General features: G+C 33.9%; 2 protein-coding genes across 2 annotated transcripts; both read right to left on the reverse strand.

Moving 5' to 3' along the window:
* Positions 1 to 3,399: 3,399 nt before the first annotated feature.
* LOC129939240 (uncharacterized) lies at positions 3,400 to 3,969 on the reverse strand. The gene has a single exon (XM_056047188.1). The coding sequence runs from the start codon at positions 3,967 to 3,969 to the stop codon at positions 3,400 to 3,402; it is 570 nt and encodes a 189-aa protein (XP_055903163.1).
* Positions 3,970 to 9,455: 5,486 nt separating this feature from the next.
* Positions 9,456 to 110,051, reverse strand: LOC129942151 (uncharacterized). Its single transcript, XM_056050963.1, has 10 exons — positions 109,489 to 110,051; positions 76,800 to 78,025; positions 68,382 to 68,612; positions 63,373 to 63,626; positions 45,830 to 46,074; positions 41,328 to 41,555; positions 41,067 to 41,205; positions 23,727 to 23,837; positions 23,453 to 23,631; positions 9,456 to 9,948 (listed from the first exon to the last, which is right to left on the reverse strand). The coding sequence occupies exons 2-10, from the start codon at positions 77,494 to 77,496 to the stop codon at positions 9,807 to 9,809; spliced, it is 2,226 nt and encodes a 741-aa protein (XP_055906938.1). The 5' UTR covers positions 77,497 to 78,025; positions 109,489 to 110,051; the 3' UTR covers positions 9,456 to 9,806.
* Between the last annotated feature and the right edge of the window lie 20,106 nt (positions 110,052 to 130,157).

Below are 130,157 nucleotides of genomic sequence, written 5' to 3' on the forward strand. Positions count from 1 at the left end.
TCCTATGAGCGGGTTATGTGAGGGTTGGAGGGACGAGTTAATACAATTTTCGGTTGATTCGTTCTAAGCATTGTCTTTTTGCTTTTTTTTTACTTTTGAAAAATATTTACATGTAAAACTAAGAGTAAGGACTTTACAATCCTGCCGTCTGCATGATATGACATTCTTTAATAAAAACAATTAATAAATAAACTATATCATTAATTTATCATTTAAAATTAATAATTGTTGAAAAAAAATCAATTAAAAATAAAAGATTCTACATTTTTTTTTATATAAGACAGAGTGAATTTTCTATTAGAAGTCAACAATTGTTTATTAAATTTCTAATAGGAAGTTATTGTAATTAATCCGATTTGTCAAATTGAAAATTTAAGGTCCCCAGAGTTGAAATAAAAGATTTTTAGAAAGATGTATGGTATGTGCGTGCGTGTGTACGTTAGCGAGGTTTTTTCGTCGTCCACAGCTGAAGAACCAGAAAAGATATCGACTTCAAATAAATTTTGTTATACAGATAATAATGCAGAAATGGATCTGAGAAAATTGCGTGGTTTTTTTACCATAGCAGCTTAAAAAAACGGTAAAAATATTAATTAACCATAAATATCTCACGAACCAATGACGCTAGAGACTTAATTAAATTTTATATTACAGATCGTAACGTGATGCCAGACCAGTATATTTTTGAGAGAATAAAAAAAAAATTGTCACACCAAAAGTTTTACCAATAAAAATTATTTCATCTCCAAAACAATTTGGGCACCGAAAAAAAAAAACGTTTTTAACATCTGGTAAATTTTGAGAAAAACCAAACTGATATTTTTTGTATAAACAAATTAAAACCTAAATGAAAAAAAATAATAAAAGTTTGTAAAAATTGATTTTCGAATCAAACATCTTTTCAAAATTTTGAGATATTGGCCTTAAACTACTTTTATCTTTTAAAAAATTTTGTTGTAAACATTCAGTAAAATCTAAGAAAAAATTTAATTGATAGTTTTTCTTACAAAAAAAACTAACTAAACTAGATTTTCAAACTAAATTTTTTTCTATGGAAAATATTGTTGGAAGTTTTAAAACTTTTAAGAATAATTGAACTGACAACTTTCTTAACCCAACACGAAAACCTACAAACTTTAAAGCAAGACAAATTGACAGACGGGATGGGAAGCTATCAGTGTGGGACGCATCCCAGCGTCTTTTTTATTAAGTTTTCTTATTAAAGAATGTCATATCATACTTTGATTTGGCCGAATGTTTTTTTTTGTGTTTGACCCGGACCAGAAACTACTTGCTGCAAGAAGTCAATTTTTGTCAAAAGATTTGCCACATTTCATTTAATTAATTTTAAGTTAACTTTCACAACCTTTTGTTTATTAGACCGAGTACCATATACCTAGTTGCATTTGTGGGAATGTGGGCAAAATTTAAAAGTAACATGGAAACATATTTCTTAATCTAAAGTTCTACGTTAAATATTTATCAATACAAATATTTATAATTTATCGACATAAAATCTTGAGTTTTTTCAGAATCTGTAGACCTATTGTTTTTGGAGGGTTGTCTATGAGTGTGAATTTGTGTGTTCCTAGTTTATGATCAATTCTTTCCTCGTCCCTAGATTTAAATTAAACTATCAGCTAGGATCCAGAATTCGAGTGAAATGAAAGTGAAATCGAAACTGCAAATCGAGTGAATTCATTTTCAGTGTTCTACATTTCGAACGATTTGGTACTCGAATTTTTTTCGAAATCACTTTTCGTGAAATTGAAATCAGCTGATATCTGTCATTTGAAAAGTTGTTGAATTATTTTTATTTTTGCAAATTGTTTTCCTGTAAATAATTTTTATTTTCACGCGTTTAAAAATATAAAAGTAATAACTACAGATTATATAACGGATCGTATAATGAGTGCTGCGTTAATCGTTTTGGTCTTGCAGATTGAAAGGAATAAATATGCACTGCAAAAAATAAAAAGACGAAGGCTGCGAGATGTATCTAATCCCTTGGAAATTGCAGATTTCGCGTATGTTGTTAGACTGAGAATAAAAGTTAAAGCCTGTCAACTATTAGTTTTTTTGTACATGTACAACTACTACCGACTTAATAAAAGTGCTTTCTTAATGGTGCTGGAAATTGTTGAGCCACATCTTAAACAATCTTCAATTCCTGCAACGTTGGAGCTAACCGCAGTTTTGCGTTTTCTTGCCGAGGGAAGATTCCAAAGGATGCTGATATCGCTTTGGGTCGAAGCACTGTTCTGTACTGCTAACAGAAGTACTAACAATTTTGGAGAATCGAATCAGTCCAAGTTGGATAAAACTTGCTATGTCCGATTAAGATCAAAGTAAATCAAAACGACATTTTTTGACAAATTCAACATTCCTGGCGTCATATGATGCATAGACGGTACCCATATTAGAATGTCGCAGCCAAATCAAGATCCAACACTTTTCTATAATAGAATATATAATAGAAGGGTCACTTTTCAATGAATGCAATGATTGTAAGTTGTTTTATTTTTTCAAAGAAATACGTTTTTTTCAACAGATATGCGATTACAACTTAGTAATAAAAGCTGTCGACTCTCGTCGTCCAGGATCAAGTCATGATGCTCTGATCTGGAGCATGAGCAAAGCTCGGAACTATTTTCAAAGAAGATATGATGGAGGGGAACGTTCTTCCTGGCTTTTAGGAGATGCTGGTTACGGATTAGAGCTTTTTCTTCTGACGCCTTATAGAGATTCTCAAGCAGGAACCTTAGTGCACGCATTTGACCAAAACCATTCCTCGGCTCGAAACGTAGTAGAGAGGACAATCGGCGTTTTGAAAAATCGTTTCAGGTGTTTAGCTCGGTCTTTTAAATACCAGCCAAATAAAGTGATGCAAATAATAAATGTTTGTTGTGCAAACATCTGTAAACATTACAAGTTACGAAATGAAGATGATGAAAATATTGCGCTAGAAAGCGAAGCTAATGAAAATGACATAGAACCCGAGATAAAAGAAGAAGCTGTAAATTTGAATAAAGCCAATCAAATCAGAAACCAAATTGCCAGCAGAATACACTTAAGACATAATTTATTTAATTAATATAAGATATGTACAGATTTAAAAGTTGAAAAGCTTAAATAAAATTTTTAAAAGGAACACAAATGTTTTTTCAGTTCTGAGTTTTAAAACTAATAGGAACCAAAATGCTTAAAACAAAAAAAAAACAGCAAAAAAAAAAACAAAAAAGGAACATACACTTTTCTTTACAGTTCGGAGTTCTTAAAGATACAAAAATACATTTAAGGCCCTTGATAGTCAGTCTTGCAGCCCACTTCCTTTATAGATATCGAGCTTCATTTCTTTAAGCTCTATTTCCTTCTTGTTTAAAAGAATTTCCTCCAGTCTTAATTTTCAATTTCAACGTTGTGTCTCTTCGTCTCCTCGTTTCTTGCTTCCAAACAATTTTGAAGAGAGTCCACAGATTTCTGCAGATTTTTCATAGTGTGCTCAAAATCCTTTGCAACGCGAGCGAGTTTGCTGGAAGCTGCCAATATGCTCTCCATTTTTTCACCAATTTGTTCTATTGCTTTGGTTTGTTTTGCAATAAGATCTTCTACGCTGTTTTCCCCACCGGTTTGTCTCTTTCTCTTCCTACCTGATGGTGTTGCTGGTAATGCAGGTTCAGTGACTTCTTGCATTGCTTCATGTCCTTGACCAACTTGTCGGGAGTTGTTGGGCATGGAATTATTGTTACCGTATACGACTTCATCCTCCACACCGAAATCCATCGTGCTAGGAATTCCCTCAACGACGGTGTAAATACCGCAAATTTTAGCAATTGCATCTTCCGTAGGCGATACCACAAATTTGTTAAATGGGCCTCCTCCAGTTGATACATCTTCGGCCTTGTTATGGGATAGCTTCTTCCTTATTGAACTCTTCCAGTCCGTCCAAACCTTCAATAAAAAAACCATGATTTTTTTTTGATGTTGCTGTTTTTTATTATTATTTATTTTTTTCCAACCACTCGCGTCCTTCTGCGGTGGGCCATTGCTGTTGAGCTCGGATTTCAAATTGTCCCACAAAGCTTCCGCGACAACTCGGTCCCCTTTCATAAATCCTCTAGCAAATTCCTTGTGCTGCTCCATAAAATTTATAAATATTGCCTCCTGCACATTATTTTTTGTGTTTTCCCCTGTTTCAAATATGTTTAAAGTGCAATAAACTTAGGAAGTTTCATTAAAAAATCATATTTTTGCTTACATTTTTAATCGTGTCTTTTTTGTTCCACTATTTCACTTCAAATGAACAAGATCGATTTGAAATCGCTCGGAAACCGATAAAATCGAATTGTGGAACACAACAATTTCACTTTGTTTCTATTTCCATAAATTCGAAATTGAAATTGAAATCGAATTGTAGAACACCGAATTATATTTTCGATCTATTTCGATTTCATTTCGAGTGAAAGTGAAATGTAGAACCTAGCTGTATATAGCAAGTACCCGTGGCATGATGGTTAGTGCGTTGGACTGTCATGAGAGAGGTCTTGGATTCGACTCCGGCCTGTGCCACTTAAACTTTTACTCACGGGTACTACCTGTTGCGAGGAATTGACAAATTCTTTAAGAGTAATTCTTGTCATGGAAAAGTACTTTCTCAAATTAGCCGTTCGGATTCGTCATATAAACTGTAGGTCCCCTCCATCCCTGAAAACATTAATCGCACACTGGAATGGTTGAGTGTTGTATGTCACAAGGCCCTGGTCCTCTACGGACTGTTGCGCCATAGACATAGTTCCTATATGTCAAATTAAAAAAATGCGAGTGAGATTTCTTAAAAATACAAACATTTCAAACAAATTATTTCTTTGCTCAATATTCTAACAACGAAATGATATAGATACAATAGCTTTACTCTACGAAGTATGATGTTTTTGACACCTAATCAAATTTTCTAAATATTATTATTTTTTCAACACTAAGTATTTTGTTGGTATTTGTTTAAGTTTTTAGAAAAATCAAATTGACCGTTTTTTGTATAAAATAAAAAAAATGCTATTCAATCTGTTCTAAGCACATCAATGTTAAAAATACAAGTGTCACTACAAATATTTCTCAAGTACAAGTACAATTATTTGGTGTTTGTTCTTCACAGGTTTGGAATTAAGTATTCAAATCTTCAACAGTAAACATTTTCAACAAAGATACTCCACCTGAAGATCCCAAACCTAACTATTATTTAGCTTTGCCCTAAAGCTCTTCATGTTAAAACTTTAATTGACACGTTGAACATGACATTAAGGTTTCAAAATAAGTAAATGAATTTTAAAACTGGTTACCTGAAATTAAACAGCTAATTAGTTAATTAGTAAAAATGTATCAAATTAAATTCAGAATGTGCGGATTATAAACGGAATTATAGGGTTTCTTTTATTTGTAGGGAAAAGTAAGTAAGTAAAATTAGGCCTAATGTCAGTTAAAACAAAATTTTAATGACCGAAAAACATTATGATAGCTAAAAAGATGTCAGAACAATAATGTGAATGTAGTCTTAAGCCTAGTACGCTGCTGATGCGAAACGAAATTTTTCGGTGGTCTCCAAGTGTAGAGCGAAATTAAAACGAAAACCACAACGGAAAAATATTTGTGTAGAGTTCTGTCAGCTGTCAAAAACAATTGAGAAGTTCTGTCTTTCACTTCTTTCACATCAACAATACATTCTTCAACATCCTGAGTTTCCGGCTCAGATTTGCTGCAAAAACTCAGAAAAATCCAATTTTTTTTTTAAATTTTAAATCAAAACTATCTATATTAAAATGAAAAACACCGAAAGTCACGAGTAAACAATTTTCAATTTTGATTTGTAAACAGTTTTTTCCAATAAATAAATTAAACGTCAAAATTTCGCAAACAATTAATATACCGGGCAATTAAATTGAGAACGAAAAGAGTGGAGAATTGTACTAAAAAATCTAGTACAGCTATCCACTAAAATGACACATTTCGTTGTTCAGCAGCGTACTGAAAAACGAAAAGCACAGCGAAATTTTTCGTTTATGATTTCGTCATGTCATTTTTGTATGGGAAATTTCGTTTAGCATCAGCAGCGTACTAGGCTTTATAAAGAATATGACGTTTACTGCTATAAGGATCAAGCTTACAAAATTACTTCAAAATTTGTTCAGTTCTTTTCAAAAAATAAATTTGTGTGGCTGTTTTTTACTTTTTAGACATAATTTTCAATTTTCACAGTAGCCGATTCTACGGATTCTGAATTTCTGTAGAGTCAATTTATCCCTGACATTAATCGCTCACAGTAATGATCTGTGCTTAAAAGGTAAAACATCTTATGTCGATTTTGTACAGTTTGTAGTAGAGCAATTTCAAATTTAAAATTGTGCTCAAAAATGAATTAGGTCTTGGAAACAGAAGTTGTTCTCCGCAAAATAATGAATTATTATTTTAAGTTCTATTAAAAGCAATTTTGTTTAATAGATTGAAGGGTAAGAGTAAGAAAAATATACTTTTTTGACTTAAGTCGTTTTACCAAATCAAATATGAGTACATTTTTAATCTCAAGTCACATAAGATATTTTTCCAACTCAACAATTAATTGTTTTAAAAACTTTAGTCGACTCAAGTTTTTGTTGCCAAATGCACTAGAAGGAATTTGTGAATATAAGCTACATTTTTAATTTTCATTTAAAATCAAAAACAAACAAAAAGGGCCATTAGTCAAGGCAAACAAAATAAATAAAATACTTTCAAAGAAAAGTTTGTGTTGTTGTTAATACAATAAAGGTTAATATCAAATTTATACAAGCTTATTCAAAGTAACATAAAAGAAAAGTTTAACATACAAATTAGGCGCCTAGTGCCCTTACAAAAAAAAATATGAAAGAGATTGTAATTTTATAATTAGACGTTTCATCATCATTTTCCTCAGTTAGTAGGCAAATTTTTATGAAAACTGTGAAAAGTGTTATTGATTAGTGGCAGTAGATCCATAAGAACCTTTTTTCTTTTCCTTGCTGATAGGTAAAGGTTGTAAGTAGCGCAATGGGACATCACGACGCTTCAAATTTAATTCATCAAATAGCTCTTCTTCAGAAAGTGAAGTTTTGTATAAAAGTACTCCGAACTTCTTTTCATATCTGACCCATTTGATCTCTTGCATTAAGAACTTATTTCCACTTTCATCAACTTTTCGCCAGAGACATTTTTCATTCGAAGTTCTGGAAAAGTATAGAAATTTGTTTCTAGTCATTTCATTTTTGGTATCAGTCACGCGGTTGGTGGTATATCCACGGATGTTAGTTTTTTCTTCCTTTTTATCGCCGCATGGTCGGTATCGCATCCCATATGATTGTGAACTGGTATGAAACACATATGATCAATAATTCGAACACTTGATTCTGTTTGCATAAACACATCGTTGAAAAAAATAAGTTCTTGTTCTGACATCCACAAAAATCACTATAAAAGATTACCTCATTACAGGTTTCGGGTAAACTCTTAAGGTGCTCAAAGAAAAGGCCATCGCCCTCATGCCACATAAAACAGGAAGGCTGATTCTTTGCGCCATCGTGAACCGTTAAATTAAATGTCCATAGCTCCCCAGGTAGGGAGTGGGAAGGCACTGTTGCATGCCAAAAATAAATACTTTTTTACTTATGTCATTTTGACAACGAATTTTGTACTGTTTTTTAGTTTCGCATGTTCTAGGTGAACTTTCAATCCCTTTTCGTTTTTTTTATTTCCGCTGCTGATTTTTAATATCATGTGCAGGATTTCACAACTATTACACCTATCGAGCTGTGGTTTTTTAAATTCAAAGTTCATAGTCTCAAAAATTTTGGAGTATGTAGTAAAGGGTTAGCGTTGTGCCATATTTGTCAGTAAATAACCGATACATTTAAGAAAGACTTAAATTGTCATGGAAGTACTTTTGTGCTGATTCCTTTCTAGTGTAGTGTAACTCATATGCTGGAAAACTTTGTATATGATTGCGTATTTCCATTTCTGTAGCATCATTAAGCTTATTTGGAGTAGATTGTCTTGGGAAATGGTTGTACCTGGAGACTCTAGTTTTGTCTTTACCACTGTTTTGATAAACTGTGAAACGTGAAACATTTTTGACAGACCTGTATCCTTTGACACCAACTTTCAAAAAAATGTCTTGACATGCATCCTAGTCTGAAAATGCGTTGTCGTGTATCTCCGTGTTTTTTTCGCTGAAAATATTATCAGCCCGGCGGTTAATGCTACTCTCAAATTTTAGTTGCCAAGCTTCCAATACTGTTCAAATATATTTCTTTGAACTTCTGGTGAAATATTTTCATTCAATTCTCCAATTTCTTAACCTCTTTCTTTACTATAAATGTACCTGAATTATTGAAGTATCCTTGTCCAGTATTTCATTCTAATTTTCCTATCCCACAATTGTCATTTTGACAGCTTAGATTTTCTTCAAAAACTTGTACCTACTGCACGTTCTGTTTCATCATTCAATTCACTATCACTATTCAAATAAATTTCGGGATCAGCTTAGGCATCGTCAGAATCACAATCATTTCCTTGATCAGCCTTGGAATCAACGTTCAATAGATTTTACAGAATAAAAGCAGTTTTTGCGTCGATTTATAACCATGGATGAGACAAAGTTACAGTACAAAAAAATGATCTGAAAAGACAGAATCGACTTCAAAGAAGATGGAGACAGTTCCATCTGCAGGTAACAATCAGCGGCGGTATTAACTTATACCAGCTTTTGAGGTACGAATTAAAGAAAAACCGGCTGCAAATTAAAATGTTGCGGCACCTTCTTTAATTTTACAATTTGCAAACAGTGATTTTTGTTGCTAAGACTTAATTTTTGGATTTTGTTAAAGTCAAAACTCAAGTCTCTTTGATTTTAGCTTGAAAAAGAATATTCTTAAAAATATATTGAAGACCAGTGTGCCACGCACTTAAATATTAAATACATTTGTTTAAAATTTATTTATATTTTCCTAACTATTAAAACTGCACTAAGTGATTAGCCAAATTAGCACATTTTGTGTTGAAAAATAAAATTCAAGCCTCTAAATAACTTTTGCTATAATAATGAATTAATTATAAACCACAAAATGACACATTATTTCTTTTTATTAAAATCTATTCCACACATCCAAGTAAAACACTTTTTTGAGACTAATAGTCATAAACATAATAAATACATTCAAATAAATAATAATTAAATTAAATTTGGCGTAGATATAAATTAAATTACTTATATTAAATTCCTACAATTACAAAATATTTTACTCCTTTTACAAAATAATTATTTAAACATACGTTAATATAAAATTCATAATAAATTAATTTTAATTTCTATACCTTATAGAAATACATAAATAAATAAATAAATAAATAATTTAATAAATAGTACAATAAATTAAATTTAATACCTACTCCTTATAAATAGTTAGATTTTTTTTAAATAATTCAAAATAAATAAATACGATTTTCTATGTATGTTATTATTAATTAAGACTATGATACAAAATAAGACTTTTATCAATTTGTTTGTTTTTACATTCTTACATTATTTCTTTCAATATTTTGATTGTTTTTCATTTATTATTTACATTACAACATACACCATTTAACATTGCAATATTATTAATTTTTATGCTCACATTTTTAATCAGTTAAAACTTAAACATACAACTTTCATTATTTTCAATTAATTTAGTAAATTAATCGTTAGTCGTTGCCATTTTATGTGAAATCATTGCTTTTTGACATTTTAAATTAAGTAATTTCAATTATTCGGTATTCACAGAACATTGGGCGTATAAACGTAAGCAATCTCTTTGTTCTTGTCCATTTCGAGCTGCATCTACAAGCCTATAGAATCGAATGACAGTTGGATTCGTGGTGTCAGCAGTTTGAAGTTCACTTAAGTCCCTGAAAAAAATTCATAAATTCCAGAATTAATAAAGACCAAAACAATTAATTTCTTAATATAAATTTAATGCTTATTTAATTTGATGATGCCACTGAAAGACGTTAAGTACCTACTGGCGCACAATTAATTTTATAATGTCAATAATTTAAATTGCTTTAAAGTTAAATCCAAGTAGAATGAAACAAAAATTGAAAAATCCTGTTGATTATATCCTTTCGAAAAACATGTAGGTAAATAAATGTTCATCATTAGCGAACATTTCTTTTATTTTCCCATTAAAATAAATTTCAGAGGAGTAAATTGAGTTTATTCGGAATTTGTTGTTCGTTTAATTTCCTTCAACAAGAAAAGTTCTTCAAATGTTAAACTAGCAGAAAATTACACGTACTGCATCCATCAGCACTCCTCCTACCTCTAAGAACACCTAATCCATGTATAAATTGAGACAAGTAACTTCATTTTAAAGAACGCCCCCGTAAGACCTGAACTGAAAAGCACGTTCTTATAAAAACCAAATTCGCTAACATACGCTCTGAATAAAAGTACCTTCAAATTTACATCTCCCCCACCCATAATTGCAGGGTATTTGAAAAACCGATGTCTGCATGCAAATTTAACAATGACAAACAGTACAAGAACTTCACAATACTGACATTAATACATCGTCGTAGCGTTGAAGTTTTTCATCTATTTCACTTTACGGAACGTAACTTTGATCAGAAATAATTGATTTCTTTTGTGAAGCTTATATAAGCGCAGCAACATTTTTCATGATGCTCTTTGTAGAAAAGACGTCACTAAATTGGCGTCAATTTAAGACGTCAACATATCAAACGAAGTGAAGTGACGTTAGATACTCTTTTGGCGTCAAGATTAAATTATAAAATTTGAGGGGTAAATTGATATTTTGTATGTAGTATAAAATACTTATTTAGAGCGTGCAAATTTTTAAACTCAAAGCGTGGAAACTCTGAATGGGGTGCGGGCGCGAAAAGAAAATTCCTCGTCCCCATTTACATAACCCAATTTAGCTTAAGAGGTTTGCGTATAAAACAGTGAAATAAATTGGCGGTTTTACATCATGTAGAGTGCCGCGTGCGTCAGTCACTTCGTTTCGGCTCGACTCATTGCTATGAGAATTTAAAACTTCTTGTTCTTGTTCCCTTTTTATATGACAGAGTTATTTATGATGATGAATCTCCAGGGGGGAGATGAACAGGAAATGACTTTGTACAAAATCGATTATTTTCTGAGGAGCTTCCACCATCACCATCCATCAGTCAGGAACAAATAGAAAATTGGTGTGGTTTTGTTTGTTGTGCATTAGACAAACTTATTAGATTGATGTTAGGAATTTCTTCTCGATGTAAATGTAACCTAACAATTTCCTTTTATGCTAAATGTGAAAAATTAATATGAAAATCTCAGCTTGAAGTTATCAACTTTAAGAAAGAAAACAAATTCATTAAAAGAGCATATGTTTAAAATTGTCTAGATTCGCTAAGTTTTTAGGTTCTGGAGCATTTAATGAATGCTTGGTGGTGCTATGGCTATCAAAATTGCAGTGAGTGATGAAAATTAAAATAATAGGAATCCAAAAAGGCAATATCTAGTAAAATCTTGAGCTTCATAATGTAATAAATTTTGGTTCAAAATCTTTGACCTATGAGCCATGATAGTTCATTAAAGTATCATACAAAAACTTTACATTGAACAAATTTCGAAAAAGGTGAATTTTGACGAAGAGCTTTTTTTATACGTGTTTAACACTACCTGAAAGGTAATTTAATTAATGACTCGAAAACTTTTCTAGAGAAGTATAAAAAAGATTTTCGTATTCCTTAAGTTCATCGATTTCTACAAAAACTAATGGAATATATAAGTTTTGGTGTTTTTAGTAATATAGTTCATGGATTTCTACGAACACTAATGGAAAATATCAGGTTTTAGTGTTTTTAGCAATAAAGTTCATGGATTTCTAGGGAATAATTCTTTTGATGTTCAAATGGTAGACATGAGCATTCAAGAAGACACACGCGTCCATAGGTTTTTCTCAAACCCACAATTCCAGATAGGTTGAACTACTTAGTGAAAACTTTTTAACGCTTCTGCGACGTCATCAGAGCCCAGACCTGTAAAAAGCGGTTTATATGGCTTCCCGTCCTTAAAATTATACTGAATATCCTAATTGCCAAGCACCAACAATCTTCGTATACGGACGGGTTTACTGATGACGAAGCAAGCAAACGAAATAAGGACAACGAACTTCGGATCTGTACGTCGAATGTTAGGTCTCTTAATAGACCACGTGCAGCCGGACAATTAGCGGAAGCCTTAATCTGCTGCAAGTAGATATTATAGCCATCCAAGAAGTGCGTTGGAATGGACCGGGCAGACGCAAACTTAAAGACAGCGATGCATAACATGGCTACTGCTAACGCGAACAAAGGCCAGCGCCAGCGTCTATCTGGTTGTGTATTTTTTGTTAAAACATGAGTCTTAAAATTTAACAGCATGAGTGAGCGAATCACGACAATCCGCATCAAGGCTAAATTTTCCAAAATAAGCTTAATATAAGAGCATGCCCCGACAGAAGAGAAAGATAATGACACTAAAGAAATATTCTAAGAGTTATTGGACAAGACATTATGAGCATTGCCCTGGCTATGACATTAAAATTGTCTTAGAAGATTTTAACGGTAAGTTAGGAAGAGAAGACATCACAATCGGGAGATACAGCCTATACGACACCACCTCCGACAACGGATTCAGGCTGATCGGTTTCATTGCGGAGCGTGACGTTCTGGTAGCATGTACGCTGTTCAAAAATCTTGATATCCACAAGGGGACTTGGAAGTTTAATGATCAATTAATTGAAAATCAGATTGACCACAATGCGATCGACAGACGAGAAGTCTCCAGTATGCAGGAAATCCGAACATTTTGAGAGGCCACTATTCACTCGGACCACTATCTCGTTATATCCAAGGTACGGCTACGGATATCCCGATCCAAGTAAAAAGAAGGAAGTACTGTGAGAAAAATCGATGTTAGACGGCTACAACCACATAAGACAAGAAGAAGTATAAAAGGAATAAGGTTCGCAAATTTTACCAAAAGGAAAAAAAACCTTTCAAGATTACCAGCCACAAACTGAAGCCTGTAAGGACATTCAGGGAAACATCGCAATAGAACAAAAGTCTATGCTGAAAATATGGAAATACCACTTCTGCAAATTATATAACTGCGATGATGAATCGAACCCCGTTTAACCCAGACGACGCAGAATAACCAACCCAACCCCGACGAAGTGAAAATAACTATTCCGAAACTGAAGCTGACGCCAACGCCGCCAAATTATTCAAAGCAGCAAGCGATGACCTGGCATGGAGCATGCACCAACTCATCTGCAAAATATATAGTTTGCCCTACATTTTTAAGAAGGGGGACCCTATAAATTGCGCCAACTACAGAGACATCGGTCTGCTGAACATCGCGTATAAGATCTTCTTTGCTTTAATATGTGATCGTCTGAAGCCGTTCGTCAACAACCTGTGGCTGCACACTAGAAAAGTCCACTATTGACAAAATATTCATATTACGGCAGATCTTGAAAAAAACCCAAGAACTTCAAATCGATACCCACCATCTCTAGGGAAGGGCTTTATTGAGCAAAGTCTAGTTTTGAGATCCCTGTCAAATTTATACCTATGTGCAAAATGACGATGAATAATGCACGCTTTTTTGAAGTCAAAAATTGATTTAGACAAGGCAATGGTTGCACTGTCAGGCGACTTCGTCAACATGATTCTGTAACGAGTTGTGCAAAACTCAACCGTCAAAGCAAGAGGCAAAATCAAATGAAGAATAACTCCTGAAAATCGCTACTCCCTTGGACTTAAAAGGCAATTAAGTATAAAAACCCTCTCTTGAGCATCTAAAGTCTCCATCTTTAAGACACTCATCATCTAGGTTTTCATTTATGGCTTTTAGGCCTGAACCCTTCCAAAGAAAGATGGGAGCGTCTTAGGATGCTTCGAGAGAAAAATTCTTCGGGTGATTTTTGGTTCAGTCTGCATAGATGGAGGGTAGAGAAGGAGGAGAAGATACAATGATGAACTGAACGAGCTCTACAGCAACAGCTCGTTAAAAGAATTAAAGTACAATGACTTATATGGCTGGGTCAGGTAGGTAAGTAGAAATGGCGATCTCAAGGCAACCTAGCCTGAGATCCAATTAGCGCTGAAGTATGCCGTTTTGATACCAAAAACTCGTTTGACCTTTGATTGAAAGGTATAGATTGATAGATTGATAGTATAGATTGATAGCTTCATAGCGATTATGTTAGAGCCATTTTATCGCATTGAGAAAAAAGATTAGGTCTCTAATCTTTGTCTCAGATCGCTCATCGAGTTCTTGAAAGAATGCTTTTCCAAAGCATTTAATTCTGGTGTTTGCCAAAGCAGGACATTTGCAGAGGAAATGGATTATGGTTTCACTTTCTCTTTGGTCACTACAGCTACGGCAAAAGGTGTTGTAAGAGATACCCAACTTCTCTGCATGTACTCCTATAGGCCAATGTCCGGTACAAACCGCAACATTCCTGGCTATGTCTTGCCTTGACCTGCATAGAAGATCGTTTGTACGGGTTTTGTTATAGGTGGGCCATATCTTCCTAGATATAATGCAGTTGGGTAAATTGCTCCACCTTCGGTTTGATTCAGTTTGGTAGATAGAAAAGATTTTACCCTTCATAGCACCAAGAGGAATGTTAACCATTTCCGCAAGTGAGCTATGAAGGGCCGATTCTTGCCTGTCTAGCTCGTCAGCCCGTTCCCACGAACCAACTCCGCACTCCATCTTTGAGCCGTCAGTAAAGATGGTTGTGTCGAAACCTATCGACACGATGTCATCCTCCCAATCTTCTCTCGAAGGGAAAATAACCTTAAAACCCTTACTAAGGTTTAAAGTAGGAGTGCAGTAGTCAGTATCTACCGAGATAATATCTGAGGGAATTAATTTCGTAGTGTTGCTGTGACCATAAGGTTTTGACAACCAGCTATTTGATTCCTTCAGCCTAAAGGCGCTGCAGAAAACTATGTATTTAATAAAAAGGTCGATTGGTAGAAGATCCAAAATAACGTTTAAGGCGTTTTTGCACTGGAAGACAATGATAAGATTTGACCATTGAGTAGAGATAGCGTGAAGGGCGGTACTTTAGTTTTGGTGGTAAAGAGCAACAGTTCAGTTTTACTTTGTTTAACTCCTAGTCCACAACTAGTGGCCCAGTTGCTAACTTTCTTCAAAGCTGACTCCGTGATTTCACTAATCACAGAGGTGTACTCGTACTTTCCTGACACCAATAGCACCAAATCTTCCGCGTAGGCTACCGCCTTCACTCCACATCTCTCTAATTTAACGAGAATTGTATCCATGACCAGAAGCCATAGAAGAGGCGAAAGAACCACCCTGGGGTGTTCCCCTACTCACGTGTTTTGTTGCGATTGTATTGCCTAGAGAGGCTCGAATCTTCCTACCACTGAGCATGGAAATAATCCATTCTCGAATGAAGTCTTCTACACCGAACTTAAGGAGCGATTCTTCTATGGATTCTGTAAGGACGTTGTTAAAAGCACCTTCTATGTCTAGGAAGTACGCACTACCTCATGGAGGGCAGTCTCCGTAGATTTGCCCTTAAGATAAGCATGCTGAGAGCTTTCAAAAGGATTAGGATTTCTCTTATATGGTAATCAAGAATGCGCTCCAAGGTTTTAAGCACAAAAGATGTTAAGCTTATTGGTCTGAAATCCTTCGCGGATTCGTGAACTCGCCTACCCACTTTCGGGATAAAAACTACTTTGACCATGGCTGGGTCAAGTAGAACAAATGTATATATCAACGCTCCAGTCCAAAAGGTCTTCGAATTCAATCCCGAGGGACTGCAGATTAGATTAAGACCGCGACTGAGCTTGCGTACGCAACTGGAAGAGGACATCAACCGGAATTTAGAATACCGCTCCAAAAACGGGAGCGAAAACTGGTCGATATTGATTTCCAAACCATCAATTACCTGCGTAGACAAGCAAACCGATCCATTGCTTCGATAGTAATTTTTTTCAGAAGTAATTCTATTTAATGAGAAAAGGCAGCTTTTAAAAATATCGATTCCGACAAAAAGGATTGCCAAATGGACAACACGTCTACCCAATATAAGGCTGTTTTTAAAATTGTTAAGTGCACTTTGAGTTCCCCTAAATTTTTGTATACTTCGGTTTAAAATAAAAAGTCATGTTAAGGACGCATAAAGGTTTTTACTTCATCGGAATTGTTTTGAAATGAATGTTTACATTATCTAGAGTATAAAAACCGTTTACAGTGTTAATAATTTTTTTTTGAAAGTTTAAAAACGAAAGTATGTATTGTTCCAAGAATTCCAGCTTTGTGTAAAAATTGCAATCCAATCTGTTGAGATACTTTTAAAATAAATGGTGATATTCAAACACATAATAAAATATTTTTACTAAACAATACCTACCAATTTCAAATTTCTATATGTATTTTCCTTGGAAAATGACCCAGTAAAAAAATCAATTTTATTAAAAATTCATTTGATGTTGAAAAATAAAGAACAAACAAAAGTGTTGTGAAATACTGTTGTTATGCTTTTGATTTAATTTTGTTTTTCCATGTAAACAAGTTGTTTCCAATGAAAAAAACAATTTTTTATAGAAAAAGTCATCAATCCTTTTAGCAAAAATACGTACGCCGAAATGTGACAGTTTACAACAAGGCGGGTGGATTTTATAAAAGGCATTGTTCCATTTTATTTAAATTCTGAAAAAAACATCACTGTTATTGTTTCAGTATAAATGGCATTTTTCTAGTTTATCTTTGATTGGTTATTCTTTCGATTCTATAGCAAAAAACATTAAAAAAAAAACTTTCATAAACACACCATTTTTTGAAGAATGTTTTGCAGAAGCCTTTATTTATATCAGATATTTGAAAAGATTCCTTTACTGACAATTTTAAAACATGTTTCAAATTTTATTAACAACTTTAAAAGGTTTTTCAATAAAATTTAAATACGGTTCTCTACAAATCATCATAAATTCATACAATTCTAAAAGGTTTTTCAACTTCGGCGAGATAGATTTAATCTATACCCTAACAGTCAATTTAATAAACGCGGAATTGCAAAGGGTCCAATAACAATCAGCCAACAGAAAAAGAAAAATATACAAAACCAGGTATGATCCAGCTCAAGCTCTAAGCGAGGAGAATTTCATAAAGATATAAAGGCTTTGCAAGGAAGATTTGAGGAAACTTATTGGGGTTGTTGAAGATGACCTAAATGGGGACACACAAAGTGAACATATTCCTGTCGGTTTGCAATTTATTGCTTCCATCAGATACTAGGGTCGAAATAAGGTAATGAGGCAGTTTATACAAATGCCCTTATGAATTTCTAAACAGTTATCAACCATCCAACAATTTGAAAATAAAAGTGGATTTCTTGGCGTTATTGGAGCAAGTGACTGCACCCACATTCGAATACAAACAAAACAAACAATTGAAAACTGATAATAGTTTCGACACAAAACATATAAACGAGAGAATTCCTAGATGTGTTTTCAACTCATCACAATTTCCTGTCAAAACCCATACGAAAAAAAACTAGTCTGCGAAACTTAGTCAAAATTTCAAGTTACCAAACATTTATCGTATTTATTGTAGTAGATTTTCTTAAGGGATTTTTTTTGTAAGCGTCACTTTACTATTCCACGAAAATTTTGTTTACAGCTTAACTCTTATTCTCTGGTTTAGTAAACTCGCAGAATAAAGGTGTAAAAAGTGTTTTATATTAGTTCGGCTGTAAGGTTCATAGGAAAAAATTACAGAAGGATTTATGTGTAGATAGCGATGCACATTTTTCTTGGAGTTTAGAATATCGAAATTAAAACAAAAAACTTAAGAGTTGTGTAAAACATTCCATATTATTGACGACTGGCTAAAAACGATTATCTTTAATTTATTGCCAACGTGTGTAAAATTTACCTAAAATGTGAACTAATTGGCATTTTCATATGCTTCAGCAAGTTCCCATGGCTTGATGGTAAGTACAGAGGACTGATATTGCGACGACTGGAAACTGAACATAAATGTCCAGAAGTCGGAGACAATTCTGTTCCGGACTACGTTGGCTGGGGCCACGACTGATACGTGCAAGAATTGGCGCAAGATGGTCATCGTTGATCTTCACGGGCAGCCATTGGCGAAAAAAGTGTAGTGAAGTACCTCTGTATCTGGTTAGATCAGTATTTATATTTCGACAGACATATAAATGCTGCTCTGACCAGGGCCAGAGTAGCCTTCGCTCTGACGAAACGGCTGTTTTTTAGCAGTCGGCTTGACCCCAGAGTGAAGGTAATTTGCTACATGGCCCTCATACGGCCAATGATCGTGTATGGTTGTCCTGTGTGGTTCAACGTTGCCCCTTCCCAGATGGAGAAGTTCCGGGTGTTCAAGCGGCAGTGTTTACGACGCTGTACCGGCTTATATCGAACAGCCGAATCTTCTTATGTACATTACTATTCCAACGAGGTCCTATACAACGGGGCCCGAATCAACAGAATTGACAATTTCGTGATAAAACTCGTTCGAGGTCACATTGCAAGAGCTATGTCTTCGACCAACAATTTAATTTTCGGGGCGTTCTATCCGAACTACGAGTATTTTGAGAGTGCACGCTTGAGCGGCTTTATTCCCCCAGAGGCATTCCTCTTTTTAGATAGATGCGGTCTGATACAGGATAGATTGGCAGTTCCGTTAATCTACCACGTCAGACGAAGAACCGTGGATAGGCGACTCCTGTACAATCGGGACGTCATGGCACAAGGCGGAGCAGAGCTCCTTCGGTTCAGTAGGGCTGTGTCCGAACGGGACCGAACTGATAGGGTGAAGCAGGAGAACCAGTTTTGGTGGCTTCAATCGGCACTTGATATTGGGTAGTCGGGATGGGGTTTTAAGCCTTGGCCGGCTTACATACTTGTTTTATGTTTAGGGTTTAGTTTTAAGTAGAATAGGCATGGTGGCACGAAAAAAAAAAAAATAAAAAAAAAAATAAAAAAACAAAAAAAAATAAAAAAAAAAAAAAAAACATTAAAAAACATTAAAAAAAAAAAAAAAAAATAAAAATAAAAAAAAAAAAAGACAACGAAATATGAAAAACAAAAATGTGAGATAGTTAGATTTGCTGCTGTGGTTGTTCTAGTTTTAAGTAGTTTATAGGTAGAATAGGTAGTTTAAGTTAGTTTTTAAGTTTTATTTAAGGACCTTATTTTAAGTAATTTGTAAGTAAAAATAAATAAAAAAAAGGTTATTGATATTAGTTTTTTCAAAATTTTCTAATAAAAACAAAACAAATAAGATTTAAGTTGAAGTAAAATAGATCATAAGGCCGAAAGGCATTAGTAATTAGTGTTATAGTTTAGCTTAGAGTGTCCGTATGGGACCATTAAGTTAGTTGTAAGTTATGGATAATTAGGCTAGTTTTATGAATTTTTGTCTAGCTTTAAGATAGGTTTAAGATTGAATAATAAAAATGAATTTGAAAAAAAAAAAAAAAGTACAGAGGACTGTCATGCCAGAGGTCTTGGGATCAATCCCTGAAACTGCTAATGACGGATCCAGACTTTGAATCAGGGCTTCCCTCATTTTAGTTTAACGATTATTTTAGAACACTCCCTACATGTAAAAGCATTCCCATTTTCCAACAGTTTTCTAAAAATGCCATACTTAAGAGCTAAATTACAATAGTTGAAAAAGGTTTTTGGTGCATTTCAGGCGCATGTTTTGAAACGTAGCTTTTTTCCAAAAATATTATGAAGCTGTTCTTGTTGGTTTTTCTATAAATGCGAACAACGCTACAAAAACATCGATTCCAAAACCCAGAAAAGGAGAAATTTTGCAGAAAAATGTGAAGAATTTTCTGCATTTTTGTACATATTTTTTTCGGACTCAATTTTCGGGATTTTGTAAGTACTAACCAGTCTGCTTATTCGTAGATTCGAGCTGAAGCTAGGTGAATAAATTCTAAGAAAATTACTGTCTTGCGTAAAGCTTTTGAAAATATTTTGAACTTAAAGGATTCGACAAGACTTAAATAAAATTAAAATACAAAATGTTCGGTTCTTGAATTTAAGCAAATAGGAGCTCTTGAGTCTTTTAAGTAAAAGAATTTACCTAAAAATTTAATTAAAACAAATTATGTAAACAAATAATGTGAAAATAATATTAAGTTCTCAAGAGATTCAAAGTTTTTAAACTCATTCTGTTTATCAATTAGACATTAGTTTCACGCAAGTTCCACTTTTGCCATTTTTGAGACATTTTTTATTCTTGAAATTCATGTTTTAATCTCAGTTCTAGAACATCCATTCCTTAACTTTTTACGATCTTAAAAGTTTTTATATTAAGTAAAAAATCAATTTTGTATGAAAAAAGATTCTGGGATGCGACCCTTACTGATAACTTCAAATCCCGTGTGTCGATTTGTAGAGTTGTCAGTTGAATTATTCTTTAAAGTTTTTAAATTACTAACAATATTTTTCATATAAAGAAATAGTTTGTTTGAAAATCTAGTTTTGTTAAATAGATTTTTAGTCGAAACAGATGTTTACAAACTTTAATAAAATTTCTTAAATTTTTATAAAATGGATAAATACAATTAATTTGAGAGATATCAAGAACCGATAAAAAAAAAACAGACTGTTGGATTCAAAAAAAAATACTGAATATCGAAAACAATATTTTCTGTGAATTTAAAAAAAGTTTGAAAGCCCTTTTTGTATCTTTCTGCATTATTATCTGTATAACAAAATGTATTTGAAGTCGATATCTCTTCTGGTTCTTCAGCTATGGACGACGAACAAACGTCTCGAACGCACGGAAATACGGAACGTACGTACACACGCCAATACATAAATCCCTCTATAAATCTTTTATTTCTACTCTAAAGACCTTGAAACGTCGAGAAATGCCAAAATGTTCAATTCGACAAATCGGCCCATTACAAAAACAACATGATGATACAAAATCATATATTGATATAAAGTATTTTCTGGCTCTTTTCTTACGTATTTTTTTCCAAATTTTATAGTCTATTATTGGTATCATTATCAGTCTGCTGTCTAGTAGATTGGAGCTGATATTAGAGGACAAATTCTAAAAAATTACTGTTTGCGTGAAGGTTTTACAAATATTTTGATCCAAAAGGAGTCAAACAAAATTAGAAATTGTAGAGAGACAATTGTTGAAATTGAGAAAAAACTTCAGTGAGGCACTCGCAAAATACACGTTGCAGAATTTCTTTTCAATTCAGTTCTCGAAAGATCCAAATCATTAAATTAATAGATACGAAACATTAGTTATATTTTTCAATTAGCCAATAATTTAACGGAAGTGTCACTTTTGCCATTTTTGGGACATTAATATTTTTAAAAATTCGTGTTTAAATCTTAGTTCAAAGCATCAAAAGCAAATTAACTACAACAATTTCTTTAATTTTTTAAGATCTTAAAAGTTGTTGTATTAAATAGAAATTCAATTTTGAAAGCAATAAGTACTTAAAGAATTAAAAAACAACTTTCTATTAAATGAGTCATCGCTTACTCAAAGTTTCTTCTTTTATTAAGAACCTGAATATTTGCTCTTTCTCTCAGAAAAAATCGTATGAAAATAATTTAAAGCCTTACCAAAGTTCTTCCAAATTCTAAATTGTGTAAAAACAAAGATTTTAGTTATTTTTGTTCGAATTCAAAACTTTCTTCCCATCATGACCCCTACCTAGGACCCACCCCCTTGGATCCACCATTGGCCTTTGCAACCTAAAGTTTTTTTCACGGGTACTTCCCTTGCGAGGGATTGACCAATACTAGAAGAGTTATTCTTGTCATGAAAAGAGATTACTAAAATTAGCCGTTTGGATTCGACTTAAAAACTGTAGGTCCCTTCAATCCCTGAAATGACTTGTACTCAGGAATGGTTGAGAGTTGTAAGTCACTAGGACCTTGTTCAAATTATGTTATGCATTGAGCTTTCGGGTGCAAAATTACGTTAAGTTTTGAAGAAATCCGGAACGCTTTCATTGATTTTCGACAATGTCGAATTTTTGGCAATGTAAACTTTGCATATTGGAAGCTAAATAGTTTCCTCTATGCGTTCCCCTTGTGGATAATAGGTGACACATTAAGGTAAGCAGACATTAATGAGTTTTTAAAGCATTCAATTCTATGTGGTTAATATTACCCTATAGCAATATTTATAAGATTTAATGAGCTAATCAAACTCGGCCATAGACACGAAAAGCTCAGGGTACTTTCGTTGGCGAAAGAGTTATCGGTCTAAATCCCATGTCCATCATGTTCTTTCTTCTATACACAAAGAAAAACATAAATCAAGACTAGAAAAATTAAGATGGGTGTTCCTTCTTTTGCTGTTGACTTGAATACAGCCTTTTCGAGAAGACCTTCCTTATTTTTCAAAAAAAAATTTAAACAACGTTTTTTATTACAAAACTTTATCGTTCAATATTTTTAAAATTAACAAAACAGCAAAGAATAAAAAAAAATCTTTGTTTTTATTTATTTGTTTTTATCTTAAAACATTGCAGCTAACTTTTAAGTCGAATACATACAACGATTTGGTCTTTAAAGATTTTTCCAAATGAAATTTTGTTTTATGAATTTATTATAACACATAAAAAAGATTTTCAGAAAGAGAAAATATTCTCCGAAAAAAATTAATAGACCTATAAAGTTCTCAGAATTAATCTACCCATAAGAACCAGAACCAGAAAATGGTTAACCGAAATATTAATGTACAATCCACAACCAGCCTTTACAAGCATAAAATCCGTTCTCAAATAAAATTCATCCTTTAACAAAATATTTGCCAAAAAAAACTTTTAAAAAGTTATGTGTGGCTGCATTTAATAAATTTAAGCCCACGTGCGTCGTCGTCGTGTAGATGCTTAACAATACTTAACCCGTATTGATAGGTAAGGTACCCTAAACTTCTTCAACAAATCTAATAGCTGAATAAATATTATTTCACTCCTTGGCTTTTATATTCAATTCATCCCATTATCAGATCTGATTCCACCTGGTTTGCTTATAACCAATTTATTTTATGCGTTATTGTTAAGGAATTTGCAGGAAATTCATCCATTCACGAAAAACCAATTTTCATCCTCTAGTTGACCTTGGCCTTCGGCTTCGCTTTAGGTACGACGACGCGACGAAACAACGACGACGGACGGTAGGAAGATTCGTTTATCCAACCAAAAGACTTTTTGATTACTTCACCACCACCGTTCATCGTCGCCGACCGCCGCCACCGTCTTAATGAAAAACAGTACAGCTCAGTAACAGCTGATAGACGACGCACGATAATGGAGGAAGATGTTTTTTGATACAAGACAAATTCTTCGAAACCACTTACCGACTCAATTCGGCTGACAGGAAATTGCTATGTGGAGTGAAACGAGTTGGATTCTTGTACATGCTGCAAGTGAGCCGTTCCTTACAATGATTATCGACGAATCCAAGAGTCCCGAGAATCTTGTCAATCTTCTCCAGAATCGGAGAGTAGAATTCATCGTAATTCTTTGGCATGATGGGCTGAGTTGGAAAAAAAGGGAGAAAGAAAATTCATTTAATTTTAAAATGTTTTATGTGAATATTAATTTAATTTATTAATTCATTATTTAACTTACGGGTCCGCCTTGGACAAAAGGTTGTTTGCTGAGAATCTCTTGCTGTTGTGAAATAATTCGTTTTTCTGCTTCGATTCGCAACGCTTCCTTGACTTGGGCAGTTAATTCCGGCTGAAAACAGACACGAAAAATGATAATATTATTTTTGTTTAATTTTTGTACTACATTGAAATTTAAGTTCGTAGTGGAAAGTTAACATTTCTCATAAAATGATATTGGAAGAAATTGATTGATTTTACGGTAATTAATAAAATGGAATTTAATGAATTGAGATTTTTTAAATTGAAGTTTATTCTGTTTGCATGGGAGCTTTCTGGAAAAATGAAGTCCAACCACCGTAAATGGTATGAAAAATGAATTTTATAGCGATCGTTTTCTTAAAAGAAAATCGCTGCGCCTATGTCACAAGCATAATTTTTTCGTGGAAGAAGGTGTTTCTTGAAGCATATGAGAGTTTTTAATATTAATTTACTTTGTTAACAAAACTATTCGAAAATGTATTTCATTGCTGGAGAAAGTTTCGGCTTAACATGAGTTCCATCCCGATTCAAAATTTCGATAGTAAATATATTTGAATAACTTTGAAACGCATCTGGTTTGTCAAGTAAGTCCTGATGCTAATTTTGTGAAAGGCCTTCTCATGGATCAAACTTTTGACTAAAAGCGAACATTATTCAAATAACTCATTTGTCTAATTCTTTTTTAATGGTCACCTCAAAAGCAAAGGAGATCTATCTGAAATTCGAAGTTCACCGGTCTTAACTTCACCACGTCTTCGATTTATCAAAGGTTCGCTTTGAGGCGAGTACTCGTTTTGGTATTTATTATGAAGACCTTATACTGAATGCCTTTGTTGATCATTGTTTTTATTGTATAATTAAAAGTTTATTAAAATAATATATTTCAATCGTCAAACGTTTTAAATAATTGGAAAGTAAGACATTTTTGGAGCCTCTTCTTTCCCAAACTTACTTTTTTATCATAAAATAAAAATTCTTCAGTTTCGCAATAAAAATGATTTAAAAATTCTTCTAATGTCTTGAATCTTGAGTGATTATAATTAATTTGTTAGTCGATAAACACATGTTTTTTTTTATTATTGTGCAAACTGTGAAGAAGCTCTAGAGATTGATGCACGCAACATTGCGTCTTCTCTTCCACATCAGTTTTCAACGATTCAGTGAACTTGCACTTCAACTTCAAACCATCTAACTAAGTTTTCTTCATTAAATTCGAGACGAAGATGACTATCTATTATTTTTATTACATTTTAGTCTGTCTTATTTGTTTTTTGGTTTCTAACAGGGTTCGGATGGATGGAAATTTAGTTGAGTTAGGTATTTTTATTATTTACAAAATTTGCAGATTTAATACATTGAAACTATTTCAAGGAGACCGATTAGAAATGCTCAAAATTTGTTTTAATTCTAATCGTGTATCTCTTATCAAATTCAATACCAAAATAATTAATGTTCATGTTAAATTTGACGTAGGTAGGTTGGATGAGGGGGACATCTTTTTGATTTTTCTGTATTTTGAAAGTTTTCCAAGAGTTTTTTTGTAGGTAGCTCTTAAGTTGATGTTCAGATTGCTCTAGTAATTTTATAGATAGTTCTTAAATTTTAAAAAGAAAATAACAGACTATTTTTCCTGGGACCTTTAGCACCTATGGCATGCTAGAGGTTTGTGCTTCCTAAAGTTTTTCTTTTCCAAAAAAGTTTTTTTTTTGAAAAATTCTCCAACAGTAATTTTTGTCATGAAATGTGCTTTCTCAAATTAGCTGTTCGGATTTGGCATAAAAACTGTAGGTCCCCCCCATTCCTGAAATGACTTGCATACAGGAATGGTTGAGAAGTGTCACCAGGCCCTAGTTCTCTATGAACTATTGGGCCATTAAAATTATGATATAAACATGATAGAGAAGTCGAAAAGTGGGTCATCAGATTCCGACCACGTGAAATTATCGAAGATGCCAAGAGTTAGAAGTTCGTGATATGTTTGTGGGTCAACCAAAAATATAACGTTTTCATTTATATTGATACTAGCGGACCCGACAGACGTTGTCCTGTCTACACGTCTTTAATTTGAAAATTTCAAATTTTTTTAATAAGCTAAAACATTCTGGACCATTTTGATGAAAATTATTATTCAAATGTTATGACAATTTCTAACGTCATTACATATAAATTTATTACAATTAGACTAATCGATAGCGTGTGAGTATGTGTAATGAAATCTTCAACTTGTTTTAATTAAAGGTAAAAAAGCTTACACTCAAACTATTTCATTTAAAAAATGTATTTTTTTATCTACAAAAACTTAATTTATCGTAATGCCATTGGATGTACAATATTTTTGGTTAAACCCTGAGGTGTATAAATAAATAAATTCGATGGTTTTCCAACTCTGGAACACGCAACATATAATTGGCCGTGAGAAATAATGGGTTTTCTAAATCTAAGCCACAAATTGTCATTGTTTGGCCTTGTGACTTATTTATAGTCATAGCATATGCCAAGCGGATTAGAAATTGTAAAAGTTTGTATGGTATAGGCGAATCTGAAGGAATCATTGGGATCCGTGGTAAAAGTTCAACTTCACCTTGAAATTTTCCGCTCAAAAAAGTGGCTTCAAGAATGTTGCCCATGATTTTTGGTACAACTAATCGCGTGCCATTACACAGTTTTGGGGCAGTTAAATTTCGAAGCAAAATTATTTCAGTCGCTAATTATGTGGAGGCATTCCAAGTAAATCTAGTGAATTTAGAAACTCTACAGGATAGTTGACAACTTCCTCACAACAGTGTCAATCGATTTAAATGTAATTTCATCACCAGGCAATGACTGTTGAATTTTAAAATTGATGGCGTCAACATCTAAATTTTTTGCTGTTAAAATAGCTCGCTCTCGCAGCCATTCATGATTGGTATAATTATGTCTTAAATCTAGAAAGATACTTGTTATTAACTCATCTTTGGTAGCCACCATGTTGCAAAAATTCTCTGGAAGTCGAATATATTGTGTATCTTCATACAATTGAATTTTACCGTTGCCAATGTCTAACAATTGTTCAGAGAATCCTGACGCTAATGGATCATTTTGAAGTCGAACGCGCATATTAATAGTAAGGCATAATTAAGTGACACTTGGCCATAGTTTATTACGTCTGCATATGTCGCGCGTGCAGCAGTAGAGCACCTCCGATAAGCCAAGCATTATTTTTGATATCTTTCAGGGACCTGTCGAGAGCTTCAAGCGAATGCTTGTGGGCCATTGTACATTCATCCCAGATAATAATTTTACATTTTCTCAAAACTTCAGCCATGCCTGAATGCTTCTTTATGTTAAACATTGCTTCGGGATTTGTATGAACGTTCAAAGGTAATTTAAGTGCTGAATGCGCAGTCCGTCCACCATCAAGTAACGTTGCTGCAACGTCTGATAAATGCAATATGATTTTGAGATCGAATCCCCTCAAGTATCAGTGCGATAAGAAATGTTTTACCAGTGCCACCTGGAGCGTCTAAAAAAAAGAATCCACCTTCTTGTGCTGCAATTGAAACGTTAATTTGATCATATACATTTCGTTGTTCAGCAGTAAGCAATTTTTCATTTTTCGCAACAAAAGTAGCCAAAGAAGTCTTATGAACTGGTGTTCACGTTGAACATCGCTGTTGATGATGTCTACTGCTGGGCGATTCGGCGCTGGCATTCCAAAATGGATGAGCGGCATGTTTGAAACAAGAATACAAATATCCTCAATCATTATTAATGGCTCGTTGTATATTTCGGCGGAGTAATTCTAGTCCGATGCAAAATATCCTTACTCATTGAGTCTTCATATTTGACGGAAAACACGTTGTATTGAAAATAATTGACGAATTTGTTGTGGAGATGAGCTCAGTGCTGCATCTGCAAGTGTGAGATCCCAATGGTTATCATCCTCCAATAAATGTAACTCACGACACGCATCGAAGAAAGAGTCGTATGATCCAATGTAAAACATTCCAAAATCAACAACTACTAATAAATTAAAAATTAATTTAAAAAACATTGTCCAGCGAACAAAATTGTGAATCTTAACCATTCTCAGATCCCCTTGAACACACACAAATAATTCCATCAAAATCGGTCCAGTCGTTTAAGAGAAGTTCAGTGACATACACACTCACAGAAGAATTATATATATTAAGATAGTAAAAAAAACATCTTTGTCTGCATCCGATGTTATTATCTGTAAAACAAAATTAATTTGAAGTCGATATCTTTGTGGGTTCTTGAGATATGGAAAAATGGTATCCCAAACGTACGTACAGGAATACAGTCATCTCTCTAAAAATCTTTGATTCAGATTGGGAAACTTCGACAAATCGCTCAAGAAATGGGAACAGCGGATGATCAATTTTCGAATAAAATCATCTTGAGTCATGAGTTAATGGACTGGCGGCATCAACGGGCTGTATTTTTTTTTTAAAGTTACTATAAATTTGATTCTCTATCATGAGTCGATAACGAACTGGAACTTTGAATGGGTCGAATTGGAAGATATGGTTGCGGGCCACTTGCTACAAAGTTAACGAAACAATGTGATTTAACAACCTTGGACTTCTTTCATTAGTGCTTTTCTGAAAGAGAAGGTTTACGTCGATAATCCAGCAACAATTTAAGAGCTAAGGAATGAGATAATTCGGCATTTTAACGGCATAAGTAATAAGTGTTTTATTCAAAATCAACATTGGCCGTTAAAATAAAACATCTTTTTTGCTTGAGGTTATACCCTCAAGTTTGAAGATTCCAATACTTTTTGCTGTATGCAATTTTAAGATTCCGAACCCTGTTGCTTTTTCTTTACTTATTTTATTTTTTTGTAAACCATAACGAGGATAGTGAGTGTGTTTGCTATGCTTTCAAGTTCCTCCAACCTCCACCAAGCACACTCCATATGCGAGAAAATGCACGCGTTTATCTGACACACTTTCGCTAGTTTTGCGGTTTGGTTGGGTGATTTGCTTGTCGCCGTCAACATCGCAACGTTCGTGCGTCGTATCGCTTCGTTGTTGTCGCTATTCCGAGAATAGTAGCTGTTATTTTGTTAACTATTGATATGGGTTGGGTTGAGTTGAGTTAAAATATAGGTATCATAAATAGGTAGGTAGGTACTACACATGTTATGATGGCGGTATCTAGATAAGTAATAAATTATAATAAGGTTTTGATGAAAATAATAGCTTTTCAGATAAACACGTAGCTGTTTATAAAACGAAGTCAAGTCAGTAGTGATGCAGTTTTGCAAATTTTTTCTTTCTCTTTGTTCCATAAGTAATAGGTTAGGTACGTTGACTCTACAATTAAATTGTTTATTGCTAAATTACTCTCGGTTTTACGTTTTATGAATCAATTATGCGAATATAATGAAGGTTACAAAGTTCAAGGATTTTTGAATTTGAATTTTTCTTCCTAGGAATCTGTGCAAACCTTTAAACCAAATTCCTTAAGAATAAAACGACCAATTAACCGTTTTTTCCATCCCTGACAACATTACTCGCACAGCAATAGTTGAGAGTTGTCAGTCACTAGGCCCTAGTTCTCAAACGGACTGTTGCGTCACAAAATTTATTTTTTATAAGCGTTGTTTTATGGTACCTTTGTATGCATATTCTTTAATAAATAGTCTCGTCTAGTCTATTAATCTTTAAGTTCGTGTTGATGAAAGCCTTAAGCTTTGATTTCTGTGGCTACATATAAGGACAGCATAAGTCATAACGCACGCTGAAAACAAAAGTGGCATACAAAATTGTGCATTTTGAGGTTAGAGCGGCATCTAAAAAATAAAAATAAATTGGGTGGCGCAACAGTCCTTTGAGAACCAGGGCCTAGTGACTTACAACTCTCAGCCATTCCTGTGTGCGAGTAATGTTGTCAGGAATGGAGGGGACCTACAGTTTATATGCCGAATCCGAACGGCTAATTTGAGAAAGCACTTTTTCATGACAAGAGTTACTCTTGGAGAATTTGTCAATTCCTCGCAAGAGGCAGTACCCGTGAAAAGACTTTAGATAGCATAGGCAGGGATCGAACCCAAGACCTCTGGCATGACAGTCCAACGCACTAACCATCATGCCACGGGTACTACCTCGTCTAATATCCACAGGAGGTCGCTAGTGTCACTTTTTTATTCGTGACAAAAGTGAATTCATAAATGTCATAATCCGTTTAGTGTCAGTTTTCTTTTTAAAAAAACAGTGATTTAATGTTCTGTTATTTAACAGACACTTTTGGTTTAAAGCCACTCTTTAATTTTTTTTTTTCTTACTTGAAAAAAATATTTGTTTCATAACAGTCATTTTTTGTTTAGTGTCGTTGTTACAGTAATAAAATATTTTTTTATTTATAAATACGGAAGTGATACATTGGCATCTTACGTTTACAGACATTTTATAATGAAAATTCAGTTAGGTAGGTACTTTTTAATGTTCACAATGTGCCTTTTTTGATAAGTGTCATTCTTTTATTTAAAATATATAAAATATTTTGCTTAGTTTCTGTTATGTTATGTAAAGTTAGGTATTATTAGTAGGTAGGTGGGAGTAAACATTCATCAAATAAAATTAATTATTTAATTTCTTGTTTGTTTAAGGTACATAATTAACATGGAAAATTCTCGAGCCAAAAGAAATTTTATAACTGGCTTTAAAACAAAAAAAAAAATAAGGGAAAATGTTACGTCCCAAACTTATCCTGGCATTGATTCTGAATGTAAAACACCACTCTTAGAAAAGACACTATCAACTTTTAATATTCTGAAGAATCAAACAACACCCACGATTTGTTCCAGCATGATCACTTCTGAAGATGATGGTGATTTTTCACCCGCATCTGATGATGATACGCCGTACTTGCCACCAAAAATTAGAAGCCGTCTTCTTCCACCAGCTCATCTTCAACTGAAAGCCAAACAACGAGTCCAGCAATTCAAAATGCCAACGATTTCCAAAGAAGAATGTGAAATAATGTTGGCAGGTAGAAGCAACAATAACTTAGAACAGCTTTTACTCGTAGGTACCTGAAACTGATGAACAAAACGTGGTAGAAGAATTTACAGCATCAGTTGATAGGTCTTATGAGCAAGTTTTGGGCAATAATTTGACTGCCAATATTTCTCATGCTAATCACGAGAATCAACAAACTGATGCAGGGACAGCTAAAATCACAAAAAAGAAGGTCAAGAAATTGGGAACTGCTAAGACTACGAAAATATTAAGGAATTGTGGAAAACAATATGTTTCGGTCTCTATTTCAGAAAAACAGTTTCCTGCAAAACATCTCAAGCAACCATGTAGAAACAAATGTAAATTATAATGCTCCGTAAACATTTGCGATGAGTCCCGAAAAATAATATTTGGTTCTTATTGGAATATGGGTTCACTGCTGCTCCAGAGAGAGTATGTCGCCAGGAGCATGGAAGAACTACATCCGAAATATCAATACAAGAAAGTTGATTCTAACAGGAAAATTAAAAATGCCTTTTACTTTGATGTAAACGGCGTTAAAACAAGAGTGTGCAAAGTTTTTTTAATAACACTCTAAATATTACTGGCAGATTTATGAGGACAGTGCTGGAGAAGAAGTGCAGTAATACGGAAATATTGGAAGGAGAAAAAAGAAGTAAGCATAACAAACACAAAATGGTATCAGATATCTTGAAGGAAGGAGTAAAATCACACATCGACAGTATTCCTCGTATTGAAAGCCACTATTTAAGAAAACAAACCACCAGAGAATTCATAGATGGAGGAAAAACTCTATTCGATCTGTATACAGATTAAAAACAGATGTGTACCCAAGAAGGACTGCCTTGTTTTATGACACAGGTATCGAAAAATATTCAACGAAGAATTCAATATTAGTTTCTTCAAACCGAAGAAAGACAAGTGCGAACTGTGTGAAAAAATACAGACTTTCCGAAGGTTCCCAAAAGGAAGCTCTGAGAGTAGAGTTTGACTGCCACCAACAAGAAAAAGAAAAAAGTCGGCTTGAAAAAAACAACGACAAGGAAAAGATATGGGACCAGTTTTTAAGTAACATGTTACGACTTACAGGCGGTTATGACAGTGCCAAACGGAGATGTTTCAACTTTTTATTATAAATCTAAAATAAACTGCTTAAACTTGACTATCACTGAACTACAATCTAATAAAACTGAGTGCTACTTTTGGGATGAATCTCAAGGTTATCTTGGAGCAAACGAAAAAGGCAGCTGTGTTCTAAAGTCCTTGCAAAAAAAATCTATGGCTAACGAAGATCTGGATGTAGTATTTTATTCCGATAATTGTTGTGGCCAGCAAAATAACCAGTTTGTAATTAGAATGTTAGCCTATGCAGTTACAAACTTAAAAATTAAATCTATAACGCATAAATTCTTGATCTGTGGCCATACTCAAAATGAAGAAGATGCAGCGCACTTCATGATCGAGAAAGAAGTGAAAAAATGCCTTAAGCCAGGACCAATTTACGTTCCTTCACAATACGTTTCTGCAATTCGAAATGCCAAAAAACGTAGAACACCATTTACAGTAAATGAACTGGGTTACGTAGACTTCATTGACATAAAAAAACTTCCAGTGCCAAGCTTAACAAAGGTGTTGAGGGTGAAACCGTAAAGTTAGTAGATATTAAAGTCTTAAAAATTGAAAAAAAAATCACATGATACATACAACAAAGACATTTAAATTTTCTATAAAACATCTTACTTCGATGACTTCAAAGAGCTTAATCTGACTAAGAGAACAGCCACTACCAGAAATGACCGTACTCAATCGTTGGCATGGTTATACCACCGTAAATTGGATATAGCAGAAAGGAAGAAGCACGATGTGAGCAGTCTTGTGAATGCTGGATTGATACCAAGTTACTACAAATCTTACTATGATAGTATTTTCAATTAATTGCATTTTGATCTCTCCAGATTTTGAATACTTTTTGTTTGTTTTTCAGATTTTTTAATGAATATTTAATTTGTTATTTTTTTTTTAATTAATTTTTAAGTTCCTTTTTGTTAAACTGAATATTTTCACTGTTGAATAGACAAAAACTATTACCTACATACATAATATTTCTTTAAAATCTGAGTAATTAAACGGCTTTATAAGAAAATAATAAGAGTAATATATAAATAAAAAAGGGGCACTATACAAAACTTTTTCAAAATTAATTTCTTTCTTTAAACCCATAATTTGTTTGTAATCTTAAAATTACATATTATAAAAAGATAGTAATACTACATTTTGTCAAAGTAATAAAGCAATTCAATATTTTTTCTTAGAGCTATCGACAATTGAAGTAAGTCCAAATCTTTAAACGTCCATATTCGAAAACTATGTTTTTTGTTTAGTGACACTTTTGTTTTCAACGTGCGAAAGTCCATTTATGTATGTAGTTTTTTAGGAGACCCATTTGAAATTTAATGCTTTGTTCGTTATGTAATTTTTAAAATTTTTTTTGACGTAGTTTTTTCGGGCTTAATTTTCGGAAGTCTATTATTACTAAAGCTATCAGTCTGCTTACTCGTATTTTGTACTTAAAGGAGTCAAAAAAACTCCTAAGTACATAGTTTCTCTTAAAAATTTAGTTAAAACAAATTAAGGTAAACGAATAAGTTGGGAAGAAACGTTTGTGTAGCAATTACAAATTACACGTTTCAGAATCTCTTTTCACTTCAAATCTCAAGAGATTCAAAGCTTTTATATTTTTTTTGGGACATTTATATTCATAAAATTCGTGTTTAAATTTCAGTTCTAGAGCATCCAAAGCAAATTCACTTCAAAGGTAGATTTATTTAATTTTTTAAGATCTTTTGTATTCAACAGAAAATCTATTTTGAAAGAAATTAAATTCACGACTTGGTCGCTAGAATATGCTTATGTCTTCTAAAAAGTCTGTTTAAAAATATTTCCTATATTGTAGTACCCGTAGCATGATGGTCAGTGGGTTGGACTGTCATGCAATGGGTCTTGGGTTCAATCCATTCCTGTGCCACCTTAATTAAAAAAAAAATACCGGGTACTGCCTCTTTCGAGGAATTGACAAATTCTCCTAGAGTAATTCTTGTCATGAAAAAGTGCTTTCGGATTCGGCCTAAAATTGTAATTCCCTTCCATTCCTGACAACAGTACTTGAACACAGGAATGGTTGAGAGTTATAAGTCACTAGGCCCTGGTTCACAACGGACTGTTGCCCACCCAATTTATTTATTTATATTTTAAGATTTAAAAATGTAACTTATTTTTTTCAAAAATCATTTTAAATTTAAAATTTTGTCTCACAAATATTTTTTGTAAACACTAAATAAAGTGCTTATAAATATAATAAAACTAATATTTTTTTTTTTAAATAAAAAAAATGTTTGATCATCAACAATCATCATCAATTTGTTCATCGACATGAGCTTGCTCAGAAAAAGAAGATTATTGAAATTGGTCCATTAGTTCTTGAGAAACCTTAAACAAATAAGGTTTTATGAGAGATATCCTTCAGAAGAAATACCAAAATATGTTTTCCTTGTAGAAAGATGCCAAATTAAGAACACAAAATATAGAGAAAGTTTTTAAGAAGCTGAATATTTGCTCATTTCCTTAGAAACAAATTTTATGAATATAATTTAAAGCATTACTAAAGTTTTTTTCAAATTCTAAATTGAGTGAAAACAAAAATTTGAGTTGTTTTTGGCAGCAAACAGCTTTTTGGTGAATATCATTAAATTACTGACAAATCTTTAAAAGAAATCTTTACTTATACAACTTAACTGAATAAGCTGTATGGCTCACATGACCCCCCCTGGATCGTCCATTGGTTAAAAGTTGATGAATTTGTGCTGTTTTTGGAATAGGGGCTGAATATCCGATTCATATTATGTTCTTGGTCCAGTCTTTACTTAAAAGTAGTACTTTTAGCAACAAAGTTTAAGGAAACATAAACTTTGTTTTCATATACAAAAAATTAATAATTCAAAATATAATGGGGGTCATGTCCTTTAACATAATACGATTAGTTTTGAATTGAAGGGAATTCCTTCGAAAAAAAGCAAACAAATTAACTCCCAGGGGGGGGGGTCATGACCCCTACAATCCGCCATTGGAGATGATATTATTTGAAAAATATATACTAATTCTATAAATAGGAAAGTCAATTTGTTTGATTGTTTGTCCGTTCTTCACGTCGCAATGGAGCAGTATTATAACATGATTTCTTGTGTGGAGGTAATTATAAGGCTGTAGAGTGTTTATGCTTTTTACCGCTGTAAAATATATCGTTCACAGCTCGTGCAGCCTCCTTTTAGACCAACAAAGTAAAATTAAAACTAGGAAATGGGCTAATAAATCCCGATTACAAAAGTACCAAATGAAAATCCACCAGATGGACATTATTTCAACATTCCATCGAAAAAGTCAACTAAGACATTTGTGTGGAAAAACCTGTGCTGTAGGAAGAAATTTTGAAGAAAATGTCGGATAGAGCAAAACGATACAAATTTACTACAGAAAATTACCAAAATGCCACATCACCTTTAAGAAAATGGCAACAAGGTATGTTACTCGTACTCTGGCCTACACTGGATTTAAAACGTTCAAGGTTTTTGCTCTCTCTAAGCAGATCGCATATAAGCTCGATAATAGGTGTCATAACCGGACATTGTCTAATAGGAAAGCACACCACAAGACTAGGCGTATTCTCGAATGACTTTTGCAAAAGCTGTATGGACGAGAAAGAGGAAGAAACGGTTCTTCATCTTCTCTGCACATGCCCTGCTCTAGCTCGAAAACGCAAGAATTACCTGGGGGAATTCTTCTTTAACGATCTAAACGATCTTAATCATATCGGTATAATCAGCCTCTCACGTTTCGTAAGGGACTCAAGCTGGTTCCATTGAGCTTAGGAGGAAGCCTCAAGATTCATGTGGTATCACAATGGGCCATTAAACTGGCCTAAGTGTGTCCGTTTACATCTTGGATAGCCACTACAACCTAACCTAACCTATGTTACTGGTAGCTTTTTATGAGTTACAAAAAATATGCATATATATATTATATATATATACTACTAGCCAATGTTATAAAATATTTCTTACTATATTTTAATTTTTTCAAGTAATCGAGCTATGGTAAGCAATATTAAAGCTGAAATATCCAAAAAATTTAACACCCGAGATTTAGGTGAAGCCAATTTTAATGTTTGGGATATACAAATCAAAAGATGTCACAAAAAATCCTGTCATAGCAAAGTGGATACATCATGCAGAGGTTTGAAAGATTGTAAGCCTGTAGCAACTCCTATGGCATCAGACTGTTAACTCTCTAAACAATGCGATGAATCTAAGAACCAACACTGTAATGTTCCTTATCGATTGCTAATCGGTGCTCTTTTGCATCTCGAAATTGCTCTTAGCCAACTAAACAATTGCTATAATCAAGAGTTAGTTAGATTGTAGTTATCGGGACATCTCAGTATCATCTTCAATACAACAAAGATGATACAGAAACATTGACATGATTTGTCGACACTGATTGTGAAAACTGTATAATAAATCGCCGATTCTACACAGGATCAGCGTTTTTCATCAGTGGAATATCTGTTTAATGGGAATCCCAAAAGCAGAAAACGGTCGCATTGTCTTCGAATGAGGCCGAATGTATGGCGGTTAGTGATGCAAGTAGCGAAACTGTTTTTCTTAGGAAGATTCTAAAGGAGTTAGGTTTTCACAACCTTTGCAAGATACAAATTTTTAATGACAATCAAGGCGCAGGGAAGCTGCCGAGAACCCCGTTTTTCTTACGCTCTCGAAACACATTGATATCAATTATCATTATATTCGAGAAGTTCTGAAGAGCTTGCCGATTTCACTGGAATATTTAAGAACGGAAAAGATATTTGCAGATATTTTCATCAAGGCTTTTCCAAGACTAAATCATGAGAATTTTTTATCCGAACGTGGACTTCATCACCTTAAGGGCACAATTCAATTTCATAGGGGTTTTGAATATAATCGATGTCTACCAAAATATCTCTTCATAATAAAATGAATCACAGGAACAATACTATAACTGTAATATTTTCTATTACATTATCATTCCTATTTTAAAATTCATTCTGTTATCAACTTAATTTCGTTTTTAATATCATTCTTATTTTTTTATTTTGCTATGAACTAACGCAAAAGTTTAGCTTTAACAAATAGAAATATTTTTTGAATTTTCGGTATTTTGTGCCCCAAGTTTTAAGAACGTGGGGATTTCTTTTATTTCTGAATTGAAAGACTGTTCTAATGTTTCTTTATCTTATTTAATCTCCCATTTATTATTGCAAATTATCTTTTAAATATGGAGATGTGAACAACGCTTAACAATCGCGAAAACGTTTTTCACATCAACTGGATTTTTTTTCAATTTATCAATCAATTTCATTTTGTGTTTTTGTGCGAAACATTCCTTACTGAAAATAATTTTGAAGCTATCGAGTGGACATTCGTTGACTATGATTTCAAGTGGATACCAGCAATCAGAAACAATATAAGAGGAAGAGCAAGTGAAGGCTGCTATCTTGGGTATAACTGTGTAGTCGAATCTCAGTCAACATTCCTCAAACTGATGTGTTCCGGCTTATTCTTGTTTGTCTGAACTGCAATCATTGGGATAGAGATTTTGCTCAGCTGCAAGAATTGGTGATGAGTGATGACATCCAAAACTCAATAATCATAGGTGACGTAAATGCCCGCGCAGCTTGGGAAGCAGGAATGATAAACAACAATGCAGGAATAACACGAAACTCAAAAGATAAAATCAGCAATGCAAGAGGCAACAAACTCATCGAGCTTTGTGAGGCATTCGGCTTTAAAATTTTGGATGGTACAAGTTTCGGAGACAAGGAGGGCAACTTCACCTACATTGCAATACAAGGCTCATCTGTAATTGATCTTTGTCTCACTAATGGTGGATGGAACTCGTACATTACGAACTTCGAGGTAGGAGAAGCACTTCATTCAGATCATCAGCCTTTAATTTAAGAAATTGGAGTTGAAAATATAGAACTATAGAATGTTGCAATAAGAAGAAAATCTATTGTGAAGAAAAAGCGAGAAACCTCGTAAATTGCACAAATTCAGCAGAGTTTTGGAATGTACTGCGTAACATTAATGGAACGAGACTCACCATAAGCAAAAACTTAAATTCATCTTAATTTTGCTCTCACTCAAAATCCACAAAGCTGTATATACTCCATTCAATTTGCTTCTCCCTACTTTGAAGACGACATACTGATTGCACCAGTAACAGCGACAGAAACGAATACTACGATCAAAGATCTGGAAAATAGCAAAGCCGATCCAGGGTTGGATCGCATTCCGGGTGAATTCTATAAGTTCGGCTCTGTAGAGCTCATACAAACAGTAACAAACTTAAGCAATGACATCCTTAAGAAGGGCAATATGCCTCGAGATTTCAAGAAAGCTTTGATATTCCCAATCTAAAAAAGGGTTCCAAATCCGATCGAAACAACAATTTGTACGCCTATTTCACAACGGCGCCTTACATCTTGGATCAACCACAACAATACGCTCAAAGAATTCTAAGCGGGATTTAGAACGGGATACTCAACTGTCGACCACATTTTTGTACTTGGCAATATAGCTGAATCTTTTGCAGCGCAGGGAAAGAAATTCTACGCGTTCTTTGTGGATTTCAAGGCTGCATTTGACGCAGTCTATAGAAGATCGTTGATGTACAAATTGTAGGTACTGCAAGGGAATGTCTCACAAATTTGGAAGAGTTATAGAAAATCAGCTGGAAGATACATGGGCTGCTGACTGGGATGGTGAAGTAGTATCAGAATGATTTTAAACAAAAATTGGAGTGACGCAAGGTTGTACTCTAAGCCCTTTGCTGTTTTCGCTATTTATCGACGATGTTATGGACATCCTGCCTTGTGGAATTGAAGTCAGCAGTACTACTATCAAAGCACTTCTGTTTGCAGATGATATAGTGAATCTAGCTCATTCACCGGAAACTCTACAACTGATGATCAACCGATTATGCGAATACTGTGCCAAATGGAACCTACTGGTCAACCAAGAGAAGTCGAAGATCATGACCTTGAATAGAGGGAGAGGCAGCCTACAAACAAATGAGAAGTGGCACTAAAATAACGAAAGACTTGAAGTTGTCAACGAATACAAGTACCTTGGAGTGATCTTCACCTGCAATTTAAAAATGGAAAACCACTTAAAAGATAAGCTTGCAGAGACAAAAACTGCAATAAACTTAACTTGGAAGATGTTTTTCTCCAACAAATTTAATATCTAAACCATAGCACGAAATTTAAAGTTTTTGAATCTGTTGCAGAATGAATCATGCTTTACGCAGCGCAAGTATGGGGAGGTCAGCAATATGATGAAGTTGAAAAACTTTTACTCTTCTACTTAAAACGCATGTTCAGACTACCATCGAACACATCAAACTATACGTTGAACCTCAGTACAGTATGATTACATTATAAAGGTCTTAAACATGGATGAAGGTCGACTTCATAAGAAGATCATGATGATAACAGTGAGCAGAAAAATTGGATGGTATGATGAGTGGCTGGATCATTCACGTTTGTGTAATTTCGATCTAAGCCTAGACCAAGAGCCTCCCAATAACTGGAAATAAAGACTCTACGAGATCATTTCCAACACAGATATAAACTGCATTAATAAGTATGAAAGTGAAGCAAGAGGATCCCTTCACAGATCGGTGTACAGTACTTTCAACTATAACCTTCAACATGCAAACTACTTCAGAGACGAACTAGGCGTAGAATCCATCTCAATAATGCTAAGGGCGAGGGTAGAACTTCTTCCGCTTAATTTTAGGCCACACCGAGATGACCTCCCAATATTGGGCAATATATGGAACACAGCACAAAGAGAAGACATATTTCATTTTATGGGTAGATGTCCGACTCTTCGTGAAACAAGGCGACATTTCTTCGGTAAAGATACGCTTTCAACAGAACAAGTTCGAAATATATCGAACGAATTGTCAGAAAAGCTATAACTTTTTTTGTAAAACAGCTCTAAGTTATAGAGATAGAATATTAAATGCCAGCTTCTAATATTTTGAGTAAATCATTAGTGATTCATTTTATTTTCAACATTTCTTATTTAAATTTAAAAATTGTTTATTAATTTTATAAACAACAGACGGCAAAGCCACGCCATAAAAATTTTGTAAATGTAAATTGTTATATTCTTATATTTTTAATAAATAAAATTATTTGAAACTAAAAAAACTCTAATCATCAACTGAGAATGTGACGATATTATGTTCATCGTATTTAGAAAATAACAGTTGCATCTGCATTGAAATTAGACTCAGTTGAGTTGACACAATATCTGAAGCCAACAGTACATGGCAAAGGAAGAAGGCGAAAGTAGTTTAAAGGAAGTGCACTTCTACTTCTATTTTCTACATCCTATTTTTAAAGTTATTTTTAAAAATGAATAAACGAACTCTATTCATTAATTGATCAAACCCTAAAATTTACATACGTTAAGACTTACACAAACTTTCCTAAAATATCAATGAATGAATAGCAAATAGTCCCTAACCATTCTAACATTGCCTATTTGCTAAATCTTAACTTAAACTCTAAGATGAACTTTACGTTTTATCATACAACGTGGGCATGAGAGTACACACACACTTGATGCTAAAAGATGACTGCAAACAAAAGCCAAGTTAACTTCGTTAGGCTTGAGAGCAGGTTGAGGTTAATATCTATACAGCTACACATAAAACATGAGTCGTTAGTTTTATGGGGGTTAAGACTCAGACGTTAATGACGTTTCACTCTTATGTAAATATTGACACTTTTCATCAACCAACTCTCAGAAATTTTACATACAAGTTAGGTCGAGCATCAATGAAGCTATATTATTCATTACTTTTGAAACAAATATCCCATTCATGTAAATATGACAAGCCGTCTCATTTCGTATATTAAAACGCTTTCTAAAACGTTGTCGGACTTAGAAATGAGACAACAAAAATTTAAGAAAAATAAACCCAAAACTAAGAATAATATTCGAAAGTGTTTGCTATGTTGATAGGTTGCCACTCTGTCTGATGTGCGAAAGTGCTAATTTCAATAATATTCATTTCGCGTGTTTCGAATGGCGATAGACCTTAGAGCAGATTGAGATTAGAGATTAAAGATACGCCATGTTGATGTTAATTGATGTTGGGTTAAGGTTTCGGTTTCTGTTGGTGTCATAAATAATTTCAATCTTTTTCAAGCTAAAGATACTTACCGTGATCTGTTTATTACGATTTGGGTCGTATTGTGCGGCAATTTGTGCCGCTGTCTGTGATGGAGATTGTTGGGCAACATTGGAACTTCGTTGTGGCACATAAACTGGGCCTTGTATTCGAACTTTACCCTGGACGAAGCTGTAATTATATATACATTTTTAAATATGAAAATAATCAAAATTTTGAGATGAAAGTGATTATGTTAAAAAATATTAAGAAAAGAGAAGATGAAAGTTGTTTTTGTTGGTAAGTTGTTGTACCTCTGAGATTGAGGGTCATTTGAGAAGGGGTGTGTATTAAAGTTTTGACTTTGACTAGTGGGCTGTTGTGATGATGGTGGGCGTTGTTGTTGTTGTTGGTATTGTTGTTTTAGCATCGGATCACTTGTTGTACCTAAGCCCCATGCGTGTAACTCATGTTCGTCTTCAGGTTTTGGCTTAAAATAGTTTCCGTCAACTTGGGCACTACGATTTATGTCGCTGATGTATCTGAAAATTGTATATGTGTGTTTTGATTATGTAACGTAAAAGGATAAGTTATAGAAAAAAGAATAAGTCAAAGAAAAATAAATACATAAATACAAAATAGAACTGTTTAAATTGGACATGATTAGTTATATGAAAGATATCAAGGGCTTAATACTCTAAAATTACTCGATTTAAGGTTAACTGGTTCATCATTTTAAAACCTCTTGCGATACCTTCAAATTTTAATTCGAATGAAAACCAAATCGATTTATCAGATATAATACAGGGTTTTTCAATTGACCTAGGTAGATTTTGGCGCTCCTTGGCGGCCATTTTGTTTTGATGACATCTGTCAAATCTTTTGTTTATTATTCAGTTGTTTATGCCAAATTATTATGGAAAGTAAGACGATTCAAGAGCACGTTCAAATGATAGTTAACGTTGCGCACATTGCAGCCATTTTACCATAGACGTTGTGGCCCTTCAGAGTCGACTTTTAAACAATCAGCCAACACCCGACGTTAAAGGAACGCAAGATCAGCTGAGAACATTGCCGCGGTCAGTTAAAGTGTACAGCAGAACCCGAGGCAGTCTATTCCTCGCCATGCATAAGAACACGGCCTTTCGCAGACTTTAACTTGGCGAATTTTGCTTTGGGACCTGGGCCTACCCCTGTATACAAGATCCAACTGACCCAGGAGCTCAAAGTTCTGGATAATGGCCGAAAAATCATCTTTATTGACGAGACGCATTTTTGGTTGAATGGCTGTGTTAAACGGACGGATTTACTGTTGAAAACCTACGCAAACGAGTTATGGACAACGAACTTCGGATATGAACGTAGAATAATAGGTCTCTTAACAGACCAAGTGCAGCAGAAGAATAAGAGGAGGCCCTAGAAAGCAGACATCACAGCCATCCAGGAAATACGATGGGATGGGAGGGGCAAAAAGAGGATGAAAAACTGCGATATTTACTGTGGTGACTTCAACCGAGAAAACCAACAGCGCTTATTTGGATGCGGCTTTTCCTTTGGATGCAGACTTAGGCAAGAAGTATTGAGCTATACCTACATCAACGAGGCCTCATGACCATCCGCATCAAGGCTAAATTGTGCAACATTAGCCTGAAATGCGTGCATTTCAGAAGAGAAAGACGACAAAACCAAAGATATGTTCTCCTAGCTCTTAGACAAAACATATGAGCAGTGTCCTTGCTACAATATTAAAATTGTCCTGAGCGATTTTAATGCCAAGCTAGGAAGGGAAGACATCTTTGGTGGAATAATCGGGAAAAAACAGCCTGCACGACAACACTTCCGACAATGGATTCAGGCTCATAGATTTTGCTGCGGGGCGAAACGTCATGGTAGCCAGTACGCGTGCTGGGTTTCAAGCAACCACCAACAATGAACCCTTGGTTTGATGAGTCTTGTCGGCAGGCAAATGAGTCTTGTCGGCAGGCAAATGCAGCCAAACAACAGGCACGCAAAGCGGTGCTGCATATAAGGACGGGAGCTGGTCATGAGCTCTATGAGCAGAAGAGGCAAGAGGAACACCGACATCTCAAAATGAAAAAAAGAGAGAGTATGAGAAGCGTGTGGTCGAATGGAACCTCAGTATTGTTTTCCCGATCCTGAAATAAGAAGACTCTCTAAACTGTACAATCTATAGAGGAATCAGTCTACTTAGCATCGCTATTTCTGCCGTAATATGTGAACGTCTAAAGCCCATCGTCAACAACCTAATAGGTCCTTATCAGTGTGGTCTTAGAACATGAAGTCTATCCTGGAAAAAAACCGGCAGATCCTGGAAAAAAAAACCAAGAACAACAAATCGACACGTACCATCTTCTCATCGATTTTAATTTCACATATGACAGCATTTACAGGGACGAGCTGTATAGAGCCATGTCCAGTTTTGGCATCCCGGTCAAACTCGTCCGATTGTGCAGGATGACCATTGAGAATTCACGCTGTTCCATAAAGGTGGTACTTGAAAAAATAGCACGTCAACACAGAGGCACTATCTTTCAAAAGTCTGTCTAATTACTAGCATATTATGCTGATGACATTGACATAATCGGAAGAATTTAGAGTGATATCAATGGGGCTTTTGTGAGTATTGAGGCAGAGGCGTAAAAAATGGGTTTATCGGTCAATGAGGGCAAAACAAAGTACATGCTGTCGTCAAGAAAGGATCTACAACACCGACGTTTTGGTCAAAACGTCATCATAGATAGACGTAACTTTGAGGTAGTCAAGGCCTTCTTCTACTTAGACTCCGCTGTTAACGCACAAAACAACACCAGCGCTGGGATCACACGAAGAATAACCCTTGCTAACCGCTGTTTCTTTGGGCTAAGAAAGTAATTGAGTGGCAATTTCATCTCTCGAAGAACCAAAGTGTCACTATAAAAGACCCTTTTTATCCCTGTCCTGCTTTATGGTGCAGAAGCATGGACTATGATAAAAGCGGATGAGAGCTCTTTTGGTCGTTTCGAGAGAAAATTTCTTCGTGTGATCTATACGGCCCCGTGTGCATCGAAAGGGAGTGAATTAGAATATGGAACGACGAGGGCTGTACAAAGAATAGGCTTAGCCAGAAGGGTAAATGTCAAGCGACTAAGATGGCAAGGTCACGTAGAGAGCATGGAAACCAATGCTCCGGCCCGGAAAGCCTTCGAATCCACATGCACAGGACAGAGCAGTAGAAGAAGACTGAGCGAGGCGCGCACAAGTGGAAAATGACCTCACCCAACTTGGAACGCGAAACTGGAGACATCCAGCTAGGGACCGAGCTAGATGAAACAATTTGTTGGGTGAGGCCCGAGTTCACCTTAAGTAAGTAAGCAAGGCTAGATTGCTGTATGCTGTATAAGGGACGACACCAAATCTCGCGTTGTTCACCAGTTGATAATGCATCCCCAAAAAGTAACTCTTTGGTTTGGATTTAGGGCCGGAGGCAGCGTAATTGGTATGAACTTTTTTTTCTTACTTTCGCCAACAGCGAGTGCTACATAATAATGATAACTAATTTCTTATGGCCCAAATTGAACCACATGGACCAGTACTACATGTGGTTCCAACAGGACGGCACTACGTGCCACCAAGCAAACACACCGATTGACACCTTGCATGAACAATTTGAGGGTAAGGTTATCTCTCGCAGGGGTTATGTGAATTGGTCACCAAGGTCATGCGATTTGACCCCTGTGGGGGTTCTTCAAGTCGCAGGTATGTGCTAATAAACCACAATCGGCAGATGCCCTAAAGGTGAACATAACAAACAAACATGTTTAATTTAAGAAAAGTGAACTTTTAAGGTTTGACTTATCGATAATTTGACTTGACGAAATTGTCAGCTTTTTGAATTTATATTATTTTAGACTCTTTACACTATTAGGTTAGGTTGAAGTGGCTGTTTGGGATGGCGTAGAACACATTTAGGGCAATTTTTGACACATTGTGATACCACACGAATCTCGAGCCCTTTTTCTGAGCCCAATGAAACCAATTGTAGTGCCTTATAAAACGCGAAAGACTTATTATATACGAGTAAGTGTGTTTGAGATCGTTAATATCCTTAAAGAAGAATTACCATCGGTAATGCTTGCGTTTTTGAATTAGAACAGGGGATGTACACTGTACAGAGGAGGTGAAGAACTGTTTCAGCTTCTGCAAAGTTCTTTTGAGAATACATATGGCCACGTGGCATGCTTTTCTTTCCTACATACATAGGTACAATATTCTTAGATATATCAAGCAGCTTGAAAACTTAGAATCTAGAATAGGTCAGATATTTTGTCTGGCCTGACAGCTGGTGATGTTATTGCACCTGATGTTGGTTTAGTAGCGATTCGTATTACAGGGGTAGCCAAACGTGTTAGAATGGTTAGTACTGCACCATTTTTTGCAAGTTCGTCTGATTTACAATTTCCTGAAATTACTCTATAGCCCAGCATCCAGTAAAGACGAATTTTTAAGTGTTTAATCGACAATTTTAAACTTTTATAGAACTGAGACAGAGTTCAAAGATTTTTTGGCTGCCTGATTGTATGAACAAATTTGTACATCCGATTTTGATATCACGATTTCCTTAAACCAGGAAAAGACTTCTTTTATTTCCTTAAGTTCTGCCAAGAACACGCTACAGTTCCTCATTCCAGGGAAGGTGGAATGAGAGACTTAATTTAAGTCGTTTAGAGTACATTATTTCTCAAGATATAATGTTTAGTCCTCAATTCATCAAAAACTTATATTTTCGGACTTATTTAAAAAAAAATATTAAACTTACTCTGATCCTAAGCCTGGTCCAGAATTAACCCAATCATTACTTCCATAATCGTCATGCGATGTACCACCATGTCCATGTCCATGCCCATGTCCACCATTGAGGAATACTGATGGATGAACTTTCGGTGGATCAGTGTAGATTATTTCTGGTCCGTGTCCATGTCCATGTCCATGACCATGTGGAGGTGCATGAACAATATTTGGTAGGTGTGATGAAGCTTCCGAATGATGCCATGGAGGAACAATCTATAAAAAAATATAATTATTTTAAATACTACGTCAAATAAAGAAAAAGAAAAAGTTAAATTTAAAGGAAAAATATAAAATAAATCATTTCAAGGAGTAATTCTTTTGGTCGGGTATGACGAATCGGAACGAATAATTGAATTAGATCTTTTTTCGTGACAAAAGACAGTCTAAGAGGATTTTGTCTCATCGATAATGGCGGTAGACAGGACAAACAAAAATATTTTTATATTTAAAGTTCCAGAGATGAATGATGGAGATGGATTATTAATCCTCAGACATTCAACAAGACAGTCCATAACACCCCAGCCACGGAATTTGTATATGCATTTTATAAGACATTTTATTTTTTTTATTTTAATTTAATGAATTTACAACTCTGATGACCTTTTTTTCAGAAAAAGCAAATAAAAATACATATATGTGAGTATTAAATGAAAACTGAAGATTTATTTTCCTCCAAAGATGAAAAGCTGTGAATTGCGTCTTAAGTAAAAATGCTTTTGTAACTTAAATGGATTTATTGTTGATTTACATTTCCATTATTTACATTGGCCACATTGGTTATATAGGTTAATTATATCTAATTTTCACCTTCTATTTATAAATGATTGTCTCTTGAAATGAAAACTAAGGTTCCCTATTAATCCTAGAATGTATTGATTGGAAAAAATGTTTAAGAAATGTTTTCTCAATTTTTTAAGTCTACAAAACTTTGGGCGAAATCTTATTCACTACCTATGGTCCACAAAACCTTCAACTTTCTTCGTTTTATACAGATGAGAAATTAATTGTTTTTTATTCTTACTTACAACATAAAGGAACAACATTCGACTCCCTGAAAGTCAAAATACCCTTTATCTTTTTCTTCGATGCGAACTTAAAAAGAAAAGTTAAGAACTCGGCAAGATTGTGCTAATATTAGTGGTGCCAATCAAGCGGAACAAAGTTAGTGAATATTAAAGTGTTGAAAAAGTTGTTTCAAATTGTTTGAAAGTATGCGTGGCAATAGTTTACCTGACAGCGGGACAATCTTAAAAAAAGGAAAGCGTTGGAATTTCCTGACAGATTCCAATTTGCTTTTTTTAAGGTAAGCAATGGTTGGTTTACGGGAGCTTATAAACCAGGCATAGTAACCTAAGTAAAGTTTTGTCTGGTGAAAGTGCTTTTGTTGATAATAATAATGACAATGAATGAAAACAATAGAGTTTACAAGTTATCTGAGGATTCAAACTGAAAGATTCCGATGGAACGGAATTTTCGTACAAATGTATGTACGATTAAGGTTTAGACGATCAAAGTTCAAATTATAATTCTTCATCGATAACTGTCCTGCCCACCAAAAACAAGTAAAGGATTAATTAAAGTTTATAAAACTTAAGTATTTTCCTCCAACTTTAATAGTTCATCCAATGGACTTGAGCATTATACAAAATTTTAAAGTTAATTATAACCGCCTTATACGAGTACTAACCAAGATCTTCAGTGTTCGGGAAAAAAATTGACAAAATTGTTTTAAATAGGTCGTCTTCAAGGACGAGACTTGGGACTATAAAGATAATATTCCGCCTAGCCAACTGATATGTGAAACTGAAGCTGGCGATACTAATGAAATCAAGAGAATCTGGAACCGGCTAATGAAACTGATATCTAACAATATTGCTGGTGTAAATTGAAGGGATTATGTTTAAGTCGATGATGGTATTGTAGCTATAGAAATAATGGCTAGTGAAACAATTTTGCAAGAAATAGTTTAACGATGACGACAGTTAAGGTGATGACGAAGTTGAAATAATAAACATCGAAATGTCAGAAAAGAGTATTATCGAATGTGCAATTAAAATATTGCAAACAACGATGGAAATGACAGATGATGTACCAGACGAGCTTCAAAACAGCATTTTTTTAAATAGAGTCCTTTTAAAACTAGTGAATACTCTTGACAATATGATATATCAATCAAAAATTACTATTTTTTTAAAGAATTTTCTTCAAACAATAATGAATTAAAGAGCCAAAGAAGTAAAAACCTTTCGTTTATGTATTTAATTTATTTATTTCTTAATTGTTAACTTTCTCATATTCAATAAGAACAAATAATAATTCCTAACTCGAATTTTTTAAAAATTCCCTCTAACTCGAAATTATTACGACTCCCCATGAAAGTTCGACTTAGAAGGAGTTGACTGTATATACATTTTGAGCTAGAAATTTAAATAAAACATGACATTGCGATGGTAGAGAAGTCGGAAAAAGTGGGTCCCTCGATTCTGTTTATCTGTCTGTCTGTCCTCACCCTTACAGCCCAAGCTTTTGAGTAGATTGAGTTCAAACCGGGAAATTAAGGTTTTAAGAAGATGCAAGTTAGGAGTTCTTTTTATTTTTCAGCTTCTATTAGGATGTTATTGTAATCGGTCTGATTTATCGAATTGTTTCAAAGTCACTAGAGTGTAAATAAAAGAAGCTTTTGGGAAGCTTTTTTCATCGTCCATATCTAAAGAACCAGATATTTCGATTTCAAATAAGTTTTGCTATGCAGATAATAATGCTGAAAATTGAGTAGTTGCTTTTTTTACCATACCAATTTAAACAAAGTAAAAATGTTGGTAAACCCAAAATATCTCATAAAGCAATAAACATTGAAACGTGAATTAATTTTCAAAATGTATAAAAAAAATTTGATTTTCAACTAAAATATCTTCACTAACCCTCAGTGAATTTTTGAAAATCACTTCTGTATATCTCGCATTATTATTTTTGTAAGCTTCCCGAACGTACGGATGTCGAACGTACAAACGTAATTACATTAGCAAACGTAGACCTCTATCTAAACATATTTTGTTAAGATTTTACAGACTTTGAAACGAAGAGAAAGGTCCAAAATATTAATTCGACGAATCGGACGGATTGCAATAACTTCCCATGGGAATTAAAAAAAAAAACATTTATTTCAAAATTTTGTGTTTAATGTTGAGGAAATAAAACTCTGGTCACAATTCTATAATAATTCAAGTTTTCTTTATTAATTAAAAATACGTCTTACTCTAAGCTGAGGTTGAAGGAGAAGACCCAGTCTGATCTATATCAAAATGGATGTCCCTCGGAAATCTAAGTATTTGGTATAATTTCTAAGTTGTACCAACTTAAATAAATAAGAGGCATTACCATACAATTGATTAAATTTTAGTACAATTATAAATATTTAAATATACTACAATATTTCCCTTCTTTTAACAAAAGTTTTCTCCCAAAAAATTACATTCAATTATTGATGGATTTTAATCGTTCACATCTTCTAAGCCGCGATGGCCACTTCCATCTAGTACGGTCTCTTTGTTTGTAATTTGTTGAAAGAGAACTTTTTACATTTGTATTATTTTCTTTACACAATTGTTCTTCTTTACCTAAGGGGTCAACAACCCTTGGCAATGGATCCACCCTTGGGTGATGCTTATCATTCAAATTTGATTTTCTTATTTGATTTGTATGAACAAGTTTGATAACATCATTGACTTTAATTAACATGGTTTTATTACTTAATATTTTCATTATAATTCCAGGAATCCATTTAATAAAATTATTACGGAAATGATTCAAAAATAAAATTTTATCTCCTATTTTATAACAATTTTTTGACTTTTGATTCTCATTTTTAAGTAAAGCATTTGACTCATTAATCTTACACTTATTCTCCTTTTTTAAATTACAATTTTTATCAACAAAATTATTTTGTTTTTTGTCATTCACAATATCCAACTTAGTTTTAGTTTTGTAAGAGAAAATCAATTCCGCAGGAGTTCTATTTGTTGGTGATGTTGGTGTATTCCTTTGGTTGAACAAAAACTTGGAAATCATCGTGGAAATATCTAATTTTTCATTTTCCAAGTAAAATTTTTTCAAAGCCTTCTTAACCGTTTGTACATTTCTCTCAGCAGAACCATTACTCTGAGGGTGATAAGGTGGAGATTTCGTTACCTTTATGTCATTTACCCTACAAAATTTTATAAATTCATATGCCCCAAAAGGAGGCCCATTATCAGACACAATTTCACACGGCAATCCAAAAATTGCAAATATCTTCTCTAACCTACTTATTAAATTTGATGCGTTCGTATTTTTCATCAGAACTACATCTACGAATTTTGAAAATGAGTCAACCACAATTAAAAATTTAAATTTTAAAAACTGAAAGAAGTCTAAATGAATCCTTTGAAATGGATACTCTGACTTTGGCCATGGACTAAAACTTCCCCTTGGAACATTTGCAGTTGACTGACATTGTGGGCATTGCTGTACTACCTTAGCAATATCTTCATCGATCATATGCCACCACACATATCCCCGAGCTAAACACTTCATTTTAACAACACCAGCATGATTCATTCCATGTATCATGTTAAGAACAGATTTTTGAAGTTGTAAAGGTATTACTACTCGGTTGCCATAAAATATACTTTGATTTTCTGTCGATAAACTATTTCGCTTTCGAAAATATGGTGCAATATCATCGCTTATACTTTTTGGCCAATCATGATGAAATACATATTCAAAGACTTTTTTAAGAATTGGATCTGCTTGCGTTTTCTTTGCTACTTCCTGGCTATTAATATTCAATTCTTCTGAGCAATTTTTTATCATATTTACCATTTTTACTTCCTCTATACCAGTTGTACCTTCTAATGGTAGCCTTGAACATGCATCGGCATTTGCCATCAAGGAACCTTTCCTGTATTCTACTCTGTAATCATACATTGAAAGTATAATTGCCCACCTTTGTAGCCTTGCAGCAGCAACACCTGACATGCCCTTCTTTGGATTAAAAATTTCTCTTAGAGCTTGATGATCCGACACAATTAAAAATTCTTTACCGTAAAGATATTTATGAAATTTTTTGACAGCAAACACTATTGCCAACGCCTCCTTATGGAGTTGGGAGTAGTTTTTTTCCGCAGAAGATAAAGTACTTGAAATAAACATCACCGGTTTTTCTACTCCATCACATATATGTGACATCACTGCACCCACTCCATACGGGCTAGCATCTGTCGCTACCACAATAGGTTTTTTCGGATCATACAATTCTAAATTTTTGTTACTTGACAAAAGGTATTTTGACTTTTGAAATGCGTTCTGACATTCTGGGGACCATATAAACTCGCTTCCTTTCTTAAGCAAACCATATAATTCTTTCAATTGACTTGATAAGTTTGGTATAAACTTGCTATAATAATTTAACATACCAAGATATGACTGCAGCTGTTGCACGTTTTTTGGTGCTGGAGCATCAACAACTGCTTTTATTTTTTCGTTATTTGGAGAAATCGAGCCATTAGAGAGACTGTGACCTAAATAATCCACTGTTTCGACAAAAAATTTACACTTTTTTGGATTAATTTGAACATTATGTTCACTGAGTTTATTTAATACTCTTAACAAATTTGTGTGGCAATCCTCCTGATCTACACCTCCTACTAAAATGTCATCTATAAAACAAAAAACATTCGGTAAACCTTTCAAAATTCGATCCATGACGGATTGGAAAGCTGATGGAGCATTCTTTAGCCCTGCTGGACAACGCACAAATCTTAAAAGACCCATAAAAGTATTTATTGTAAGCAATTCTACACAAGCCTTTGATACAACTAATTGTTGGTACGCTCCAGAAAGATCTATTATGCAAAAAACTCTGCATTCAGACAGAGATGCAAAGATATCTTCAATTTTTGGAAGAGGATAATGTTGCGTGACTATATTTTTGTTCAAAGTTAACCTAAAATCAACACATATTCTAACCTCTCCAGACGATTTTGGAACACAAACGATTGGACTAGCCCATAAACTATACTTTACTGGCACCAGGGCTCCTATACTGATTAATCGATTTAACTCTTCTCTGACTTTGTCTTTAATACGAAAAGGCACCTCGTACGGCTTGTGAAATACTGGGACCACATTTTCTTTAAGAATAATGTCCATCTCGAACCCTTTAATTGACTGATTCGGCTGAGGATCAATTATGTTCTTAAAATCATTTCTAATGACTTCTAGATATTTATCATTTGACACTTTTTTAACAACTTTTAACTCACTGATATCCAGATTTCCAAATAATTTTGTTCTCCAGTCAGGCACCAAAACATCCAACCAACTTCTGCCTAACAGCGGTTTAAATTCTCGATTAGCTTCAATGACAATTAACTCCAATTCATACATTTTATCGTGACACTCCACTTGGACTTTGATTTTCCCTTTGCATGTTAATTTCTGACCTGTAACTGAACATAAATCTACAATACATGGTTCTAATTTAATTTTTGAGAACAAATTATTATACTCTCCTAATCCGATTAATGAAGAACAAGCTCCAGTATCCACCTCCATACACAGCAGCTGGTTCTCTACCTTTATCGAAAATAAAGCGTGCTCAGCTGACTTTACTGAATTGATCTGGTCCACATCAATGATCTGATCAACCACATTTATTTTGGACTGCGCTTTTGTTGTTTTATTCCTGCATACAATTGACGTGTGCCCCAATCGATTACATGTAAAACATTTCCAATTGATTGCAGGGCAAGTACTTGGATTATGCTGCCGTCCACAGCGATGACAATTTACTTTTTTGTGAGTATACTTTGCCTGATGATCCATGCGCTTTTCCTTTTTGTTTGAGTCTTTTTTGGTGGAACCTGACGATGATGACTGCTGAAAGACTCTGTGACAACCTTCTGCCGACTGATTTGGACGAATAGCATGTGCTTCTTTTCTTGACATTTCCATATTGAGCCCAAGTTCACAACACTCTTCGAAATTTAACTTTGAATTATTTAATAATTGCCGCTGAATATCTTCAGACATGATTCCTGCAATAAAACGATCGGTAAGAGCATCGTCTAAAGCTCTTGACTTAAGTTGAACCGGAGACATGATTTCGGGCTCTTGGAAATCTTTACAGCACTTTGTCGATGTTTTTACTACTAAAGGCAAATCCTCCAAAAAATTGCCAAAACCACATGTCGAAGCCAGAGATTTAAGACGAATGATAAATTCTGTGATGCTCTCTCCTTCACGTTGAAATGCTTTGTTAAACTTATAACGCTCAGCTCGTATGTTGACTCTTGGTGCGAAGTGGTCTCGCAATGCACTTACCAATTTATCAAATGAAATATCATTTGGCTTTTTTGGTTGGACTAAATTTTTTAGAATTGCATACGTATTTTTTCCTATTAGACTTAAGAGAATAAGTGCCTTTCTTTCCTCTTTTATTTCATTTAGTTGAAAATATATTCGTAATCGATCTTCATACGATTCGAAGTCTTCACCAGGTTCATATTCCTCTAATTTTCCCAATGACTGAGATGACATTATGCACGTGTTTGATTTTTCCGTACTTTGACACAATTTGACACAAAAAAAATTATTATTTTCTGTTTTGTCTTTTAATCCTCGTCGCCACTTTTGTGTTTAATGTTGAGGAAATAAAACTCTGGTCACAATTCTATAATAATTCAAGTTTTCTTTATTAATTAAAAATACGTCTTACTCTAAGCTGAGGTTGAAGGAGAAGACCCAGTCTGATCTATATCAAAATGGATGTCCCTCGGAAATCTAAGTATTTGGTATAATTTCTAAGTTGTACCAACTTAAATAAATAAGAGGCATTACCATACAATTGATTAAATTTTAGTACAATTATAAATATTTAAATATACTACACAAAATTTGAAACAAACTTTTCCATTAATTTGCGATCAAAAGAATTAAACGGTGCTAAAAAGGCCAAACGTGGTATTGAACTCAATTAAAAACCGCAATCTAAAGTCAGATATTCTGAAAAGAATTTTTAAATAATTTTAAAAATATTTATATTACTGGCCGCAAAAAGAATCATTATTAAAAAATGTATCGTGGGAAACAATAGATATGACCAGCCTTTGCAGATTTTAAAAATTTAAAATAAAATATGTTAAATAAGTCGAATTTATATCAACTGCAGAATATTTATATTTGCATAAATACAAAAATCTAAATGCATAAACATTATAGAAGCTCAAAAAGAGACAAATGATGGAAACCAAAAAGTTAAATAAAGTTAAAACAATCCTCAAACAGTAAAATTTATTCCAATGAAATGAAAGTTGGCTACCAAATTCTTAATTCTATAAAAACATAAGTTTAATAAATATTTTGAAAAACTTATTCTGCTACACAAAGAAAAAACAAAATTACTTGATGATTTGATTTTCTTGAGTATTAGACTGATCATACATCTTATGGACATCGTTATCAGAATTGAAAAATCGTCATCAGAAAAAAAAAATAATGAACTGAAATGAAGAATATGTTATAAAAAAACTAAATCCAAAACTATAAAAAATTTTATAATTCGGCAAGAAAACAGAAGTTTTTCTGTCCAGTCGTTTATTAGATGGATACATTCTAATAATCTCCTTAGTGAGTTCCAAACTGGCTTCAGATCGGGATAATCTAATGTCAATCAGATTTTTGTACTCCGCACGATTGCTGACTCGTTTCTATCGAGAAATAAGAAACTTTTTGCATTTTTGGTTAATTTCAAAGCTGTTTTCGACACCGTGGATCGCAATACCCTATTTTACAAGCTTTTCGATATAGGAATGTCGCTTAAGTTAGGTACAGTATTGCAAAATTTATACAAGACTACCAAAGCATGAGTTTGGAATGACCAATGCTTATCAGAATGGTTCCAAACGAAATCAGGAGTTAGGCAGGGCTGTGCACTCAGTCCAAACTTGTTTGCACCCTTTATTGGTGATATAGTCCAAGTAGTACCAGCAAAAATCAAGTACGCAGGCGTTAACATTAAAGCCCTTATTTTGCTGACGACATTATTCTGCTCGGGTATACTCTACTCCACAGTTCCTTCAGCTAATGATAAATAAGCTTGCTAAATTGGTTAATTTAAATAAATCAAAAGTGTTGGTTTTTAAGAATAGCAGTGGAAGACCGGGTGCAAGTAAACAATGCCATTGTAATGGTGAAAAAGTAGAGTTGAAGAATACAAATATCTAGGATTCTGCTTTACTAAGAACTTGAGCATGGAAAAATATTTCACTGACAAACTTGTTAAGTCGAAAACGTAGCATAGAAGCAATACTTTAATAATATGAAAATTACGCATGCCAGTAAATTCAGGGTCTTCGAAACTGTATCGGAAGCAATTATATTTTATGCGGCGCAAGCTTAGGGAGGTCGAAAATATGAACAAGTGGAAAAACTGCTCGGATTTTCCAACTTCCTTCCAGTACGTTAAACTATCTGATCATTCTAGAAACGGGTCTATCGCCTTTGTTTATAAAAACAATCAAGCTGAAGGTCGATAACATCCTCAAAGCTCTGGATATGCCAAGTTATCGTCTACCAAAGAAAGTAGTTTTTCAAACAATTCAATCTCGAATTGGATGGTTTAAAGACAGGATAGAACTAGACGAGTAGGTGGATGTGGATCTAAACTATAGTAACCTTGCCTCTTAGAAGCCAGCTTTATATAGCCTTATAGCTCGTCTGGATGAAGCTTCAAGAATGAAATACACGGAGCAATGCAAAACCTCACTGCACCGCATGATTTACAGTAGACTGGACCAGTGGCGGCTGGTGAGTTTTCGAACTGGTGGTGCACTTTTCCTGTTATCAAAGTTTGAAGATTAGAATTGAAAACAAAAAGCAATTTAAATAAAATATATTGATTTTTAGTATTTTTTATACACGTGTTACGTACACTTTGTATACTGATTTCAAAATTATTAATACAGTTTTTTATATGAACGAAATCAATATTACTTTTCTGAAATTGTTTGAATAAAATTTCAATATGTGGCAGAATAGATTGAAAAAAATTAAGACAATATAAAAAAATATCATCGTTTAAATATCTCTTTGGCATATCAGCTTGATTTATAGAATTTGTATCCCTTTCCGTTTCTATAATGGTGGCCATGCATTCTTTTAAAGGCTCCATATATCTTTGTACTGAGTTAACCGTTCAAGAATTAAAGATCCATCACGTTTGCGGAGCAGCTGTAATATTCTTTCATACAATATTTTTCAAAATCTCTGTACGCTTCGGAGATCGTAAAAAACTTTGGAAAAGCTTGAAGGCTGGAAAAAAATGTATGTACGCTTTTGTTTTGACTTACACTTTTGTACCATTGAAGACTGTAGACGATGTGAGATGCTCCTTCATGACTGTATCCAACTCTGATACAAAGTCTATTAATCCGCGAAATACCCCAGAATTATTTGACTCAATTGTTCCATCGTGACCTCGCAAAGCCAATTTGAAATGCACTACAAAACTTAACACCATCGATAAGACGTGATAAAATATACCTGTTTTTATCAACTTGTTCGTTCGACTTTTGCATATTATTTCTATACACAGAATCAAGCTGATTACGAATGCTATAGTGCCTAACACAGACAAACTCATTACATTTTGTAAATGTACTTGCGAAGAATCGTGCTTTTTTATTTTTTTCACTTAAATGCGTCAAAGATTCCAGTTTCTGTTCAAATTGATTCTCCACTAAAAACAATGCAAGGAAAACAAAAGTGCATTAAGACGTTCACATGCACAAAAATAATATCTACAAGGTTTGAAAAGATATTTGAGTCGAAAATCATTTTTTTTTTTTCAAAAAAATGTTGGTATTACGTTACAATTTACTATATAAAATTTAATTCAAGTCTCTAGCGTTTTTGGTTTGTAAGATATTTAGGGTTAACCAAAATGTTCACCTTTTTTCAAACTGCTATGGTAAAAAAAAACCACCCACTCAATTTTCTTGAGAGCTCTTTCTGCATCTTTGTGCCTTATTATCTGTATAACAAAATTTATTTGATACCGAAATCTCTTTTGGTTCTTGAGCTATGGACGACGAAAAAAACGTCGCGAACGTACGGACGTACGAACGTACGTACACAAGCACAGACATCTTTCTAAAAATCTTTTATTTCGACTCTAGGGACCTTGAAACGTCGAAAAATGTCAAAATTTTCAATTTGACAAATCGGACCCATTACAATAACTTCCTATGAGAAGTTAATAACTCGGCACAGAACATAATACAGCTACTATTACTATGAATATGATGAATAATCATCTAGTCATCCTTGCCAGCTTCAAACATACAAAAAATTCAAACATCGAACGGGTGCTCTGTATATTTCTGCAATTTTCGATCAGCTCGTGCAGCGCACGAGAGCAGACTCATTAATCGGTATTCGGTATATTTCAATGCTAGATTTCAAATTTTTAAATGCTAGATCGTATGGGAGCTCAAAAAACAAAATGCTAGATTTTAAAATCCATATAAAACGTCCATATCGATGATTAAAAACCAAACATCTTAAAAAATGCAAAATAATATTATATAACAAGAAAAAAAAAAAAAACAAAAATAAAACAAAATTAATTAAAAAATAACTAAACTTAAATGTAAATAGGTATTAACAGCACAATGTTTTTAAGTATAGGAACATGTTTCATAATTAATTATTTAATTTTAAATAATTCAGACTTATCACATTCTTATTTATAGTTTTTAAAAATAAATTTCTTATCCATTTTATAATTTTCGGTAAATAACGAGTTATCCCAAAGTTTTTCATATAAATAGTCCTCTTCGCCCTTAGCTTTTTCATTCTTTGCTTAGGCTCCAACTTGTACTTAGAAAAATTCATGAGTTCTTTGAGCGCATGTGTGAATCTTCGTGATTTGACGTTATTAAGGTTAAATCAGAATGTTTGTAATAAAAAAAAGAGGCTGGGATGCGACCCACACTGATAACTTCCCATCCCGTCTGTCGATTTGTCTTGCTTAAAAGTTTGTCTTTATGTACTCTTATCAATTTTTACCAAATATGCGTACTCTTTTTGTAGATTTTATTTTTTATATGAAAAAACGGACTGTTGGATTTTTATATAAAAATTACTGAATATCGAAAACAATTTTTTCTGTGAAATAAAATAAATTTCAAGCCAACATTTTTAAGTTTTGAAAAGCTATTTGAGTCCAAAGTAAATTTTTGCGAAGTTTTAGTATTGTTTTTATTTTAGAGTTTTATTTTTTGTAAAAAAAACTGTCAATTCGATTTTTTAAAAATTTTACCAACAGTATTTCTTATGAGATAAAATTACTTTAAAGCCAATACTTAAAATTTTTAATGAGATATTTGAGTCGAAAATCAATTTTTACCAACTTTTATACATTTTTTTTAGGTTTTTATTTTTTGTAAAAAAACTGTCAATACGATTTTTTTCAAACTTTAATTGAATGTTGACAGCAAGATTTTTTGAAAGATAAAAGTAAATTAAAGCCAATATCTCAAAGTTTTGAAAAGATATTTGAGTCGAAAATCAATTTTTACCAACTTTTATAAATTATATTTTTAGGTTTTTATTTTTTGTAAAAAAACTGTCAATTCGGTTTTTTTCAAACTTTAACTGAATGTTGACAACAAGATTTTTTGAAAGATAAAAGTAAATAAAAGCCAATATCTCAAAGTTTTGAAAAGATATTTGAGTCGAAAATCAATTTTTACCAACTTTTATACATTATTTTTTAGGTTTTTATTTTTTGTAATAAAAACTGTCAGTTCAATTTTTGTCAAAATTTTATCAGATGTCAAAAACATTATTCTTCGTTGCACAAAATTGTTTTGGACATGAAATCATATTTCAGTCGTAAAATTTTGGAGGTGACAAATTTTTTTTTTCAGTTTTATTGATTTATAAAAAAAACCGTTATATTGATTTTTTTCAAAAAATATATTTAATTGGTATCACGTTACAATATATTTTATAAAATTTAATTCAAGTCTCTAGCGTTTTTGGGTCGTAAGATATTTAGGGTTAACCAAAATTTTCACCTTTTTTTCAACCTGCTATAGTGAAAAAACCACCCACGCAATTTTCTTGAGAGCCCTTTCTGCATCTTTCTGCCTTATTATCTGTATAACAAAATTTATTTGAAGTTGATATCTCTTCTGGTTCTTGAGCTATGGACAACGAAAAAAACGTCGCGAACGTACGGACGTACGGACGTACGGACGTACGGACGTACGGACGTACGGACATACGGACGTACGGACGTACGGACGTACAAACGTACGTACACACGCACGCACAGACATCTTTCTAAAAATCTTTTATTTCGACTCTAGGGACCTTGAAACGTCGAGAAATGTCAAAATTTTCAATTTGACAAATCGGACCCATTACAATAACTTCCTATGGGAAGTTAAAAAGATGATGATTTTTATTTTGTTCAAATATGATATAATCAAATCAATCTTTTAAAATCAATTTTGGCATTCAAGAATGCAAAACTTAAAAACAATAATGCCAGAAAAGGTTAGGTTAGGTTAGAGTGGCTGTCTAGATATCATTGACACACGTAGACCTCAAGGGTCCATTGTGATACCACTAATGAGGTTACTCATGGGAGAGTAATGAATTTAAACAAACAATTGTGTGCTTTTAATAAAGTTAGAGAGACGTTTTGTGTCAATATTTGCCAGTTCACTGGTATTATCGAAGAAGGGATTACCGAGAAAGTAATTCCTTCTAATGGAGAGTGCTGGACATGTACATAGAAGGTGTTGGACTGTTTCCTCTTCCTCCTCGTCCATGCAGCTTCTACAGAAGTCATTTGTGTAGACCCCTAGCCTCAGAGCATGTCTACCTATGAGGCAGTGTCCCGTTATTACTCCAATTGTAGAGCTTATACTTTGTCTGCTTAGTGATATCAAGCCTTTTGACCGTTTTAAGTCATATTTGCTTGGTTGCCAGGCAGGTGGTACTTTGTGACCATCTAGTATTTGTTGTTTCTAAAGCATATTGCTTGAGAAGATATTTGCATGTAGCAAGTGGTGTTCCTATGTTATGTTTTTGTCTAACATAAGGCAGAAGTGTTCCGTTTTTGGCGAGCTCATCGGCTTTGCAATTTCCCGGAATGTCTCTGTGGCCCGGCACCCAAATGAGGTGAATGTTAAACTGTTCCGTCATCTCCTTCAGAGATGATTGACAATCGTGGACTGTTCGAGAGTTTGTGGAGACAGACGCGAGAGATTTAAGAGCGGCTTGGCTGTCCGAGAAGATTCGTATATCCTTACAAGATATAACGTTTTCTTTGAGCCAGGATAGTGCTTCTTTAATCGCCATTACTTCTGCCTGGAATACACTACATTGATTGGGAAGTCTATAGGATAGACTGAGATTCAGTTGTTCTGAAAAGATACCACTTCCAACTCCGTGATCGGTCTTTGAACCGTCAGTGTAGAAGTGTACCGCATCGTCTTCCAGGGGTCCCTCTTCTTCCCAGGAGGATCTTGAAGGGATGGACACATGGAATCTTTTACCAAATACCATTTTTGGGGTGGTATAGTCTAAGCGATCTGGGATAGATCTGAAATTATCTAGAATGGTTGTATGTCCAGTATTGTTACTGGTCCATTGAGAGGTGGCTCTAAGCCTTACACATGAGTTGGCAGCCACCTTTTTAGAGAAAAAGCATTTAGCATTATTTTAAAATTTCCGAAGCGCACGAGAATTTTTCTTGACAGGGAAAATAAAACTTATTTTCATTTTAATTGTTGAGGCATAGCTGGAAATTTGAGTTTTTTTATGTTTTTGTATGTTTAAAAGTAAAAAATAAATATTTATATGGTTATATAAAAATATAGAATTTTTTTTTTGAATTGGGTGTTCAGCGCACGAGCGCACTTAAGGTACAGCCGCCGTTGGACTGGACTACGATTTCCGGAAAGAAACTACTTCCACGACAAACATACTATCGAACAAATTTCGTGGATGTTCCGGCTAAGAGGAGTACTCCTTAAGCTGAACTACATTCCTCACCAATTTTATGCAACCTGTTCAACTTAACCGAGCACGAGGATGTTTTTCATTTTGTTGGACGATGTGCGATATTGAGAGAAATAAGAAGACTTATCCTAGGCAGTGACTTTCTTTCAAATACTGATATCGTAAGCCTTCTGCACGAAATGGATGTCACAAAATTATATGCATATTGCAAAACAGCACTTGAATATAGACATCAAATTTTAAATGGAGCGATTTAATCTTAAACTGCAGTTTCTTTTTCCATGCATCATATTGATTGCATTAACCAAATTATTGTTAAAAATGTATGGTTAAATAAAATCAAAAGTTTCTTTGACTTAAGACAGCACAAACTAAACAAAACTTCACCTGTCTTTAATTTAAATTTCGCCTATGTTTGTGAAATATAAAAGTGTTATAAATTTTGCTGTTTCAAAAGTATACAGCTGGAAGTCGACATCTGTCAAACTAAATTGTTAAACCAATCTTTTTTTTCAGTTAAAAGTCTGACATTTACGAAAATAGATCGCTTAACTATCGCACAACGCATTTAAATTCTTAAAACCTACTACAAAAGTGTTGATTCTGAAACAGCTACATATTGTGCTTTAAGAGGTGATTATGTTTATGTAATCATCCAACTATGCAAGAAATTGCAAAAATTGTGAAACAAATTTGAAGAGACTGGATTGGTGACATGCATTGTAAGTGGGCAATACTTTCCTAAGACCCGAATGTGTCGATTCCTCGCCGTTCTGAGGAATTTGAACTGTCTTACGGCACATAAAATATCCATTTTGCATATGGATCTACATCTCTATAAAGTCCAGCTCACACAACTACTGAAGCCCGCTGACCATTCACAACGTAATTGGTATGTCAAACGGGTGCTTGAACAACAAGCGGGGTACGGCGATTTTTTAAGCAAAATTTTCTTCAGCGACGAAGCACATTTCTCACTAGGAATGTTTGTTAATAAATAATATTGTCGTATTTGAGGTTCTGAGAATCTTCAAGTAATTGAAGAGAGGTTATAACATCTACAAGAAGTCACTGTTTGGTGCGTTTTTTGCTTATTTGGAGGTGTGATTTTTTTTTTCGAAAACTACGACGGAGCAGCAACTTACGTGGTGTTCATTAAAATGATGACACATCATAATGCCATTGTTCAAGCTTTGTAATAAAAAAGAAATATCATGTAGAAAATACTTTGTTTGTGTTTTATTTAAGTTTTCAAAAATGTTACAAAATACCTAAAAATAATATTTTCAATCTTTTGTAAGTATATCTCACTTCCGGAAATTCGTATGAGTTAATTTAATCTTTATTTGAGACACAAGTAGTTTCCAAAAATCTTAAATCTTATTCGATGGTTTTGAAAAATAGTTTTAATGTTAATTTTAGGTGTTGATTTCGAATTTGAACTTCGATTCAAAATTATAATCGTAGTCAAAAAATTGTACCGTTTACTACAATATATTTTTTCATGTTGCCCAAGGACTTCTTCCTTCAAAAAAGAAGTTATTATTAATTAAATTTGTTTTCTTTAAGTTCAAAGCCTTAATCCTCAATGACGATAAGTTACATTCTTAAACACTTATTTTTTATTGTATGTACCTCTGAGAAACTTTTCAAGCATAACCCTGTAAGAATTTGTAAGTCTTTTTCCACTTCAAACACTTTAAACAAAAACAAAAATACATTTTTGAATAAAACACCGGTAGCTAATTAAATTAAAATGCTTTTAATCCACATAAAGATGGTGGTTTAGCATAAACATTTTTAACAAATTCCACGACCTTGAAATACATTGTGTAGGCAATTAATCCTAAATTTAAATGAAGACTTACACTATACCACACCATAACCAGTCTTCAAGAGTTACTTTCACTTCAAAACCCTAACCTTACAAAACAAAATAAAAACCACGATGTCAGAAAAGATACAAGATAAAAAAAATGTTTCCTTATTGAAGAAATAAACAAAAAACAAGATATTTAATTACTATCACCCACCGTCCTCACACTCTTCGCAAGTTTTTTCGCTAAGTTTCTTTGAATTCATATTTTTTAAATCTCTCATGACCTAATTCCAAATCCAAGAACTGATGTGGACTTTATTTGTCATGACAAATGATGTCTCCCTCCCAATGCGAGCGCAATGCGTGAATTCCATCAGAAAACCTGCACCAAGAAGAAAAAAAAGATACAAAACTTCAAGCAGAAACTGGTTGCGCATACGTCACTAACGACCAACCGACCGACCGACCTAACAACTGCGTACCCGTGCCACAGCCCACAACGCATTTCCTCGAACCGAAAACTTTCATTTTCGAAAAAATAAAAACTGAGAATTTACCACCAGAAATAAAAGAACAACAATAAAATAAAAGAAGAACAAAATAATTAAACTTACCGTGTGATGATGGTTGATGAGATGATGATGATGATGGTACTTGGTGGAGTGGTATTCCTGTTGGTAGTAGGAGCAGAGCTTGAAGAGATGCGATAACGCTGGGAAGAGGAAGAGCAGGAACTTGAGCAGAAGCTTCTTGGCCGTGCCCACTCCGACGATAAGAGGCAACAGCCAAAATATTTTGATTTTAATTATTTTCAAAATGAGTATGAGCGCGAGGAATGACAACATCAGTTTGCTTCTAAAGAATTTCTCTGGAAATTTAAAAAATCATTAATTAAACTTTGTGATGATTTGTTTGGATTATTTTTTTTTGTTAAATATGGAAATTTATTTTTTGTTTTGCGAGAGGAGGTTTGTCGAAAGATTTATTTATCGATTTATTAATTTATATCTTTTTCTTATTTCAAGACTTAGAGGAATTAAAAAGAAAGGAAAGATTGTTATTATTTTGCAATATTGCTGCCACGGAAGTGACAAGTTTAAGCTTTTAAGTATAATTGTTGTTAAATGCTTTTTTACTAAAGAACAAGATGATGTTTATTTACCTTTGCGTTTACTTCTCTTTATAATGTTATTATAAAAAAGAAAGTTAAATTCAATATGACTTCGTGTATCCGCTTCTTACAAATTGAAGTTAATATCTATACTTAACTTCTTGGAATTATTGTATTAATTAATTTAAATTATTAAATAAAAAAGACACCGATTGATAACTTGAAGATTATTACCTTTTCTCTGGTGTTAAATTGATTTCGCTTAACTAACTTATAATTACTACAAATTTTAAAATATAGATCGGTAAAAACAAGGAATTTCTTCGCCCTTTACCCTTTTAAATTACAAATGAATAGATGTGAAATTATAGCAATACTTTTTTATTTAATGATACACCCCTATTACAGGTTTCAACTGTAAATTGAGTGTTAATAAATATTTAATTTTTGACACTCGTGGGAGGAGTGATATCCTTTCTTTATTTTTTAAAACGTTGTCATTTTAGGATAGTTTACATACATTTACAATTAAGTTTTAAAATACTTCAATGTCCATAAATTCGTATAACTTTTATAGTTTGTGTTTTCAAAATTGTAACAAGGATTAAACTAGATTCAGACGAAATATTGTTTTTTAGGACTATCAAAATTCTGAAATGTCGTTTGGTGAAACTCCCATGAAGAATCTCCTGTCAGTTATAAGAAAAAGTGTCATGAAATTGAGGGAAACGTGACAAGGTACAATATTTTTGAATATAAATAATACTAGTCATATGTCCTTTCAAAAAGTAGACGTTAAATAAGGGCGGGGAAATACGACCAACTTTCAAAACTTTTCCTTAATGACTTTACAAAAGTGAAATAAGATCAATTTTAAGCATTTGGTTACATTGCACGCTGAAAAAGTGTAATAAAGCCAAACTATTTTGAGAAATAGGACTATCTTACTTTTACGGTGAGGTATGTATGCAATGAGGTATAAGCTACTTCCGCTATAAATTCAATTTTTTTTCTATTTCAAAATCCATATTTTGTACTGCACGACAAATCAAAACAAACTTTTCAGAAAAAATAGAAACCGCTAATGACAGAAGTGTCATTTTAGAAATGTCATTCAAAGCAATCATGAAGCAAGTCCATCGTAACGCAGATGAAGCCGAAACTGAAGCGTGTTTGTGTTTCAGCCCTAAAACAATTAAGGCTAGTTTTAAATTCAAAATATCTCTTAACAATTAATTGTATGATTATTTTGCAAAGCACAAATATTTATCTAAAAGATATAAGTTAAATAATTTTGGTATCTTAATTAGTTTCTGGAGTTCCTCATTAGTTATGAGCCTTTATCTGACACTGTATGAAAAAAATGTATATTTTTATAGCTTTCAAAAATACGTTTTTGACTTAATTTTTAGTGTTGATTTGCTCAACTTTAAAAAATACCTGTTTTTAATATTATTTTAATATTTTTTAATATATTTTAAAAACTTGATGTCATAGAACTGTTTAGAAAAAAAAATCTTTACAAGAAAAAATTTAACTTTCAAACCGTGCGTTGTGCCTTCATGTGTAGTAAACGGTTTCAGCATAAATAGTTTACGTGTTTTTTCAGATTTTTGTAAGACAAGTGAAATCTAATAACTTATGAAGAACTTTCAAGTACTGTATAAAATAGTATAAATATTTTGACCAAATATTGAAGAAAAGGATCTTAGATTTGGAAAAACGTCACGGATTTTATTGAGAAGAAGCAACTTCATAAAATAAATTGTATACGTGTTTTTCTTCGACTTTTAAAAAGTAATATCTCAAAAACCTGAAGTGATACATTAGTTTTGAAGTTTTTGTTTTGAATAAAAAAATTAATATTGAAATGTCTCGACGTTCAAATTCATCCTATTGGTGGTCATCATATGTGGGTTTATTTGTATGTTTGGAAAACATATCATGTTTCTATTTACAAGCATATCTCAGGAACGAGCAGAGATATCGACTTAAGGAGAAATATTAATAGTAACACGTTTGAGATTTTTTGTTTTATTTAAGCTAATTAAAGTATTGATCAACATTTCAAACAGTCCCAAATGTCTCTTAAAAATATTATTTAAGATTTAAAAGGGATACCAATTCACATTGATCGTAAGGCCTTGAATATAAAAATGGAAGCTTAAAACTGATTTGGGTAAAGAATTGCACATTCATGATGTGCGATTAAAAGGAGAATATTAAGACTTTGGAGAGTTGGGAACGGACACCTACGCAAATATGTCTGTTGAATTCAAGTTTCTTTCGAATGAAGGCTTCGTAGATTGAGCCATTTTAAAAGGGATGAAATATGTATTACACCTTCTGAAAAATCCTAAGCACATAGCAGTTTTTTGGCGCCCTTATTCCATAAGAGGTAATCTGTGATATGCATATACCAAATACTGAAAGTTGATTAGTTTCCCCGATAGAGAAGCCGCTCTTGGATAGGAAAATTATGGGCTCTTTAAGATTTCTATTACGAAAAATTTGAAGTTTTTGCCAAAATAAACTAATTTTTTCTAAATATTGGCAAACTTGCTTTTATAGCTCAAGAAGTGGGAAAAAACTATGACGTTGGATAAGTTTAATTTTATAAGAAATTGCATTGAATGCCAACAGTATTATGAAATTTTACAACGAATATTTCAGCACAGGATTCTGCTTTCTAGAATGTATATGACTCTCAGGACGTAAGGATGTGTAAACATTTAAAAGGGCAAAAGTAACAACATCAAGAGAAAACTGGTTAATACTACGGCGAGCCTTAAATTCCATCAGCAAAAAGCTGAGTATTATAAAGCATTAAAACGGTTCAAACGAAAACCCCGTTGGTTAAAAGTTTTATTTCCACGATCTGAGAAATGATGAGCATATTTTGAAAAGATATAATATCCGCACATCAGGCGTAATGGTGTGGATAGTTATAACCAACTACGGCACACTCGATTTGGAATGTTTGTCCACAATAATGAACTGGAACAACTACATAATTTTTTGTTGGAAAAATCCTTTCCAAAAATGAAAAATATTTTTGGAATCTGACTTGGATTTTCTAAAAAGATAATGCTCCCATCAACACTTCCAGGGTTTTAAAAAGTTGCATTCAATCAGAAAACGTAGAACTTTTGTCATGGCAACATATTCACCACACTTTAACATAATAAGTTTATGAAGTTGGCAGACAATTTGAAGAAAACGACACCTTAATCGAAGCTTTTCATGATTCTTGCGCCAAATCTCCTGTAGTTAAAAAAAACTGAATGTTTCTATTCTTAACCGAGATTCTGTATGTGGCCTAGGGACACACTTTTTTATACCTTTGATAAGTAGTTTATTTTTCGATTTTGGGAAATTACATATCTTGTTTCTATAAACCTTTTAATTTTTTAAATTTGTAAATGGGAAAATACCTACTAACCGTAGGTAGTAAACGGTTCCGGGTTTAAAGCTGCCACCTACTACAAAAAGCTAAGATCGATTCCAAAACTTATGGCTTGATTCTAGTGGTTGGAAATGTCACTTATATTGCAGTCAAGGTTTATAAACAAGTCTTCAAGTAACACAACGTAATATTTTGTTTTATTTCGCTTGTGTATTAGATCATACGAGTACAGTGCAACAAAAAATACGATATTTTAAAAACGTATTTTTACAGTATGAAATTGTAAGCACATAAAGCTGACATTAAAGCTATTAGGAAAAACTATTGTAAAAGTAGGAATTACTAGGCTTAAAATCAAAATTAGTACAATATTGATAAATGTGAAATGTGAAATGTGTCAACCCAATTTATTTTTAAAAATAGAACAACACATATTTGTATCCTTATAATACTTAAGCAAATATTGTAAAATAGTATCAGTTCTACATTGTCAGCGCAATAAATTAAATTAAAGGTGTTTCATTCAAAGTCTTTTACTACAAAAAAAAATTGCAAAACTAAAATGATGGACTGTTTTTCATAAGTAGATTTGTGAACTGGAAGAAAAGCTGTGGAAGTAATTGTGAATTAATCAAATTGCTAACATTAATTATGACTGTGCGAATAAAACCAAGTAGCTGATGATTGTTTTTCTGTTGTTCTTTAACAATGGTGACAAAAACAATTTTCCACATTTGTTTATTTCACTGTAGTTATTTATTATTGTCTACTTACAAGTACCTTAATTATTTCTCCCACGGAAAAGAAGTGTTAATTTAAAAATGGGACGTGAGGTTAAAGACCTTAAAATAATTGTAAATGTCCGTTTTAATGTTTTTATAATAGAAGAATAAAATGTTAACATTTTAAGGTCATTGTTATTGTTACTGTTAATAAATTATTATGCTTTATTTTTATATTTCTAAATAAATTTAGTTAAAGTTTACATTTCCTACACTACAATTTGTATGCTTCGTATATTCAAAAAGATGAACAGGAAACATTATTTTTATTTGTAAGAAAAAAATGTATCAACTAAAACTAATAACATTTTAATAAATACTCACGTATTTTCTTTTTGATTAAAAATTTCCCCCCATCCCGCGCTTCAACTTCAGCCTTTGGTATTAATTCCAACTTAACAATCGCACCATTCCCCTCAATCGATCTTGGTGAAATTCTAAATGTAGCTCCATCGAATACCACTTCCGGTAACTTTAATTCAACGTCATGTGTCATAACAAATTTGACACTTTTACCGTAAAGCGCATTTGTTACTTCTTCAATTGGTGATTCAGCTGAGAAAAAAATAAAACATAGACAAATTATTATAACAACTTTCAGAAAAGTAAACAACTTCATTTTTATCACGCATTTTATTTTTTATTATACATAAGTCTGAAATCAACTCATTTTTAATTTTCAAACGAAAATGATAAAGTTACGTAACCTTATAACCAGAATATCAAAGCTACCTTCTATAAAAATTATTTTCATAAATTCACAAGATTTATTTGAGATAATCATTATGCATATATAACAGAAACTTTCGTTGATAAAAATATAAACATTCATGAGGTTCAATAAACTTCCGTCAAGTTTTTAATGTATGTAGATCTTTTCACTGAAAAGAGTGAAAGTATCACTTTTGGTTTTTATTTGTTTTTTTCTTTTAAGTTGACAAAACAATATTTAAGTTAAACTTAAAATTTTGATTAATGTTTGAGAAGATTTCAAAAAAATCAATTCAAAAAGGTTAAATTTACTAAGCTTTATGTATGCTATGAGAATAGTAACTTCTTGTGACTCCTTCAATCATTTCAAGGTAAGGCAGGTAAGGGCCCATTTTTTAAAACCTCGTCTATTGAAGAATGTTGATTGCACACACCCACTTTAATAATTTACCGGTTTTCAAAAAAAAGAAAATATTTGTTTATATTGAGCTGGTCATGAAAGTTGTTTAATAAAAATAACAAAGTTAGAAATTTGTGTTGCATAAGACGGTACTATATTTGTAGATCTCATTGAAAATAAAAAAGTCAAAGAATCCATTTAACGTTTTTTAAAAATATGCCCTTTAACCGTCGTTGTGTTATTTAGGTAATAAATTTATTCTTAAAACTGAATTTAATGGTGCACGTGGGTGTATATGCACTTTTATTAAATATTTATAACAAGTTAATAAACTTTCTCTAACATTGAGCCAGCTTTAAAATGCATTTAGAGACGTTTCGCTGAAAGCCATGTTAATATTGTCATAAAAGAGTTCAAAAACTTGACTTAAAGTTTAAACGTAATGTGAAAGCGTCTAATTTAATTAAAATAATATTTATGTATATTTGCCTCTAAGACACAGATCAAACATATCTTATTTTGATCAATCAAAATATTTCAAGTCATTAACTGACCGAGTTTTTTAAAAATCCTTAAACTGGGAAACAATATTAAAGGTAAGATTTCTGTTAAACCTCTCTTTTCATTCAGATATGTGTTTTGAAATGGCAATGAAAAGAGCCGAGTGGAGCACATTTCAGAAATACACATAAAGGCGATATTCAAGGTTTTCTGTCAAATGGGCTTATCTGACGGGCTTATGCAATTTCTTTCAAGGTCTAGAATCTTACGAGAAAAGAAAAAATAGTGAAACGTCAGCAGAAGCTGAAACGTGATGAATTGGGGTTAGGAGCTTCAGTTTCAACGGTTTTCGTTACTTAAAAAACAGTATAGTAAATGTTCGAGGCTAAATGTTGCCAGTAAGGAAAAAATTGGCTGTGAAGCGCCAAAAAAAATTAACAAAAGTTGGTAAAAATTGATTTTCGACTCAAATATCTTTTCAAAAATTTGAAATATTGGCTTCAAACTAATGTTATCTTTTAAGAAGTATTGTTTTCAACATTCGATACAATTTTGAAAAAAAAATCGAATTGATGTTTTTTTTTACAAAAAATAAAACTCTTAAAATAAAAATACTAGAACTTGGTAAAAATTTACTTTCGACTCGAATGGCTTTTCAAAATTAAAAATATTGGCTTCAAACTTATTTATTTTACAGAAAATATTGTTTTCGATATTCAGTAACTTTTATATAAAAATCTAACAGTCCGTTTTTTCATAAAAAATAAAATCTTTTTTATTTTAGTTAATAAAACTGTCCATCCGATTTTTCTCAAAATTTTAGTGAATGTTTAAAGCAATATTTTTTATAAGACAAAATAAGTTTTAAGACATAATCTGAAATTTTTGAAAAGATATTTGAGTCTAAAATCGATTTTTACCAACTTTTAGTTATTTGTTTTAGTTTTTTATTTCATATAAAATAAACTGCACTTTACTTGATTGTTTTCAAAATTTTACCAGATGTCAAAAACGTTATTTTTCGTTGCACAAAAATGCTTAAAATCGTTTTTAACCGAAAAATATTCGGGTGACAAATATTTGTATATTTGTATTTTTTTATTTATTAAAAAAAACCCGTAGTTGCATTTTTTTCTAAAAACATATTTGTTTGGTATCACGTTACAATAAATTATACAAAACTTAATTCAACTGTCTAGCGTTATTAGTGCGTGAGATATTTAGGCTTACCAAAATATTCACCTTAATTTTAAACTTCTATGGTAAAAAAAAACCCGCGAATTTTCTTGAGAGCCCTTTCTGCATTATTATCTATATAACAACATTTATTTGAAGTCGATATCTCTTCTGATTCTTGAGCTATGGACAACGAAAATAACGTAGCGAACGTACGAACGTAAGAACGTACGTACATACGCTTGCACATACATCTATCTAAAAATCTTTTATTTCGAATCTAGGGACCTTGAAACGTCGAGGAATATCAAAATATTCAATTTGACAAATCGTTGATAAGGATACACAGTTTAGCTTACATCAAGGCGCTTCAGAATAAATTTGTTCGTCATGTCTTCCAGAAATCTAATTTCCCAATTCACGTTTATCGTCAAAGTTTGGAGTGCTTCGAGTCGAACAACATAAATAAGATCGCATGGCCTGCTAGTTCTTCAAATTGTTACCCTATTCAAAACCTTTGGGGTAATTTTGACAATCAAAATGTGTACCCGTAACAACAAATTATTCTCTTCGTCAACACTATGAACTACAGCAGAAACATTCTTATTTGTTTTAGAGCGAAGCATATGGTTTCCTTTCTACTAATCACTCACTTTTCCCAACAGTTAAACATTTCCTACGAGTTTCACAATTGCCTACCAAGAAGGTTATTCATATTGAACTTAAAGTCTTTCAGTTTTTACGATCTGCAAAATGTTCAACATTTTTGTAGTGAATTTTAATAATTTCAGGCAATTTTGTTCTCCTTAATGGAATATATAATTTTGGGAGTAAAATGTATTTTTAGATATTTAATAAACTTCCCTTTAAGAAGTTGGGAAATTCCAACTAAACGTAGGGAAAATTATGAACTATTTTTTTTTATTTCCACAAAAGGAAAGTGTGACGAAAAAAGGTCGATTAAACTCAACAATTATCTTAAATCCAAAGAATTGGCCAATCAAGGACCTATTCCATTTTATGAAGCTTTTATACGAACTTCGCACAATACTAATCCTTTTAAAAATTACTTTATGCACCAAATTTTCTAAGTAGTATTATTGCTGTCAAAGATGGAGTATGGAGTTGGGTTGGGAACCTTCCCTAAGTCTTTAAATGTCCCTAAGTCTATTCGTCTTCCTATTTGTGAGAGAGTCCTTCATTTCGGTCACAACATCCTTTTTATTGTCCAGCGTTTTCGGAATAAACTATCCAGGCTCAACGTCAACCTCCGTGTCACTCTTATTTCAGGTCATAGTTGAATTGATGTTAATAAACAGGCTAATGAGTTTGCTCGACAAGGATAGGCCTTTCATAGCTCACTCACGGAAAAGGTAAATATTCCTCTTGGAGCTTTGAAGTTTTAGCAAAATGTTGTCAATATTTTTGACAGAATCCAACAACAGCAGGTGGAAGAGTAAAAATCTAAAGGACTATAATATATTTAAGAAGATATAGCTTATCTATATAACAAAAACCGTTCTATCGAACTTTTATGCAGTCCCAGGCATGATATAGCTAGGGTTACCGTAATATGCACAAGACATTAGCCGATCGAACAGCATGCAACTAAGCTGGGTATCCCTCACAATACTCACTGCTGTATCTACGGAGACCAAAATGAAAGGCAAACTGTGATTCACTTAATGGTACATGGTCTGTCCTGGCGAGTTCTAAAATGTTAAGCTTCGGAAGAGCATTCCTTAAAGATCTTGATGGACTTTCCGACATAAAAATGGAAGACTTCATTTCCTCATTGGAAGCGATGAAATGGTATCGCAAATTTTCTCATAATGCTTTCTTTTTATTTTTCAAACCATCATAGGCTCAACGAGTTTTTTGGTACCAAAACGGCGCTTTTGTGGCTGCCATCTCTACTTACCTTACCTTTGATAAAGTCGTAATAACGAAACCTTCTCTACATTTTTAACTACACATAGGAAGTTATTGTAATCGGTCAGATTTGTCGAATTGAAAATTTTGACGTTTTTAGGTCCCTAGAGTCAAAATAAAAGATTTTTGGAAAGAAGTTCTTGAAGTTGTTTTCGTTCTATATATAGCTAGAGAACTAGTGGAGATATCGCCTTCAACAGATAATAACCCTGGAAGCTCCACAAAGGACTCTCAAAAAAATTAAGTATTCGGTTTTTTTAAATATACCATTTTAAAAAGGGTGAACATTTTGGTTAACCCTAAATATCTCACTCTATAAGGTTAGTTTATAGAGGCTGTACAAGATGGAAACGGACACATTTAAGCCAGTTTAATGGCCCATTGTGATACCACATGAATCTTGAGGCTTTCTCCTTAGCTCAATGGAACCGGCTTGAGTCCCTTACGAAACGTGAGAGGCTGATTATACTGATATGATTAAGATCGTTAAAGAAGAATTCTCCTAGGTAATTCTTGCGTTTTTGAGCCAGAGCAGAGCATGTGCAGAGAAGATGAAGAACTGTTTCTTCCTCTTCTTCGTCCATACAGCTTCTGCAAAAGTTATTTGAGAATACGCCTAGTCGCGTTTTCCTGTTAAACAGTGTCCTGTTATGACACCTATTATCTAACTTATAAGCGCTCTGCTTAGAGAGAGAAAGCACCTTGAACGTTTTGAATCAACGTGACTTGAAACGTGGTGATGTTGTTCCACCTGATGCCTGCGCTCCTCACAGCGTCTTGTATTAGTAACAGTTTACAAGTAGCGATTGGTATGCCAGTATGTGCCAAACGTGGTAGGATGAGCTGTACTGTACCGTTCCTGGCGAGTTTATCTGATTTACAGTTACTTGTAATGTCTTTATGGCCCAGCACCCAGCAAAGGTGAATATTAAACTATTGTGCCATCTCCATTAGAGATGATCGACAGTTATGGACTGTTAAAGAGTTTCTAGAGACAGAGTCCAGAGATTTGATAGCGGACTGGCTATCTGAGAAAATACGGATATCAGATGTTGATATCACGCTTTCTTTTAGCCAGGAAGAGACTTCCTTTATCGACAAAACGTCCGCCTGGAACACGCTACAATGGTTGGGAAGGTGGAATGAGAGTCTTAATTTCAGTCGTTCAGAGTACACACCTCCACCAACCCCTTCTTTTGTTTTTGACCAATCTGTGTAAAAATGGATTGACTCATCCTCCAAGAATGTCCTATCCTCCCAAAAAGATCTGGTAGGTATAGAAATCTGGAAGTTTCTTTTGAATTGCAGTTGGGGGATGGTGTAGTCTGTGTGCTTTGGAGTTGATTCTGAAGATTTCATTTACACGAAGCTTTGAGGCGAATAGCAGAGCTTGTAGCTATTTGTTTGCTAAATATGTCAAGAGGTGTTACGTAGAGTAAGGTGTCCAGTGCAGCAGATAGGGTCGTGCGAAGCACATACTGCCACACCGTACATTAAAATCGGTGTGATTACCGATGTGTATAGCCAATGCGTGATTCTGGGTTGTAAGCCCCAATTATTACCAATAGCTTTTTTTTGCAAGAAAAGAGAGATACAGTAGCTTTTTTGACTCTTTCCTGTACGTTGGGTTTGCAATTTAGTTTTTTATCTAAGACAAGACCCAGGTATTTAGCCTCGTCTGTTTATTTTCATTGGATTTCTTTAATATAGGGAGGATTGACAAATGTATTTCCTCGAAAATAAGACCAAATCGATTTTGTGTGGGTTAACACTCAGTCCACAGCGATCAGCCCAAAGTATTAAACTGTCCAAGGCATTTTGTAAGAGTTCTTTTAGGATGTTAAGATGCTTTCCTAAAACAGCTATAGCAACGTCATCGTGAAGCATCCGCATCCAGACTAGTTAGGATTTCATTCATCACTAGGTTCCAGAATCGTCTACCAAAAGAGTTGCCCCGTTTTGAGTTAATTATTCTGCTAGTAAGAGTTAAATAAATTAACTTCCTAAGCGAACTCTCTACATTTAGAGATGTTAGTGCAGATGTGATTGCAGATGTATATTTTTGGAGAAAAATCTAATAAACCGTTTTTCTTATAAATCCAAAAAAACTGTAAGAAAAATATTTATCGCCTCGAAAAGTTTACGAACATAAAATAATTTTATCTCCAAAATAACTTTTGTTCAACGAAGAATAACGTTTTTAACATCTGGTAAAATTTTGAAAAAAATCGAATGGGCAGTCTTTTTTCATATTAAATTTAAGTCTTAAAAAAATATTACTCAAAGTTGGTAAAAATTATTTTGCAACTCAAATATCTTTTAAAAAATAAGAAATTATGGCTTCCAAAAAAATGTTCTGTATTTTTGTTTACAAAAATAAAAACCATAAAGAAAAAACAATACTAAAAGTTGGTAAAAATTTACTTTCGACTCAAATATCTTTTCAAAACTTAAAAATATTGGCTGCAAATTATTTACATTCAGTAATTTTTTTATAACAATCCAAGTCAATTTTTTCCTTCAAAATTAAAATCTACAAAAAACACTACGCAAAATTGGTAAAATTTGATGTTCGGATTTCAATGTCTCGTGAATAATAGAAGACATTGGCTTCAAATTACATAACTTCATTCATCCGAAATTCTACCAAAATTGGTGAAAATTTATTTTTGACTTAACATGATTTTGATATCAAACGATTTCATAATTGGTAAAATATTGTTGAAAATTAAATTTTTTTTCTCAACTGACACCGTTTTTAACATGACACGACAACCTTTAAACCTTCTAGGCAAAACAAATCGACAGACGGGATGAAAAGTTATCAGTGTGGGTCGCATCTCAGCCTCTTTTTAATGTTTTTATTTTTCAAACCATAGGTTCAACGCGTTTATGGTGCCAAAAGGGCCGTTTTGTGACTTCCATGTCTACCTACTTACGTGCTTAGTATAGTGGTTGTAATATTTGATAAAATCGTAGCAATGAAATTTTCTCTACATTTTTATTTAATTAAATTGACAAAATAATTGTGTTTTCTCTAGAAACGAATTTAATTTAAATTTTGTTTTATTTCCGTAAAGTCTACGTTCGTAATTCTTCTTACGTTTGCTTATTTTTTTTTTAAAACAAATTGATTCTTTAGAGAAAATAAAATAAACTCCAATCCCCTTCTACCAGTTAACTGCCTTTATCTATTTATAATCATCTCACTCCAAGAATTCTATTGAGTGCAATAAAAGTATGTGACTGAAATAAATTAATCTTTTTTTTATTTTTTATGACAAACAGACTCCCTGCCATCAGATCCAAGAACAAAAGCGAACATCAACAATTCATCAATAACAAGAAATAAAATGATAATAATTCTGCACATCAACAACATTAATCGGAAAAATACCCAAAAATAAATAAATTCACTTTGAAACAAGAAAAGCCTCCTCCCCTCTATCAATCGCACTTCACTTTGGCTTTGTCTTGCGCCTACCAATAACCAATCTTCCAAAAAATTGAATTCCTTTGATGTTTTGTTGACTTTTGTTCCCTTAACAAGAAAACAACACAAACAAAAACACGAACTTATGGAAAGTATCTGGAGAAAAGTTCTACCAAACAAGAATACAAAAATCATCTCAAACCCTAAACCAGCCGAAAAATAAATGAAATATAAAAATCATGTCACATAACCTTTCAACTTGGTTTATATGGGCGTGAAGATGATCATTGGACTTGATAAGCTACATATTACCGGCTGCAAGACTCGTTATCCATTCTGTCCACGTAATAAAATGTTTCCCCCTTCTGTTTATTCTTTTTCTTCTTCTTCTTCTTCTACCAATTTAAAAAACAAAAACGGAAAAGAAAAAATCCCCATCTTAAAAACCAGAGCCAGACCCAAAGCCTGTGCTAAAGAATTAAAGTGAAAGCAAGTCTCTCCATCACCACAGATCAAAAAGATGTAAAATAAGCAATATAGAAATAAAAATTCACCGAAGTCCATAAAAATATCTAAAAAAGTTACTCACCTGCTCTCGATTCGTTTGGAATTTCATTGGCATCCAAATGTTCGTCATCATCGCCAGCGATATGCTGATTTGGTTCGCCTTCGTTCAGCTCAGCTGAGTATTTGGTGTGATCCACCTTGTTCTTGAACAATTTCAAGCGACCTGTCACATTAACGTCACTCGACTCAAGGGCCCCATCCAAAAAAGTGTAGACGTTCTTTTGGAAGCACGAAATCATCGGACGATGATAGCAGTCCTGGATGATGCCATCCCATAACTCATTACCCGTTGACAATTTCGAGTACCATTTGCCGTTATTCGCGGTTCTATTTCGAACTTCTTCGCTATCAACAGCATCGGCGGCGACAACAACGGCGGGAGTGGGTGAATTGACAGCGGGTGTCATTGGCGTCGTCGTTGGAACATCGTAACTACTTGACGCACGCACATCTGTCACGGTAATTAAAAGTAAAACCGAAGCGAACACAATGAACATCTTCGCCACGGATGTTGATCCTATTACTGCTTCACTGACCAGCCTAAGTTTGTTACTATTACTCACTTTTAGCGTCACTGTCGTCGTTGTGGCGCTGCCACTACTGTCACTGTCACTTACACCACTGGCACTGTTCGCTGACAATCTGGTGCACTTGGAATTCGAACACATTGAACTTGAGTAGTTCCACTTTTTACCGTACCTAGGCATCGGTATTTGCATTGTAACTGTGACACACTTTATTTTTCTCTCCTCTCCAATAAATCCTGACTTGGGTTTTAATTTGAAAATTATGCTTAATTATTTTTTTGTATCGATAACATAGAAATATTTTCCATCGTTTTATTTTTGGAACGAACGTTCGGTAGTTATGCGTAGCTTTAGCGTACTTCCGTTTGAGGTTTTGTATTCGTATCTATTTTTATCGAACGCCCGCAACACAACGTTTAAACTCGTATATCTATCTACAGACCGTCTTCGTGTGATGGTTGTTAGCAACTAAGTGGGACCATGGTCAAGGTGGAAGATTTACCTGCGATTTCTTGAGACTTCATCGAATGGTCGAAGTGGAAAGCTGAATTTTGTTTTCTTCTTCTGTTTCTTCTTGTGTTTTTTTTTATCTTGCAGATACTTCGTTAAGTCTGCAAAGCACGTTATCACCGTTGATTTTGGGTTTCGAAAGAATGATGCCTTGGGACGATCTGCGGATCAGCTGTTCGAAGCGGAGCTCTTCAATCTTCAAAAGTTATTCCTAAAGAAGAAGAAAAAGACATGGAAATCATAAGTTTTGTTGTGATTGAAGAAATGTTCGCATGGTCGTATTATAACGACGATATATTATTGTAAACAGGTGAAACGTGAAGGTTTTTGATGTGGACAAGATGCATCTCTTCTTCTATAATATTACGTTCATCACCTTGTGAATGGAAGTTAGATTAAAAAGAAGAAATAAAAACTGGTCAGTGGACCAATTTCTCTTTCTGTTTGCACAAATAGAAAATATATAAGACGGGCGGCCAGCGCGGCGTGTATACGGCCAGTTGCTAATATTTAGAAATCACATCTATCAGCTTTTAAGATTGGGTAGTTTAAATAGCTAGCTGCTGATTGTTGATCGATGAAGATGGGTGGCTGGGAAATTTTTGTTTTTGGTTGAATATCTTCGATTGACACAATGACAGTTAACAACCGCAAACTTTGTGATGCGTGATGGGATGCAACTGCATCGCGTCTTATCGCCTGATGCCGGGAGTTAGTGCAGACTTAATTGTATACAATTTAACTGAAGCTGGTAACTACTGTTTTCTATTGTCGCACGGAACCTGTCTGAGAGCAGTTAATATGCGTAGTTGTTCGATTTAATTATTCTTGGGAAATTCTGTTAATGCGGACTTGTTAGCTCGGGCAATGGACATGGACAACACGACCACTTTTCAATGCAATGTTCTGTTAAATGGTAGTCCGAGGAAGTTAGTTGTAAAGGCGTTAGTGTTGCTATGGGGTATTTACTTTTAAAAAAAACATTTTGTTTTTATTCGACTGGCAAGAAGTTGGAGAAAAATTAAGTCTCTACATTAAGAGAAGATATTGTTAAAGTTTAAGCTAAATGTTATTGGTCTATACAGTTTTTGAATTAAACATAAAACACAACTATTACGTTTTTCTTTTATATGGCACTCGATTTGGTCTTAAATATGGAAAACTGTAATCTGCCATTTTTTGTTGTAATAGGTCTGATTTGTCAAATTGAAATTTTTGACTTTCCTCGACGATTCAAGGTTCTAGAATCTAAATCAAAGATTTTTAATAGCATAGTTATATTTTAAACCTGAATCTACATTTAACATCAATAGGTAGGACACAGCTACTATTCATTAAGAATTTGGCAGGTTTAAGGTAAAGGGTTTCATGCTCAAAAGCAGGATAATAATTTCTAACATGAGAAGTTTTACTACCAACAGATCGGTGAATCGAGGCACTGCCCAAGGTGGAGTCCTTTCGCCTCTTTTATGGAACATGGTAGAAAACGACTAACTTACAACATTGGAAACAGAAGGTTTCAAGGTGATTGCCTACGCTGATGACGTTGCGATATCCGTATCTGGGAAGCACCCCCAAGTTCTCTCGGAACTCCTACAAAATGCCCTAAACAGGCTAACTAAATGGGCTAATCAATGTGGATTGGACGTCAACCCACACAAAACAGAATTAATACTCTTCTCGAGAAGATATAAAATTCCTCAGATTAGCCCACCAAAGATTAAAGGAATACCATTAAGTTTTTCCGACCAAGCTAAATATTTGGGCCTCATTTTAGACAAAAAACTAAATTGGAAGGCAAATATTGATGAAAGAGTCAAAAACGCTACTGTAGCGCTTTTTACTTGTAAAAAGGCCATAGGATCAAAATGGGGCTTCTCCCCAAAAATAACCCACTGGCTATACACTTCGGTAATCAGGCCGATACTCATTTATGGAGCCGTCGTATGGTGGACCGCACTGGATAAGATGGTAAATCTAAATAAACTCATTAAAGTCCAGCGGTCAGCAGGTATGTGCATCACAGGAGCAATTCGCACAACACCAACCGCAGCACTGGAAGTGCTTTTAAACCTAACACCACTTGACATCTTCTCTAAAAAGGTGGCTGCCAACTCATGTGTAAGGCTTAGAGCGACCTCTCAATGGACCAGTAACAATACTGGACATACAACCATTCTAGACAATTTCAGATCTATCCCAGATCGCTTAGACTATACCACCCCAAAAATGGTATTTGGTAAAAGATTCCATGTGTCCATCCCTTCAAGATCCTCCTGGGAAGAAGAGGGACCCCTGGAAGACGATGCGGTACACTTCTACACTGACGGTTCAAAGACCGATCACGGAGTTGGAAGTGGTATCTTTTCAGAACAACTGAATCTCAGTCTATCCTATAGACTTCATAATCAATGTAGTGTATTCCAGGCAGAAGTAATGGCGATTAAAGAAGCACTATCCTGGCTCAAAGAAAACGTTATATCTTGTAAGGATATACGAATCTTCTCGGACAGCCAAGCCGCTCTTAAATCTCTCGCGTCTGTCTCCACAAACTCTCGAACAGTCCACGATTGTCAATCATCTCTGAAGGAGATGACGGAACAGTTTAACATTCACCTCATTTGGGTGCCGGGCCACAGAGACATTCCGGGAAATTGCAAAGCCGATGAGCTCGCCAAAAACGGAACACTTCTGCCTTATGTTAGACAAAAACATAACATAGGAACACCACTTGCTACATGCAAATATCTTCTCAAGCAATATGCTTTAGAAACAACAAATACTAGATGGTCACAAAGTACCACCTGCCTGGCAACCAAGCAAATATGGCCAAGTATTGACTTAAAACGGTCAAAAGGCTTGATATTACTAAGCAGACAAAGTATAAGCTCTACAATTGGAGTAATAACGGGACACTGCCTCATAGGTAGACATGCTCTGAGGCTAGGGGTCTACACAAATGACTTCTGTAGAAGCTGCATGGACGAGGAGGAAGAGGAAACAGTCCAACACCTTCTATGTACATGTCCAGCACTCTCCATTAGAAGGAATTACTTTCTCGGTAATCCCTTCTTCGATAATACCAGTGAACTGGCAAATATTGACACAAAACGTCTCTCTAACTTTATTAAAAGCACAAAATGGTTTGTTTAAATTCATTACTCTCCCATGAGTAACCTCATTAGTGGTATCACAATGGACCCTTGAGGTCTACGTGTGTCAATGATATCTAGACAGCCACTCTAACCTAACCTAACCTAAGGTAAAGGGTTTTTAAATTGGTGCGGATAGATTTTTGCGCCTTGTGGCGGTGATTTTATTTTGGTGACATCTGTTAAATCTTTTGTTTATTATTGTTTATGAAAAAATATCATGACGAGTTACACGATTAAACAACTGACCCAGGAATCGTTAGGAAGAGGACCCTAGTTTTGGCCGAAAAATCATCTTAAGTGACGAGGCGCATTTTTGGATGAATGGCTGTGTGAGCAAGCAAAATTGCCACGCGAGGTTACCGTTTGTTGCAATGTTTGGGCCGGTGGCGTAATTAGTAAATACTTTTTACGAAAACCACTTTAGTGATGCGGTCACCGTTAATATCGAGCGTTACATAAGGATGATAACTAATTTCTTATGGCCCGCATTGAACCATATGGACCTAGACGACATGTGGTTCCAGCGGTATGGCGGGCGTAACGTGCCACACAAAAAACCTCACGATTGAAATTTTACATGAACGATTTGAGGGTGATGTTGTCTGTCGTAAGGGTGATGCGAATTGGCCACCAAGGTCCATTCGGATCCGTGCCACCGTAAGAAGCTGAGGTGGGCTTTTGAATAAGGTTATATTCCATACTTAATCACATGCAAATAATTTTGTTAATACCTTACACACAGCTTGTTTTATTCCATTTCAACATCTACCCGCCCTTATTGAAAAACCCTTTATGTTATACTTCAATTCTATACAAAATGGTTGGTAGAGAGAACAAAATAAATTGCATTAGCTTAAGAGCCTAAAATATTTGAAATCCTTTAAATTATTCTGCTGCTGTTAGTTGAGGAACTGTATGAGGTTCGCGCTTGTCCTATTAAGACTTGGAGGCATTAGCAAACCTTTCATTGAATTTCGATTATGTTTAGCAGGTCAATTTTAAGCTTGACAGTATTTTGTCTTAAATCGATACTTTTTATACAAATCGTCCTTATCTATTTTAAAGGGGTCGATTCGGTTTAAATAGAGCTTTCGATCTCTGTTGGGTGGTAGTATTCCAACATCAAAATATTGATATATACATATGTACATACTACATACATACATAAGCTTAAGTTTTTTGACATTTTAATTTGTGTTTTAAATTTTTTAAATAAAATGTCTCGCAATGTAATTTTCTCAATCAGTTTGTTTATTCTTAACGTTTTATAGATTTAAAAACAGCTCAAACATGGGTACCATCCTGCTTATTTTTAGACTTAAGGCTGTCGTTTTAATATGGGTTTAAATTGTCTATGAATAACATTAACAGAAATTAAGGTTAGCAAAGACAAAACAGAACTTATCAAAAAACTATGAATATGGCTAAATAAGCTTATAATAAACGAAAACTTAAGGGGATATTTTTACCCTTATTATGCTAAGACACAGTGTGAGCAATGAATATTGACTGGTAATGACAGAACGTGTTAAGGTATTCAACATTCGCTTAGTACGGCTAAAAAGGAGTCTCGATATTTGACAATACGTTCGTATTTGGGCTGAAGGGTATACTGATGCGCATTCCTAGAAGCGCGAATATTACGGTGGAACTGCTTAAGAAGAGGAATGCAGGATATTATCACCAATCAATTTGAATGTTCTACATTCAATACTGTCCAAGAGTCTTAAGTAAGTTGCAGGAGGACCAGCCCAGTGATGGGAGTTGTACTCAAGTTATGGACCCATATACGGCCTGTAGATAACAGTCAAAAAGAAAGGATTGAAAAATGTGTTGCCTTGATTATGAAAACCCAAACACCTTGAGAAATTTTTAGTAAAGCGTATGTAGGTAAACGTTCCACTAGTGGTGGTTAGTGACATATGCACCGAAAATATCGAGATATCAAGATGCAAGTTTTGAAACCGTACAAAATTTCGTACTCGAGATTTTAAACAAACATGGCATTACGATGGTAGACAAATCGGAAAAAGTTGGTTCCCGATTCCGTCCGTTGGTCTGTCTGTCCTCGCCACTACATAAAACCATTGTTTTAATTGTGTTATTTAAAGGTTTTTAACCAATTCCCTTTAGACATTTTTTAATTTTTTTTGAAGACTTAAAATGACAGTACCTACCTACAAATTAGTCAAAAAATGAGAATTCGAATTTTCTCAAAAGCGATCACACAGATTTGTCTCTAATTTTCTCTTATTTTCCAATGAAAAATAAATTGTTTGTATTGCTGCAGAAGCCTCATAGAACCCTTTTTAAGTTGTCTAAAGAACTATAATGAAACAATTTCATTTCCAGTTTTTTTTAAATTCGATATCTCGAAAGCAGGTCAATATTTTTTTAACGAAATCCTTATTTTAAACGTATATTAATAAGCACTACAAAACTGCACACCAACAATATTTTTAAAACCAACTTGAAAAATTTTGTATATACAAAAATATTCGGAAAAAAACGCTCTATAGATTTTCGAAAAAAAATATAATTTTTAAAAAACTTTAGACAAACTAATTTTAAATGCCAATTTTAAAATTTTTTGATGTTTGGTTCTTGATTTCTCATGAACAAATAAAGCTTTTGACTTCAAAATGACTTCATGCAATATTAAAACTTATACAAAATTTATTTCCGATTCAAATAGGTTTTCAAAAATTAAAAATATTTTCTTCAAACTTTTCAATTTACAGAAAATATTGTTTTCGATATTCAGTGGTTTTTTTTTATAAAAATCCAACAGTCAGTTTTTTTTATTAAAAAAGCAAATCTACAAAAAATAGGACGCAAATTTGATATTAATTGATGTTCGGTTTATTTATCTAATTTGTAAAAATTTAAGAAATGTTACTAAAATTGGTAAACATTTGTTTTCTACCAAAAATTTATTTAACAAAACAAGATTTTCAAACTAAACTATGTCTTTATATGAAAAATATTGTTGGTAATTTTTAAATTTTTAAGAATAATTCAGCTAACAACTTTTTTAACCCAACACGAAAACCTACAAACTTTTAAGCAAGACAAATCGACAGACTGGATGGAAGCTTATCAGTATGGGTCGCATCCAAACCCCTTTTTTTTTAATTCAATTGACAATTGAAAACAATGAGGGATATTGACTTTTAAATTAGTTTTATCTAAGACAAAAAATTGTTAAAAATGTGTTTTCTTTTTTAAGTTTTAGAAAAATCGACACGCGGATACGGAATTTAAGTTATTTGAGTGGGTCGTATTCCAGCCTCTTTTTTATTTTCAAATTGAAACATGAGTCAGAACATACGTAATAATTAGATACATCAAGAGCTTGAAGAGTGATTGTGGCCATACTGTTGAAACTTCATGTGTCAAATCATCATTTAAAAAGTTTGTCTTAATTAAAAAACATGAGAAGTTCTAGCAGTTACAAATATGGCCTGACCACAACCCAAGTAACCTAAGGTTTCTAATTCATTGGCATATTTGTGAGAGCTCCTTCTTCGAAACTAAGTTGCTGACAATTAACATTAGTTGTGAGTTACTCAAAATTGGAATAAAAGTATACAAAAATCACAAATTGCTAAATTGAAGCTTCTACAAGCAACTTAGAGTTTCTGGGAAGTTATCAAAGTTCGTGTCTAAAACGCTTAAGAATGGGCTTCAAGTTCAACTTTACATAAAGCAAAGTCATATTTCTTATTTGATCAATTTAATTTCGATACGCTCAAAAAAATCAATGTTTTAAGCAGATTTTGAGCGGTTTAAATATTCTCCATATGCAAGTTGCAACACTAACTCCCAGACTTTCAAGAACAACATTCTATGATTAATTGCATTTGAGTCTGAAAAGACTTATCACTTCTGCGTGTGTTCTTTGTTACATCATTGTAATTTCTAATCATTAAGGCAGGTTAATCGTCTTAGATTTTTAAGTAATACTTATTAATGATTTTAGAAGAAGTTTATGTTTATACAAAAATGAACATAGCGTTTTAGGTAAACGTATTGTGAGTTGTGTCTGCTCAACTTGTCGGTTTAACATTTATATAAATCTGAAAGATTAATAAGCCATGATTACAACACCTTGGGTTCATTGGTGTGAAAGCCTTTTTCTTCAACTTATGCGAACATTTTGTTTGGTGTAGTATTTAAACTTAGGTCAATTTATGTCGCATTGTTGAAAATTTGATCATAAATCGTGATTAATGTAACGAATGAATACACGAAAAATCATATCTGTATGGAAAAAGAAAATTAAATAATTTTCATTCTAATTTAATAAGGTTGTAATCAAAACTTGTTTCAAAAAAAACATCACTAACCTAATATTCTTCTAACCTCATGAATATTTAAACTTATTACTTGATTAACCTAAAATATTTTATATGTTTACCTTTACTCGATTGCGACATTCTAAAACGTTCTCAATACATAGATTTTTAGAGCAAACGAGAACTTCGGTTATGTTCATTAACATTTTTGTTTAATTTAAAAATAAATTTATTTATTTATTTAAAACCTTTAGCTGATAGAATCTTTCGATTTAGTCTTTTGTTAGAAAAAAGAAAGAAACTGATTTAAATTTAAATTAGTTTGTCACCATTGCTGTTAAATATTGAGCTTATCGGAAGAATTATATAGAGAATAAGTAATTGGGGTGTCTTGAAAAATGTTAAGCTTTTATCGTTTTTGTTGTAAGGTAGCGACTCTTGTTATGTTTGCTTAGTTCATCGTATTTAGTAGTTTTTACATCCCATAGAAGTTCTTAAATGCAGATTTTAAATAAAATAAAAATATAGGTTTTGAGATTATAATCAGAACTTAAATTTTCATAACGCAATGTACGACACAGGTTTGTTTGTCTGTTATGTGTCTTTACGTTGACCCAGAAATCTTAAACGCATTATTATTTTATTCAAACGTCTAGTTGGAGATAACATTTAAATAGAATTAACATAAGCTTTTGTTTACAGTATAACAGTCAAGAGAACAGAATTGTATAAATAAAAAACTACCATTAAATGACTCTACATTTTTGCAAGGGATGGCGGAAAAGTTTAAATTATCTGCAATTTTTAACTTCCAATAGGAAGTTTTTGTAATGGGTCCGATTTGTAAAATTGAAAATTTTGACATATCTCGACATTTCAAGGTCCCTAGAGTCGAAATAAAATATTTTTAGAAAGATGCATGTGCGTACGTGTGTACGGACGTTTGTACGTCCGTACGTTTGCGACGTTTTTTTCGTAGTCCATAGCTCAAGAACCAGAAGGGATATCGATTTCAAATAAATTTTGTTATACAGATAATAAGGCAGAAAGATGCAGAAAGGGCTCTCAAGAAAATTACGTGGGTGGTTTTTTTTTACCATAGCAGTTTGAAAAAAAGGTGAAAATTTTGGTTAACCCTGAATATCTTATGAACCAAAAACGCTAGAGACTTATATAAAATTTTATATAATATATTGTAACGTGATTTTTTAAAAAAAAATCCATCTAACGGTTTTTTTATAAATCAACAAATTTTTCACCTCCAAAATTTTACGACTAAAATATTATTTCACCTCCAAAACAATTTTGTGCAACGCAAAAAACAATGTTTTTTAAATCTGATAATAGCTTATAACTAAATTTCACTTATAAGAAATATTTTTTTCAACATTAGGACAAATTTTGAGAAATATAGAATTGACAGTTTTTTTACAAAAAATAAAAACCTAAACAAAAATTAACAAAAGTTGGTAAAAATCGATTTTCGACTCAAATATCTTTTCAAAAATTTGAAATATTGGCTTCAAATTAATTTTATCTTTCAAAAAATCTTGTTGTCAACATACAATTAAAGTTTGAAAAAAATCCAATTGACAGTTTTTTTTACAAAAAATAAGAACCTAAAAAAAAAATTTATAAAAGTTGGTAAAAATTGATTTTCGACTCGAATATCTTTTCAAAACTTTAAGATATTGGCTTTAATTTACTTTTATATTTCAAAAAATCTTGTTGTCAACATTCAGTTAAAGTTTGAAAAAAATCGAATTGACAGTTTTTTTACAAAAAATAAAAACCTAAAAAAAAAATGTATAAAAGTTGGTAAAAATTGATTTTCGACTCGAATATCTTTTCAAAACTTTAAGATATTGGCTTTAATTTACTTTTATATTTCAAAAAATTTTGTTGTCAACATTCAGTTAAAGTTTGAAAAAAATCGAATTGACAGTTTTTTTTTACAAAAAATAAAAACCTAAAAAATAAATGTATAAAAGTTGGTAAAAATTGATTTTCGACTCAAATATCTTTTCAAAACTTTGAGATATTGGCTTTAATTTACTTTTATCTTTCAAAAAATCTTGTTGTCAACATTCAGTTAAAGTTTGAGAAAAATCCAATTGACAGTTTTCTTACAATAAATGAAAACCTAAAAAAAAATGTATAAAAGTTGGTAAAAATTGATTTTCGACTCAAATATCTTTTCAAAAATTTTAAACATTGGCTTCAAAGTAATTTTATCTCATAAGAAATTTTGTTTTCAACATTTGGTAAAATTTTTCAAAAATCGAATTGACCGTTTTTTTTACAAAAAATAAAACTCTAAAAAAAAACAATACTAAAACTTGGTAAAAATTTACTTTCGACTCAAATAGCTTTTCAAAAATTAAAAATATTGGCTTGAAACTTATTTTATTTCAAAGAAAATATTGTTTTCGATATTCAGTAATTTTTATATAAAAATCCAACAGTCCGTTTTTTCAAATAGTACGCAAATTTTGTAAAAATTGATACGAGTTTATATAGACAAACATTTTAGCAAGACAAATCGACAGACGGGATGGGAAGTTATCAGTGTGGGTCGCATCCCAGCCTCTTTTTAGATTTGTAATCATCCAAAATTATAGAGTTGGTCAGAGGAGTTTGCAACACGGTTAAATATATGGCTTTAATTCATGTTTACCATTTTTAAGAGTATATTTATACTAAAACTATAAGAAAAACCCCAATAAGCGATTGAAAACTGAGGGATGATTTAACACATTTTTTAGAGAGTCACATTTTTAAGGACTTTAATCTTGAAAAATCGTTTACTAATTTGAGATTCAGAAATTAAGACTTATTCGTTGAATTTCTAAAAAGAGTGATAAGGAAACAATTGAACGAAAATTGTATAATATATTGGGTTAGTCAATTAGAGCGGTTTTGGATATCAATAAAATTCGTTATTTCTGTGAAAGTACGTTCGACGCCATTATGTATGGAACTCTATTTATTTTGCATGCCCACCACAGGAACGCATGCAGATGTCCAGACGCTGAACCCAATTTTCGACGGTTTTCAAGCATAAATCGGCACGTTCGATATTCGTACGAAGCTCATCAATCGTCGCTGGCTTGTTGGCATAGACCATAGACTTGATGAAGAACCACAGGAAAAAGTCTAATGGCGTCAAACGAACGAGGCGGCCAAGTGACTGGACCATTTCCTGAAATAACACGTTCTATAAACTTGGTTTACAATAAATTGGTTGTGACATTTGTTGTGTGGCTTGTGACCCGACAGTCCCGTTTTAACCACATGTCCTCCAAGTCTATATCATCCAATTGGGGTCAAAATTATTCGGTTTTCATTGAACAGTAGCGATCCAGTAACGTGCCGGTCTTGCTCATCACACCAAACCGTAATTTGTTCGGGATGCAATGATGATTACGTGTGATGAAGTACGTGTGAATTGCTGCCTGACCGCATATTTTGTTTATTGACGAAGCTATTCAGCCAGAAATGAGCCTCATCGCTGAAGATGCTTTTTAGATAAAAATCCGAATAATTTTATAGTTGTTCTTCAGCCCAATTCACAAAAATACGACGCTTCTGTTGTTGTTAGGATGAAGGCCAACGAACGACACAGAGATGCCCAACGCTTGAGAACGCTTTCTACAACTGAAGCCTCAGGTGCAGCAATATTCTTGAAACTACGGAAAACTTTTTGTATTGTGCCTGCGGATTCAAATTTGTCTGCTAGGTGGTCAATTGTTAATCTGCTAGGACGATTGAGACAATCATATATTAGACGCAGCGCTCTTAACGTTGACTAACGAAGAATTTCGTAGTAATTTTAATTATTTAGACTCGTTTTTGGCTCGTATATCTATGCATCATGAAATCGCAGACTTGAATTCAATTTCATATTATATACTATGTAACGTGATACCAAACCAGTATAATTTTGGAAAAAAATATAATCAAAGGTTTTTTATAAATCAAAAAAAACTGAAAAAAATTTGTCAACTCCAAAATTTAACGAATTAAAAATGATTTCATCCTCAAAATAATTTTGCGCAACGAAAAATAATGTTTTTAACATTCGGTAAATTTTTGAAAAGAATCGAATTGACAGTTTTCTTACAAAAAATAAAAACTTAAAAGAAAAATTAGTAATAGTTAGTAAAAATTGATTTTCGAATCAAATATATTTTAAAAAATTAAAAATATTGACTTCAAACTAATTTTATTTCACAAACAAATTGTTTTCGATATTCAGTAATTTTGTTATAAAAATCCAGCAGTGCGGTTTTTAATAAAATAAAACATCTACAAAAAATAGTACGCAAATTTGGTAAAAATTGATGTTCGGTTCTTAATATCTCTGAAATTAATTTCTTTCATACAATTTGTTAAAATTTAAGAAATGCTACTAAAATTGGTAATAATATGTTTTCGGCTAAAAATCTATTTAACAAAACTAAACTTTTTCTTTATATGAAAAATATTGTCGGTAATTCTCAAATTTTTTAGAATAATTCAATTGACGACTTCTTTTTAACTCAACACAAAAACCTACAAACTTTTAAGCAAGACAAAGGGACAGATGGGATGGGAAGTTATCAGTGTGGGTCGCATCCAATCCCCTTTTTTTTATAATAAATCTTATTTGCTTAAGGTGGTGTGAACAAGGGTCTGACCAAACGAACTTTTCCATCTAGCTCGGTCTCCAGCTAGATGTCGCCAGTTGCGTACTTCAAGTTGGGTGAGGAAACTTTCCAATTGTGCGTGCCAACTGATCCGTTGTCTCCCTTTACTGTACTGTCCTATGGGTGTGGATTCGAAGACTTTCCGAGCCGGAGCATTGATTTCCATGCGTCATACGTGACCAAGCCATCTCAGTCGTTTGAGTCTTATCCTTCTGGCTAGATTTTCTTCGTACAGCTCTCCGTTCCATCTTCTTTTACACTCACCTTCTATGTTTACCGGACCGTAGATCAGGCAAAGAACTTTTTTCTCGAAAAGACCCAAGATGCTTTCAACAGCTTTGTCTTAGTCCATGCATTTTCACTACATAGCAGAACGAAATGATGACGTTCTTTTATAGTGTAACTTTGATCGCATAAGAGTGGACTTTGCTACTCAAACATTTTCTTAGCCCAAAGAAACAGCAGTAAGTAAGACCAATTCCTTGTTTGATCTCGGCGCTGGTGTTGTTTCGTATGTTCATAGCGGAGTCTAGGTAAACAAAGTTCAACTACTTCGAAGTTACTTCTGTCGATGGTGACGTTTCGACCGAGACGTCGGTGTTGTAGGTCCTCTCTTGATGACAGAATGTACTTTGTTTTACCGTCATTAACCGCTAAACCCATTTTTGTAGCCTCAACCTCAATTCTTACGATAGCGCTGAGTTCTTCCGATTATGTTCATGTATTACGAATAGGCCAGTAATAAGAAAGACTGACTTTTTAAAGATAGTTAATCTAGTGTTGAGGAGCTCTGCACTGATATTTCAATTACAATTTTAAAGAAATTGCACGACAGCGATTCAGCTTGTTTAAAGCCTTTTTTGACATCGAAAGGCTAGGTTAAGTTATTACCAATCGTTATGGAGCAACGAGAATTTTTCTTGGGTCTGGAAACACGAAGTGCTACCTTGACTACAACGAGATAGTGGTCTATGTCAATGCTGGCTCCTCGGAAAGTTCGGACATCCATGATGCTGGAAGCGTGTCTATCGTCGATCGCAATGTGATCAGTCTGGTTGACGGTAGATTAATCTATAGAACTCCTTGTTGGTGATTTGCAACTAGTGGTCAGGAAGTCACAATGACACACCATCTTCAAACTGAAGGAAAAAATCTTGTATTTATATTTCAATGTTGAGAGCCAGCATATCTGTTCCTTAATGGCCCTAAGTAGTTTGAGGTATCTGCAACTGTAGACGCCACAGTTGAATCCATCTTGGGAATACCGTGCGTTGTTTGGTTGAAAGGTGAGGTGTCTTAGTGGAAACAGTTCCCCTCTATCTCGTTTGCCACCCAAACTCTCCACTAGGGTTGGAACCCAATCTACTATTTAGGTACTAGGCACCCGATGTTAACGCTGGGAGGTGCGAGTAGGAGTAAGTAGACAGAGGTGGGTTTTTGAGACAAAAAAATATCAAACAACCAATATATTAAAGAGCTAAGAATTCTGCTACTTGATTATAAAGTAAAATACAGATTCCTTTTAATTAAAACTGTGCATCTGACAAAGCATCCTGAACTTGAATTATTAGAAAATCAGCAAATTACTAAAAGTAACCATTTTCTGATTTATGGCCTCTTCTATAAGGAAAAATGCTCAACTTTTTCTTTCACAAATTATTATGCCCTTCATGAAAGCACATAACACAGGCTAAGCTTTTCGCTGCTCATGCTTCAAATTTCATGGTTCGAGCTCATATTCTCATCAGTTTGATCCTTATGCTACTCAGCAAAGTTTAACGGAATGCTTCTACTTTATGTTTTTTAATTCCTAAGCTTAACCCCTTTTTTTAAGTGGATATCTTATGCGAAGTATATTTTACCTTTTTCAAGCTTCAAAGGGTTTTACTTTGACAAAACTTTTTATATATTTAAAAGTATGCCGTGCTGTACTTATAAGAGGCCAGTTCATTGTACTTCAGGCTTGCAAGTGTACACTATTCTTATCACGCTGGTTTTATTCAATTTATTCATAGGTTGTCATTAGGGATTTGTGCCATAAAAGTTTATTTTATGTGTTTGCCTCCATATACCGTAATTACACTCTTATACAATTAGCTACCATACAAATCCTTTATCCTTCAAAGGCAAGATACTTTCTCTTATGATTCTGAGTACAACATTGAAATGTAATTATATGCATGTATTATGCAGTAGGTATTAAGTTCATCATATCTGGGCCCCATGTTCTGAAAGACTGTTATTTTTTTGTAACTCATTAAGGGGCTAAAAAAAGTTTTAATTCCCAGATGCAGACGTCTACACATCTGTGTAATTCTTAAGTTTAGAAGTACCTTTACCCTGTTTACCTTGTTTCATATACATACGTGTTCTAATAAAAATCTGTATAACATATGACATGACATTGAGTTCTTATATAATAACAAATAGTATTATACAAGCTTTGACCTATGATTGTATGTACCTTTATATGATCCAAGAGCAGCTGCTGGACTTGAAGTCAAACAAAATTTAACACGTAGCTTTGTTTTAATTAAAACTAGTTCCGTTTTTGTCTTTAAGATAGTAATTACCTAATAAAAGGTACATTTATGGAAAGTAGATATACTTTTGCTTGACAAAATTTTGAATGCTTGTCTCCGTAGATAACTTTCAACCTATAACGACTTTCAGTTTTGTTGTTTTTGGTTTTATGGGTTTTTGGATAACATAAGATTTAATAAGCTGATTCTTATCACTTTTACAATATTACTACAATAGTGCAACGTTAGAAAGTGGACGTTGAGCAGACGTCATGCCTTGTTAAATTCTGATATATTAAAAAATTAAGTTTTATTGTAAAAAATGTAACAAATTGTTTATGCATCTGAAGCATAAAAAACATGTTTCATTCAAAATTGTATCTTAATTAATGATCATTATTTAAAACGTTTTAATGAATGAATTAGTAATTTTAGGAAATTAATGTACTGCGATCTGATGTAATTATATCTTCATAACCAAATCGCCAGAATTAAACGTCTTTATATAGAAGCTCCAAAGTCATAATAAAATAAAGGTAGAGCGTAGAAGCAACAAAAGTTGAACTACATAAAAACCGACCGCCGCGGAATCAAAAATATGCCCATCGTTTTCTTTTTAGTTAATTTTTCTTTATAAGTATTTGAGTCATCTGCATGAATAATAAATCAAAAAAAAAGTTCTTTTTTTATAAATTTTGAAAAACTAAAGTGAGAATTGTCCCGTTAACGCGAAAAAAAAAACATTTTTTTTTCCATCCCTATCTCAAGAACCAGTGGAGATATCGACTTCAAATACATTTTGTTTCACAGATAGTAACATCTAAGGATGCAAAAACAATTTTAAAAAAGAGGCTGGGATGCGACCCACACTGATAACTTCCCATCCCGTCTGTCGATTTGTCTTGCTTAAAAGGTTTGTAGGTTTTCGTCTATTGTTAAAAAAGTTATTAGTTAAATTATTCTAAAAAAGTTTAAAATAACCAAAAATATTTTGCAAATAATGAAAATGTTAGATTTCGAAATTTATTTTTGTTAACGAGATTTTTTAGTCGTTCACCAATTTTTACTAATTTTTGTAGCATTTCTTTTATATTTTTTTTTTTTTATATAAACGAATACAAATTGTATGAATTAAATTTATTTGAACTCAATACCTTTTTTTGTTTACGTGATATCGAAAACAGAACATCAATTTTTAACAAATTTGCGTACTGTTTTTTGTAGATTTTATTTTATTATGAAAAAAAGGAAAAAATTACCGAATGTCGGAAACAATATTTTATGTTAGATAAAATATGTTTAAAAACAAATATTTTTCATTTTTGAAAAGACAATTGAGTCAAAAAGCAATTTTTACGAACTTTTAGAAATGCTTTTTTTAGGTCTTTATTTTTTGTTAAAAAACTTTTAATTCGATTTTTTTTTAAATTTTAACGAATGTTCAAACAACATTTCTTATAATATGAAATAATTTGGAAGCCATAATCTCAACTTTTTGAAAAGATATTTGAATCGAAATTCAATTTTTACCAACTTTGAGTAATATTTTTTTTATGTTTTTATTTTTTATAAAACAAAAACAAACAATTCAATTTTTATCAAAATTTTACTAGATGTTAAAAACGTTTTTTTTTTTCGTTGCACAAAATACTTTTGGAGATGACAACATTTTTAATTCGTAACATTTTTTCTCATTTTTTTTTTGATTTATTATTATTATTATTGTTGTTGTACACATGTGCATTCAATAGTTCACAAGCGTCCACAGGTTTTTCTCAAAACCTACCTCTGTCTATCAAATCCTACTCTCACCTCCCCGTGGTGAACATCGGGTGCCTAGTACCTCAACTGGAGATTGGGTTCTAACCCCAGTGGAAAGTCGTTGGGGGCAGCAAACGAGAGAGGTGGGGAGAGGTGCTTCCACTAAGGCACCTCTCCTTATCCAGACGGCAGCGGAGGAATTCCCAAGATGGAATGAACGGTGGCATCTACAGTCCCAGTAAGGTTTTAACTACGTAGTGAACACCTTATAGGGCTTCTTCGACCTATTCGGAGCCCAGGCCTGTAAGGAGCGGTCCCCATCCTTGGAGCTATCCTTAGGATCTGGCCCTCCAGGTTGGGGGTTGTGCGTTGGGGTGACTTCCTGGCCACGTAAAAGCTTTCATAGTTGCGAAGCACCAACAAGCCTCGGATACGGAGGGCAACGAACTTCGGATATGCACGTGGCATGTTAGGTCCCTTAACAGACCACGTGCGGCCAAAGAATTAGCGGAGGCCCTACACTGCTATAAAGCAGACATCACCGCCATTCAGGAAATACGATGGAATGGGCCGGGCAAAAAGAGGATGAAGAACTGCGATATTTACTATGGTGACTGCCACCAAAAAACCATTAGCGCTTATTTGCATGCTGCTTCGTCATAGGAGCCAGACCTAGGCAAGAAGTCTTGAGCTATGGGTGCATCAATGAGCGCCTCATGACCACCTCATGATTTTGCTGCAGGGTGAAACGTAATGGTAGCCAGTACTTGTTTTCAACACCTCAACATCCACACAGGAACTTGAAGTTCTCCAGATCAATCTACCGTCAACCAGGTTGACCATATTGCGATCGACCCTAGACACGTTGAGAAGTTTAAATGCAGGAATGAAGTTCAAAGGTTTTATGAACAGGTGAAACGAAATTCACATATACATAAACCTAGAACCGAAGGCTGCAAAGACAAAAGTGGAAACATCATAGTGGAACTGAAGTCAATGCTGAGGATATGAAAGGACCACTTCTGCAGGCTGCATAAAGGCAACGATGAACTGAATTCCGCTGTAAGGAAGGATGATCCATTCAACATAGACGACGAAAGCCATCATTCCCGTCCTCCAGACTTAGACGATGTAAAGATTGCCATATCTAAGCTGAAGTCTAATAAAACCGCTGGAGCGGATGTCTTGAATTCCGAGTTATTTAAAGCAGCTGGAGATGAGTTGGTTAGGAGCATGCACGAACTTATCTGTGAAATATGGTCGGAAGAAAACATGCCCGATGAATGGAACCTCAGTATTGTTTGCCCGATCCTGAAAAAAGGAGACCCTCTAAACTGCACCACCAATAGAGGAATAAGTCTACTTAACATCGCCTATAAAATCTTCGCTGCCGTAATATGTGAACGTCTAAAGCCCATTGTCAACAACCTGATAGGTCCTTATCAGTGTGGTTTTAGACCAGGAAAGTCCAGAGTCGATCAAATATTCACATTACGGCAGATCCTGGAAAAAACTCAAGAACACCAAATCGACACCCACCATCTTTTCATCTATTTCAAGGCCGCATATGACAGCATCTACAGTTAAGAGCTGTATAGAGCCATGTCTAGTTTTGGCATCCCTGCCAAACTCGTCCGTTTGTGCAGGATGACCATGAAGAATTCACGCTGCTCCATAAAGGTTGGAAACAACAAAAGGATTTAGACACGTGATGCGCTGTCATTCGATTTTTCAAGATCGTGCTTGCAACAATAGTGCAGAGCTCACACGTCAACACTAGAAGCGGTATCTTTCAAAAGACTGTCCGATTACTAGCATATGCTGATGACATTGACATAATCGGAAGAACTCAGCGTGATGTCAATTGAATTTCGGGAGTATTGAGCCAGAGGTGGCAAAAATGGGTTCAACAGTTAATGAGGGCAAAACAAAGTTCATGCTGTCGTCAAGAAAGGACATACAACACCGACGTCTTGGTCAAAACCTCACCATCGAAAGACCTAACTTTGTGGTAGTCAAGGATTTCGTCTACCTAGGCTCCGCTGTAAACGAAGGAAACAACACCAGCGCTGAGATCAAACGCAGAATAACTCTTGCTAACCGCTTTTTTTTTTGGACTATGAAAGCAATTGTGTGGTAAAGTCCTCTTTTGAGGGACCAAAGTGTTGATATATAAGACCCTTATCATCCCCGTCCTCCTATACGGTGCAGAAGCATGGACTATGACAAAAGCGGTTGAAAGCACCTTGGGTCGCTTCGAGAGAAAAGTTCTTCGTTTGATCTACGGTCCCGTATGCATCGAAGGGCAGTGGAGGAGAAGACAGAACGACGAGCTGTACGGGCTGTACAGCGACGTAGACTTATCCAGAAGGGTAAATGTCCAACGACTAAGATATCTGGGACACGTAGAGCGCATGGAAACCAATGCTCCGGCCCGGTCTTCGAATCCACACCCACAGTACAGCGCAGTAGAGGAAGACCGCGGATCAGGTGGCGCGCACAAGTGGAAGGTGACCTCACCCAACTTGGAGCACGAATCTGGAGACTTCTTGCTAGGGACCGAGCTAGATGGAGAAGTTTGTTTGTTCACACAGGACTGTAAGTATGTATGTAAATAAGTATTATTATTATTTATTTATTTAACGCACGTACAGCCTTCTTACTAAAAATCTTTTATTTGGACTCTAGGGACCTTGAAACGTCGTGAAATGTCAAAAATTTCAATTTGACAAATCGGTTGCATTATAATAACTTCCTACGGGTAGTTAAAAAGTGAATATTTTGTTTTATCCAAAATGTCTCACGAATCAATTACGGTAAAGATTTTAAATAAATTGTATGTTATGAGTTGTGACGTGATAAACAAGGAGTACTTTTTACAAAAATTTATTTTTTTGTTGTTTTCTAAATAAAATAAAAACTTAGAAAAATATTTGTCATATCGAACACTCGAACAAAAAGTGATATAAAGAATAATTTTATGCAACGAAAAATACCGTTTTAGTTCCTGGGCCTTTATTCGCTAAACCCTTTCCACTTTCCTATTTTGTACTTATACCTTGCAAGTTCCGTTTCACGAAACAAATATTTGCAAAGAGGATATTTTTGAATTGAAAAGTTCAACATTTTGCAAAACACTTTTCACGAAACTTAAATTTGCAAAGTTAAGTTAAGTCATTTTTAAAAACTGAAAAGTTGTGTTATTTTCCAAATTATTTGTTCTCTTTATTACAACCAAAAACAAACTTTGCTTATTTTATTTAAAATTTTGAAAAGCTTTTCAGTAATATGCAATGAAAAATTTTGTATTTGCAAATAAAAGTTTGTTTTGTTGTCGAAATTTAATACCAACATAAATTAACTATTTCTAAAGTTTTGAATTTGCCAATAAACATGAATGACAACAATGAATGATTTCTTGGGTTAAATTAATGCCTGTGCCATATAAAATTTTTTCACGGGCACTGACTCTTGCGATTATAATTGTAGGTCCCCTCCATCCCTGACACATTCACATACATTTGTGAAATGTATATTTGATCTTGAAATCAAAAACGAAGTTACTTACTTTTAGTAAAGTTTTTTAGAGAAATTGGAAACTTTTTTAAAAAAAAACGAAAACCTTCTAAAACAACAAAAAAAACTGATTAGAAATTGTTTCTGACCAAAGTAGTATGAGAACAAAGGAAAATATTGACTTAAAATTTGTTTATCTCACACAAAATTATCTAATTAATATTTAGTTAAATATTGTTGTCCTATTAACTCTCAATTAAAATTGAACGCAAAACAACTTTAATCAAGACGAATTCACGATAACAGAACATTTTTATAGGTTCACATAAATTATGCAAAACAATGCAATGCATTTCTCGGAATTTTTATATTTTGTTCTCCGTTTAAAAAGCCGTAAATGCCACTCAAAGTTTCACAATGGCATTTCCACTCATTTACACAGCATCCTAATAAATTGCACACTTAATTCTTCCTCCACTTCATTCACTCTCTCGAAAGATAAAAACCGCAAGAAAATCCATTCAGTAGTTTTAAAGGAATTTTGTATTTATACTTTGTAGTGCACTGACGGTCTCCATTAATTCCTTTGAGGAATTCAAATATTTAAAGTAGACAGTAGGTGAATCATGGATTTCTCAGAAGAAAAAAGAGAAGGCATGAGATGCGTGCTGTTGACGATGTTCAAAGGTTCAAAAGTTTAAAAGTTTTATGACCTAGGGAAACGAAATTCACAAGTAAACAAAAATTGAAGTGAAGACTGCAAAGACGAAAGTGAAAACATCAGTAAATGCTGAGGATATGGAAGGACCTCTTCTGCAGGCTGTATAACGGCAAAGAAGATACGAGTTCCGCTATCAAGCATGATGATCCATTCAACAAAGACGACGAAAGCCAACAATAATGGCTTCCCGACTTAGACGAAGTAAAGATTGTTATATCTAAGCTGAAGTCTAATAAAGCCGATTGAGCAGATGGCTTGAATGTCGAGCTCTTCAAAGCAGGTGGAGATAATTTGGTTAGGAGCATGAACCAACTTATATGTAAGATACATAAATATATAAAAATAAAATATTAAAATTTGTCTAGGGGGTTGTACTGACCCTCAAAGTCTTGATAAATTGATATTTGTATGCATTTTTTCCATTTCTTAATTTCGTTTCTTAAGCTACTATTTATTATAAAATATTAAAAGTTCGATCTTATTATAGGTTTAGAACATATTTGACGTTTTGATTTGCATGCAACAATACGTTTCCAGCGGTGTCAAATTTATAAGGTTTTAAGCTAAAAATACCCCCAATAGGTGACCAAAATTTTTTTTAATTTTTGACGCATATTGCTATTATCATCATTTTCCTGGAACTTAAAACCACTGTTCTATTAATCTGACACAATTTGAATTAAAGTTTCTATACCTATCCGATTTTGAAGAAAAATTTGTTCTTAATTTGGTGCCTACCTGCACAAATGACTTAATTTATTAATGACCTTTAAGGATATGGGCTTTTACCTGTTTCCTACCTGTAAAATCCAGAACTCAATCCTTTAATAGAGACGGATTTAAATCTGAATGCTGTTTTCTACCTCACAAATATCTACACAATTCAATCCGGTAATAAAGTCGGATTTAAAGCGCAAGGATTTGAAAAGTGGGCGTTTTGTGGACAAATATGGGAAAAACCATATATGTGGTTTATTGAGGAAACGTAGAGACCTGATCTTATATAAAATCCACACTTTGAAGTCCTTAGTATTCATTCTAGATCCTTAACGGGTTGTGTAAAGTGCGTTGTAACAGTTTTAAAAGCAATTTTTGTGATTTTTTTAAAAATAATGAGTTCAAGACGTTAGTGGGACTACTTGTGCTTTATTGGGATCATAAAAAAAAAACTTGACAATCGGCAGCTACCAACTACAAGAGATGTCATTAAATTCATTTTGTTTGTAAGGAACGAACTAAAACTTAAATTCAACGGAAAGAATCCTTCCCATTCAGAAATATATGCGATTGTTTTTGGAGAAGTCGACAATATTTGGGCTAAAAATTGTAACTAAGGAAATCCTGTTTCTTAAGGTGCAATATTTTGAAACGATTTCCCAAAAGCAAACAAAATGCTAGTTTCGAAAACAAACTGAAGTGTTTTTTAGATTCATCTGAGAAGCTGTTCAAAGCGGCTGAAATGAGGCACCATCGACTTCAAGAACTTATCGCAATAGATTGATGTTGCCAACAGTTGCCAAGCTTTTTTTCTTCCAAAGATTCAACTCTTGTTATAGACAAAAATAAGATCCACCGAGCTGTATAGAAATCACGTAAAGAAGATATTGGAGGTATTGCTATAAAAGCATTTACTTTGATGGAAGAAAGGACAAGACCCTGATAAATGAGAAAATAGGAGCGCGTTATCACCGTAAAGAAATTTTTGAAGAACACATCTCAATTTTGGCAGAACCTGGATCAATTTACTTGAGACACACAACACTAGGTCGTGGCACCGCAAAAGGGATTTTTACTTAAATCACAACCTTTTTAGATAGTCAAGGTTGGAATGACGGAATGTGACGGAACTGCAACTAACACTGGTTGGAAGGGAGGCGTCATTCAATATTTAGAGGAGTTTTTGAAGAAACCGCTGCAATGGTATATTTGCATGCTTTACGCCAATGAGTTCGTCATTTATTCTTGACATTAGATGGTTGCCGTAAGGTTTTGTGCAGTGGCTGGTAATATGCCTGACTTTGCCAAAAATGTGATCGGTGAACTAAGTACGAATCAAAAATATCTTTATCAGATATGTCAAGCTGTATCTACTGGTTTCTGTTCTCCTGAGCTAGCAAACCGTCAACCTTTGAAAAGGCGCACTTGAGATGGCTTACTTCAGCTAATCGCATACTGAGGCTTTATGTTAGTACTCTTCGTCCACCAGAGAATTTGCTATTGCTTGTCAACTACGTCGTCAAAGTACACGCTCCAATTTGTTTCCGAATCAAGCGACAGGCGTCTTTTAAGGATGGAGACAAACATATTTTTCAATTAATTATGTACTCTCGATATTTACCCGAAAATTTGAGATGTGCTGTGGATTCTGTTATAGAAAGAAATTCTTATTTTGCACATCCAGAAAACCTGCTTATCAGTATGTTGTTTGATGAAAGGGACAACATTCAGGAGCTGGCATTGCGAAGAATAAAAAGAGCTAGAGAAGCTGAAAATATCAACAAACGCAGGATATATAAACCACCAAAGATCAACTTCTCTGCTAAAAATTATACCGAAATTATTTTGTAAAACGAATGTCAGGTAACATCACCCCCGGTTCTTCGACATATTTCTTTTGAAGACCTTCACATCATGGCAAAAGATAAGAGCTTGGAAATTGTTGACTTTCCCTGTCACACCCAATCTGTGGAAAGATGTGTTAAACTGGTAATAGAGGCATCACAGAGTGTAACTGACTCTACTTCTAGAGATGGCTTTATTAAAAACAAGTTGAAATCTCGTCCAGAAATGCCAAATTTTCAAAATTTAAAAATCTTCAAAGCCCGGTACTACCCCCAAGATAACATGTTCTTTCAGTTTTTTGACGTTTTCTTTATCTGTGTAAAATTACGCAAATTTTGATACCCCTTTTGATAGTGTAGCTCGAAAAAAAAATTATCTCATACATCGACGGGACACCCTCATGACCATGGAGAATTTGCGCTGATCCATAAAGGTTGGAAAAAAACTCAACAGAACCTTTCAACGATAAAAAAGGCTTTAGAAAAGGTGATTCCTTAACATAGTCCTTAAAAGAATAGTACAGAGCTCTCACGTGAGCACTTTAGGCAGTCTTTCCAAAGTCTATCCATTTACTGGTATGATGACATTGACATAATCGAAAGAACGCAGCGTAATGTCAATGAGGCTATCATCTATAAAGGCCTAGAAAACGTGGTTAAAACGTCACCATCAACAGACGTAACTTTAAGGTGGTTAAGATCTTTGACTACCTAGTCTCCGCTATGAACACAGAAAATAACACCTGTGCTGATATTGAACAGAGAACTATTATTGCTAACCACTTTTTCTTTCTAATTAAAAAGCAATTGAGTTGTAGAGAGTGGAACGACGAGCCTTATGGACCGTACAGTGACGTATACTTTTCCATAAGTGTAAAAGTCCAACGACGGAGATGGTTGGGTCGAGGAGAGCGCATGGAAACCAATGCTCCATCCCAATGTCTTCGAATCGAAAAGTGTGTGGTTGAGACCCTATTTAACATAGCACTTAAGCAGGTAAGCAAGATGAATCATGGAATGAATGCTTACATTTGGTAGCAAGCACTAAGGCTGGTGAAGAACCAAGGTATAGCGACTTACATCTCTGAATTATTCATATGTGCGAGTAAGATCAGAAATACTGAGGATATATAGTTTTCATATCAAATCTTAAGAGAGCATTTATCATGATAAGAGCTATCCTTAGAAAATGTAATAATTCTTCACAAAAAGCACTAAGAATCCTTCTGGTTTCATTTACAGGGATTGAACCATTTCATATTCCTTCGTACTAATCATAATTTCAATAAAATTTTGGATTTTTAGGTACCAGAAGCTCATTGCGTTCTGAACACAGTATAAACCCAATAAAGGCCATTTGGTGCAGTTTATTGAATCTATTGTTAGCATGTTTAGTAAACATGCTACAATTTTAAAGGGCATGTCCTATTTTTCTGCTTGATGTTCACAAACGCGCGATTTATAACTGACAATTTTATTTTCTTTAATAAACATTTTAATATTTAAATTATTAAAGCATTATATTTATTTGTTTTAAATTGCATTATTTGTTTAATGTCCACTCATGTATTAAATTCCAAGAATCCACACTGTGTTAATATACCTAACCTAACCACGTTTACAAACCATAATTCAATAATTTTTTTAAGTTGCAGGTAAAATTAAATTCTTTTTAAATTATTAAACAAATTTCAAACTAAAACATCAGATACGGAAATTTTAATGTTTTTTTTAGAATTTTTGTTAAAAGCAATGCTTACTTTGATTATTGATAATTTTAGCAAACATTTGCTCAATTCGATTTTAAACAATAACAACTCAGCCTTTTCAAAATTCAAGCTATTTTTATGTTGTTGGTTCAATAGAATTTTGTGGTAAGAGTGTATATATAGCTTAGCTTGTTTTAATAATTATGTTTAAACAAAATTAATATGTTTTTAATTTTAGTGAAACATAAAAGAGCAGGTGGCTGCGATTCTTAAAAAATAGTGTTTATTTTTAAATTATAACTAAAACGAAAATTTATTTCCGGGATATTGCAATATAAATTTTCTATTTGATTGGTAATAAAAATAAGCACTTCACGTAAAAGCGTATTTATTTTTATTTTAGAAAACTGATTATTATTGTTTTTATGAATTTTACTGACCGAATTAGAATTTTACTTTAAAATCGATATATAACGTCGATTCACAACCTTTTAAAAAATCGTATTATACGTTTTTCAAAGGCTTATATAAATCAGTTTAAAGTTTTTTTTAACACCTGATTACATAGAATTTATATTAAAACTTATGTGCTTTTGAAATACTAATTGATTTCGGAATAAGTAGTACCCGTAGCGTGATGGTTAGTGCGTTGGTCTGTCATGCAAGGGGTCTTAGGTTCAATCCCTGCCTGTGCCAACTCAATTAAAAAACAATAAAACATTCGCGGGTACTACCTCTTGCACGGAATTGACAAATCCTCCAAGAGTAATTCTTGTCATGAAAAGTGCTTTCTCAAATTAGCCGTTCGGATTCGGCGTATAAACTGTAGGTCCCTTCCATCACTGACAACATTGCTCGCACATAGAAATGGTTGACAGTTGTAATTCACTAGGCCCTGGTTCTTCATGGACTGTTGCGCAACCTTATTTATTTATTTTAATTGATTTCGGATAATAATGTTTAAAAGTAAAACATGTTTTAAAAAATCTTAACTTCAATGTTATCTATCTCTATGACAAGACATGATATGGTTGGCCCTAAGGATCGTTTTAAGAAAAAAAAAGAGACTGGGATGCGACCCACGCTAATAACTTCCCATCCAGACCCGTCTGTCGATTTGTCTTGCTTAAAAGTTTGTCTATATGTACTCGTATCAATTTTTACCAAATTTCCGTACTATTTTTTGTAGATTTTATTTTTTATGAAAAAACGGACTGTTGGATTTTAATATAAAAATTACTGAATATCGAAAACAATATTTTCTGTGAAATAAAAGGAGTTTGAAGCCAATAATTTAAATTTTTGAAAAGCTATTTGAGTCGAAAGTAAATTTTTACCAAGTTTTAGTATTGTTTTTTTTTAGAGTTTTATTTTTTGTAAAAAAAACTGTCAATTCGATTTTTTAAAAATTTTACCAAATGTTGAAAACAATATTTATTATAAGATAAAATAAGTTTGAAGCCTAAATTTCAAGTTTTTGAAAAGATATTTGAATCGATATTCAATTTTTACCAACTTTGAGTAATGTTTTTTTTTTTGGATTTTTATTTTTTATAAAAAACTGTCAATTCGATTTTTTTCAAAATTTTATCAAATTTTAAAAACATTATTCTTTGTTGCACAAAATTGTTTTGGAGATGAAATCATATTTTATTCTTAAAATTTTGGACGTGACAATTTTTTTTTCAGTTTTTTCGATTTATAACAAAAACCGTTAATTGGAATTTTTCCCAAAAATATACTTAATTGGTAATCACGTTACAGTTTATTATATGAAATTTAATTCAAGTCTCTAGTGGTTTTGGTTCGTAAGATATCTTAGGGTTAACCAAAGTTTTCACCTTTTTTTCAAACTGCTATGGTAAAAAAACCACCCACGCAATTTTCTTGAGAACCCTTTCTGCATCTTTCTGCCTTATTGTCTAAACAACAAAATTTATTTGAAATCGATATCTCTTCTGGTTCTTGAGCTATGGACGACGAAAACAACGTCGCGAACGTACGGACGTACGAACGTACGTACACATGCACGCACAGACATCTTTCTAACAATCTTTTATTTTGACTCTAGGGACCTTGAACGTCGTCAAATGTCAACAATTTCAATTCGACAAATCGGACCGATTACAATTACTTAATATGGGAAGTTAATAATCTGAATATGGAGAAACACTTAAGGAGAAATTGTTTAAGGCGAAAACTGCTATTAATTTGACATGGAAACAATTCTTCATGAATAAGCATAATAGCAACTTTAAAGTCCTTGAAGCAGAGCATACTTTTATATGGATCGCTGGTTTGGGGATGTAAAAAATACAATTCGGTTGAAAAACTCCTCACGCACTTTAAAAAAAATCCAACGTTGGAAAATTCTTAAGAAAAATGTGCCCGAATACCTTCACAAACTTTCCGATACAAGATGGTCAGTTAGAATTGAGGTAGTGAAACCATTTGCAAATGATCTAAACCAAACCTTAGACCATCATTAGAAGCATTAAGTGATATTAATTTAAATTCTAGGACTCGAAGAGATGTATGTAAATGGCGTTTTAAAATATGTGCACAAATTTGAATGCATCTTGATGTCTTCAATTTGGTGCAAGGTTCTTAGCGCTGAATGAAAGAAGTATTATTCTTCAATCCAGAAACATGACTATTGACGTTGTAATTCTAAGTCTTGACAAATTGATCTCCGATTTGAACATGATTTGAACCGATTGGGATCAAATTTTATTTGAATGCAAAATAGTTGCTCGTGGATGGGGGGATGTTCTAGAATCGTTCCCATCGAACCGAAGGCAATTAATGAGACATTTTGGAGAAAATCAAGAAGCCGGAGTAAAATACAGGCGAAAAAATAAAACACCTTTTATGTCATAGTTGATACAATTAAATCTGGAATTTCTGGTCGGTTCAATAGGATACAAAATTTGAATGCTTCAGTTTCATTTTTATGGCAGTTTTCAACAATGGACAAAATTGAGATTAAAAACTCCACTATAAGGTTGATACAAAAGTATAACTCGCATGTGTCTCAAGAGTTGAAGAAGAAATAATACATCTGAAACACATTAAGTAGCTAATTTTGAAGCAGAACTCCCGACATTAAGTTTGCTATTATTTCCAGAACTATTTGACGATTTTCCGCAACATTTGTGTTGCTCTTGGTGTGATTTCCACTAGGGATGTTGCGAATATTCGCATCCGCAATTGCGGATTATTCCCAATAATTCCAATATCAGGATCCGGTTCCGCATCCGCATCCGCATATACTGATGCGGAGTTTGTTGCGGATGCGGATGTTTTTTTAACGCTTTTTTCAAATTCTAAAAATAGCAACAGCAGGGCATACTATACCATGATCAATAAAAACGACCCTTTCACCCTTAGTAAAAAATTTAAATTGACAGGCGCCGACAACAGCAAGAACAAGTCATATGCAATGGTCGCAGATTTGGATGCAGGTCTGATATTTTTTATAAACATAAAACAAAGGCTTGCTTCAGAAGCAATATGGAAATGATGTTAGATTCATCAACTGAAGATGAAGGTGAAGGAGAATCTGATAACGCTAGTCACGAAGCACTTCTCCGAAGGGAGTTAGCATGTTACCGAAATAAAAAAAGACTAGAATTGGATAATAATCTACTTGATTGGTGGAAAGTCCATCAAACAGCCTTTAAAAGGCACTGAGGTATTTATCACTTCCACCAGCCAGTGTTCCCAGCGAACAACTATTAATATACGATCTACTAATAAAAAGCAGATTACAGTCTGACCCATTTTTAAATTTAATTATTAAACGCAAAGATAATCAATAAAACATTCCTTTATTTACGGACTTAAAATTGTTTTTATTTTATAAATTCTAAAATCCGCATCCGCATCCGAATCCGCGGATGTGAGTCTCAAATAATCCGCATTTGCATCCGCTTGATATCAGAATTAGTACATCGGTAACAACCCTGATTTCCACCATACCTGTAACCGTAGCTAGTACCGAACGTTCATTTAGCGTCCTTGCCAAAACAAACAATTTTCATTGTTCGTGCTCATCACAAGATCGTGTTTCTGGACTTGCTACATTTTGCATCTTTGGCAAGGAAATTGAATTTCGATGCGATTATTAGTTCTTTTGCTGCTCAAAAAGAAATATTTCATTGAATGCAAACTAACTGCAATGAAAAGTTGTAATAATATTTTAAAACAAAGGAAAACAATAAAGAGTTTTTTTTAAAGACAAATTTCAAATACTTTTACTTTGATCTATTTTATTTTCATAGTAGGTAATAGATTTTCATGCTAATTTTTTGTAAATCGTTAATTGACCGTATTATCGGTTACTAACATGTCGTAGACAATATCGATTATTTCTGCTAGTTTCAACCAATTTTCGTAATTGAAATTAGAACGTACCATATCAGTAGACATGAACTTTGAAAAAAATGGTAAATAAGTGGGGGTTCGAGATTTTTACGTCCCGGGCCTGGATTTCTTCTCGATTAATTTTAATTTACCAATCGAGGATTTATCAGCCCCTCAAAACATCTTGTATGAAGTCAGTTTAAAAGTTGATGAGAAATGTAGAGCTAAATATATTGCTGAAGCGTCTAATTCCCTTACAAAACAACTTTTAGTAGATTAAATTAAAACCTTGCAGAGAAGAACTATTTTAATGATTCCAACAATGTCCTTTTGATTTTCATGATGTTGAGACTACGTAGTAAACTAATAGATTTAAATTTCAGACAAACTTTATTAACCCCTAGAGTGTTATAAAGTGTTAAAGGATACTTCTTGGGAAAATGCGAACTTCTTAGGAGGAATGTATTCAGCTAAGACTTTTTATCGGAAGTTCAAATGATAAGTTTGTTGAATGAATTGAATGTTGTCAAACTTTACGAATCTTGCAAATCTGCGCTTTATATTGTTTTCAAGCAAGGAACAAAAAAGTATATTCTTTCTTTGTGGACTTCAAAGCGGCTTTTGACCTTGTAAACAGAAGCGCGCTCTTCTATAAACTTTCACAATTGGGTCTATCTTCGAGGTTTTTGAAAGTAATTAAAGCAATGTATACTGGAACTAATGCAGCAGTCTGGGATGGGAAGATATTTTCAGAATGGTTCGAAACATGTACCGGAGTAAAACAAGGTTGTCCACTCAGTGCCTTGTTGTTTTCGCTGTTCATAAATGACATAGAGGAAGCCTTACCTGGAGGAATAAGAATCTCTGATTCTGTTATAAATGTGCTACTGTACGCTGATGACCTGATGATAGAAAAATTTCAAAGGAATTTTTTGAGAAAACTCTTCAACTTACCGCAAAATACACCGATTTATGCAATGTATTTAGAAACCGGAATACCGAAACTTCTCACGAGCACACTCAAGGCACAGGTTGATTATATTATTAAAACTTTCACATACCAGGAGAATAGACTATCGAAAAAAATGCTTTTGTACGAACTGAGGAATAAAGATTGGTGGATGAAAAAATGGCAAGATATCGGTAATACTTGTGGAGAGATACTGTATATAGATCTCAACAATTTAAACAACTTAAAGGACCAACTTTACAGGATTATACAGAAGAATGAAGACATAGTTCGAGAATCCTTTATTAATAAAGCTCGCGAATCAGATAGTAGAGTACTATACTCTCAGCTCAACTATAACCTAAACCAACGAAACTACTTCCATGATGGACTTAGCTACAAGGACATTTCTTTCATTTTTAAAGCAAGATGTGAACTTATAAGTTTAAATGCTAGACCCTATAACGGCAGCTTCAATCAATTTTGTACGTTATGCAATTTAAAATCAAAGGAGGATTGTTATCACTTCATAAGTGTATGTCCAATATTTTACCAACAGAGGCTAGTGTTTTTTGGTAAAAATACATTAACCATGCAAGAAACACTCCAAATTTTGAACGAATGTGATTGGAAGACCTTAAGCAACTTTTTAAAAGCCATATTTGAGTATAGATTCTTACTAATGACGGAATATGTTTGATTTTTATACCAATTTAAGATTGAAAAATGTGAATTAACAAAACATCTAATTTATTTATAAAATTTGCTAACCAGGCTGACGGCTAAGCCATAGCTTATCAATTCATTAACTTGTAAATCTGTATATATCAGAACATAAATAAATGAATTTGTTACTTACTTACTTACTTGTTAAAAAAATTAAGTGAATCCCTTTTTTAATATTGAAAAGTACTTATACCAAGGGCTTTTTGCATTCATTATGCAATCGCCATGCTATAATTATTTCTGTAAACATTTTTGTAGTATAATGTTAATTTTACTTTAATTCAATAAAATCTGTGCGTCGCGTCGTCGGTAGACATACACCCATAGAAATCTCTCCTAAAAAATCTTTGATATAGATTCTAGGGACCTTGAAACGTCGAGAAAGTTAATAAATGATTTATTCTCTCTTATTGAAATGGCATCTACCAACACGTGTAGCAGGAAGATTAGTAAGCTTAAATATTTCTTAAAATACAAAAAAGACTTATAAAATGTAGGACTTTACTAGCGTTGCAATACCCTTCAGTTTTGCAGATGGTATTTTAGAGTGAAGGGTTCATTTTTTAAATCATTCTTTCCATGTTATTACCGGTTCAAACTGAAGGCAACGCATAAATTACTTGAATAAATGCACTTTCTTCAAAAAACAAAAACAACAAAATAAAAACATTTCCACCAAAAATTTAATAGTTTTATCCATTACCTGTTTCGTATGTCGAAAGTTGCGTCCTCTTTATTATTTTGTATTCTTTCAAAATGTTTGCAGTTTTGTGTTTTGGAGCGCGAAAAATGTGCATGTCCGTTGCCGCGTCGCTTGTCCAATCCACCAAATTATATTAAAGTTTGAATAGAGTGACTGACCAAATAAAACGTTTTCAAACTACATATATAAGGTCATAGACCTATAAAATGTATTATTAATTAAAACAAACATGCATTGCGATCACATTAATCAAGAGGTTAATGTTGCCCAAAATTTAAAACAAAAATGCACTGCACATATGAATAACTATAACAATTTTTGTTTATTTGGGTCAATTTTATCGTATTTTTTATTCAGGTTAATATACAACACCAAATATACACCCACAAGTTTTAAAACCGTTAAAACAAATTATTAAATCTTATTGGTGCGTGAGGTTAATTTTAATTATTTTATAATTACTTTCCATCTTTTAAAATACAAAACGAAATCAAAAAATTACCGGAAAATAATTTTACATCGAACACGCGTTCGTATATTTTCAACAGTAGGTACGTGTTTGGGGCGAAAGCAACCGGTTAACTGAAGACCCAAACGGGTCTACAAGTAGTTTTATTCTTCAAGACTTCAAGGTAAGGCCAGAATCAAAGAAAGATATTTAAGCCGCTTAGAAAGAGTATAAACTGATATCTATCTGATGGTAAACGGCACGACGACGACGCACGGTGGCGGTAAGTTTGTTTACCATCGTTTTGGATGAAAGAAATTTGCTACTTGCTACGACTTAACACTGCTGGCTGTTATTGGTATAAAAATGTTTAAAGAGAAGAAGAGTTTACTTAAATAAAACTTTTAAGAGTTTGGTTTAAATTATATATGAAGAAGAAGAAGTCTTTATGATTGGTATAACTTGACGAACTGTAAACAGAGAGGTAAGGCCCATCGAGTATTATTAAATGTTACTTAAGAGAAATTACCGGCGTTTTAAACACTGTTTGTGATACTGATAAGAAAGTACACGCGCTTATGTTATCAATTCGATCTTGTTGCAAAGAACGTTATTTTCACTTTGTGAAAAAAAAAGATATTTAAATTCAGGTGTGGGAAAGTAACTAAAAGTTTTTAAGAATCTACAATTTTGAATTGTTAACTTGTAGTTTGAAATAAAATGAATTATGTAAGAATAAATCTGTGGTGTTGTTGCATCATGTAAAGGTGTTTAAGTTAATCCAACTTTTAAGTGTTATATCTTTCAGATAACGCCATCAGACACTTAATGGTGTTAGATTATCCACAAACAAAATTATTAACTTGACTTACGAAACAAGAAAAAGGGAGTTGATTTTAATGAAAGAGTTGTAGTCAAACACAGTTTGTTCACATGGTAATCTTGTTGAATGGTATTTTTAGCTTTCTTAACAAAATGGTGAAATTATGCAATGATAACAATAAATCAGCAAAATTATAAGGAAAAACATTTATTATTATACAAATTCGAAAGAAAGTGGAAAAATAACAACCTTATTATGTCATTTGATTGGCATTACATAAATAATATACAAAATGTTTTAACAATTGCTTCTTAATTCTTACATACTTACTTAAGGTGGCGCTATAGTCATGTGTAAACTAGGGCCTCACCCATTAAACTTCTCCATCTAGCTCGGTCAGTAGGTAGATGTCTCCAGTTTCGCGCTCCAACTTGGGTGAAGTCACTTCCTACTTGTGCGCTCCACCTGATCCGCGGTCTTCCTCTACTGCGCTGTTCTGGTGGTGACAGTGCATCACCTTGTCTAAAACTTTTTTCGACATCGAAAGGTTCTGTTAAGTTGTTTTAGACGTTCACATATTACGGCAGTGAAGATTTTGTAAGCGATGTTAAGAAGCATGGACTGATTTCTCTATAGTTAGTGCAGTTTAGAGATACTCCTTTTTTAAGGATCAAGCAAAAAATACTGAGGTTCTATTCATGATTTCTTAGGGCCATTTTTTACAGATAAGTTGGTACATGCTCTAAACCAAGCCATTCCATATCCTCAACATTGACTGCGGTTCCACTATGATGTTTCTGATTTCGTCTTTGTATCCTTCGGTTCTAGGTGTATGTATCTGTGAATTTCGTTTCACCTGTTCATAAAATTTTCCAACTTCATTCCTGCTTTTAAACCTCTCAACATCCTCGACAGCACGCTTCTCATGCCCTTTCTTTTTCCGTCTGAGAAGTCCGTGTTCGCTTTCCTCTTCTGCTCATGAGCAGCTCTCGTCCTTTTATACAGCACCGCTTTGCGTGCCTCTTGTTTGGCCTTAGCTCAGCCTAAGGGGAGATTTTAAATAGGTAATTGTTTTATTGGTCGAGGCGATCAATAAGATTCAATAAAATATCGAAGTAATATTGAAATAAAAAGGGGTGAATTTCACCAACAACGTATTGATTGAAGTGTGTGCCAGGAAACTTTTTAATGGAAGTTTACCAAGTTTAATTATAAGCTGAAAATTATTCTTCAAAAAATAATTAAGAAATAAAAATATTGAGTGGAAAACCTTGACCGAAGTCAGGATTTAAAACCAGGATATGTTACGAAAACAAAAAATAAAAATTGAAATTTTGAGATTGACAGAAGTTCAATTCTTGAAAAAATGTATGGTAAAAAAATCTATGGAAATTATAAGATAGACAATCTTTGGAAAAACGCAACTGATAAAAATCATGCCTTTTCCGAGTTGTTAAGCCAATATGTGAACCAACCGTCGCACAGCTCTTTGGTGTGGAACCCTTTTGCACGCTTTGGTAAGACCTGTTAAATTTGCTTTCCCATTTACTGATGGTCCAGGTTTCAACTGAAGTCTTCCAGAATTTTGGGAGTCGAAGTGAGAATTGTTAAAAAGAGGTAAGCAAAACGGAAAGTTAAACTTTGGATAGAAGTTAATAAATACATATATACTAAAAGTCGATTGAGTTGTAGCATGTTAAAGCTCCCCATACCATAACACCGTACGGCTATGATGTGCTTCCGAAATAAGATCACCGTGTTTCAGATATTGCAAATACAAGTTGTATATTATTTTGATTTATATGGATTCAAATTTTAGATTTAATCAATAATTCAAAGCATTTTCTACGTGAACTTAATAAGCTTATTGTTATTGGTCTATAGTAAGTGGCCTCGCAAGTGCTTTTGTCTTGTTTTAATAAGGAAATAATGTTTGCTTTTTACATTTCGAAGGAAAATAACTTATTTTTAAAGAACTATTGAAAAATCTGAGCCCACTCTTTTGAACATTTTAAAAATAAACATCATTGCATCATATTCCACAGATTTTTTTGCGTTTGAATTCTTAAAAACACCACGAATATCTTTTTTTTGGAAATAAAATGATTCCTTTGTTTATTAATTCTATTTTCAATATACAGAAGAGATTCATCTATAATATTATCTAATTAACAATTAACCATCGAGTTATTTAAGTTAGAGTGACTGGAGTTCGATACCTTAATAGTGTTGACTCTTTTAGAGCAGGAATATTAGTTTGCTTTTTTTTTAAATAATTTTTGCAATATTCCAGAACAACTTACTTGCATATTGCACACTTTGAAGTTTTTGGTTTCAAGTATTATTTCTGTAAGTGTTAATTGACTCTGCACTAAGTACTTTGACCTCTTTCTTTGACACTTTCGTGTCAAATTTTTTCAATAATATCCTTTAATTGACAAAACGGTGACCCAGAAACCCCTAACTCAATTGGTAAGTGATCTGAGCAAAGTTATTTTAGAACTACAGGTTAACTTAAGTGAAGCAGTTCCTCATGGGAAGTAAGTTATTTTTATTTCTTATATGTACAATTCAATACAGATTCGATTTTAATAAGAACAATAACGTAAGATAACGTTACAAAAACAAAAAAAAAAAAATTACCACCGAATGAAATCATTTTGAAGGCAATACCTTCATTAATTCAAGATTTATCGAGAATCGAATATGAATTTTTAACAATTTTGAGTACTGTTTTTTTGTAGATTTCAACTTTTATGAAAAAAGTGACTGGTAGATTCAAAACTATTTTATGTAAGACTAGCGGCTCGGTACGTGCTTCGCTACGTATAGAGCATGGTACTAAAAACATGATTATTAAGTTCATTAATTCAAACAAAAAAATTACCCAAATGATATGTTGTTTATATTATATTTATCAGCAAAGAGTAAAAACTAAAAAATCAAAAAGGGTTGGGTACTCTTACTATGGTGGGTCTATATGGGTTAGTCTAAAACAGTTGGATAAACATTATTTTTAGTTTTCCCATTTTGAGCATGAATAAATAAACAGTTAGGGGTACCGGCTCTGAAACAGGCAACATAAAGTATTGGCCATGTGAAAAACATGATTCCTCCATATTGACACCACAAACGTGAAGTGTTTGCCCTTGGGCCTTATTTTTGAACATCGCAAATGATAAACCCACAGGATATTGTAATCTTTTGAATTCAAATGGCAAATCAATTGGAATCATAGGGATACGTGGTATCAAACATACTTCTCCTTTTGATTTACCAGTTAAAATTGTAGCTTCAAACAAATTTGGCAATAACTTTTTCACTGCCAATCTGGTGCCATTACACAGTTTTGGTGGATTAATATTTCGCAATAATATAATCAAAGAACCAATTTTCAGATTCAAGCAATGCGGTGGTATACCAGCCGGTTCCAATGTATTTAAAAATTCAATTGGATGATTCATTGCCTCATCTTGATTATAAGACTGTCAATTGATTTATCTGTCGTGACTACACCTGGCTAAAAATGGTGATTGGTACCAATCATGATTTCTCTAATTCTGAAGAATATTCGGAAAAACACATTCAACTCAACTCATCTATAGATTGCTCAATTATACAAAAATTGTTCGATTGGTATTTTTCCATCACCAATTTCTAACAATTGTTTCGATAACTCATGGGCAGTTGCATCAGTAGGTGAGTACGCATATGTGTCAGTGTCAATTTTCGTACATATCTCCAAAAAACTGATGACTTCACACAATCAATAGGAGTTGATCGGGGAATGACAGGCAATTTTTGACGAAAATCCCCTGACAGCAATATCAGGATTTACCGCGTAAATCCTGCATTGTTCGATTCAATGCTTCTATTGTTCTTTTATTCGCCATTGTGCACTCATCCCATAAAATAATTGACATTAATCGGAGAACTTTATCCAGAATTTGTCGAAGAAGCAAGTTGGAGTTTCAATCACCCATATGTACATTCAATGGCAATTTTAATGCAGATTGTGCATTAGACCACCTTCTAATAATGAAGCAGCAATTCTCGAAGATGCAAGTGCCAATGCAATTTTCTGTTACGATCGAATAGTCGCTAAAATCAATGATACAACGAAAGTTTTTCCTATAATATAATCCACCTGCATTATTGTAAACGGCTTGCATGATTGTGTCATACACATGTTTTTTTTTTTTGAATATTCAATTTGGTTATTTTCTATTGTACATATAAACGTTAATCATTAGAATTGAACTCCTGCTCACGTTGCTATTCACGATTAAAAAAATTATTTATCTCACAATTTGGTGCGGTCATACCCAATTGAGCTAATGCTTTATTTATCGTTAGATAAATATCTTCAATTATTATTACAGCTTCGTTTTACATTTCCAAGGTATTAGTACAAATTGTTTGTATAAGGGAGAATAAAAAGATGTTGATTTTACACCTTTTTCAAGATTTTTTTTTAAATTTTCTCTTCGTACAAACCTTCTCTGGAGTTTATCGAATAATTCAAGACCGAAATTAGCCAAATCAGTAAAGGCATTGTTGAGTTATAACATTACAACGAAAAGTGTTAATGATTTTTATATATGTATGTATATACATATGTATGTAGATGACATGAGTTTGAAGTCAATATTTTAATTTCCAAAAAGATATTTAAGTTGAAAATTAATTCTAACCAACTTTTAGTAGGTTTTAGTAGTTTTTTAGATTTTTATCACCATTTTACCCGATGTCAAACGTTATTCTTCGTTGCCTTCAATTATTTTGGAGACAAACTCATTTTTTTTCTCGTATAACAAGTATTAAAGGTGATAATTATTTGTTTCAGCTTTTTTGATTCATAAAAATAAGCTTGTTGAATTTTTTTCAAAATTTTATTAATAAGTAGTATCACGTCACAATATTTAATATAAAACAATATTGTATGGGAATTATTGTTATTTCTAGTCTTAAAAAATTTGAAAAAAAAATTCTAGCGCGAATCTTCTTAAAATGTTAATTGCCAAGTGCGAACTTAATCGACCCAGTGGATTAAGCCGTGCCTTGGGGCGATTGCAGACAGACGAATGAAATTGGGGGACATTCTTTTTTCGAGTTCACTACCATGGTAATTTTTGATTAAGATCTCTAGTTCCATTTCTTTTTTCAATGCAAAACTTGCCATAGAGTTCCTATATGTCACGAGTAAAAATGATGTTTGTTTTATTATAATTTTTATTTGAACGTTCTATGGCCCTAATATCCTACTAACCCTACTTAAATTACAACTAATAATAAATCCTTTATTCCTACAAGCCTTATGTAATGTTGTCTTATCCATTAAATATCTCAAGGATATACCTACATAATTTGCCTTGAATTTACTTTACTTTTTTGTTTTAATTTATGCATACATGTACGTATGTACATTATACAGAGCTTATAAAGTCAATATTTAGGGTAAAACTGAAACTAACATTTACTTTTAAAATCTTAAATGTACTGGACTGTTTTGCCTAAGTTAAGTCTTAAAATATAAAATGAGCAGAATTGAACACATTCTCCATTCAGGAATATTCATATTCCCCTTTTAGCATTTAAAAATAACGAAAGAGCTAAGAAAGAAGTTACTCTACAAATCGCAATTCCAATTTTCGATAGCATCTGTAAAAGTATTTAATAACACCACCTAGAAAATATGCAACATTAAGTGCGTTTTTTTGGAATTCCATATAAAGTACAGTGAGAAATTGCCAACAAAACGATCCGCAGTAGCTAGATTTTTGTATTTAGAAATTGGTACAACTGAAAGATGAAACAATTGTGAGAATAATAATAAAAAAACACAAATAGAAGAAAGTTTTGTTAAAATCAAAAGTTAAAATTAACTTAGCAAAAAAACTAAATAAAAGGAATCAAATAGACAATTTTCAAGAAGAAATGGTAAGAAAACATCTTTAAATTGAGTTTCTATAAAAAAAGTTAATTTAACAATTGCTTCAAGGAGTGGGTTTGTTCGTAGACTGCTACATTAGCATGTAGTGTTGAAGGGAGCTTGAAGCTCGCCTCAATTTTTTATATACCTGAATAGAGTTCAAATTAGTTTGATTCAACTCGAATCCCGTCAAGTCAAAATTTGTGAAAAAAACCTGTATGGAGGAGTTGGTTTTACAGGTAATACATTACGGTCTGTTTATTTGCATGTTTGTGTACAAAAAATACAGGTTTTTTTTAATCAAATTACAAACAAAAAGTGGACATGGAGTAGATAGTATATTCTTATATGGGGCTGAATTAATCAGTTCTTCATTGTTCAACACATCGAAAATCGAAACACCATTTGCATTTAAGAAAATGCTGTCATACTTAATAATTTTTAAATCTTCTTGTGCAGTGCAAACACCAAAAAGATTTATTAAATCCAGAGATAAACCTTTAGTGGAAACATAGCAAAACTTAATTTATCTTTTCTATTGTTTTCTCTTGCAAAATAAGCTCAGTTAGTCCATTTTCACTAACAAAACTAAATAACAGTAATCCTCAATGGAAAACACACATGATTTCAAATGCACAATTACTCAACGAACACAGCCATCGAGATACAAATGCAATATCAATCTCACCAGCATTTGAGAACGAAATCTCGTATAAATGTCAAAAACCCATCCATAGTAAGGTTATACTCGAACTTTTATCGGTGTTATTCATACTATGGATATTTTGTTTGTTATTCGTGTAAAACATTACTATACTATGGATATATTTTCCAACAAAACACGGGTATTATGTATATTCATTTTAATAATTTAATTGTTATTACTTAATTAAATTTATCTGGTTTTCATCATTGATTTAAATTTAGTGTTTAAGAATACGAGAACTTCGGCGTATCACATATTTTATTTTTCCTAGATTTTCTTTACAAAAAATATTGTGTTTTTCTTTTTAATTAATTGACAGTTACAACTTTCATTACAGCCAATTATTATTAATAAATCATAATGGAAAAACCTTCCTCACAAACCATTGAAGAGTAAATCATTGTACTTTTTTGGATTGAAAAGCCTCCAGATGTGTGTCAATTTAATAATAATTAAATTGTTGTGAAGAAAGTAATGAAACAATTAACTAAGCCTTAAAATCACGGCCCAAGTATCCAACAGCCGTTCGACCAGCAAAGCGATGCGGCGGCGGCGCGGCGCGGCGCGGCACCACCGTGGTGCTACGTGGTGCTATACAAATCAGCAAGAACATTTTTTACATTATCACTTAATGTTTTTATCGTTCCCACTTGCATATATCATTGATGCAGACCTTTGATGCAGATGAACAAAACGTTTTTCGCATGGTAATTAAGCAATTGCAATACCAGATACAATATATTTTTCTGAACCATTGAAATTCGCCCATCATCAACTTACAACAACGGAATAAATTATAACTGAAACTGTTGTTTAACCACTGATTAATGACCGACTAGCGGGTTAGTTTTTTGCTCTGTGATGTGTCAGAAAAGCTTGGAGCCATCTTAGCCGCCGCATTGTTTAAACGATGCGAACTGATTCGGTCAGTAAGTCAGTTGATTCCATTTTTCCATTCAGAGTCATCATCATCATCAACACCTTTTAGCTTGTGGGAGACAAAAAACGCTTCGTCATTGCAGTTATGGTCGATCTCCTCAAAAAAGCTTAACAAAAAAGGTGTTGATGTGTCTAGAAGTTGGCTTATAAAGAGCAACATTAATAAAGTAATTGGTATACCTTCTAGGTTCCTAACTGAATGCACTCTTGACTTGTTCAAGGATGCATGGAAATAGAAAATTCATCTTGCTGGGTTGGTAATATATTGAATTTGACAGCACTGATTCGGAACGCAAGCTCGTTAGAGGACTGACAACCGAGGAAAAATTGTGAGAGATTAAGCGGGTTTTTAGATTAACATTTAGCTTGTTAATGTTTATCTATATTTACCTTTTTTCAGGTCAAAAGAAAAACTTTTCGATTTTCATGGCTCAGAGAAAGAAAGTTTTTTATCATCTCAATATTCATTCTTTTTTGGTTTCAAACAGCATAAATAGTTTTTCGAGACAAATCAAAAACTTGAACTTTTTGAGATGTCTTATAAGGCTTATACGCTTTGTATATTTACTCTTGGATCTATAATATACAAAAGTCAGTGAAAATTTGTCATTAACAACAACGTCTATACTGTAGTTTTGTTTTGTTCTATAAAATGGATGTGGCATTGAAAATGTTTAATTGTCTTTTCAATATAAATTGATAGTTTTTAGATTTTAAATGACATAAATTTATATAAAACAGACCGTTTAAATAGCCGGATTGCTTTCCAAACCTATGAATTCTTCAGTTAACTCCGATAAGGGTTTAACCTGCTATTTGTCAAACAATCAAGGTAGCGGAGCATGATTTTGTGGTATTACAATCCTTCAAACCCTGGGTTATTAGTTGAAGCCGATAACAACATAGAAATAGAGGCTTGGATTCGACCCACACTGTAAACTTCTCATCCTGTATGTCGTTGCACAAAATTGTTTTGGAGATAAAATCGTTTTTTGTGCGTATATTTTTGAGGTAAATAATATTTTTTTTTTTCAATTTTTTCGATTTAGAAAAAAATAAACGTTACTTGCTTTTTTCCAAAAATATACTGGTTTGGTATCACGTTACAATATATTAGCGTTATTGGTTCGTGAGATATTTAGGACTTACCAAAATCTTCATCTTTTTTTAAACTGATATAGTAAAAAACACCCGCGCAATTTTCTTGAGTGCCCTTTCTGCATCTTTCTGAATTATTATCTATTTGAAGTCGAAATCTCCTCTGGACGATAAAAATGTAGCGAACGCTTGGACCGGACGTACGAACGTATGTACACACGTACGCACCAGATATCTTTCTAAAAATCTTTTATTTCTACTCTTACTTACTTACTTACTTAAGGTGGCGCTACAGTCCGGGGTGGACCTGGGCCTCAACCAACAAGCGTTTCCAGCCCGCTCGGTCCCTAGCTAGCTGTCTCCAGTTTCGCACGCCAAGTTGGTTGAGGTCCTCTCCCACCTGGGTGCGCCACCTGATTCGCGGTCTTCCTCTACTGCGCCGTCCCTCGGGATTGGATTCGAAGACCTTCCGGGCTGGAGCGTTGATGTCCATCCGCTCTACATGATCTAGCCATCTAAGCCGTTGGACTTTAATTCTGCTAACTAGGTCAGTGTCGCTGTACAGCCCGTACAGTTCGTCGTTATATCTTCTCCTCCATTCTCCATCTATGCGCACGGGACCAAAAATCACCGGAAGAATTTTTCTCTCGAAGCATCCTAAGACGCTCTCATCTTTCTTTGACAGGGTCCAGGCCTCAGCGCCATAAATGAGAACCGGGATGATGAGTGTCTTATAGATGGTGATTTTACATGCTCGAAAGAGGACTTTACTTCTCAATTGCCTTCTAAGTCCAAAAAAGCAGCGATTTTCAAGAGTTATCCTTGGTTTGATTTCAGCGCTGGTGTCGTTGCCTGTATTAATAGCAGTGCCTAGGTAGACAAAGTCCTTAACTACCTCAAAGTTATAGTTGTCCATGGTGACGTTTTGTCCAAGACGTCGTCGTTCAGTGTCCTTTTTTGATGACAGCATATACTTGGTCTTGCCTTCATTGACCACTAAACCCATCTTCTTCGCTTCCGTCGCAATGCTCAAAAACGCTCCACTAACATCACGCTTTGATCTTCCAATTATGTCAATATCATCTGCGTATCCGAGTAATTGGATGGACCTTTGGAAGATTGTGCCTCTAGTTTTGACAGTTGAGTTTTGCACAATTCTTTCCAGAACGATGTTGAAGAAGTCGCATGACAGTGCATCACCTTGTCTAAAACATTTTTTGACATCAAATGCATCGGTAAGATCTTTTCCGACCTTGATAGAGCAGCGTGCATTCTCCATCGTCATTCTGCACAAACGGATAAGTTGGACAGGGATGCCAAAACTAGACATTGCTCGGTAGAGCTCTTCCCTATAGATGCTGTCATACGCGGCTTTAAAATCGATAAAGAGATGGTGGGTATCGATTTGAAGCTCCTGGGTTTTTTCCAACATCTGCTGTAGTGTGAATATTTGGTCGCTAGTGGACTTTCCTGGTCTGAAGCCACACTGATAAGGACCAATCAGGTTGTTGACGAATGGCTTCAGACGTTCACATAATACGGCAGAGAAGATCTTGTATGCAATGTTGAGGAGACTGATGCCTTTGTCGTTGGCCCAATTTAGAGGGTTTTCTTTCTATGCTGAGATTCCACTCATCGGGCATGCTTTCTTCCGACCATATTTTGCAGATGCGTTGGTGCATGCTCCCTACCAAGCCATCGCCTGCTACTTTGAATAGTTCGGCGGCGATACCGTCAGCTCCAGCAGCTTTGTTTGACTTAAGTTTAGATATAGCTATCTTCACTTCGTCAAGGTCGGGTAGGCGGAATTGTTGATCTGCGTCGCCGAGGTTGAGTGGTACGTACACACGCACGCACATACATCTTTCTAAAAATCTTTTATTTCGACTCTAGGGACCTTGAAACGTCGAGAAATGTCAAAATTTTCAATTTGACAAATCGGACCCATTACAATAACTTCCTATAAGAAGTTAAAAACATGAGAAGCGTGTGACCGAAAATGTTGAGAGGTTCAAAAACGGAAATGAAGTTCAAAAGTGTTATGAGCAGGTGAAACAAAAACAATTACATAAACCTCGAACTACAAGGATGAAAGTGGAATCATCATAGTGGCACCGCAGTCAATGTAGAGGATATGGAAGAACCACTTATGCAGACTGTATAACGGCGACGATGCACCCATTTCCGCTGTCAGGCAGGATGATCTAGACAAAAGCCAACAATACCGACTTTTACGAAATAAATATTTCCATATCTAAGCTGAAGTCTAACAAAGCTTCTGAAGCAGATGACTTAAATACATGCATAACTCTTTAAAGACGCTGGATATAATTAGGTTAGGATCATGCACCAACTTTTCTGTAACATTATGTCGGAAGAAATTATGCGCGATAATTATTGTAACCTCAGTATAGTTTGCTTTATACTTAAAAAGAGAGACCTTCTAAACTGAACCAACTATAGAGGCATTAGTCTCTTTAATACCGCTTAACAAATCTTCTCTGCAATATGTGAATGATAAAAGATCAGTATGGTTTTAGACAAGGAAAGTTCACAGTTGATCAAATATTTTCATTGCAGCAGATCTGCCAAAAACCCAAAAACATCAAATCGACACCCAACATCACTTCATCGCTATCAAAGCTGCTAATGATAAGATCTACATGGTCAAACTGTATTTTGCCATGTCTAGTTTTGGCATCACTACCAAACTCCTCTGTTTTTACAGGATGGCTTTAAAGATTTTAGACAAGGTGATACGTTGTGATGCCATTCCCTTAACATCGGTCTGGAAAATGAATAGGGCAGAGATCCCACGTGAACACTAGAGGCACTATCTTTAAAAATTCTATCCAACTACTGGCATTACTGATGACATTAACATAATCGTAATAACTCAGCGTCATGATCTATACGGTCTCGTATGCATTGAAGGTGAGTTGTGAAGAAGATGAAACCACCAGTTGTACAGGCCCGAAAAGTTTTTGAAGTCACACCCACAAGACAGCGCAGTAGATGAAGACCGCGGATCAGGTAACGCATTCAAGTGGAGATTGGTAGAGATTCATAGAGTGCGCAACTGAACATATATAGGTAGGTACCGAGCTAGATTGAGAATTTTGTGGGCTAAGGCCCTAGTTCACACAAGACTGCAGCGCCATCTTAAGTAAGTAAGTATGCATCTTTTTACTGATTTAAAATTTCGTGCGTTTCAAATGATAATTTATGGGAGTTGTTGTTTTTTTGTTGTGCACAGTACAAAGTTGGTAATTTTTTGGGTTTTTATAAAAGTATTATTTAAATCTTAAATTTAAACTGCTCGTAAAACTATCAAATTTCTTTTTTTGTCCAAAATTTTGCATTTCAAATATTTAAAGCACCATAGTAAAATAATGTGAGCAATTAAAACAAGCTCGTGCGATCCAGTTGTGCTTGTTGTTGATCCATATATTTAAAATATACATTCACTTGATTAAGCTTGGACATAATAATATTCGAATAATGAGAGATTCTTGGAAAATTGGTTTTCCTCAATTTTTCATTAAAATACTACCAATATATACTTCATCAATATTTTTTAATTGAATTATTTCCGAAAACAACCTTAGTCAGAAAAGTCAGATAATCTGTTGCTGGAATGAATGCTATTTCATTTAATTTGGAATAAATTAAAATTCTGCACTTTATTCATTAAAAAAAACACACACACACACGCACAATCAATGCGTTGTAATTGTTGTGCAATTATAATTTTATTTATGCTTAAAGGCAATTAATACTCGTACGATACCTGATGAACCCTAAAGTAAAAGTTTAAAATTTTATTTTCCTCGATATCATATACAACTTTTTCCTCATACATTTTTCAACACTGAAGTTTATTTATTTGTTTTTAAATTTCAAGGATGCAAGGATCTGCAACTTCAACATAATGAATTGTATATCAACCAATTATTCATGTTTTTTTTTACTTTTTGTTGATTAATTGATTTTCGTAATTATAAATAGTCTAGCAACGTTCGAGCTTAAATGGAAAGTTAAATTACATGTTAATATCCTGAAACATGTGTTAACTTATGTACGTATAGTAAGCTATACAAAGACAAAAGGATTCTCTTTAACTTGTGTTTAAAAAATAATACCGATTCAAAATAAACAAAAATCACGTTGATTTGTATCTGCAACAAAGAAAATGTTGTGCATTTTATAAACATTCTGCACGTTTTTTGAGATACAAGTCTAATATATGTAAAACTGGTTGTCAAACAACAATAGAGATGAAAATTCCGACAGTTTTTTTTTTTGAAATTCTAATGAATTCCATATTAAACTTAGTGGCAAAAATAATTTAAATTTTCATTGATTTTTGGTTTTCATTCAACTGTAACAAATTTAGTTTTTATTTTTGTTTAACAAAGTTAAAAATGCTTTTTCTATGGACTTTTTTTTCGCTTCGATTTTTTGCTTGCAACGCACTAAGGAGAATTTTGCCTTAAAAACCGGACAAAATTATTTGAGATGGTTTTTTGCAAGAAATTAATGAAAATGCATAAATGAGTATTGTTTATGTATATTTCTGTTAAAAAATACAGTGTATAACATGAAAACAAAAAAACATTAATATAGAAATATAGTTTTTGACTTAGTCTCATTCATTTAAACTGTCCAGTCTTAATGTTTTTTCTAATTCTTCATAATCTAGTTCTCCTGGCTAAAAAGTTCTAACGTTATGCTTTAGTATGCCTAACTTTTGCTGCATTTTCATTTAGGTCTACAACTTATCAAAGGATAGGATCCTGTGAGAAGGAGCCTATTCAAAACATCATGATTGCACTGAATCCTTGAAAATTTTCTTGCAAAATCTTGACGGTATGAACGAAAGTGTTTATTACGTGCCTCGGCAGCCTACTTGGACAACTGGCTAATAGCGAGGATGGCATATTTTATTAAAGTCGAGCTCTGCACAAGGATTTTATGAAGAGTTGGCATCATTGGCATTTTCTTTGAAAAATTCTTCAAACTTCATGACATGATCGCTTCTAGAGTAACCTTTAGCTTTATTATAAATTAAATAATAAATATACCTGTGATTTCAGCGGCTATAGATCTGGTTCTGGTTGAATTCCCAAAGCCAGCTTTGGTTGAATTCCCAAAGCCAGCTTTTGGCATATCTATTATTAATCCTGCCCTTTCCCCGTATTCCTTTTGGATTCTTTCTTTTCGTTGTTTAACCACGTTTTTTCTTGTATTGTTTGGGCTTTTATTTGAAACGATACTCCATTATCATACAAACTTCCTCTTAAAAAATGGCAAGCCCGAACTACAGAAGAAAAGGAAGTGGTTAAACAATGAAAAGAAAGAATCCATAAGAAATACGAGAAAGGACAGGATTAATAGATAGATATGTAGCATCTCATCTTTCAGCGGAAGCCCTTAACTGCTGCAAGGCAGATATTACCAAGAAGTGCGATAGGATGGACCCAGGCAAAAAGTCTTGAGTTTCAACAGTGTGAGCGGATTCACGACAATCCGCATCAAGGCTAAATTCGCCAACATAAGCCTAATATGCCCGCATGCCCCAGCAGAGGAGAAAGATGAAGACACCAAAGACATATGGACAAGACATATGAGCAGTGCCCTGGCTATGACATTAAAATTGTCTTAGGAGATTTGAATGCTAAGCTAGGAAGAGAAGACATCTTTTGTGGCATAATCGGAAGATACAGCCTGCACGACACCACTTCCGACAATGGATTCAGGCTGGCCGATTTCGCTGCGAGGCGAGACGTTCTGGTAGCTAGTTCACACCTCTTAATATCCACAAGGAGACATGGAAATCTCCTGATCAATCATTTGTCAACCAGATTGATCACATTGATATCGACGTACGACACTTTTCCGGTATACAGGATATCCGATCTTTCCAAAGGTCCAACATTGACCCTAACCACTACCTCGTTGCAGCCAAGGTACGGCTACGGACATGCCGGTCCAAGCCAAAACAAGGAAGTAATGTGAGAAGCTACAATCGCAAGTGATTGCCATGTCCCTTACCGATCGAGTCTCTAATAACCTCGTAAGGAGTCCTATGCTGCCTGCATTAAGCATTGAAAACCAGTGGCAACATTGCCTTGCAGCCATCAGGGATGCCGCCTCTGAAGTGCTAGGTTTCAAACGGCCACAACAGCAAAACCCCTGGTTTGACGACGAATGCCGGCAAGCGCACTCAGCGAAACAAGAGTCATACAAAATGGCGCTGCACAGAAGGACTAGAGCTGCTCGCGAGCCCTACCAGCAGCCGTCTTCTTAGATGAAAAAAAAGAGAGCATGAGAAGCGCGCGATCGAGGAGATCGCTCAAAACTCACAACAGGAATCAGGTTCGTAAATTTTACCAAAAGATACAAAAAAAACTCCCAAGGGTACCAGCCACGAACAGAAGTCTTTAAAGACGATCAGGGGAACATTGTAGTAGAACCGCAGTCTATGTTGAGAATATGGAAAGACCACTTCTCCAAATTATATAACGGCGTTTACGAACCGAATTCCGCTGTAAGGGGGATAGAACCACTCAACCTCGGCGACGAAGATCAACAATTCCGCCTAACCGACCTTGACGAAGTGATGATAGCTATATCTAATCTTGAGTCAAACAAAGCTGCTGGAATTGACGGCATCGTTGCCGAACTATGCACCACCAACTCAGCTGCAAAATAAGGTCGGAAAAAAGCATGCCCGATGAGTGGGATCTCAGCATAGTTTGCCCAATATGCCAACTACAGAGGCATCAGTCTCCTTAACATTGCATATAAGATCAACTTTCTGCTGTATTATGTGAACGTCTGAAGCCGTTCGTCAACAACCTGATAGGTATTTATCAGACCGGGAAAGTCCACTATCGACCAAATATTCACACTACGGCAGATCTTGGAATCTTATCGATTTTAAAGCCGCGTTTAGACAGTATCTATAGGGAAGAGCTCTACCGAGCAATGTCTAGTTTTGGCATCCCTGTCAAACTTTTCTGTTTGTGCAGAATGACGATGGAGAATGCACGCTGCTCTATCAAGGTCGGAAAAGATCTTACCGATGCATTTGATGTCAAAAAAGGTTTTAGACAAGGCGATGCACTGTCATGCTACTTCTTCAACATCATTCTGGAAAGAATTTTGCAAAACTCAACCGTCAACACTATAGGCACAATCTTCCAAAAATCCATCCAATTACTCGGATACGCAGATGATATTAACATAATTGGAAGATCAAAGCGTGATGTCAGTGGAGCTTTTTTGAGCATTGCGACGGAAGCGAAGAAGATGGGTTTAGTGGTCAATGAGGGCAAGACCAAGTATATGCTGTCATCAAAAAGGACACTGAACAACGACGTCTTGGACAAAACGACACCATAAACAGCTATAACTTTGAGGTAGTTGAGGACTTTGTCTAGCTAGGCACCGCTATTAACACAGACAATGATACCAGCGCTGAAATCAAACGAAGAATAACTCTTGCAAATCGCTGCTTCTTTGGACTTAGAAGGCAATTGAGTAGTAAAGTCCTCTCTCGAGCATCTAAAATCATCATCTATAAGACACTCATCATCCCGGTTCTCATTTATGGCAGTGAGGCCTGGTCCCTGTCAAAGGAAGATGAGAGTGACTAAGGATGCTTCTAGAGGAAAATTATTCTTGTTATTTTTGGTCCCGTAGGAATATATGAAGAATGGAGAAGAAGATATAATGACGAACTGTACGGAACTGTACAGCGACACTGACCTAGTTAGCAGAATTAAAGTCCAACGGCTTAAATGGCTAGGTCATGTAGAGCGGATGAACATCAACGCTCCAATCCCGAGGGACAGCGCAGTAGAGGAAGACAGCGACTCAGGTGGCGCACCCAGGTGGGATAGAACCTCAATTAACTTGAAACTGGAGACAGCTAGCTAGAGACCGAGCTGGCTGGAGACGCATGTTGGTTGAGGCCTAGGTCCGCCCGGACTGTAGTGCCACCTTAAGTAAGTAAGTAAGTATGTAGCATCTCATAGCATGGGGAATTGACAAGCCAATTCTTAATGACTGAGGATCCTCCACATTGGTAGCTTCAAAGTCATTAAAACTTTTTGATGTTAACCCAAAGACATCTCATAGTAGAGGATGTACCAGTTGCCGCATTACAAACTTTTGAGTCAACCATTGTTGGAAGCAATGTTTGTCGAACGAAAGTGGTTGTTTCTGTAATAACTATTTTGGTCTTCTAATTCTTGTGCTTGTTCTTCAACGTACTTTATTTCTTTCTTGTAAAGTCACCTTCAACAAAGATATTGAAAGCATTTTCGGGTGTGAGTTTTTTCATTTTTGGGGTCTGAGCGGTAGGTATCTATCATTTTTTGGAGCTTTGTGGCCCTTGTTGGTGAAGAAGTTGCGTCTGTTATAAGTTTAGAGGCTGCAATATTTCCCGACATCCGTTGAGCGTCGAAGATAAGCTCTCTTACAGGTACCTGCTCGTTGAGTTCTTTTGTCTTCCGTCGATTACTGCTATCCGTCTTTTTTTTTTTTAATTGCTCTTTAATATGCATAGAGGATATCCATCTCAGATTTAAATCAGTTTTGAAAACGCGCAAATCCCGACTTAAATCTTGAAAATCGTTTTGGGAACATTTAACCATTTTTCGGAGGCTACATTCTATAAAGGACAACTTATCATCCAAGTTTCTTGCCGTGCTCTTATTAAAAAGCATAAAAAATGTTTTTTCAAGGTATTTTAATTAAATTTGATGTCGAATGTAAATGGAATCAACAAAAGTTAGAGAGAAAGTTAAATTACTGGAGAGAAAAATGTAAACTTTTAAGTGTTTTTTTTAAGGAGTAAAGGTGAGGAAAATGTTTTGGCTTTTATAATATATTAAAAACGTCTAGTTTATTCTAAAAATAAATTTTTAACCCAGCAAGACCCGGCAGTATAACAAAAACTCTAACTTGTAAAAAAATACACAAAATTCTTAATTTTTCGCGTGTTGAAACACGCTTCCCCGAGAAAATTAAAACAAACTTAATGTTATCACAAAACTTTTACATTTAAGTTAAGTGCACCGACGGTCTTCAGAATTTATAGCTTGAATTTTTCGACAGTTCATTTCAACCAATACAAAACACCAACTGTAACTGGGTAAAAAAAGCGCATTGCGAGTACAAGAGTCCATAATAAACAAAGTCTAAAATCAAACTAGTTGCCTGGCGACGTGACTTGATGATGGTCCGTTTTATGAATTGAATATGATAGTACGGTTATTAAACTACCGAAACAAAAAATTGTGTGGCATTCACAATAAATTTGATTTTTAATTTTGTCCGGTTTTCGAGGCTAAATGCTACTTAGTGCAACGGTCAGTCATCGTAATGACTGTGTCTCACGGTTGCGAAATTTTGAATAAAAAATTTACTTAGCTCTGTAGATTACTTATGGCTTCAAAAAAATAAAATTCAGAAGCAAGTTAATACAATATATTGGAACTATATATTACATTTGGACTACATAATAATTTAATTACTAAGGAAAGTAGTTTTCAGGTCTTTGAAATCATAAACTGATCACACTAGCTTCTAAAATTTCCATTAAATAATTTTCCTAAAAACATGTATACCCATTAGCTTATAAATTGAACTTAGTCACTCCTCTTGCTTGCACTCACTTAGTAGCTTATTGTGATTTAATTTGTTTAAAGAAGTCATTAGCGGGCTTAAGAGTTAACTTATTCACTAACTTGAAGAGGCACTATAGTTCTGTGTGAACTAGGACATAATTGAACAAACATCTCCATCAAGCTTGGTCAATAGCTAGGTGACTCTAGTTACGCACTCTAAGTTGGGTGAGGTTTCTATCCACTTATACGCGCCACCTTATTCCCAGTCTTCTTCTACTGCGCTGTCCTGCGGGCGTAGATTCGAAGATTCGACGGGTTTGCAGGCATACATGAACGATTTTGGCAGAAATGTTAAAATTACACATGACTCTTTACAGCCAGTCCCTCTAGATGCCTTAGTGTTTTTGAGTTTTTTTCAGTATCTGCCGTAATGTGAATATTTGATTTCCTTGTTTAAAATCACACTTATAACGAACTTTAAGATTTTTTACGATGGCTTATAGACGTTTATTTATTACGGTAGTGAAGAATTTGTAAGCGATGTTAAGAAGACTTAAGTAGACTTTATGGTTGGTGCAGTTTAGAGGGTCTACTTTTTCAGTATTGGGCAAACAATACTGAGGTTTCATTCACCGGGTATGCTTTCTTTTGACCATATTTTACAAAAAAGTTGATGCATATTCTCAACTTAATTCTCTCTGCATTCAAGACATCTGATCTAGTGGTTTTGTTGGTTTAAAAATTTCAATTTGTTCTTCTTCTAAGCCGTGAAGTCGAGATAATTTGCCTTAGTTCACTATTAATTTATCTTCCTACCTGATGACAGCATAATTCTGTCCGAATACGACGTTATACAGTCTGCAGATGTTGTCCTTCCATATCCTTAGCATTAACTGAGGTTCCACTATTATATTTCCACTTTCATCTATGCAGCCTTCAGTTCGAGATTTATGTACGTTCGTACGTTCGCGACGTTTTTTCCTCATCCAGAAGAACCAGAAGAGATATCGACTTCAAATAAATCTGTTATACTGACAATAATGCAGAAAGATGCAGAAAGGGCTCTCAAGAAAATTGCGTGGGTG

The sequence above is a fragment of the Eupeodes corollae genome, chromosome 1, assembly GCF_945859685.1.
Source record: "Eupeodes corollae chromosome 1, idEupCoro1.1, whole genome shotgun sequence".
NCBI lineage: Eukaryota > Metazoa > Arthropoda > Insecta > Diptera > Syrphidae > Eupeodes > Eupeodes corollae.

Excerpts from the sequence above, each read along its gene's own strand:
- LOC129939240 (XM_056047188.1), bottom strand. The coding sequence starts at position 3,969 with ATGGTTTTTTTATTGAAGGTTTGGACGGACTGGAAGAGTTCAATAAGG.
- LOC129942151 (XM_056050963.1), bottom strand. The coding sequence starts at position 77,496 with ATGCAAATACCGATGCCTAGGTACGGTAAAAAGTGGAACTACTCAAGT. Across the intron at positions 63,627-68,381 it reads TTTAATCAAAAAGAAAATAC|AGAAATTCTTTAGAAGCAAA; the intron begins GTGAGTATTTAT and ends TTAAATTTCCAG. Across the intron at positions 46,075-63,372 it reads TCATCAACCATCATCACACG|ATTGTTCCTCCATGGCATCA; the intron begins GTAAGTTTAATT and ends ATTTTTTTATAG.